General features: G+C 41.0%; 4 protein-coding genes across 4 annotated transcripts; 2 read left to right on the top strand and 2 right to left on the bottom strand.

Annotated features, from left to right (window-relative positions):
- Window positions 1-21,599: 21,599 nt before the first annotated feature.
- Window positions 21,600-26,594, top strand: LOC147849599 (uncharacterized). The gene is made up of 4 exons (XM_087337330.1): window positions 21,600-21,929; window positions 22,520-22,818; window positions 23,643-24,080; window positions 25,927-26,594. The coding sequence occupies exons 1-4, from the start codon at window positions 21,630-21,632 to the stop codon at window positions 26,411-26,413; spliced, it is 1,524 nt and encodes a 507-aa protein (XP_087193456.1). The 5' UTR covers window positions 21,600-21,629; the 3' UTR covers window positions 26,414-26,594.
- Window positions 26,595-39,615: 13,021 nt separating this feature from the next.
- LOC147849597 (sulfate transporter 1.1-like) lies at window positions 39,616-81,266 on the top strand. The gene is made up of 13 exons (XM_087337328.1): window positions 39,616-40,078; window positions 40,277-40,544; window positions 40,784-40,961; window positions 41,201-41,266; window positions 41,503-41,619; window positions 41,904-42,020; window positions 42,134-42,260; window positions 42,415-42,701; window positions 43,180-43,370; window positions 43,491-43,576; window positions 43,771-43,847; window positions 43,958-44,105; window positions 81,241-81,266. Exons 1-12 carry the CDS (start codon window positions 39,631-39,633, stop codon window positions 44,102-44,104), a joined length of 2,109 nt encoding a protein of 702 aa, XP_087193454.1. The 5' UTR covers window positions 39,616-39,630; the 3' UTR covers window position 44,105; window positions 81,241-81,266.
- On the bottom strand, window positions 66,902-70,882 carry LOC147849598 (sulfate transporter 1.1-like). The gene is made up of 12 exons (XM_087337332.1): window positions 70,363-70,882; window positions 70,016-70,283; window positions 69,704-69,881; window positions 69,509-69,574; window positions 69,311-69,424; window positions 69,054-69,170; window positions 68,811-68,937; window positions 68,397-68,683; window positions 68,123-68,313; window positions 67,581-67,666; window positions 67,300-67,376; window positions 66,902-67,073 (listed from the first exon to the last, which is right to left on the bottom strand). The coding sequence occupies exons 1-12, from the start codon at window positions 70,757-70,759 to the stop codon at window positions 66,918-66,920; spliced, it is 2,064 nt and encodes a 687-aa protein (XP_087193458.1). The 5' UTR covers window positions 70,760-70,882; the 3' UTR covers window positions 66,902-66,917.
- On the bottom strand, window positions 74,403-81,324 carry LOC147849596 (uncharacterized). The gene is made up of 8 exons (XM_087337331.1): window positions 79,630-81,324; window positions 79,274-79,500; window positions 78,851-79,183; window positions 78,158-78,404; window positions 75,576-75,704; window positions 75,274-75,489; window positions 75,019-75,145; window positions 74,403-74,898 (listed from the first exon to the last, which is right to left on the bottom strand). Exons 1-8 carry the CDS (start codon window positions 81,322-81,324, stop codon window positions 74,666-74,668), a joined length of 3,207 nt encoding a protein of 1,068 aa, XP_087193457.1. The 3' UTR covers window positions 74,403-74,665.
- Window positions 81,325-137,170: the final 55,846 nt, after the last annotated feature.

Raw genomic sequence — 137,170 nt, 5'->3', positions numbered from 1 at the left:
CATGGTGTTGGTGCCCACGTTCATCATTGCGAGCCCGTGTGCTCACCGTTCAAGTGGTTCTCAATTCATGATGTTGGTGCCTGTGTTCATTGTTGCGAGTCCGTGAGCTTGCCGTTCGCGTGGTTCGAGGTTCATGATGTTGGTGTGGTCGACTCTTGTGGTACATGGTTATCGGTTCGTGTGGTCTGCTTGTGCCGTTGTATTCGAAGTTAGGCTTGGTGTGCTTGTGCTTGGTGGTCATTGTCGTCACGAATTCCTATCTCCGTCCCTCTCTATTGTACCACTCTTGTTTGTTTGACATTGTCGACACCGGCCTAAGCGCCACTATTGTAAATCCATTGTGGCTTTGATCCTTGTATCAAGAAAATATTTTGGGGTGTATGTTGTGGTGTCTCTTCCCTTGTGTTTTCACATCCCCTTTTTGTTGTGCGTTCAGCCGTGTTGTGTCGATGAAGCATTTCGGGCGTGCACATGCACCTCTCCTCCTCATAAACGCGTACGGGCATTCCTGTTTGTGTTCCCGTCCCCTTCTTGTTGTGCATTCTGCCGCCTTGTGACGAGGGAGCGTTTAAGGCGTGCCCATCCACTTCTCCTCCTTCCTCATAAAGGCGTACGGGCATTCGTGTTTGTGTTCTAATCCCCCTTCTTGTTGTGTCCCCGACCATCTTGTGATGAGGGAGCATTTCAAGCTTGCCCATGCACCTCTCCTCTTCATAAAGACGTATAAATATTCGTGTTTGCGTTCTCGTCCCGTTCCTTATATGTTCGGCCAAATTCGGATGAGGGAGCGTTTCGGGTGTGCCCATGCATCTCTCCTCCTCATAAAGGCGTACGAGCAAGTCTTTGTTGTACGTTTGTGTAGAATATCTTTCTGTTCAAACAACGTCGCTTCGATGTCATTCATCGTTGATGGTGCTTGATCGTGTTTGGTTAGTTGGGAAATCCATAACTCTATTTCAATGCAAATGAGGCACCTCTCTCGCTATAAAAGGAAGGGGAGAAGGATCATTTTTTAAAGCTTGTGAAGAAACAAAAACAGGGTATCGAATTTGTGAAAGCTCAAGCGGAAGACATGCATGGACTTGACATAAACCAGACACATGCATACCTCAAATACAATGGTAGCAACCATATGGTAGTGATGGAAGGCCAAGTGAAAAACAATGGTGAAGGAGACAAAGATATAAGGTTCGATGAAAAGTTATTGATGTGGGAGAAGATTGGAAGGTTGGCACATCATTGTGTCCGTCAATGCTCAAAGATTCAAATCTCAAATTTGAGGTGCTCGTGAAGCCGAGGCTTGTTGGTCTGGTGTTGCTTCGCCCCCATTCGTCATTGCGAGCCCATGTGATCGTTGTTCGGGTGGTTCTTGGTTCATGGTGTTGGTGCCCACGTTCATCATTGTGAGCCCATTTGCTCACCGTTCAAGTCATTCTCAGTTCATGGTGTTGGTGCCTGTGTTCATTGTTGCGAGTCCGTGAGCTTGCCATTCGCGTGGTTCGAGGTTCATGATGTTGGTGTGGTCGACTCTTGTGGTACATGGTTATCAGTTCGTATGGTCTGCTTGTGCCGTTGTATTTGAAGTTAGGATTGGTGTGCTTGTGCTTGGTGGTCATTGTCGTCACGAATTCCCATCTTCGTCCCTCTCTATTGTACCACTCTTGTTTGTCTGACATTGTCGACACCGGCCTAAGCGCCACTATTGTAAATCCATTGTGGCTTTGAGCCTTGTATCAAGAAAATATTTTGGGGTGTATGTTGTGGTGTCTCTTCCCTTGTGTTTTCACTTCCCCTTTTTGTTGTGCATTCAGCCATGTTGTGTCGATGAAGCATTTCAGGCGTGCACATGCACCTCTCCTCTTCATAAACGCATACGGGCATTCGTGTTTGTGTTCTCGTCCCCTTCTTGTTGTGCATTCTGCCGCCTTGTGACGAGGGAGCATTTCAGGCGTGCCCATCCACTTCTCCTCCTTCCTCATAAAGGCGTACGGGCATTCGTGTTTGTGTTCTGATCCCCCTTCTTGTTGTGTCTCCGACCGTCTTGTGATGAGGGAGCATTTCAAGCTTGCCCATGCACCTCTCCTCTTCATAAAGACGTATAAATATTCGTGTTTGCATTCTCATCCCGTTACTTGTATGTTCGGCCGAATTCTGACGAGGGAGCGTTTCGGGTGTGCCCATGCACCTCTCCTCCTCATAAAGGCGTACGAGCATTCGTGAATGTGTGTTCTTCCTTTCCTTGTGCGTTCATCTTGTGTGCTCGTCTTTACTTGTGTACCCATACGTTCACTCGTGTGGTCAACTTGAAAGCTCGATGAGTCGTGGTCAACGAAAGCCACCGGATCTGCTCAAGAAGTACTCTTCGTCGACAAGCAAACCTCGGAACCCCCGTGGACCCCCAAGTAACACACATGCGCAAAACTTCACGACATCGGCTCTCAGCAGACGGCTCTTAACTGTCTGCGGGTTGTGGGCTCCACTTGAGTGGATAGACCCAACAATGACGTAATCAAAATCATTCCGGTGAAAAGGTCAGATCCATATGAATTCTTGATCGTTGATGTAAGCGTAAAGGCCGCTACTTTGGTGGCTTCAGTTATTGGCTCGTTTGGTTTACAAATTTGTGTAAATCTTTCAACGTGTTCATAAGCATGTGAGCATTCGAGGAAACGTGGGACCAACTTTAATATTACACCATACTTTCTACAATTATTCGTTGGGTGTCTTATGCCCATATTTGTTTGTCTATCCCTTCCCAACAATGAGACTAGAGTTTGAATAGTTCTACGACGATAACTAGCTCGAAGTTAGGAGGTGGGTTTGACCCTAGGTTTGGCGCTGGTTGATTGGGACGTACTTGTTGATCTAGTGGTTCCTGTGTTTGGCTACTATATGGACTATCCCTCATTGTGTTAGAGCGGGATGTGACTTTAACCTGTGGTGAGACAAGTGTTACACTTCGGTTTTGTGTAGTTGCTTCAAGGAGTGCAAGTCTTTGTTGTATGTTTGTGTAGAATATCTTTTTGTTCAGACAACGTCACTTCAATGTCATTCATCGTTGATGGTGTTTGACCGCATTCGGTTAGTTGGGAAATCCATAACTCTATTTCAATGCAAATGAGGCACCTCTCTCGCTATAAAAGGAACGAGAGAAGGATCAGTTTTTAAAGCATGTGAAGAAACAAAAACAGGGTATCGAATTTGTGAAAGCTCAAGAGGAAGACAAGCATGGACCTGACATAAACCTGACACATGCATACCTCAAATACGATGGTAGCAACCATATGGTAGTGATGGAAGGCCAAGTGAAAAAAAATGGTGAAGGAGACAAAGATATAAGGTTCGATGAAAAGTTATTGATGTGGGAGGAGATTGGAAGGTTGGCACATCATTGTGTGTGTCAATGCTCAAAGATTCAAATCTCAAATTTTTGTCAAGTGGAACAAGAGTGAATAGAATATGAAACCATGAAGTGGAAGAAGTCGAAGAAGGTCTTGATATCATAGTTACTAAATTCAAGTTAGCTGTTGTAAAGAATCGAGTGTGATTCTATGCAGCAGAAGAAGTGTGTGTGTGTGTGTGTGTGTGTGTGTGTGTGTGTATGAGAGAGAGAGAGAGAGAGAGAGAAAAAAAAACACAAGTATACAGAAAACTGTATATTAACAAGAATGACCAAAGGTTACAAAGACGAGAAGGAGCTTATGTAGTCACCTTTTGTCTATACTAACTTACTATAACTACCTCTTGGGAAAGAGGTGGAGACTTAACTCCCTACTACCTATGTGTCATAAGAGTTAAGTTCTATGACACATTAGTTATGATATAAAGTAGTGTGGTGTTCACACACTTGGATGCTCCTAAGGTGTGTTCCCACACTAGGGAAGTTGAGTTTGATTCTCAACACTCCCCTTCAAACACAACTTCCAATCACCAAATAGTTGGTTTGGCTCTTGATTGGTATCCGAGTCGGCTTTGGTTGTGGATGGCTGGCTCACTCCATTTTCTGTGTTCGTTCTGTACCGTTCGATTCCATGTCGGTTGACGGCTCCTCACTCCCCCTCAAGCTCAGTTGGTTGGCAGACGAGAGTCATAAGTTTGTCGTGAACTACCGCAGCTTGTTGGCTCCCAAGGCCTTCATGAAGATGTCAGCTATTTGCAGGTTCATGTTGATGTGTTGCAGGCCGACATCTCTAGTGTCATGCCTTTTCGGCGCTGGATCATGGCATGAGTAGAGTGGGAACTGTTGAGGTTTTGGACTAGGAGGAGGAGGAATTTGAGGCAAATCTAGTTATGAATAGATTGCAAGAAAGAGAGATAGGAAACTCGTGAATCCCACGAGTATATTGTATTAATCAATATTTAGATAAGAATATGAATAGATTGAAAGAGAGAGAGATAGAAAACTTGTGAATCCCACGAGTATAATGTATTTTATTAATCAATATTTAGATAAGAATATGAATAGATTGAAAGAGAAAGAGATAGAAAACTCCTGAATCCCACGAGTATAGTTTATTAGATTAATCCATATTTTAAACCCTAATAATTCCCCATAACTTTTACCCCAAAATTATATGAAGACGTGGCAAAGGTCAGAAATGGCAAAAAGATGCTTGACCTAGTCAATACAACTGTCTACTCTGTTCCTATTAGTAATGGGGAAGAGGGTGAAAGGTCCGAACAATGTGATGATACCAGGAATATTATAAATGTCAGGGGTCTAGGAAAGAATGGGAAGATCGTCCAGTTGAGATCAATAAATGAAAGTGCAAGTTGGTACCCGAGTAGAATTGTGGCACGAGACGGCAAGAAATGGAAGGTGAATCCACTAGTCGATGAGGTTGAGGAGGACTGGATCTTGTATGTGGTTGAAGGCAAGCCACTCGAGTGCTTAGAATGGGATCCTGCTGAATATAAGTGGAAGGCAGAACAAGATAAATCAATAGGTTTCATCGAATTCTCGACGCACTTGGGGAGAAAGTTATGTTGGCATCATGAGAAGTGTGCCAACAAATGGGCCCATGTAGCTGTCGATTCAATCTTCGTCGATAGAACCAGGAGCAAGATATGGAACTCATCCCTTCTCGAGCGGATCAAAGTGTTTTTTTGGTTAATCACCCATCGGGTTGTTCCAACGGGAGAGTGGCTTGGGAAAAGAGGTGGCATGAGTAGTTGCAAGGCCTACAGTGCGAGCTTGGAGGACATCGCACATTGTTTGTGGTGTTGCCCACGAGCCCAAGAAGTTTGGCTAAGGAGCTTAAGAATCTTGGCTCGATTCGGGGTTGAGGTTCATGTATCGAGCGCCGCAGTCACTTGGTTGGCCACTGAATTGGCTGCGTCGTTTCAAGGGTGGAATGGAAATAGTCCTTCTTTAAAGGTGATGTAAGGAACTGTACAACCAGCGCAAGGAGGTTCATTCTTCATGCAGGAACGCTATGTGGACATATGGTTATTAGTGGTCGGCCTTACGGTTTGGCAAGTGTGGGTATCTAGGTGCAAGGAGACTTTCTCAGGTAAGCGAACCCCACTGGCTAAGAGTTTAATGATGATTTGGTTTAATCTCATTTCTTCATTATGAGGAGAGTTTGAAAGTCTTCAAGGGCCTTCAGATGCAAGCAAAGAAGCTAGAGCTCGGTTCCTTCTACAATGGAGCAGCTTGTTGATGTTGCAGATGGTGGATGGCAAAGCGAAGTGGAATTATCAACCACGACGGTGGTTGTTCCCTCCGAGTGTACCTAACATATAGATGGGTGCTACCATGAGAAGAGAGTGGAGGATGCCTATGCTGAATTCGGGTTGTATGAGGCTCACATGGAGGGTATGCGTTCGGGTAATGTTATGCTCTTCGAATGATGTGGTGTTTTGGAGTTGTTTTTGTTGTTTCTTGTTGAGAATCAAGCTCAACATAGAGCAACGTGTGAACACACCTTTTGAGAATCTATGATTACTCAAAGGTCAAGAGTCAAATCACCACTCTCTACACATTAAACTATGTGTCATAGATTCATATTCTATGACACATAACTAATGGTTCCACATTCCCCATGACCGTAAGACTTCACATTCCTCAAGGCTCTAGTGAGAGAGTGAACGTTGTAGTGAGTAAATGAAAAGAGAGGGTGACTCTATATAAAGCACCCTCCTCCTACTCCATATTAAGTCGGTTGTGACTCCTTGTAACGTTATTTTGTATCTCATATTCTACTTGTTAATATACATCTCCTCCTTCTTCTTGAGTACTTCATATTGTCTCTTATCTATCTTGTGTTTCTCTCCTCTCCTCTCTTCTCTCACACATACACACATAACTCACATCTCTTCCGCTTCACAAGAATCATATCCGATTCTTTACATGGTATCAGAGCGATTTTGTAGCTCGATCTAGCCCATTCACCTCATCGTGATCGTGTGTTGTGCTCTACGCCGACATTCAAGAAGAACCGGCTCATCGCTATCGTAATGCGACTACGTAGCTCATGTTCAAGAGAGAAGGAAAAGAAAAGAAGGAAGAAATCAACATCGACAATGAATACTCAAATGGGGAGTGCTCTCCCTAGCGAGAAGTTGGATCGCAACAACTTTGCATCTTGGGAGTACAAGATGCACCAATAACTTGTCGGCCAAGGCTATTGGAGCTACATCAAAGGAGCACAAGAAAATCGCCCAACCCGGAAGACGCCGACTATGCAACATGGGAGCAAGCGGCAAGCCGAGTGATGTATTGCTTGGCGACATGTGTTCACGACCACATGCTCGGGTACATTCGAGAAGCCAAGACGCCGAAGGAAGCGTGGGAGAATCTACGAAAGATTTTCGCCACCAACACTACCGCGAGAAAGCTTCAACTCCGCCAAGAGTTGAATAATATCCAACAAAGGGATATGTCTGTCACGAGCTACACCTTGAAGATCAAGGAGCTTTGTGATTCGCTCGGTTCGATAAGCGCAAACTTGGAGGATGACGAGATGGTGCTCACCAACTACGCCATCAACTCCGACTATGACGATCACGGCGGAATGTTCATGATGAGACATAGAGCAAATTCTATGTTGGCCTCTACTTCTACTAATGCCTCCGGTCCGGAAGACGTATGGTTCATCGATTCCGGTGCCTCGAACCATATGACGTCGAATGAAGAATGGTTCCGAGAACATCGAGAGCCGGACTGACCCGGCTATGTCGAAACCGGAGACGATACTATGCACCCGATTTGGCACATCGGAAATGTTCCGTTCGGAGAAGAAGGTAAGAAAACTTATATTGAAAATTTCTTGCATGTACCAACTATCACGAAGAATTTAGTCTCCATCGGCCAAATTGTAGAGCAAGGAATGCAAGTATGATTTAATCAAGGCAGTTGCTTCATCGAAAAAGAGGGCTGACTCATCACATGTGGACGAAGAGAGGGCCGAATGTTCATTCTCGACTCACACGAGATGAAATCGGCCATGTTCGCAAAGGGCATGAAAGCCGATTCCGACATAGAGTTATGGCACAAGTGGATTGTCCATATCAACCTCCAAAAGCTCAAGGCAATGCAATCGAAAGGAGTCGTCATCGGGCTCCCGACATTCACGGAGAAAGATATTGAAGGTGTGTGTACCGCTTGCCAATTCAGTAAGCAACCTCGGCACCCATTCCCGAAGAAATGGAACGTGAGCAAAGGCTTACTTGACGTAATTCATTCCGATGTATGGGGTCTGGCTCAAATGGCGACATTTGGCGGATGCCGATACTACGTGACCTTCATCGACAACTTCTCTAGGCACACTTGGATCTACCCAATGTGACAAAAGAGCGAAGTGTTCGGAATCTTCCAAAAATTTAAGAATGAAGTCAAGAAAGCCACGGGCCGACATGTACGATGTCATCGGTCGGATAGAGGCAAGGAGTACTTCTCTGACGAATTTTTGGCGTTTCTATGAAAAGAAGGAATACGGCGAGAGTTTTCATGTCGACATACGCCACAACAAAATGGAGTGGCCGAATGCAAGAATCGGCACATCCTCAAAGTGGCATGGGCTATGCTTAACGAAAAGCACATGCCAAAATCGTATTGGATAGAAGCAGCTAACACGTCGTCTATCTCATGAATCGGTGTATGACATCGGGTGTGCACGAACTTACTCCGCATGAGAAGTTCTTCGGAAAGAAGCCAGACCTATCGCATGTTCGGATATTCGGCTCCATTGCGTACATTCACATCCCCGACGAGAAGCGTCAAAAGCTTGACCCGAAGTCAGAGAAATGTATCCTCGTAGGATACTCACTGGAGCAAAAGGAGAAATGTATCCGAACAAATGGAGTGAAGAAAGCCTTAGAATCCGCAAATGAGAAGCTACGCCTATCCACCCATGAAAAGAACCCCGTAAGCCGCTTTGGCTACGATGAGTATATGGCATACCATTACGCCTTTATGATGAAGGTCGCAACAATACGGGAGCCGGAAACCTTTTCCGAAGCAGCGAAGGACCCGCGATTGATCGAAGCAATGAACGAGGAGATGCGTGCACTACGCAAGAATGACACATGGGATATCCTTCCCCACTCACCGCACAAGAAGGCGATAGGCTGCAGATGGATCTACAAGGTGAAGTATAAAGCTGATGGCTCCGTCAATCGCTACAAAGCTCGACTCGTAGTGAAAGGATACGCGCAAACACATGGAGTCAACTATGAAGAGACCTTTGCCTCGATGGCAAAGATGATGACTATGCGGACCGTGATCGCACTTGCAGCGGCGAAAGGGTGGCACCTCCACCAAATGGACGTAAAGAACGCCTTTCTTCAAGGTGAATTGGAAGAGGAGGTGTACATGGTTCAACCACCTGGCTTCGAATCCAACATCCATCTGAAAGCTGTATGTTGACTCAAGAAGCCTCTCTACGGCCTCAAGCAAGCATCACGTGGTTGGCATTCGAAGATTACGCAATATCTTCATCAAATCGGCTTTCGAATGTCGAAATCCGACAACTCCCTCTATGTACGAAACGAGTCTAAAAGCCCAGTTGTCATCATTCTATACGTGGATGATCTCGTTATGTTGAGAACTCGACGTTCCTTATGTCCGACGCTCGGCCACAACCGAGATTCTTTTCATACACAGAAAAACAGGTAATGAAACGCGACACAAAAGGGGAGAAATGGTACACAGGAGGTTTACGTGGAAAACCCCAAATTAGGGGAAAAACCACGGCAGACCACAGGCTGCAAACTGTCACTCTGTAGGAATATACAACAGTGAGTTCACTGAGGCAACGACCTCGTGCTCTCAGGTCTTCGCCACAGGCGGCGGTTACAACAAAGGCAACGACCTCGTCTCTCTCTCTCTCTCTCTCTCTCTCTCTGTACAGTTACGCGCTCTCGCTTCTTCTTGCACCAACAAGGAAGAATAACAACAACAAAACCACACAAACTAAAAGTTTGCCCTAAGTCATATTTATACTAATATGACTTTTCGGCTATTTACAAATGTAGCCTCGATGGGCTCTCAGAAACATATTTACGAATATATCTCTTCCTCCGGTTCATACCGGGCCTGCACCATCCGGCTCTCCGCAGTCGGGTACTCCTCATCCGGTTCATACCGGGCCTACACCATCCAGCTCTCCGCAGTCGGGTACTCCTCATCCGGTTCATACCGGGCCTACACTATCCGGCTCTCCGCAGTCGGGTACTCCTCATCCGGTTCATACCGTTTCGGCCGAGGCCTGTCGGCCTCGGCCGAGTTTGTTCGTCGGCACTGTTCTTCTCCCTTTCCATCCGGAGGGACCTATCTCCCAACATGTTATTGGAGGTGAGCATTTACTCGACATCAACAAGGTGAAGTCCCTCCTCTCCAACAAATTCGAGATGACGGACATGAAGGAGCTACACTACTTCCTAGGCATCGAGGTGATTCGGAATCCGGACGGCATTATGATATCTCAACGCCACTACATTCTCAACTTGTTATACAAGTTCGGGATGACAGAGTGCAAATCGATCGCTATGCCTCTCGATAGAAACTTGAAACTAGATACCGACTCCGGCACGAACCAGTGCGATCCAACTCAATATCAACAACTGATCGGGAGTCTCATCTATCTCACGATCACACGACCTGACCTTAGCTATCCGGTCGGACTCCTTAATCAATTCATGCAAACTCCGCGAGATATCCATTTCGATTGCGCTAAGCGAGTATTACGATATGTGAGCGGAACAATGGATTACGGCATTCTCTACAAAACGGCCACACCAATACGACTCGAAGGATACACGAACGCGGATTGGGCTGGCTACAAAGCCGATCGACGATCAACCTCCAGATTCGTCTTCTCCCTCGGAAGCGGAGCGATTTCGTGGAGTAGCAAGAAGCAGCCTATTGTCGCTCTTTCGAGTACGGAGGCAAAATACAGGGGCGCAGCCGTAGCTGCATGTGAAGCCGTATGGCTTAAGAGGATTTTGAAGGATCTGGGCGTTCCCATCAAGGATCCACTCCCCTTTACTGCGACAACATGAGCAATATTTATTTGGCTCAGAACCTGGTGTTCCACACACGCACAAAGCATATAGAAGTGCACTATCACTTCATTCGAGAGCGTGTTCAGGCCGGAGATGTCGTCTTTCTACACATCAACACACATCTTCACGAAAGCCGTAGGAGCCAACAAGCTTCAACAATTCATGTCAGACCTTGGATTGATGATCCCTGACTTGCCAAGCTTGAGGGGGAGTACAAGCAAGAATCGGATACCGACCGAACCGAGTACGACCCGAAACGGACAATGGAGATCGTCTGAACCCCGAAAGGTGCCGACCTGAGTTGAGCTTGAGGGGGCGTGTTGAGAATCAAGCTCAACATAGAGCAACGTGTAAACACACCTTTTGAGAATCTATGATTACCCACTCTCTACACATTAAACTATGTGTCATAGATTCATATTCTATGATACATAACTAATGGTTCCACATTCCCCATGACCGTAAGACTTCACATTCCTCAAGGCTCTAATGAGAGAGTGAACGTTGTAGTGAGTAAATGAAGAGAGAGGGTGACTCTATATAAAGCACCCTCCTCCTACTCCATATTAAGTCGGTTGTGACTTCCTTGTAACGCTATTTTGTATCTCATATTCTACTTTTTAATATACATCTCCTCCTTCTTCTTGAGTACTTCATATTGTCTCTTATCTATCTTGTGTTTCTCTCCTCTCCTCTCTTCTCTCACACATACACACATAACTCACATCGCTTCCGCTTCACAAGAATCATATCCGATTCTTTACATTTCCTTTACACATATTGTTTTCCTTTTGACATGCAAGTTGGCCTGTAAGATATGAGTTGTATATTATCCTATGTACATTGCCTTGACTAATGGAAGTAGTTTTATTTTTTTGGGGAAAGAAAAAGTTTTACCACAAACTTTATCAATTCCCTAATTTTTCATACCCAATTACATTTTACTACCATCCTTATATAGTGATGGGAGAGGCTAAGTGTAACTTAGCACATAACAATCCATGCTTTTTTTTCTAAGTTCATGCTTTTTCTAACTATGGACTTCATGCTTTTTCTTCTAACTAAAGTGTTCATGCACACTAGATGTGCATGAGTAGCATTTTCTTTTAATCATGCCTTTTTTCTAACTATAGTGTTCATGCACGCTAGATGTGCATGAGTAGCTTTTTCCTAGAAAATATGTGTGAGAATAACGTTTTGTATATTAAAATCTAATTTTCTTACCACTCATAATATGTTAGTATAATGGTAAGGTTTAAAAGTGTTAACATGGAGGTACAAAGTTCAAATCTTGCCCTATAAATGTAATAAGATTTTAACATTTTTCTCTTTTTCTTCATACTTATTCAATCGAGTACTCCATACATTTTTCACGTAGTATACAAATTACACGATAACACCCATCATTACACGTTCTCGGATGAAATGGTAGTGCACCTCGATGTGCTTAGTTCGAGCGTGGAAAACTCGGTTGCAAGCCAAATTGATATAGTTGATGGTGTCGCAGTATAGGAGGTTTGGATCTTTGGTGGAGACATCCAGATCCTTGAGAATCCTCTTGAGCCATATGGCTTCACATGTGGCCACGACCGCGCACCTGTATTCAGCTTCTGTTCTCAATAGTGCGACTATCGGCTACTTCTTGCTGCTTCATGATATGGCTCCACTACCAAGGGAGAAGATGAATCTTGATGTTGATCATCTATCAACTTTGTAGTTGGCACAGTCGACATCGGTGTGGCTAATTTGTAAAGGATGCCATAGTCCATTGTCCCACTTACATACCTTAGCACTTGCTTAACACAATCCAGATGAATGGTGCAAGGTGTCTGCACAAACTGACTAAGGTGGCCAACTGGATAACTTAGGTCAGGTCAAGTGATAGTGAGATATATTAGGTTGCCAATCAACTTACGATAATGAGTCGGCTCACACTCTTTTGTGCTTGAGTAAACATCTAGCTTTAGGTTGCGATCGAGAGGGGTTCCCACAGATTTGCTTCTGTCGTCCCAAACTTGTATAATTAGTTGAGGATGTAGTGTTGTTGGGAGATCATAATCCCGAATGGGGTCCGAATTACTTCAATACCTAGAAAGTAATGGAGCTCCTTCATGTCCTTCATTTTGAATCGGCTGGAGAGAAGCTTCTTGATATTATTGATATCGACTATGTGCTCTCCTCCAATGACTAAGTCGTCGACGTATATTATGATGAATATTTTGTCCTCTGGATTAGCTCCAAAATCAACAAGGAATTGTCAGACTTGGACATTTTGAAGCTAATTTGGTGAAGATATTGGGTTATCTTCAAGTGTCATGCTCCAGGTGCTAGCTTGAAACCGTGGAGAGGCTTTTTGAGTCAATGTTACTATTAGAGATAAGTACTAATGTAAGCAAAGGATAAGGATAAACGATAGATCTAGATAGAGAGGAGAGAGAGAAAGAAGGGTGTTGATCCACCCGACCACCCCCGAGCGAAGGGATGCAGACAGACTCGAGCCTCAATCGGCGTCCCATACCACCGTCGTGGCATCGAGTCGTACCTAGTGCTGGTGCGCTCGCTACAAGAGTTGACCCACCACAAGAACAGAGTCTTGACGTAGTCAAAAGATGATGAAATGAGGGTAGCTAGGCCTCTTATTTATAGCGATACCCAAGGCCCCCAGGAAAGTTCACACTTGGCCTAATGGGTTGTCTCAATCCCGAGGATTAAAAGTAATCCTCCCCTTCTTTACACTCTCGTTTAACCCTCACACTTATCCACGTGTATAGAATACTACGTTAAATTCTCACCACGGGATATTATATGGTCATGCCCGTAACATACTCCCCCTCTTTAAAACATTGCACTCTTGCAATGGAAAGTTAGGGAAGTTAGTTTTGAGAGAATTTTCGCATTCCCATGTGGCATCTTTTATTGATTTATCCATCCATTTTATTTTAAATTCTCGGATTTCTTTAGTACGTAATTTTTTTGTTTTAACATCGAGAATTATTTCTGGTACATGTGGTTTAGAAGATAATTCTTCAGAAGTAACCAGAGTTTCAGTTGTAACTGTATTGGCGCCAGAACCTAGAAGTTCTTTTAGACGACTCACATGAAAAACTGGATGAATTTCAACACCATCGGGAAGAGCGAGACGATGGGCCAATGACCCAATGTGTTTGAGGACTATAAAAGGTCCACAAAACCATGGGGATAACTTAGCACAGTTACCCTTAGACAATGCCTTAGAATTGTGAGGTACACGTAAAAATACCTTCTATCCAAGGTTGAATACACGAGGTTGCCTATGATGATCGGCATAAAAACATGCTCTATCTTGAGCTGTTTTTATATTATCTCGTGCAATATGCAACATATCTTGCATATCCCAAAGAAAGTTTTGCGTAGTTCGCAAGTCATCATGATGTATATTAACATGAATCGGGGCTCGTGGCTGAAAACCATACATCAACATAAAAGGACTATATCCCGTCGACGTATGCTTGGAGCTATTATAAGCAAACTCCAAAATTGGGAGATAACGTTCCCATTTTGTTGGTTTTGCACCAACGTATGCTCGAAGCATGTCCTCAATAATTTGATTTACTCGTTCTATCTGTCCATCGGATTGAGGATGATCCGTGGAGCTTATGCTCAATGTAGTTTCTAACTTCTTGAAGACTTGCGTCCATAAGTCACTAGTATACTTTGGATCTCGATCACTCACAATATCCATCGGTAACCCATAAAAATGAAATAACTCGTCAACGAATTGGTAAGGCAATTTAGGAGCTATTACCGTGGTTTTAGTAGCAATAAATCTGGCCATTTTTGTTAATCTATCAGCCACAACCCAAATGGCATCATGGCCTTTTTGGGTGCGAGGAAGGCTAACAATAAAATCCATGGATATACTTTCCCACTTATTATTGGGAATGTCCAAGGGATGTAAAAATCCTGCGGCTTTAAGTCGCACAGCTTTGTTAACCTGACATTGGTGACATTTAGTCACATAGCTATGTATGTCAGGGCGCATCTTAGGCCAATAGAATTGAATGGAGATTAGAATGAGTGTACGATGTATTCTAGGGTGCCCTATTGAGGGTGCATCATGGCCTCAACAGGGCACCCTAGAATACATCGTACACTCAAAACATGGCACCATTATCTTTATGGAATTCTCTTTTTGACCTCATGCAAATCTAGAACACAAACCTTCCCATTACGGTAGAGCAGACCGTTAGCAATGTGGAAGTATTCCTTTGAGGATGTGGTGGTGTTTGTTCCAGAATCAACTCTTCCCTAGTATTTCGCAAAATAACTGTCATCAGGACACTTTCCTCGAAGGTGATCATAAAGATCTAATGTTATTTCAGTGAAGCTAAGCATGTTAACTTCACGGATGCGACTTAGTGCATCAGGACAGTGTTCATGGAACCTTTACGATATCGTATGGAAAAATCAAAGTCCTGGATGAGATCAACCCATCGTGCCTTACGACCTTTTAGGTCTTGTTGATCACAAAAATATTTCAAGGACCAAAAATATTTCAAGGACTCGTGGTCCGTAGTTACCACAAAGCGATTTCCATAAAGATAATGGCGCCATGTTTTGAGTGCATGTATAATTGCAAATAACTCCTTTTCTTGAATGGTATACTGACATTGAGCAGAATCAAGTTTCTTACTCTCGAATGCTATTGTTTTACAATCTTGATATAAGATAGCACCTATAGCATAATCGCTTGCATTGGTTTCAACCTCAAAATGTTTTGAAGGATCAGGTAAAAGACGTGAAGGAACCTTGCACACCAGGTCCTTGAGTTCCTTAAATGCGAGGTCTAGTGTAGCATTCTAGACAATAGGTTTTGTAAACTTACACGTTTGACCTTTTAGAAGATCAGTAAACGGTGTCATCAATTGGGAGTAATTACGAAGGGATTTTCGCAAAAACCCGACAAAACTAAGGAATGATCGAACTTCTCGAATATTCCGAAGAGTGGGCCAAAGCTTGATTTTCGCGATGCGAGAAGGATCAATTTCAACTCCTCCTTCGGTTATGAGATGTCCAAGATAAGTAATTGATTTCTTGAAGAACTCACATTTTGAAATCTTCGCATAAAAATGTTTGTCACGCAATGTTTGTAAAACAAAGCGGACATATTTAGCATGTTCTTGTAATGTACGACTATAAACTAAGATATCATCCAAGAAAATAACGACAAATTTTCCAAGTTGTTCTCGGAAAATGTCATTCATTTCTTGTTGAAATGTAGCCAGAGCATTGTTCAAACCAAAAGGCATAACCAAAAACTCATAATGGCCATAGCGCATACGAAATGTCGTTTTAGGAACATCGTCCTCACTTATAGGAATTTGATGGTAGCCAGTACGGAGATCAAGTTTCGTAAAATACCGAGCTCCTTGGAGACAATCAATTAGATCATCAGCCCAGGGCAATGGATACGAATTCTTGATCGTCACTTTATTCAAGTGTCGGTAATTAATACACATATGCCATGTGGCCTCTTTCTTTTTAACCAAGAGAACTGGTGCACCCCATGGAGATTTACTATAACATATATAATCCATTTGTAAATAGTCCTTGAGTTGCTTAGATACCTCATCCTGTTCGGATTGACTTAAACAATAAGGAGGTATACTTATTGGTGCAACGCTAGGTACAATATCTATACAATGGTCTTTATTATGTTTAGGAGGTAACCCATCTGGTAGTTCACTCGGAAAAACATCACGAAAATCATTTAAGATTTCATCAAGTTGTTGTTGTTCAAAATATGTTAATTGAACCGAGACATTATTGATATTGTAAACATGAATGTTCAGATCAAGTACACAATAAAATAGAGTAGAACAAGACAACTCGGATATTGATGGAGAGGAAACAATCGAGAGGGATTGTTTTTTTAACACATTGAATAAAATGAGTACAATCATTCAGTACAAATGTTATTGAATGATGAACCCAATCAATAGATAAAGAAGAGTTTTTATTATAGAACCAGGGATAACCCAGTATTACATCAGTGGTACAAAGATGTATTACATGGAAGTCTACTTCCTCTATATATAAGTATCAATAGAAATTCCTAATGAATGAATCGCCTCGTTGATGTATTGTACTCTTCCATCAGCCAAGTGCACCGTATAGGTGTGATCACTTACGGTGGGTTGGATTCCCCATATCTAAATCAAACGATCATTCACAAAGTTATGTGAGCTTCCCGAATCAAACAAAAATTGTACGGGAGATCCATTGATATACCCGTTTGCACGTAGTAAATCATTGGGACCCAATACATAGTGAGGGAAAGAACATTGACAATTACTTAAATGATGTGTATAGACCTGAAGGACTTTAGGAATTCGACCTTTATGGTCTGCAGCTTTAGCTTTGTTGTCGTGCTCTTTCCGTTGGAGCTTTCGACAGTGCTCTTTTGTATTACCCTTCTTTTTGCAGAATATGCAAAAAGGATGTTGTCGTTTACAATCGTGATCCATGAATTCGTTGGGTGTCTTGCATTTCCCAGCAAATTGCGACTGCTTAGTCCTAGGCGCTTCGTTGGGTTTGTTGTGGTCCTTCTTCGAAGTGCGTTGATAGTGAAGAACTATTTCAATGGCCTCTTCGAAGGATTTTAGATCCTTATCGTGCACTATCCAATGATAGTCTGAATTGGGGATGCCATTGACAAAACAAGCTATCAACCAATTGTCCCCTTCTACACCCGATTTTTGGATTTGGGTTCGAGCATGGTGGACATAGTCTTCTAGCGAAGAAAATTTCCTGCTAGAGAGGTTCATTAAAGCTTGAGCTACCTCAGTTCGAGAGGGAGGTTGTAGAAATTGGCCCTTAAAAACTGTGACAAAATTTGTCCTGGTATTGGGCAATTTCCCCAAAGTTCGAAGCCCATGCCACCAAGCGGCGGCCTTACCCCCTAGTTCTCGGCCGACATATGCAATCTTCATACTATCTGGCGTGGGATAGAGCTCAAAATGAGACTCCCATCGGCCCAGCCACGTGCAGATTGCTTCTTCATTTCTTTCCTTTTTCTCTCCCATAAATGGCTTAACGACAAACGATGGTTCACCCCGTCGCTCATCAGGTCTATTAGTCTCACGTTGTAAACTAATGACACGTGCCTCGAGAGAACTTTGAGATTGCTGAAGTTCGGTCATCTGTTGAGCGGTGAAACTAAGGTATTGGGTTATTTGTTAAAAATAAATGTCAATGGACATTTGTTTAGGAGGATTTCCTTGAGTTCTTTCCGCTTGAGCGAATGACATCGGGTCATTATTTTGAGCCATTGAATGATTATTTCTGGCAAAGAAATAGGATAAGGTCAGACAAATAGTCATAACATCATATCGTGATGTAAACATATCATGGGCAAGGACCCCCCGAAGTGTACTTAGACCTCAAGTCTAAACATGTGTTATAGTCATATGTATCAACAATGTTGTATGGTCTTAGTTATATTTGAACTGGAGACCTCGAGAATAAATGCATTAAACACTTGAGCTAACCAATTAGGTTGCTCTTTTTGAATGTTTAATGTTTCATGCATTATAAGAGATATGTGAGGCATTTGCCCATATATGTTTTTTTAAAAGAAACATATATGTCAAGAGTCCTTATTTCCCCCTCATTTACTACAAACTTTGTTGGTACGTTACCTAACCTCAAATCTCGTAATTATGATGGAATACGCCAAAGTGCAACCTAATGGTCAAGCCAAATGAGCCCTCTTTTCGTAGTAGGCCCACGTGGCCCATCACATGGTTACGTCATTACGAATGCCTCTCGTAAGAATGATCTCATGGTGGCATCGTATCCATGTAATGAGGGAGGGATGTTGGATATGTATGTCATAGGAGCGACCTCACATGAAGGAGGGTGCCGATCCACCCGACCGCCCCCAAGCGAAGGGATCCAAATGGACTCGAGCCTCGATCGGCGTCCCATACTACCATCGTGGCGTCGAGTCGTACCTGGTGCTGGCGCGCTCGCTACAAGAGTTGACCCATCACAAGAACAGAGTCTCGACGTAGTCAAAAGATGATGAAATGAGGGTAGTTAGGCCTCTTATTTATAATGATACCCAAGGCCCCCAGGCAAGTTCACCCTTGGCCTAATGGGTTGTCTCAATCCCGAGGATTAAAAGTAATCCTCCCCTTCTTTACACTCTCGTTTAACCCTCACACTTATCCACGTGTATAGAATACTACGGTAAATTCTCAACACAGGATATTATATGGCCATGCCCGTAACAGTTACCCATATGGGAGGGTTAAGGGTGAAAAAATATAATGTGGGTGTGTAAGGTGCAATGGGTAATGTGTGAGTGTGAGGATGTGTGTATGTACACATTCACATTTGTGTGCATGTGTACAAATATGTAACGATCATATTTCGTACTACATAAACCCCACCCATGGGGTGTGAAATAGAACAAGGATAGTAGAGAGTTACCCCTCATGTCTCATTTTTCCCTCTCATATTCTCTCTCCCTCTTTCTTGGCTCCACCCCCACCCAAACACATTCGGTAGACTGTTTGCGGGTGTGTGCTCGACCTCAAACCGCTTGACAAGTAGCACACCTAATATGCACTAACTTTGTGACAACGGTAATTGTAGCCTTAGGGGCTCAAAGAGATGAGTTCAGATGCTCGACTAATTATGCATGGTAAAAATTCGTAGTTGGGAACTTCCAACAACTGTCTTGTGATTAAGGATGAAGGCTTTCCACCAGTGAAAACATTGTGGTTTATGTTGGTTGTGGTGGGGATATTCCAATACATGTATGATAACCTTCACAGGTAAGGGAATGGAGTTTCCTTCTATAACATACCCCATTGAGAACTATATTTTTTGTGTTACTTTATTCATGAGTGAGTTTGTGGTAACAACCATCTTGGACTAGTGGTGTTCACAACTAGTATTTACAGACCTAGAATAGAATCTTCAATGGCCATCACTAAAGAACAAGCATCAAGGAAAGTTGTGTGATCACGACATTATGTGGGCTTTGGTTGTCTATCTTTGTGCTACGTTGGATTTCAAGATATATAGTTGGGATACTTAGAACGTTGAGACTATCAAACCACTAATTTGGAGAAGCCATACATATTTCTTACACAAACTATGTTCTATGAAAAAGTTATTTGTGTGGAAATTTCAACTAGGTAGTGGTAGTGTAATATGTTTTGTCTTGATGTAAAATAGATGTAGTATATTTGTGCCCTATTGTATCATTGGGTGACTAAATTGGAACCTCCTAGTTAATATGAATAATGGGCTCTCATCTAAGTGGATCATGATATGGCTAGATTGGGTCATTAATATAATAATTGGGATCGGATTTGATTGGGTCACTCTAACTCGATTGGGTCAAGCTTGGTCTTCAAACATAATTGGGTAATTCAACCTGATTGGGTCACTCTATCTCCACTTATTTACCTTGATCCACTATGATCACTCTAACCTAGTTGGGTCAACTTTATTTTTCTAACCAAGAATTTTTGGGAATTGCAAAAAATGTATTTGTGAAGGGGGTCATCTCCCTCTCTATTTTAATTGTGTGATAGAAAACAACTTGCCTCGATGTGCTCTACCATGATTTTCATTACCATAAAAAACCATAGGTAACATACCAAAACCACCTCCCTAGTACTTGATGATGATGAGAAGTACTTAGCTATGACATTGAACCTCTTAGTAAAACAGGTTTGATTTCTCAGAAGTAGTGTTTACTACGGTTGGTTAGGTGTGAATGTAGAAGAATAAGAATAAAATATATGACAAATTTTCTATAAACTTAGTGTGCTGAGTCCATTGAATTCAACAAATGTACAATGATGCAACGAGACTACTAGTAGTTGCCAGCTTTGTCTTTCCGATGAGACAGATCTCTTCAAGTGTCTTTGGCACCATATATTTTAATGTTAATAACTATTTGTTTATTTGTTTATTGTTTATTATCTATGTATTTCAATGCTCCACCCTAATGAAATAATCAAAACATCATGTACTTTTCTTCAATTTTCGAAGAATTTAGAAACTTTACCTTCTTGCAACATGAGATGTGCGTTTGACTTGTTATTGGATTTGTAAGAAAATCGGCCCATATCGATGCCGATGGCACGAACTTTAATTCTACCATTGTATCTTCAATTAAGCCTCGTAAAAAAAGATGCTTATAGGAGACATGTCGAATATTGTCGCTCATATTTGGATTTTGCGCTAGGTTTATACAAGATTGATTATTGCAATTTAACTCCAATATTAGCACTTCGAATATTTTTAATTCTTTGAGTATTGCTTTAATCCAAATTCCTCCTTTTGCGGCTAATGCAACTATGACATAGTCAGCTTCAACCAATAGCAATGCAATTGTTGTTTGTTTTCTTGGACCCCCAAGCAATTTCTCCACCCACTAGGGTATAAACATACCCACAACTAGTATATTGCAATTATTTATATCCCCCTTGATCGAAATCAGACGAACGCGTCAAATTAGATGAGGGATTCTCCGTCCACTTAAAGTGACTTGGGACGAGTCACTTTAACACGATTAAGGTTTCGAGTCACTTGGGATTAGTGAGTGTGTGTATAAATAAATAATCGCTAAACCTTTAGCACGAGTAAGGTTTGGGGGTATAGATTGAAGAGTTTGCTAGTGTTTTGCACCTGCATTGAGCGTGAAATGTGATAAATAAACTGGCACTAAAACATATATCTGGCCGCCTTATGTACATCCTATTAGTAGTAGTATGTAGTTGAAATGGTTTACTTTCCATGTCAAAAAACGACGAAATATGAGGAAGAACGACGTCAAAACTTACTTCTGTGGATTGTGCAGAGGATTATGCTCCTCTTCACACTCCACACCTCTCTCGGTCTCTGTCTCTGTCTCTGTCTCTGTCTCGTTTGACATATTCATTCATTGTCTGTGCTAACAATAGTAGCAGTAGCAGATGAGTTGTTGGATCTATATCCATCCATCCATCCATCCATCGACAGAGAGAAATACAAAGCCACCCCAATTGTCTCCTCACCACTGACTGATAATACTGTTTATTTCATGTAAATCATTTGTGAAGAGAACGCCTGGTGTGAGAATGGATCCACACAGGCGGGAGGTCGTGGTAACGTTGGTGTTGGTGAACCTTGCGGGTATCATGGAGAGGGCGGATGAGGCTCTGCTGCCTGCTTCTTACAGAGAGATCGGGTTGAGTCTTCATGTGTCACCCACACGCCTCGGAAGCCTTACTCTGCTTCGCTCCACTGTTCAGATGCTCTGTTTCCCATTGGCTGCATATATGTCTTCCCGCCACAACCGTGCCCACGTTATTGCCTTTGGTGCCCTCCTCTGGGCATCTGCAACCTTCTGTGTCGGTGCCTCCACCACTTTCCTAGAGGTAAACGCTTCTTCTCTCACCATTTATTTTTGTACTCAATTCTGTTTTCTTTCTCTTTTGGATCATCCACATTGATCCTCAACTGCTTTGGTTTTTTTTGTTAAACTTACTTATTTATATTTTGGGCACCTTAGGATCGTCTGTCTTTAAATATGTATGTTATCCGCTTTTTGGTTTTTTCTCTTCAAATCATCCACCTTGACCTTTAACGCTCAACCTGTTTTTCTTTCCTTCTTACATCAGAATCACCTTGTTACTTTGATGCTCTAACTCCGTGTGTTTTGTCTGTTACACATCAAGATCTTGTTTTTTTCAGTTTTCGTTTCCAGTTCCATTTCTTTCTTTGGATTCAGTTTGATGCTCAGGTGCTCATTTCGTTTTGCATAATACATTTTGAGCATTAGAGTCATCTTTTGATTTCATTCTTTAATTCGGGTTCTGTCTTTCGTCTGTTTTGATCCTCACACTGCTTAGCTTTTTACACATTAGACTCATCTTATATTAAATTTTTTTGGCTAATTATTTCCAAATCAACTTCTTTCGTTTGTCTTTGATTCTGAAGCTGTCTGTATTGTTTCTGGCACATGAAGGTAGCCATATCCCGGGCTCTCAATGGTATTGGCCTAGCCATGGTCATTCCTGCCATTCAATCCTTGGTTGCTGATGCCGCAGATCCTGAGAGACGTGGTGTTGCTTTTGGATGGCTCCAGTTCACAGCCAACATGGGAGGTGTCTTTGGAAATGTCTTCTCAGTTCTTTTGGCTGGAACCACTGTCCTCGGCTTGGCAGGGTGGCGTGCTGCTTTTCACATTATTGGCATCACGAGTGTTATAATAGCATTTCTAGTTGGTCGATTTGCAGTGGATCCTATATTCAAAGATGGTGCCAAGTATGTTCCGAAGCACACCCACCCACCCACACATACGCCCACATGTACCTATGCATGCCTACAAACCCCTGACTAAGGGAGGTTGTCCATGATTTTTGAGACATGGGTACCTAAAAACTTGCGTTGTCTGGCAGTGCATAAAATATGGCTTTCCTTTAGCATAGCTCAGGTGAAGGGAAGTCGACCATGGGTCTCCATATACTCACACAACTCTTTTAGATGTCATCTCTATCATGTACTCCCCAACCAAGGCCTAGAGTACATTACTTGGACCTCGATAGAAATCCCTAAATACGAATGTTGCTCACACCATGAGACTGACCCATAAGAAATACAAAAAAAGAAGATAGAAATGGACGCAATGGACTGGGAAAAACCCACCAGATACAGATAAAACTCATATGACCCTCTGAAAATATCTTTGATAGGTGAAGATGTTACAATCATGGAGGGTGGAGCCTTCTCTATTTCTTTGAGAGCTAGAAGGATCTAGGCATGGAAACCTGCAAGAACATCATCACAGGCTTGCTGGAACAGAATAGGTTGACCAAAGCCTAGTAGCCCTTCGAATGTTTGATGCCTACAAATGGGAAGTAATGCCGTATTTGTCAGGCCCTAGGCATTTTCACAACTTATTCAAAAGAAAAAACCTGTCATGCTGAAAGAGAAAACAGTCATAGCCAGGCTGTTAACAACTTGATGCATTTAAAATTGAACCCATATTGCACTAAATAACCAAGTTTCAGTTCTTGCTTCTCAGAAAATTGAATAAAAGGTAGATTAGGTTGTGTAAATTTTGATTCTTAAATCCTCTTCTACTGCAGATTGGCTGAAGGAAGACATACTTCTGCACTTCAGGAAACTTTTAATGATGCAAAATTCGTCATGAAAATACCAACGTTTTTAGCTATTGTTGCACAAGGCATTGCAGGAACCTTCCCGTGGGCAGCTTTATCATTTGCTCCTATGTGGCTTGAGTTAACTGGGTTCTCACACAACGTAACAGCTACAATTATAGGTTCTTTTATGGTCTCTGCTTCCTTGGGTGGATTATTTGGGGGCTGGTTAGGTGATATTTTTGCAAGGCATTTGCCAAATACCGGAAGAATAATTTTGGCACAGTTCAGCTCAGGCATCGGAGTTCCATTTGGGGCCATCACGTTACTGTTTTTACCGTATGATCCATCCACTGGTTTTATACACGGGACAGTCTTTTTTACCATGGGTTTTTTGATGTCATGGTGTGGAACTGCCACAAACAAGTAAGTTTTATTTATTTATTTCGTTACAATCTTATTCAAATCATGAATATAAATAGAAGCAATGGCAGCAGTCTTATGTTTTTGATGGAACTCTTTGGACGGACTTGTGAATGTTCTATTTCTATTCCATAAGGAAACATCTATTCCTCGATGTAGATGTAGTGTGCATGTGTACCCAAGTGCTTATTTAAGACATATATATCTGAATAAACTGAATAGTTGGAAACTCTTGAATAAAGTCACAAATAACAAGAAGAAAAAAGAAATACATCCTCATGTGGAGTATAAGATGCACATATAGTCCTTCCCTTGTGAATATGCAAGTTTAAAAGTTAAAGATCATCACCCTCATAAGCTATCACTCTCCATATACTCAATCAGTTTCAAAGATAGGCTGTGAAGAGACTTATTTTAGTGTCTACTATTCAAGTAGTTTTGTAGAGGTGATGGTTAGACTATACCAAGATAACGGATATGATTAAAGTTGACGTTGACAAAGAAAAATACCAAAACTGAAGAAATAGATGGACCAGGGAAATGTTTTGGGGGAAATATTTATTCCCTCAATTTCCCAATTGATCTTTGTATGAGAGTATTAGTATCTTATGGCGGATCTATTGTCTTGCATTTATGAGGATTACACAAGATTGTGGTCGTTCTAGGGGTTAAAATGTATTATCTACTTGATGTCTATACATATTCAAATATTCCGCTACTTAACACATGAATTATCCTCAATGACCTTTTATTCTATAGACATTCAAATATCCCTCTCTACTCAAAACATGAATTATCCTCGATGACCCTTTAGTCTTGTGCCAGTTATGATTATACCATGCCAATCTCGGGCTCTGTAATAAGTTTGAACATTCAATGCTTGGCATGGCAATATTTCTTGCATTTTATTGAGTTAGACACTATATGCATAATACATTCTACATGCTGTCCATCTCAATGTGTTGATGAGATCTTGTCTTCATGAGGAGTTTTAATATGGGGCTGTGGCTTTCACTAAACTTGATTTGTAGCATGAAATACCAATCACCAGTGATTAGATTTATATTTGGTCATTGGAACTCCCTCATAGGCTGCAGGAGGTATCTACCTGCTGTTGGGTGTAATAACATGGAAATGAACCTCTATTATAGGTTAGGACTAGAAATATTTATTCTGCATTTGTTTGTATAACTAACCAAGGTTAGGACTTAAACCAGGTTTAAACTGTACACAGTAACTAGAACTAACTTGAAAGTGATGATTAACTCTTAAATAGTACAACAAAAGCCTAAATAAAGGAACCCAAAAATCAGTATAGTCTCTGGAAATAACATTCCGAGAGGGCTAATGGACACATGCTGTGCAGAGTGATCAGGAGTAACAATTGGTGGAGTGATGCATTTGAGTCTTGATCTGTGATGGCCAATGAGTATGATATCCTGCTTTCTCCACGTGGCATAAATAGGAACTATTATCATCGCTCAAGCCTACCAGACACCTGAGATTAATGCATATACGTATGGTAACCCGAAGATCGTAATATGACAAGTTCAAAGGAGGCTCAGAATATGTATAGATAAGTAGCTCGGTAGTAAATGTATAGATAGATGCAGGGAATTACTAGATGTAAACAACCAAATTTTTTGCTGTGCAACGACTTATCAGATTGAACATACTAGGAAGGAATTATTTAGATAACATACTAATCTAGTATGTTCAATCCGATAAGGTAGTAATACTGCCTTATCGGATTGAACATCCTAACAACTGAATCATTCTACAGAGTGAACAACTGATCTGATTAACATACTAGAAAAGATTGGTCTGGTAACATGTGATGATTGTGCAGTCCTATATTTGCTGAAATTGTACCTGAGAGAATGCGAACAAGCATCTATGCCCTAGACCGATCATTGGAGTCAGTTCTGGCATCGTTTGCCCCTCCGCTTGTTGGTATTCTTGCTGAAAGGGTCTTTGGCTATGTTGTTGTATCATCTCATGGAGGTGATGCTGATATAATCGCAGATAAACATAATGCAACAGCCTTGGGCAAAGCTTTATATGTTGCATTTGGGATCCCCTTTGCCATCTGCAGTCTTTTGTATACCATCCTTTACTGGACTTATCCCAAAGACAGGGATAAAGCTCGAGTTCAAGAAGAAGAAATGGATGAAGCAATAATGATACCTGGAAAGATTGGATTCCTTGATGTGAATGGAGGATATATCAGCATCACTAAAGATGTGGAGCAACTTGAAGCCGAAGAAAGCAAAATGAATCATTATGAACCGAAGTATTTGGGAGAAAAACAATCCATGCTTTCGGATATTCACTAGCTTTTTATTGTAATGGATTTCATGATTGTACAAACATGAGTTGAAAGAAATGTAAAAACCTGGTGTACAAAGCCACTCCACAAGGTAACAGTGGATTCTGGTATTGTACGTAAATCCCATCGTGTAGGTGTGTATTTTCCACAAAGATTGATGCCAGTTGCAGTTAATATCTTTATAAATTAATGTGTATTTGAGTTCTAGGTATCGGTACCTGCAAATATGCAAATGTAGGTGACATCATCTGTGGTGAAAGAGGAAGTGCCCAATATGCCTCTGAAAAGGTTGGAAGTTGTTAAGAGCATCTTTGCAGATGGTTTAATTTGTATCTCTTCTAGACCTCTTTCACTTGCTTCTTTGTCCATAACCTTAACATTATAAATTCGAAAATTTGGCACATTCCTCCATTGCATACACCATTGTCGTGACATCTTGTGGATTTGAAACACCGATTCTCGGTTGGGTCTCTTATATGAATTGTTTAGAAATTTTATCTAGTCATCTTTTATAATTTTGTATGTGTCATAGTGTGGGTTCCTAATTCTGATAATCAAATAAATGTATGGCCAATGTTGAAACTATTTGGTCTTAGGTTAATCTTAATTCATTCAATTTTCCTAATTTGAGGTGTTGGATATGTCAAAGGAGACATGATGAATCGGAATTCCGTAAATCCCCAACGAAGAATTTGTTTCTTCACAAAGGCTCAATGTCAGAGAAAACCCCATGAAGGGTCTTCTCAAGAGAACAAGCCCATGCTTTCTTGGAACATTCAAACAAGTTCTATTGTAAAGGCATGGGTGAGTCACTCACTAACCCACCACTTGAGATCACTTCTTTGAAATTTGACGCAAAGGAGCCTATCTAAACCCTTGAAGCCCAAAAGGGAGTTTCTCTCACAAGGGATCTAGAAAATTGCAAATATTATGCAACTAAAATTGCTATGATAATCTAGTTTGCATGGAGTTTGATAATTTTATGTTCTTCCATAGCTACCACGACTTTCACCTTCTCTCTCTCTCTCTCTCTCTCTCTCTCTCTCGTTATCGTTATCTGCCATTCAAACTATTGCTTCCATGCGACTTAGCTCACATGCATTGCGATGTGAGACAGGGCATTGGGGCACAAGTGATGAGAGTGGTCAGCTATGCACACTTTGCCTTAAACAAGTTCGTGAGTTTGAGTATCACACTTTGATACAATGCTCTGCCTTTGATCATATTCGACCATGCTTTCCACATCTCTTCGACCGAGCCCAATCCTTGCATGAATTCCTCTCACAACCACAATGTGCACTCTGATTGCAACATTCATTGGTAAAGTTTTTGCACATCGAGAGTCACTACTCACTTTCACACGTATCTCGTGAAATGTAATATTTTTGGTCTCATTGGTCATATTTGACCTTCGAAGACGATAATATAATCTCTCTCTCTCTCCCTCTCTCTCCTTGTGTTGCCTTGAGGTTAGCTTCAAGTGTATTGCATCATGTACAAAGCAGCTAGGACTTCTTTGTGTTTAGCCTTTATCTTGAAGTTCTCGTGTTAGGGCCATATTCGTGTTGTTGAACTTAACAATCGAGGCCTTCAAGGGAAGTGCATTTGTTAAGTACATGTTGTACATATCATGAACCATGAAGACATTGGTATTGATACTAAAGACCATGTAGACCAAGAGAAAAAGGAACATCACAAAATAGTTGTTCTAGCGCCTAAAGGTAACCCCAATGATGTGAAAGGGGACAATTGTTTTGTGACTGAGCTATGAAAGTCACTTTTATGGATTTTTAGCTCTTCTTCTTAACTTCTTCTTATAATCGGATGATAGAGCTCTCTCTCTCTCTCTCTCTCTCTCTCTCACACACACACACACACACACACACAACCAACCAACCACAATGTGCATTCTTAATTGCAACATTCATTGGTAAAGTTCTTGAACACCAAGAGTCGTTAGAATTGATAGCGAGAGAAAGGGTGATGAATGAACGGATAAACAAGATAACAATGGAGAGAGAGAGAGAGAGAGAGAGAGAGAGAAGAAACTATGAAAGGAAATGAAGATAAAGAGATACAAGAGGGAGCTTACTTGGAGATCTCGAGACTATGTGGAATTACAAGGGATCTTGAAGGGGCTTCATTATGTAGTGAATCATGGAACATTCTAGGGTTTTCTATAATGATCCAGGAAGTTCTAGAGTGTTCTAGGGTTCAACTAATTATGATATTATGTTATAATATGTACATGAGATAGCCTAATGCTTAAGTCCTTGACGTAAGTACACAATAGGTTCAAGCATGGCCATCACATGGTTGCCATAACACTATCCCCCTCCTAAAAACATAAGGCATAGGTTCAAGCATGGCCATCACATTGTGGCCATAACACTTTCCACCGCCTAAAATGACGAGTTATTGGAGTCATGATGGATATAGCAAGACCATGTTTGTTAGGGTATTTGTTGAGAATCAAGCTCAACTTGGTCTAGTGTGTGAACTCACCTTAAGAGTGAAGAGACACTCCAACAGTCAAGAGTCACCATTATGTCACCACTTTGTATTCTAGCATTTAGTATTCGTCATAGAATCATATTCTATGACACATAAACTTATGAGTTTTCACATTCCCCACACTCCATGAGTCTTATAGTTAATGAAGAGAGAGGATGACTATATAAAGCACCCTCCTCCCACCTTGTACATTGTTGAGTCTTTCTCCTTTGTTAATATACTTTACCTTGCGTATTCTCTATGTCTTACTGCTTTACATGGTATCAGAGCGATTTGGTAGCTCGATCTAGCCCACTCACTCGCCTCATTGTGATCGTGTGCTGTGTCCTACGCCGACTACCAAGAACTGGCTCATCGCTATCGTAGCTTCGCTACATAGCTCACATTCGAAGAGAGAAGAAGAAGAAGAAGAAGAATCAACATAATGAATACTCAAATGGGGAGCACTCTCCCTACCGAGAAGTTGGATCGAAACAACTTCACATCTTGGGAGTACAAGATGCACCAATACCTTGTCGGACAAGGCTATTGGAGCTACATCAAAGGAGCACGCGAAGACCGACCCATCAAAACGGCTCCTAGATACGCGACATGGGATCAAGCCACAAGCCGCGTGATGTATTGCTTGGCGACATGTGTTCACGACCACATGCTCGGCTACATTCACGAAGCCAAGACGCCAAAGGAGGCATGGAAAAATCTACGAAAGATTTTTGCGGCGAACACAACCGCAAGAAGGCTTCAACTCTGCCAAGAGTTGAACAACATTCAACAAAGGGACATGTCCATCACGCCATACACCTTGAAGATCAAGGAGCTTTGCGACTTGCTCGGCTCGATAAGCGTAAATATCGATGATGATGAGATGGTGCAAATATGCCTCGGCGGCCTCGCACCACGGTTCAACGCAATGTGAACCGCCATTCTAGCACGGGAGAAATCTCCCTGCTTCTTCAAGCTCCAATCAATGCTATTGGTCGAAGAAAACCACGTGCGTACAAGGAGCAATGAGTCGGAAGGCCACATGCTCTACACGCATTCGAACGGAGGAAGAGGACGCGGACGAGCGAGAGGTCGATTCGGCCAAGGACAAGGCGGACGAGGTCCGACCTACGATAACAACTCCCAATTTTGGCCGCAAAACGGAAGCCAACGAGGAACCTTCACAAGAAGGGGGAGCTTCCACTCCGGCCCGAGCCGTTAAAACGCAACCGAATGCGGATATTGCGGAAAGCTCGGCCACCACAAAGAAGAGTGCCAACAGAAGATGCGTGAATCGGCTTCCACAAGTCGACAACTCACGAATTACGCGCACAATTCCAACTACGAAGAGTATAGTGGAATGTACAGGCACAACTCCGACTACAAAGATCGTGGAGAAATGTATGCACACAACTCCAACCATGGCGGAATGTTCATGATGAAACATAGAGCAAACTCTATGTCGGCCTCTACCTCAACTAGTGCCCTCAATCTGGAGGACGTATGGTTTGTTGACTCCGGAGCCTCAAACCATATGACATCTCATAAAGAATGGTTTCTCAAACTTCGAGAGCCAGAGCGACTCGGTTATGTCAAAACCGGAGATGACACTACGCACCCGATTCGGCACATCGGCAATGTTCCGTTCGGCGAAAGAGGTAAGCAAACATACATTAAAAATGTCTTGCATCTCGGTTGGCCAAATGGTTGAGCAAGGGACGCAAGTACGATTCGACCAAGAAGGGTGCTTCATCGAAAAAGAGGGCCAAATCATCGCACGCAGAAGAAGAGAGGGCTGGATGTTCATTCTCAATTCACACGAGATGAAATCCGCCATGTTCGCAAAAAGCACGAAAGCCGACTCCGACATAGAGCTATGGCACAAGCGAATCGGCCACATGAATCTCAACAAACTGAAAGCAATGAAATCGAAAGTAGTCATCATCGGACTCCTGACATTCAAAGAGAAGGAGATTGAAGGTGTATGCGAAGCGTGCCAATTCGGCAAGCAACACCGACACCCATTCCCGAAAGAGCGAAACGTGAGCAAAGGTCTACTCGACGTAGTCCATTCCGACGTATGGGGATTGGCGCAGACGGCTACATTCGGCGGATGCCGATATTATGTGCTCTTCATCGAGGACTTCTCCACTACTTCCTCGACGGATGCCGATATTATGTGCCCTCCTTTCTGACAAGTTCGAGATGACGGACATGAAGGAGCTCCACTACTTCCTCGGCATCGAGGTAATTCGGACTCCGGTCGGAATCATGATCTCTCAACGATACTACATCCTCAACTTGCTATACAAGTTTGGTATGGCTGAGTGCAAATCCGCGGCAACCCCGCTCGACCAAAGCGTGTGAGCCAACTCAGTATTGGCAATTCATCGGGAGACTCATCTACATCACGATCACTCGACCCGATCTCAGTTATCCGATCGGTCTCCTTAGTCAATTCATGCAAACACTGCGTGATACTCACTTGGATTGCGCTAAGCGAGTTCTACAATACGTGAGCGGCACAATGGATTGCGGCATCGTCTACAAGACCGTGCTGCCAATACGACTCGAGGGGTACACAGACGCCGATTGGGCCGGCTACAAAGCCGATAGAAGATCAACCTTCGTATTTGTTTTTTCCCTCGGTAACGGAGCAATATCCTGGAGTAGCAAAAAGCAATCAATCGTCGCCTTTTCGAGCTCAAAGGCGGAATACAGGGGCGTGGTAGTGGCCACTTGTGAGGCCGTATGGCTCAAAAGGATACTCAAGGATCTGGGCGTACCCATCAAGGATCCGACTTCCCTTTACTGCGACAACATGAGCAGTATCTATCTGGCTCGGAACCCGGTGTTCCACGCACGGACAAAGCACATTGAAGTGCACTATCACTTCATCCGAGAGCGCGTTCTAACTGGCTATGTCGACCTACAACACATTAGCACCAATCTTCAAACGACCGACATCTTCACTAAAGCCTTAGGAGCCGACAAGCTATGGCAATTCATGACCGATCTCGGATTGACGATCCCTGACCTGCCAAGCTTGAGGGGGAGTACTAAAGACACTACGCAATAACGCGTGGATTTCGCAACCGTGCAATGAAGCCGTGAAGAGCTGATTTACCGCACAAAGCCGCAAAGAAAGCCGCAAGCCAAAGCACAGACTTCGCAAGTATGCACAACGCAAGCTGGAGCACGGATTCCGCAACTCCGCATAAATGCGAGTCGACGCAAACTCCGGAACACGAGTCGAAGCGGATTTCGGATACCATCTGAAACTGACCCGACTTGAGCTTGAAGGGGCGTGTTGAGAATCAAGCTCAACTTGGTCTAGTGTGTGAACTCACCTTGAGAGTGAAGAGACACTCCAACGGTCAAGAGTCACCATTATGTCACCACTTTGTATTCTAGCATTTAGTATGAGTCATAGAATCATATTCTATGACACATAACTTATGAGCTTTCACATTCCCCATGCTCCATGAGTCTTGTAGTTAATGAAGAGAGAGGGTGACTATATAAAGCACCCTCCTCCCACCTTGTACGTTGTTGAGTCTTTCTCCTTTGTTAATATACTTTACCTTTCGTATTGTCTATGTCTTACTCCTTGTCTCTCTCTCTCTCTCTCTCTCATACACACACACAGTCCATATCTATTCCGCTGCACAGAATCCATCTCTTGATTCTTTACAGTATTGATGATGAAATTCTTTGACCAGATTTGGATAAATTCTCAGGCGGTTCCCACATTTGATAATTTGGATAATAACCCTACCAATCCACTAAATACTATATAATTTATTGCGTAGGATCTTGGAGTCAAGAACCACTACAACTTCATATTCAAGAACATTATCAAGTTGGACATCCGATGGCAGTGACGGTAGTATCACATGACGCAGAATAGTAGTTGTGGCACAAGGTTCAAGAAGTGAACAATGAAATAGTGAGTGAAGTCGCATGTGGGAAGGGAGATCAAGCTGGAAAGTCACCTCATTAATCTTTGATGAGATCGTAAATGGTCCCAATCACGGATAATAGAGTTTATCACAAGGTCGTGACGTTCTCATGTGTCGACGAAATAAGGATACATGATCACATATGTGAAACATCTGTTGAAGATGAAGATGATCTGCAATGCTTTATGGGATGCTACCGCTTGTTGTAAATGACTGTTAGAATTGAGACACGATAGCAGTAGAAAGAGCAAGAGAAAGAGTAATGGATGAATGGATAGATGAGATAGCAGTAGACAGAGTGAGCAAGAGAGGACGAGAGAGTAATTATGAAAGGAAATATGTATTACAATAAAGAGATATAAGAGAGAGCTTACTTAGAAGACCCAAGACTAGTGTTGAACCGGAATGGTTCGTTATATAGTGGGTCATGGAGCATTCTAGGGTTTTCTAGAATGTTCTAGGATTCTATCATATGGAATTACAATGTTAATAAATATGTTTATGAGATAGCTTAATGGTTAAGTACTTGACAAATGTACACATAGGTCACAAGTTTAAGCTTAGCTTTCACAATTGCTACTCACGTTTACATGCATTATGTGAAATGTAACATTTTTGTTCTCATAGGTCAAAGACAATAATAGAATCTATTTATCTATCTCACTTGTGAAGTGAGTGGTTAGTTTAAGTGCTACTTAGCTAAATCCTAATCACTCCTCTTTTTGTATGCATTGCAGTGACTTTTCTCTTTAATTGCAACATGGTTAGTCATATTGCTTGTGATCTATTGCATTTTATGTCTAATGTTAAAGCCTATATAATGCATTAGTGAGCTTCTTAAGGAGGTTAGTGCTTTCGAGAGAGGTTCAAAGAATTCGTAAGGTTAGGGTAACTGATGTTAGTGGCTTGAGAGTGATTGACAACCACTATTTCAAGACTCACCATCAATAGCCTACAATATTAGCGTGGAGGCATAACTACATTTTCCAACTCCATTGATATAGACAGGTGTGCTCGGTGAGTACACTTTGAGCTGACATAACACTATGTACTTCAAGCAAGTGATTTGTTTGTTTCTGAATATAATTTTTATCATTTTGTATAGCTCATGTTCGAGACCTTGGAGTTCATGTATGGAGTGTTTCATCTTGACTTCCAATTGAGGAGTCATTACCCACAATTCTTCCTTTGGCATTTGTTGAGCAGATAAGCTCAACCGGATCCGAATCGGTTGAATGTGAGGAAGACCGAAGAAAGAATGGACAAAGGGATGGCAAGCTCGCTTTTGACGGAGAAGCTCGACAGAGGCAATTATGCATCTTGGTCTTACAAGATGCACCAAGAACTACTCGAACACGGTGACTGGAGCTATGTCGACGGAGCAAATGAAGTGGCACCGGAGTCGGCACACAAGGACTTCCTGGCATGGGAGCAAGGAGCGAGCAGAGGGTTGTATTGCTTCGCGTCCTGTGTGCACGTCCAGATGCTCGACTACATCAGAGACGCAAAGTCGCCGAAGGAGGCTTGGGAAAATCTTCGGAAGATTTTCGCCGCAAGTACCACGGCTCGGAAGTTATAGCTCCGGCAAGAGCTCAATAGTATTTGGCAATGGGACATGACGGTTACCGACTACACCACCAAGATCAAGGAGATTTACGATGCGCTCGGGTCCATCAACGTGATGGTAAACCCTAAACCCTAAACCAACAAGGGAAGGCCGACACGGAATGATGATATTGTGGCAAGAAAGGCCACTGGGAGAGCGGGTGTGGGAAGAAGCACGCCGATTCGGATAAATCCGGATTTGGCAAGACCAGACAAGGGAACCAACAAAGCTTGCACTACGCTGAAGGATCGGAAGGATCCGACACCAGAAAGATCGGGAAAGGGCCAGCCTTTGTGATGAAACACAAGGCGAACTCGATGAAGAAGACCACTTCCGGATCGAAGGAAGTGTGGTACGTTCACTCCGGAGCGTCTAACCACATGACGAGCCACGAAGAGTGGTTCTCGTTTATGGAAAAGCTAGAGCAACCGAGAGTTGTTGAGATTGGAGATGACACTTCTCACCCGATAGTGCATGTCAGAGAAGTTCCCTTGAGTCATGTCGGACAAAAATGGAAGCTTATATAGTTTGTGGTCATGGTGGTTGGAGGTTTACCTTGCTATAAGATTCTCGCTATTGTTGGAGGGAAAACAAGGGATTAGGGTATACCATGTTATTTTAATGCATGTACTACTTTTCTTAAAAAGTACTATGTGAATTTCTAAATTAAGGAATAATTTGGGAATTTGATGTAAAAGGTGGCACATTTTGGTAAATTTCCATAGTTGCATAGAAAGGCACCAATGAAACTTCAATGAAGGCTCATATTTCACAAAGCCATAAGCTTGTTCACATGATTACTTTGCTAATAAAATTTGGCCTAGTATTTTCATAATATGGATATGGTATACACTTTCACAGAGAAAATTGAATATGCATAATTTTGTTTGTTTCTGGTAGTGCATGCACTTCTTTTAAATCAAGTTTTTGCAACCTTCTTGTTCAAGGTTTCACTTTAAAAGAGCTTTTTTGGGAATCGTGGTAGTTTATATTTCAAGTTTTCTTGTCTATATTCTTTATTTATCGCAAATGGTAGTTCAAACACATATAAATGGGGGGATGTATGATACAAAGACGAAAGAAGTACATTATCAAACATTTGCTACTTCACTTAGAGATGTGGATACATAGAGATGGGAGGGACTAGTAGTTGAGGGTGTGTCTAGGGGGGTTTGGATTAATAAAGTTGGGACATTATGATGTAGTAGTTTGGATTCCCTACAAAAGAATCATAAATTTATATATTCAATATTGTAACCTTCGCCATCTAGCCTTAATCAAATACCTACATCTTCCCACATCATAATATCATCATTACATAATTGACATTATTTTACACTTGCCAAAGTCACAAATGTATGGCTTTTGCTACTATGGTCTCAAATTATATACGAATTATGGATGTCAAAACAAAAATAGTATAACATATAAACCCTATTTGTATATATTTCTTCCATATGTATGTTGGACTTGCTACATTAACATACAAACAAACCATGATTTCAATGAATAGAGATTGGTTTGGTCCATGAGATTTTGATGAATAGAGATGGTAATGTTGCTAAGTTCAAATCAACCCAAATTAAAAATGAATATCTAGGAAAGTATCAAGATCTAAAACAGATATTAAAATGCGTAGCTTAGACTTGGTGAACATCATATCAAGGGAATCAAGGATTTCAATTTTATGGCAATGGGTTGGGGGTATCCTTGAGTTGAGCCATTAGGTGAATGGAAGATTCCACTATGGTTAGAGGATCCTTTATGTGAGGAGATCCCCTAATGCCCATTCGGGAAAAGGTCCCCTCGCATGTAGGAATCTTCCAATTATTTGCTAGCTTCACTCTCAAAACCTTGATGTATATCAAGAAAAATACTCAACAAGGTAGACCCCCCCCCAACTTTTGACTTGGATATAATGTGATTTTAGATACCTCCCCCCCTTTCCATTTATGGATTTATTTTCTTGACTTCACTTTCTTCTAGGGCCGATCTTTAGCCCTTAATACAAAGGAGGTATCAAATTTAAGACTCCTCCATTGGCATCTTAAATCTTTATTTCTTGGTAGTTTTCATATCTCAATATAAGGTGGGGATAATACATACTTGACTATCACTTAATGAAATGTAAAAAAAGAAACATGTGCATGAAAATTTGGTTGGATTAAACCTTCTTAGGTCATTGATGTTAAACCTTGTACAAATGATGATGACCAAGGACCAAGTTCATAGTGAGTTGTTTATGGAGATTAATGTAAGCTTTCCTATATGATGATGATCAAGGACCCTCAACTTCATAGGATGACATGATATCAAGTTCGAACATCAAAGTAAAATGCACCATTTGATCTCAATAGAGCCAAAATCACATTGAATATCAACAATTTGGCCAATTAATTTTTTTCTTGGTATATGTTATATGTAAAAAAAAATATCACAATGAAAGATGGAACAATGCTTGACTACCAATGAATGGAAATTTAAAGAAAATAAATTTAAATGAAAATATGGCAAGCTTAAACCTTATAAAGTCACTCGTGTTTTAAACCTTGCAAAGAGAATGATGACCAAGGACCATAAATTTCATAGTGACATTGTTTATAGCGATTAAGGCAAGCTTGCCTACAAGATTATGAATCAGGATGCTCAACTCCATGGTGAGTATAAAAGAAATTAGGATGACATGATGTCAAGTTGGAACATCAAAGTCATATCAATGCAACATTTGATCTCAATAGAGTCAAATTCACATGAGTATAAACATTTTGGGATGACATGATATCAAACCTAGAACATGAAAATCACATGCAACATTTGATCTCAATACCTCTTTTACCAAGTTCAATACCTTAATCATTCATTGGTAAAGGATGGAAGTTTTTAATGACCTCATTATATATTATGGTCATCAAATTTGGATTCTTTCGGCCCTTTTGAACCTATTATCTTGTTGCTTTTACCATTCTATCACTATTTTGGGGGGATTTAGACATCATAGATGACTTGTTGCTCCCTTTGTCTAACAACTACAATAAAGCAATCACTTGTATTAAATTTTGTTACCATTGTCCATGTCTAATGTTGGGAGGAGAGTACTTCTACCTCATATGAACATGGTCATTGTTGTTAATGCCACCAACTGTATCCTGACCGAACAAATCGTGATCAATTGATGTAGATAAATATTGTGAGTGTAGTTAAAAATAAATAAATGTGAGTACAAAGGATGTTACCCTAAAGTTATCACTTGGTGTCAAATCAAGTGGTGTGTGTGGTTGAAAATAAATAAGAATACATTATGTGTTTGAACAGAGAATTAGGATATAAAATGTATGTAAATTCAACATGCAACAAGGAGGGATAACCTACAAAGTAAAACCTTTGAGATGGTTTGTAAAAATGACAACCTCCATCACATAGATTCAAATGTTTGAGGTTTGTACATTTTACCATGCACATGCATTACATGGACAATAACTAAGTTTAAATCTTGAATACAACTTATGTATTGAGACTATTTAGTTCACAAATAAATTTGATTTAGTCCGAAACGTATTTAGAATAGTAAATTGTATTACTAGGTGGTGCTTCTACATCAACAATGAAGATTGTAGATTTCACATACGATTTTGATCGAGGAACATAACCTTCATCAAGCTTGACTTTCATGATGTAGGTTGTGTTGTCCTAATTCTTGATTGTTGATATCTCAAAGGTGTGGAGGCTTACCTAAACAATACGAGTATACTTTGAAATAGGAGAAATTTATCTCCCTAGCTGTGAGTGGTGTAAGTAATGAAGGATGTAAACAAATAAATTTATATTTTAAGGTTTGCTACATGGCTTCCCTTGCTATTTCTAGTATCTTGAAATATCATCAATGGAGGGTTACATAAATAAGAGATGTGCCACTTCATTAATGAATTATTGAGTGAGGAGTTGGGAACATGGTAATGTTTTGGACAAAAATTACAATACAGATATATTCAAGATGTGATCATTGTAATAAACACCCTAGATGCATTTAGGCCTTTCAGGTTACCAGTAAATATTGTAGCATCCATCATCCTCTTGTATCTTCGAATCATGGAGAGGTTGGGTGCAACATCCTCAATCAACATGTGGGAAGCCTTGGTTGGGCACATGAGATGATGATTGCAGAGTTGCAACCAACGAATTGAGACCTTTCCCTGTAGAACTCTGATTTCACGTGCATTTTGTATATACATAATAATATTCCATTGATGCAATACATCTCAACCTAGAATTTGTTTAGAGTCTCTTTCACCCATAGTGTACCAGATTCGTCTAGATGGGCAAACTGGAGAGATGCTTAATGCTCCAGAGTGAGAGCCCCTTGATGGTGAATGAAATACATAATGTCAATTAAGTCGGTGTGTGATGTAAGTAAGAAGATGATAATGGTGTGGGGGTCACCCACTAATGAGAAGGGAGATGAAGAGAGCAACTAATATGAAACCAAACATTAATGGTGGGTGCTCAGACAATAATAAATATCTACATGGCAATGTATGTATGTATCATGTATGTATCATGTATGTATCATGTATGTATGTATGTATGTAATAAGAGAGAGGCGGCAAAGGTTACCCCCTTTTTCAATTTCCTGCAACATTTGTCAAACCCACCCACTGCTAGCGTTTAACTACATACTACCTTCTGGCTACACATACACGCCCACCAGTATAGTAGTATGTATATATATATACACACACACATTTGCTTAGACTACGCCCACACACCCACGCACGACACATATACATATAGACATATGTATATGTGCGTGCGTGAGTGTGTGCAGATAGATAATTAGGCAGCCCGTCTCCAGCTAAATTCTAAGCAATCATCGGTGTATTATATCCACTTGTCTCTCTAAGTTAAGTTAAATTCTGTGATATCAGAATCCCACCATCGAAGCAGGCGAGCGTCCATGCATGCATATATATATATATATATGCACCTATACATTTAACAATACATGTAATATGTTGTTGTGATTGATTTAGGCAATCAGCAATCTGTCCGAATAATAACATCAGCTGCCAACGTTTGTTAATGCTGCCGGACGGGAGTAGATTGGGTTTTGTGGCATCCCAATATCATTTCTAGGAATAAAATTATATCATCATCATTAGCAGCATGTCGAAGGGGTTGGGGGAGTCAGCAGTTCCAGGTCCGGGGGGGAACTTCGTGAAAGAGGAGGCTAATAATAATAATAATAATAATAATAATACTCCCAATGCAGCATTTTGGGCAGCAGCTAGTAGTATGTATGGTCTGCAAGCTGCAGCTGGGAATGATGCGACGGTGACGACGACGAAAGGGAGGATGGCGGAGGGGATGAAGAGCATGTTCCGCGAGACGCTGTTCCCGGACAACCCCTTGCGGGGCTTCCGGAAGCAGACGCCCAAACATCGCGTCTACATGGCGCTGGCCTACGTCTTCCCGGTTCTCCATTGGGGCCGCACCTACAACCTCTTCACCTTCAAGGACGACCTTGTGGCCGGCCTCACCATCGGGAGCCTCAGCATCCCGCAGGGCATCGCCTATGCCAAGCTTGCTGGCTTGCCACCCATCTACGGCCTCTGTAAGTTCCATGTAACTTTTTTAAGAAAATCAACGAACAATACATAATTAATAGATAAGATTATAGATTGATAGCGAAGAAGAGCGTAGCGTAGCGTTTGTGTCTATTATCTATAATCTAACCCACAGCTTCTTCTGGCTCCACCTGTGTGTGTGTGTGTGTGTGTGTGTGTGTTGTGGATGATTCATCAAAATGCAGATAGCAGCTTTGTCCCACCGCTGTTGTATGCTGCCTTGGGGGTGTCCAGAGAGTCTGCCATTGGGCCGGTGGCGGTTGTGTCCATCCTGTTGGGCACCCTCGCCAGAAACGGCTTCCCCGTCCCAGCTCTGGCAACCGCTAGTTGTGACACTACCTCCACCAAGTTCATCAATGCTGACTGCGCCACCTACAGGGACGCCTACTTTGCCCTTATCTTCACTGCCACATTCTTCACTGGGATTTTCCAGGCTGCTCTTGGCCTCTCCAGGTCCAATCTTATTTCTTTCATACATATATAGCTAGCAAAATATGCGTGCGTTTCATCTAACTACCCACTAACACCATTACTTACTCTTATCTCTACATACGCATCCTTACTTCTCTTAGATCACTCACTATCTATATTTATATTTATATATATGTATGAAATCAATAACCACGTTGTGGCAGCTAATTAAAATATCCGCTAGTTATGACATGTTATATGACCATTGTTCATTTGCCCAGGCTTGGCTTTATCGTGGATTATCTCTCACACGCGGCAATCGTAGGGTTCATGGCAGGTGCTGCCATCACCATAGCTCTGCAACAGCTCAAAGGCCTCCTGGGAATATCTACCAGGTCCTTCACGAGGCATACAGATGCTGTCTCTGTCCTTCATTCCGTCTTTACTCATACTAATGAGGTATGTACCAAACAGAGCTCGGTAGCTGCTGTGCAGAAGGAACTTAATTAGTAGGCAGGCACGCTCATAACTGTAATCCTTATCATTACTAAAGTTATTCATGCACATCTTTATTCAATTCATGGATAATCTTGATGACTGATTCATCGTATTAAATTTTATGTCTGGCCTTTTATCTTAACATCACATTTGGTAACCCAACTTGGCAATAACATGCGTATACAATATGTTTTTAACAGTGGAACTGGCAGACGATCCTCATCGGTCTCTTCTTCCTGGGCTTCCTCTTATTGACCAAACATATAGTAAGTTAGAATTGATATATCTATGTATTTTCTTATAAGCAAGACTCAACACCCCGCCCAAAGTACTGAATCCTGATGCATGCACAATATCAAACAACGTTAAGAAGGCATTCAAATTTTAATCGGCAGAAGCTGCTGCTACTTTGGATAAGAATAATAATATGATGTACATTTATTTAAGACGCAATACTTAAAGATAGCTAACTAATGAAAATGTACTGAATGAATGGAATCAGGCTAAGAAGAGGCCACGGCTATTCTGGCTATCTGTCATCGCCCCCCTCACCTCCGTCATCCTCTCCACTGTCTTCGTCAAATTCACTGAAGCCAATAAATCAGCTGGGGTTGCGATTGTACGACACTTTTTATCATTGCTATACACATATACACATATGTTTCCACTCCGCCTCTTCTCTCATAATAATCTTAATAATTGTCTGCATTCGTTTTAGTTTTTTAGCATATAAAATGTTGGTATTTTAGCATTCAACGATCTAGCTGCTTGGGGTGGGTACTCACACATTGTGACGATTCAATTATTATTAAGTCATTACCGATAAATACCATAATTATTATCATCCTTCATTGTAGTAGAGCTATTTTTCCTACATCAACATATGTAATAATGTCTGTGCAGGTTGGAAAAATTAATGGGCATATAAATCCGTCATCGGTTGGACAATTTGTGTTCCACGGTGCCATCCTCAAGCAGGCACTTATTATTGCCATTCAGGCATCTCTTATTGCACTCACAGTAAGTAACGAAGAAAATTTGATGAACGAGACGGGGGTCGTTTTTTAAAATCTCCCAACTCCTCCTCCTTCCTATAATGATGTTATTTATACATACACACATACGTATTGCAGGAGGGAATCGCAATTGGAAGGACGTTTGCATCCATGAGAAATTACAATATCGATGGCAACAAAGAGATGATCGCTTTTGGAGCGATGAACATTGTTGGATCTTGTACTTCCTGCTATGTTGTTACAGGTACTCCTAGTAATTAATAGAGAGACCGACCAAGCATTCATTCATAAATGCTTAATTAAGCTGCTTTACTTAATAATAATTAACACAAGAAATAACTTCCAGTGTTATACGACCCTGATCAAGACTCTGAGCAAATGATGTTGTACATGTGCAGGTTCTTTCTCTCGATCGGCTGTGAATTATAGTGCGGGTGTGAAGACCCCCGTCTCCAATGTTGTGATGTCGATCATGGTGCTCATTGTGCTGGCTGTGGCAACGCCTCTGTTCCACTACACCCCTAACTGCATCCTGGCATCAATCATCATCAATGCTGTTCTGGGCCTGTTGGACTACGATGCCATGTATAAGATATGGAAGATTGACATGGGCGACTTCATAGCCATGGCGGGTGCCTTCCTTGGGGTTGTCTTCATTTCCGTGGAAATGGGCCTCCTCATTGCGGTACGCACTTCACAGACTGTGCTCTCTCTCTCTCTCTCTCTCTCTCTCTCTCTCTCTCTGTGTCTCCCTTTCGTGCGCACACACATCCAATTTGTTATCCCAAAGGCCTTCCAACGCATCGATTTTAACTACGACTTACATCTCTCTTTTTACCACTCCTTCTCGTGTCTGTCTTTAATAGCTAACCATCGTGTTGACATTTCCATGTTAATGTGAGGGAGTGGTTATGCAGCAGCATCAATTACTATTATTAAGCTATATACATTTAATGCCTTGTTTTAAGTAGTTACACACTCTAGTCTTTTCTTTTTTTATCGATAACATAAAGCCATCGTACCACCTAGAGGCTAGGACCAACCGTCAATAACACACACACACACACACTCTCTCTCTCTCTCTCTGCTTTGCCGTCGGTTAGGTTGTGTGCAGGCAGGCAGCATTATTAGCATTAGCATGATGGCTGGCTCTTTACAAACAGGTCCTCCTCTCTCTAGCCAAGATCTTGCTACAGGTCAGCAGGCCACACACGGCTGTGTTGGGGAACATTCCAGGAACTAGCCTTTACAGAAACGTGGAACAATATCCGCACTCCGTCAAGAAACCTGGAGTCTTGGTTATCCGAATTGACGCAGCCATTTATTTCTCCAATGCCAACTACCTTCGAGAAAGGTAGAATTCTCACTTAATAGTTATAACAAGCACGTTTCCCTTTGTTTCTTCATCTCTGACACATAGCGATCTAGTGACTTGAAATCCGGCTATGTTGAAAAATTCCATGTGTGTCATCAGGATATTACGATGGGTGGATGATGAGACAGAGACAATACTGGAGGAAAAGGGAGTTCCCATACAATTTCTCATCTTGGAGCTGTCTTGTAAGTGTCTTATTTCCTCTTTATGAAGTGATCAGTTCACATATCGATTATGCCGCAGACGATTAATTAATCACTGAGTCTTGATTAATACATGGAATCTAGGATGTACAAGAAATGTAGTATGTAGTTTGTAAGCATCTTCCTACAAGTGTTGGTCGTATAAATTGGAATATGGTTTGTAATTAAATGTGCAGCTGTGACAAACATTGACACAACTGGCATCCATTCCTTGGAAGATCTCCTCACCAATCTCAAGAACAAAAATATCCAGGTACACGCAGAGACAGATATATATAGACATACATAACATACATTTACGTGTGAGTGTGTGTGTGAGAGAGAGAGAGAGAAAGGCTTAAAACGACATGATTGATGTGGTAGCTTGCTATGGCGAATCCGGGGGCTGGAGTTGCACGAAAATTGGAGGAGGCGGGGTTGATGGAGAAGGTGGGGAGAGAGTGGTTCTTCTTTGCCACCGCAGAAGCTGTTCATGTCTGTTCCTCCCGCCTCCGTGTAAACACGCTGTAGCGACACCGCCAAACACCACCTAAATCTCAAAATTTTCTTTCGATAAATATAGTCATGAATTTCTAAAACCTGTGATTTTTCATTAGTTTGGAGGATGGGAAGAGACCCTGCTTGCCTCATTACAATTCCTTTCTTCTTTAGATGAAAACAATAGAAGAATATTGCATACACACACACACATACATACACAAATATTCCCAAGATCAGGTTGAGAATTTAACAACATTAATTATATATATATTACCTTTTCCAACGCTATATTCTTGAAAAAAGGGCTTAAGATGCAAATCGTTAGGTTAACTAATAAGTAGTGTCTGTGAACATTGAAATCAAAACTAATGAATGCACGAATGCTGCTCAGTGTTAGTATTGCTGCCCATTTCAACACTTCCGTTGGCTAAAATGTCAACTTACATTCAAGCCATTTCTTGCAAGGGAGAAGTGATGATGCTTCTGATCTCAATGTTTGAATATAACTATGGAGCATATAATATAACATCTCACACCCACCATTTCATTCATACCTACATTAATTTGTAATGGACTTGGGGAAGACAACAATTCTTTAACATTACGCTCCAACATGTATTGTTAATTCTCATGAAGAAGGAAGCCGCACAACACTTATACCAACAGATGATAATTGAGGATTACATTTGTGATGGTCATCAATCACACATGCCATTTGATCTGTTCTCAAGACCAATTATCGCACCATTTTGGAAAACCAGATTTTAAATTAATGATCTTCCAAATATTAATGGTGGCCTATATTTGTGGCGGGAATGTGATCTCCGAAACCGCAACTTTCCAACCACTATCCTTGGTACTGGCGAAAAGAAGCTACCCCATTATTTAGTTCATTTGTGCAATGACGTACCTAAGTTATGAGACTAATCAGTAGATAGATGTCAGAGAAACTTATAGGACAACGGCTTGTAAAGGACAAAGAGCCTAACTCTGGTGTTTGACATGAAATTTGGATACCAATCATGAACTCCAAGAAAACGGCTGTAAACATCATCAAAATAGACGTTACCGTACAAAAACAAATCATAAATGTTACCGATCAAAAAAACCTAGAAATTTACATGTTTCAAAGAAAACCAAACAGAAGTCGGTTTCCAAACTTTGGCTTTACCTTTCTATTAGGTACAAGAAGCTCTCACCAACTGACCTAAAATGATTGTTAATTTATTGAATTAGCCTTAGGCAAAAAGTCAATGTCTATCACTATGAGAGGGGGAGACCTTTACCCTAGTTGAGCTTATGAAGTTCCGCGCCACGCATTGAATGTAAGCATAACCTTTGTCATGAATCTTTCCTCTTGCCTTTTCACTCGAATCTTGCCTCTTGGCTCCAATCTTGCCTTGCTCTTGTTGTAACTACACAAGATCCAACACTATGCCCATGTTCACAATAATAAAGGCAAAGCTTGTTGGCAAGATGGTGTGGATGATGGGTTTACATTGGTTCATAGCAAGCTTTATTGTGTCATTAATATCAACAAAGCCAAAACTTGATGATGAGGAAAGGGGTATAGTAGAACAATCCTCTTGGGGGATTCAAAAAGCCAATTGTTGCACATCATGGATTGGGTAATTGCTTCGCTTAGGGTTACTATTTCAGTGAGGTTTTTAAGTACTAGATCTAGATTTAATGTCTCTTCAAAGCCCATTAAAATTTGGTCAACCATAGGAATTGGCAATGGTTCGGTTTAGGCTTAACCGGTTTGGCCTTACCCAAGCCAAACCAGTTAAGCCTAAACAATTTTGGGGTTCTCAAACTTACACTGAACCAAACCAAACCGTCCCTAAACCAGTTTAGGCTAAACCAGCTTGTGAACCTATTTGGGACAAAAAACCTTTAGAGGTGTGAAGAAACCCAAAAACCATCACTACCACTTCCTCCTACTCTTCTTCTCCTCCACATAACTCCCACCCCCCTCGGCCTTACCATCAATGAGTCTGAGTCCTACCTCCACAACGCCCTTTCTGTCGACTTCTACGATTGATCAGTCGATGTAATGTTATATGTACATAGAGACATGTACATAGTGTGAAAAGGTCAAAACGGCCTATGCTCTTGTTTTTATTTTTTACTTTATTTTCCCCTTTTCTAGCTATAGGGTGTGCAAAACCTCTTTGTTAAAAAGAGGCAAAAATATTGCAGCCATCGGTTTTTTCTGTTTTTACTATTTTGAACAAAGTTTTCTCCCTTGGAAGCATTGTGGCTCTCTACTCCACCGATTCACGACAATGGTATCAAAACAGGGTTGTGAGACCGCAATAGGTAGCCTGGGAGATTGCAGCAGCAAGTGGTCATTGGAGCCGCTTGGTTGAAGCATCGATTTGTTGTTGGGCACCTTCAATTTTTGGTTTTTCCCTCGATAGGAAGAAAATTGCTTGCTATCCACATGTATTCCTCTTATCTAAATTCTCGCACTTGTTTAACATAAGGGTGAAAGCATACGAGTGGAAACAATTAGCTATGTCCTTGACATAGCTAATTAGCTATGCAAAAAGCTACCATTGATAAATAGTCATTTTAGTAAAAAGCCATCATTAATAAATTAAGTATGCAAAAAACTACCATTGAAAATACTAGAGTGTTTTAATTACATATGTAAATGAGTGCCATAAATGTGCAACATAAATTGATGTGTGCACCATAAATGTGTACCATAAATTATATATCGAATTCCTAGGTCCATTATGCATGATCCTTTGCCACATCACGTAGGCCATCTCTAGTTGAGTACTGTGGGTTAGTTGCTACCACTGTTGCTAAACCCTATCGAGTCCACCTGCCGCCACTCTACACTGAGGGGCCGCTACTGTGCGTTCCAAGCATCATCAAAGAGCTGCTCAATCTGACGGGGTTCTCTTCTCTGTGACACTCTACACTCAGGGGCCACTATTGTGCATTCCAAGCATCATCAAAGAGCTGTTCAATCTGACGGGGTTCTCTTCTCTGTGCCACTCTACACTCAGGGGCCATTACTGTGCATTCCAAGCATCATCAAAGAGCTGTTCAATCTGACGGGGTTCTCTTCTTTGTGCCACTCTACACTCAGGGGCCGCTGCTGTGCGTTCCAAGCATCATCAAAGAGCTGTTCAATCTGACGGGGTTCTCTTCTCTTTGCCACTCTACACTCAGGGGTTGTTGCTGTGCGTTCCAAGCATAATCAAAGAGCTATTCAATCTGACGGGGTTCTCTTCTCTTTTCCACTCTCACTCAGGGGCCGCTACTGTGCGTTTCAAGCATCATTGGTAACTGTTCAATCTGACGGGGTTCTCTTCTCTGTGCCACTCTATTCTCAAGTGCCTTCTATGTGCGTTTCAAGCATCATCGGTAACTGTTCAATCTGACGGGGTTCTCTCCTCCATTGCCATCATTCTATACTCAGTTGCCACTACTGTCCAGTCCCTAATTGCTTCCACATTTCAATTTGACGGAGTTCACTCATCCAACGGCAACATTCTACACTCAGTTGTTGCCATTGGTCGGTCTTGGATCGCCTCCTCAACTGTTGGATCCAACGGAGTGAAATCCTCTACTGTTCGGTCTTGGATTGCAATAACTTTTCTGTCTATTGATTATCTTGTGTATTGTTGTGTCTAATCTTGTGTATTGTGTGGAATATTTTTGTGTATTGTTGTTGCCCATAGCCATCTTTAATACTTGTTTTTTTTTCTGGAAATCTAGGGTTTTAACATGTCCAGCCAAATGGAAGGGGAAGAAGAGTGTTTAGAATTACCCCTCAATGATCATAAGGATAGGGATGATGTTATCAGGACACAACAAGCCATACGAAACTATTGGGCAGAAAAAAAAAGGAAACATCGTCAATTGTTGAAGGATACGAAAGCCACACTCAGTAAAGGTAAGGATAGTTTAGCTGAGAATGTAAGTAATGCGACTACCATCATAGAGAGAAAGGTTGTAGACTATTTCAATGTTCAAACCAAGCACATCAGCAATGAAGAAAAGAAGGTAGTACTTTATGGAATATGTAATGATCCATCGATAAAGGACTTAGTTGATTGTGATGGTCTTAATGCAAACATATCATCTATTTTAGTAAATAATCTTCGTAATAGTTTCGTATCCATCAGCAGGTCAAAAGATGATCTTGTCTTAAAAAGGTCTAGTCTAATGATGTTACTTAATAGTGATGTTGACGATATAAACATCAGTGAACTATCTAAGGTAATTGGTGTTAGTAGAAAAACAGTGTACAATACAATGAACCGTATAATTTCCTCGGGTGAAGGAACTAGTCTACTAAAGCTAACTACAAGATGTAAGCCAATGACACCCATAACATTTGAAATCAAGGATGTAATCACAATGTTTTGGACTAATGAGAGTAGGGTTTCACCCAATAAAAAGGATTTATGCAGGAAACGTGTTGGAAGAAATCAATACGAGGAGCATCCCATTCATCTTCTTGATGTACCTCAGGTATTTACATTTATCTCAACATTTGTTTTGACTCTACACGGAAAGTTAAATAGCTGAGTTAGCAGAAAAGCTAATTAGCTTATCAGTTACATTTACCTCAGTTAGCTACTAGGATCGCTACTACATAGGTAACTAGCTACTCTCAATAGCTACTACCAGATAATTAGCTGTACTGCTAGCTAGTTAGCTATCATGGTAGCTAGTTAGCTATTTCATTATTACCAGCTAATTAGCTACTAGGAAAGCTAATTAGCTACCATGATAGCTAATTAGCTACTATGATAGCTACTACATAGGTAACTGGCTACTCTCAATAGCTACTACCATGATAGCTAATTAGCTATTCTCAATAGCTAATTTAGGTACTACCAGATAATTAGTTGTATTGGAAGCTAGTTAGCTATCATGGTAGCTAGTTTGTTATTTCGTTATTACCAGCTAATTAGCTACTAGGAAAGCTAATTAGCTACCATGATAGCTAATTAGCTTACTAGGATAACTAATTAGCCACCGTGATAACTAATTAGCTACTAGACCAACTAATTTGCTACCATGATAGCTAATTAGTTAGGATAGCTAATTAGCCACCATTATAGCTAATTAGCTACTAGACCAGCTAATTAGCTACCATGATAGCTAATTAGTTACTAGGACAGCTAATTAGCCACCATGATAGCTAATTAGCTACTAGACCCACTAATTAGCTACTAGACCAGCTAATTAGCTACCATGATAGCTAATTAGTTACTAGGAAAGCTAATTAGCCACCATTATAGCTAATTAGCTACTAGACCAGCTAATTAGCTACCATGATAGCTAATTAGCTACTAGACCAGCTAATTAGCTACCATGATAGCTAATTAGTTACTAGGAAAGCTAAATAGCCACCATGATAGCTAATTAGCTACTAGAGCAGCTAATTAGCTACCATGATAGCTAATTAGCTACTAGGACAACTAATTAGCTACTAGGACAGCTAATTAGCTACCATCATAGCTAATTAGCTACTACGACAGCTAATTAGCTACCATGATAGCTAATTAGCTACTAGAATAGCTAATTAGCTACCATGATAGCTAATTAGCTACCATGATAGCTAATTAGCTACCATGATAGCTAATTAGCTACTAGGACAACTAATTAGCTACTAGGACAGCTAATTAGCTACCATGATAGCTAATTAGCTACTAGAATAGCTAATTAGCTACTAGGATAGTTAGCTAGTTACGAGAATAACTAATTCCCCTTTATTATGCAGGTCGATTTATTTATTAGGTTCAAACGAATGCATCCAACTATCAAAGTTCAACTACGAACATTCGAGTCTCTTAAGCCACACTTTGTGAGACGCTTAAAGGATCGATACACATGTTGTTGCATTTACCATGTACATATGGGTTTTCTGAAGGACTCTGTTAATCTACTACGTCACCATAGCGCATCCCTAACTAATACAGTTTGCACATGTGGGTGCCCAATCTGTCGATCAAGCCCGCAAGAGGAGTGTAAATCATCTGAGCACGTTATCTCTTCCATGAGTTATTTATTAGATTCAATATTGTGTTCGAGAGAAACTGACGCTATCTTCCATATTCATAAATGTGTCATGGGTTTATGTCAAGATTGTGGCCCTACTAGATTTAGGTGGTGTCCAAATGAATTGAGTAGTGAAATATTGATCTCTGTGAAGTTATTTGAGTCAGTGAACACCAATTTCGAAGGAAAGGTGTGTAAAAGAAAGGATCTAGTTCGGAAGATGCTTAAACCAAGGGATTTGGTGTCTCTGTTTGTAGTATCTCTAGGAAAGTTCATTAAACACAACTTCATTTATTCATGGCAGGCCCATCAATTTAAGACTTGCATATCTGATTTCCCAAATGATGTAGTAGTCTCAGTAGTAGATTTCGCAGAGAATTATACTTTCAAGCAGCAGAATGAAATTCAATCTATGCATTGGTGTTCAGTTCAGGTAACCATTTTTGTGCACATAACATATTTTCGAGTTTCAGGTGATCTTAAAAAAGTAATTCATTTCTTTATTTCCGATGATAAGAAGCATGATACCTTGTTTGTCCAACACTGTTTTAAGTTACATTGGCAGTGGTTATTAGCTCAACGTTTGGAGCTTACTCAACATTGGGTCTGGTCTGACGGAGCTGCGTCACAATTCAAGGCTCGACGTCCATTTTATTTTGTGGGGAGGTATCCTGCTATAACAGGTTTGGAGATGAGATGGAATTTTTTTGGGTCTGGCCATGGTAAAGGTGAACATGATGGTGCAGGGGCTGTTATAAAGCGGGCACTTACCCATGAACAACTAAAGACAGATGGTGTGCACATGAATTGTGCATCACATGTAGTTGAATTTTTAAGAACAAATATGTCAACGAGTGCCACAGGTGTTTATTCCTCGCAAGTCCGAGATATCAAACGTGAATTTTGGGAAGTGAAGATAGATGAAGTAAATAGGGAGAAGACTTGGGAGTGCCAAGGAATTCCCGAATTGCGATCTCTGCATGCTGTTCGTGGTTATTCCAGGTTGGATGGTCATTGTATTGCGGTTAGAGAATTGACTTGTTTTTGCTTCCATTGTGTGTAGGGAAATTGGAGATATTGTCTAAACAAAGCATACATTCAGAATTGGGAGTATCACACTCTGAATGATAAGGAAGCAGTTGATGGAGAAACAGGGCAGAATGCTGACTTCACATATGAGGGACTTGGAGATACTTTGAGTGATGTCCTAAACGTTGGGGATAACTTCGTTGTAAATGCTGAAGAAGGCAATTCAGAGGGTGCTGATTTCTATATATTAAAGTGCACGGTTAGTAAACAGTGTGCAAGGCAGAATATTGTAGATGCATGGGGAAATTTTGTATGTGCCGGGACATTCTACATCGAAGGCATTTTTTATACAAAACTAGATGACTACGAATATGTGTACAGGCTGTTAGAAGACAAACCAGTGGCGTATATGTACTCTCATTTGGTCAGGTGCATCAACGTCCCAATGTCAGAATACAATAGCTGCTCCGGTTTATACACTGTTGGTGCTAATGTGTATGAATGTATTTACAATAGTATGCCATGGAATTTGTAGCTACAAGTAGCACTTACCATGTTCTCTTGTAAAACAAACATGTATTTCGCGAAAACAGTTAAATAAATTCGTTTGGGATCAATTTCTTGTATACAGTCTGCTTTCTGTGCTTCTTTCTCAATAAAATCATGTCTTTTTTGTTAAGTTTTAAGTTATAAGTTATAGCAAAATAGTCATCAGTAGCTAATTAGCTGTACAAATGCAGCTAATTAACTGTCAATAGCTAAATAGTCATCAATAGCATGAAATCAACAATCTGCAACATATTCCTCAAATTACACAGTAGATAAGTACATTGGGAACAAGTAATTAAATTCTTCATTGAATAATGCCATCTCTTTACATATTTATAAATTACCATTGGAAATGTCTACAAATCTCCTATAAACAGCTAAGCTCTTGCTAGTCAGTGGAACGAGTCTACATATATTATCCGCATATCGAGCTCGGTATGGAGTCCACAACCATGCACCTAGTTGGCAGCTCACTATTTGCACCAGGTACTGTTCAGGCATTTCCTCGAGTAGAATGAGACAGCATCTCCGAATATTGAAGTAGTGTCGGAAATGTTCTGTATCCAAAATCAATGTATTGTCGGCATTATATTCAGGCCAAGTAGCCCAAAAATCAGAAAGTCTCTTGAATCTTGCAGCTTCCATTTGCTCACAATTTTCTCGTGCCCATTGACCTTTAAAACGACTTCGCCATTTTGGGAAGAATCTTGCCAAACACTTCCACACATCTGATTTTGGTTTTTCACTCCAAATAAACAAATCAAAGTATTCCACAGCCCACTCTAGAAACTGATTTGCGTCCCTCCTTAGCTGCCTATATCTCACACTCATCAAGACTTTATCAAGCTCCAAGATCAAGGCTCTTCTTTCGACTTCTAGTGGTTTAGGTTTCCATTCCTGAAACTGAGCCGCTGTTACACCATTTTCTGGTAGGATACGATCAATCTCAATCAGCTCAGGTTCGGCTGACACAACTGGCGTCCTTTTCCTCTTTAAACCCCTAGTTGACTGTGTTGGGCCTAGCTTCACATTCTGGTGCTCTTGTTTTGTCGACTTAGTTATCAATCCTTGGATTACCTCAGTGCATGTAGCTACTGATCTGCTCGATATCAGTCCACTGGTATCACATGCTGCATCTTCCTGCAACACCAAGTCATCTGTGCTACATGCTTGATCAACTTGTGTGACCAGATCACTTGTGTCAGTTGCTACATCTACTTTCAAGATGGGGCCCTTTAAACATGCCGCAACATCAACAGTATCCACACTGCCATTGGCCTTACGAGCAATAGAATCAAACCCTTTAGACTCTGCAACATCAGAAAACACCAACATATTCACACTCACAAAGTAACTAATAGTCTCACAAAACAATATCCTGAACATCAAAGAGTTTCAGTCATAGAACAACACTCTTCAAATTATCTTGGAAAAACATCATAGAGTTCCATTACATAATGTGGATCAAGCAACAACCAATCTGAGGTTTTACTTGTCCAACAGGATAGTAAAACTTCATAAAACCCTAGCAAAATCCCTAAGCTAACAATCATATCCAACTAAACAGTATTTCGCTCCACTACGTCTGGGCCCCTTGACCGAGTAACTGGTCTTATTCCCGATCGTGGCCCCTTCTTCAGCCTTTTTCTGGTTGGTTCCCCATTTAGCCTTGCTTCTTTCACCCAATGCGCAAGTGTGTCCTCCTCCGACAACCTTCCCATCACCTCAGCAGCTAATTGCACATCAGTCGTTTCTTGAACTAGCTTTTCAAGTACAGAGGGATCTGTTTGGACATTTTCAGTAGTTGGGCTCGGTCGGGTGGAATCAAGGTCTTGAGACTCGAAGAAATGTTGCATCAAGTGTTCATAAGCACTGTTGTTGTGAACCTCAGTTTTACATGTTGTTTCCACTATTTCATGGCATTTCACATCGTTGCCTAATTCAGTACACTGTTCCAAAAGAATAGGGTGGAGCTGATCTGAAGGAGATGTGATAGCAAGACTCTTACTTTCAGCCACATTGGCAGTAGTATCCTCATCTGTTGCAGCATCATCAGCACCAGACACATCATGTGTCGTCCTTAATCCACAAGATTCTACAATAACATGACAGTTATTTAGGATAGCTAATTAGCTACTTTACTAAACTATGGTAGAAGCTAGGATAGCTAATTAGCTAGTACGATAGCTAATTAGCTAGTATGATAGCTAATTAGGTACTTTACTCAACTATGGTAGTAGCTAGGATAGCTAATTAGCTACTAGGACAGCTAATTAGCTGCCAGTAGCTAATTAGCTACTAGGATAGCTTATTAGCTACTTTACACAACTATGGCAGTAGCTAATTAGCTACTATGATAGCTAATTAGCTAGTAGGATAGCTAATTAGTTGCCAGTAGCTAATTAGCTACTAGGATAGCTAATTCGCTAGTAGGATAGCTAATTAGTTGCCAGTAGCTAATTAGCTAGTAGGATAGCTAATTAGCTGCTAGTAGCTAATTAGCTACTAGGATAGCTTATTAGCTACTTTACACAACTATGGCAGTAGTTAATTAGTTACGAGGATAGCTAATTAGTTGCCAGTGGCTAATTAGCTAGTAGGATAGCTATTTAGCTTCTTTACACAACTATGGTACTAGCTAATTAGCTAGTACCATAGCTAATTAGCTACTAGGATAGCTAATTAGCTAGTAGCTCATTAGCTACCAGTAGCTAATTAGCTAGTAGGATAGCTAATTAGAAAAGACTAAGCTTATTAGCTACAGTATGGTATACCTGTTAGTTTTCTCCACTCATTTGGTAGAGTTATACTGCAATCTCCCAAACAGAATGCAGCAATTCGACAGGCATGTTGAAAACAAAGCAGATGGTATGTGTGGTTGCATGGTTGTAGGTGAACCAACAAAGACGTAGTTTTGTCCTCCACACCTAACCCGCAAGCGATGCAACGTGCTTGAACTGTCAATAAATCATTTTCTGGTTCTACTTCATTTGGTAAGGGAGCAAGAATGTTCAGGTCCAAATCCTGTCTGGTCCTTACCATTCCCTCGACAAAATGTAGTTGCTTCTTAAGGCAGCTAACTACCTGTTCTTGATGAATGTATTGTTCCTTCAACGCAACAGAGAAATTTACCGATTAATTATTCTTGTTGTTGAAAGATACACCAACTTTGCTTAGGAATCGTTAACTTACTTGAAGCTTATCCAAATTGTAATCTGCAACAGTATTTACACCTAGAAGGTCCAGGTTCATTGAAAGAACCTGGATCTCTATTTGCAGTTCTATTTTACGCTGGGGATCCAGTGGCCCCTCTAATTCAAGCTCCTGTTGCGCAACCTATTCCAGATAATGCTTGATTAGCACATTTTACCCGTTATTTATAACACAATCACATACCAGCAAAACAATAGTTACCTGAATCTTATTTCTAATTGTTGTAACAGCGGAAGTAACTTTGCTCTCCATTGCAGAAGCCATTGTGGCTTTCTCTAAATCAGTCTTAAAAAATGCCAATGTCTCACAGGCTTCATGGACATTTTTTAGCATATAGCTAACCAATGTCTCACCTGTATCATCGACATTGGCTTTCCTTGGGTGTCAGTGTGGTGTATGCCCCCGGTCTTGCTGGGAGTCGGCAGTTGCATCAACAGCTGCCATGCTCCAAAATCTGTCTATTTTTTGTGCCAAGGTCCCCATCTTTCGGCATCTTTTTACCGATGCCTCACCATAGACTGCCCAAGCTACCCTATACATTTCAGGGTCTCTAGATTCCTTCGCTGTTTTGCAGTACTCATATGCAAATGCTCTAGCAAATGAAACTGACAACTCATTGTTGACTGGGATCTCTTGATGAACTTTCTGGTGCAGTCTCATGCAGTCATCGTACAAGTCGGCTCGTACATGCTTCAGCTTGACCTTGCCTTTGACTCTAGGCACTGTATATACTGTCATCCAGTCTATATCACTGATCAATTTATCACTTAGGACAGCAGGGTCAACACCCTCGAGTGACAGACCATAGGTGTTGTGCAAGTTCTCCTTTGTCTCGCAAAATTTTGCGAAGTTTAGCACTCTCGTATACGGAGGAACGAGCCATCTGAAATATCATTTCAGAAATCAGAAATAGTGCAAAATCAGAATATGTGAGAATCAGAAACCCCAATCAACAACAACAAAAATGGTGCAAAATCTTTAACTTAGCAAATCAGAAACCCTAATCATAATTTGTATTCAGAAATTTGAAATCAGAAACCCTAATCAAAATCTGTAATCAGAAGTTTGAAATCAGAAACCCTAATCAAAATCTGTAATCAGAAGTTTGTAACCAGAAACCTTATTCAGAAATTCTAATCAGAAATTTATAATCAAAAACCCTAATCAGAAATTTCAATCAGAAACCCTAATCAAAAATTTCAATCACAAACCCTAATCAGAAATCCTAAGCAGAAATTTATAAACAAAAACCCTATTCAGAAATTCTAATTTGTAATCAAAATTTGTAACCAGAAACCCTATTCAGAAATTCTAATCAGAAATTTATAATCAAAAACCCTAATTAGAAATTTCAATTAGAAACCCTAATCAGAAATTTCAATCACAAACCCTAATCAGAAATTCTAATCAGAAATTTATAAACAAAAACCCTAATCAGAAATTTCAATCAGAAACCCCAATCATCACTAAAGACAGGATTAAACGCAAAAAAAGTAATATAAACACACCTGTTGCTACTCCCCGATTTGCGAGACATCCTTGTATGGGACTCCAAGGACTTCGCCCTATTCGATTTTGGGGAAATATGAATCGGCACCAAAGTTCAGACAGTAGTCAAAAAGAAAAAACAAATGTTTGGGGTTTCTGTAACTGAAACATACCTGGACAATGATCGAGCGGGTTCTGTGTTGTAGCTCTCAATCTGCAATGTCGATTTTTTGCTGTTGCGGGAGCTACGTCTGCGTTCGTGCTCTGAGTACTCCATCTGCGTTCAAAATCAGACTTAGGCTAAACAGGAAATTGATGACATTGAAGTCGACCTTAGATGATGGTGATATTCCCCAAGTTCCACTATGTCTAAAACAGAAGTTCAAATATTTGAGTTTTTTCATAAATTAGTTTTTCAAATATTTGATTTTCCCACAAAAAAGACTAGATAAACAAATAGCTCATTAGCTATGGCCATTTTAGTAGCTAATTAGCTATAATAGTGTTTCCACTCGCATGCTTTTACCCATAAATGTTGTTGGATATAAGTTGTGGTGGGAGACCTCACTACATTCGGTAGAGAGTTGGAATCAATTTCGAAGCATATCAAATGCCTACAACTTGTGATTTTAGAAACATATGCCAGTTGTAGTTGATATTTGGAAGGTGCATGCATACTGGTGCTTGTTATACGCACTCATCAGTATCATTTTGAGATTTGTTGGGCAATAGGTTGGTTGCTTCTAGTATTTAGTTGAGAAGTTCTTGTGCTCACTTGTTTGATACTGTTGTTCACTCCCATGGAGTCCGAAACATGGGATGCATCTAGTAGCACTTCTATTGGTCGTAATAGTTCATGTAAGAATTATTTGTTTCTTGGAAAAGATCATATTGAGATCTGCTAATTTGATGGATCTAATTTTGCTTTGTGGAAGAATTAGATGCATGATGTATTGGTTCAAAGAAAGCAAACTGAAGTTAAAATCGTTGCCGGCCACAACCGGTTGTACGTGTGCGGAATAATAGTCAATCTAATGGAAAGGAAAAACAGAATACAGAAACTAAGAATGACACAGATTTTAACGTGGAAACTTGAATTGGGAAAAAACCACGTGGAGTCCACAAACTCCGAAACAGAACACTATGAGAGAAAGGAATACAATCAGAGATCTCAGAGGCAACAACCTCGAGATCCTGCTTCGCCAACAGGTAGCTATGGAGCTCAAACGCTTCCAATCACACTCATTCACTCTCACAATTTTCCAGAGGCAACAACCTCGTCAACAGTAACTTTTTCAATAATGCACTTATCTAACATGATTGCCCTAAGTACTAATGTAACCTTTTGACTATTTACAAACTTAGCCTTCCGTGTTGGCTATCTCCACGATTTCCGGTTTTGGCCTCGGTCGAGTTGCTCATCAACATGGTTCTTCTCACTTCCCATCCCGAGGGACCTGTTTCCTAACAAACTCCCCCTTCACTCCGGCATGGGATGTCTTACTAGTCTGATCCACTTCCGACATGCATCCAGCTTGTCGGGTATCAGTACTTTGGTCAGCATATCTGACCCGTTCTCGACCGTGTGGATCTTTGTCAGCGTGAACTCTCGATCTTCTACTCTCTCCCGGATCCAGTGATACCTACGCTGGATGTGCTTCGTCCTGGAATGGTACGCTGCGTTCTTAGCAAGGTGGATGGCACTTTGACTGTCGCAATAGAGCCGGTATTCATCTTGCCGGATACCGAGCTCTCCGATGAAGTCCTTCATCCATAATATTTCTTTGTCGGCTTCAACAACCGCCATGTACTCCGCCTCCGTTGTTGACAACGCAACCGTCTTCTGCAGCCTCGATTGCCACGAAACAGCTCCCCCTGCACATGTCATTACATACCCGGATGTAGACCGGCTAATATCCACATCAGCCGACATGTCCGAATCGGTAAAACTATCAAGTTGAGGTTTACCGGAGCCGAATTGGAGACACATATTCGAAGTGCCCTTCAAGTACCGGAGTATCCATTTGACCGCGTTCCAGTGCTCCTTGCCGGGATTGCTCATAAACCGGCTCACCACTCCGACTGCGTATCCAATATCCGGTCGAGTACACCCCATTGCGTACATTAAGCTCCTGACGGCAGAGGCATATGGAACCTTCTTCATATCCGCCTTCTCTGCTTTCGTCTTCGGGCTTTCCTTATCAGATAATCTGCAATTTGCCGGGAGTGTCGATCCGACCGGTTTCGCTTCTAACATGTTGAACCGCTGAAGCACCTTTGTCATGTATTTCTCCTGTGACAACCACAATTGCTTCTTTGACCGGTCACGGATGATGTGCATCCCCAGTATCTGTCTTGCCGGGCCCAAGTCTTTCATTGAGAAAGTTCGGTTGAGAGCCTTCTTCAGCATCCGTATTTTAACTTGGTCTCGTCCGACGATCAACATGTCGTCCACGTACAGAAGGAGTATCAGGAAGTCGCCTCCTTCGAACTTCTTCACAAACACGAAGTGATCGGTTTGCGTTTTGTGATACCCTTGGTCGGTCATGAAGGAGTCGAACTTCCGGTACCATTGTCGGGGAGCCTGCTTCAGTCCGTACAAGCTCTTCTTCAACCGGCAAACCAGGTGCTCCTCCCCTTTCTCCACGAATCTTTCCGGTTGCTGCATGTAGATCTCCTCTTCGAGGTCACCGTGAAGGAATGTCGTCTTCACGTCCAGCTACTCTACCTCGAGGTCCATGCTTGCCACTATACTCAGCACCGTCCAGACAGAAGTCATCTTTACTACCGGGGCAAATATCTCATCGAAGTCCACGCCCTTCTTCTGCTGGAACCCCTTCACCACGATCCTGGCTTTGTATCTCGGGGGGTTGCCGACATCTCCCGGTTTCAACTTGTACACCCACTTGTTTCGGAGTGCCCGCTTTCCTTTCGGCAACTCCACCAATTCGTATGTATGGTTCTCATGCAGGGAATCCATCTCATCCTGCATGGCACTTAACCATTTGCGGCTATGGGCGTCACTTTTAGCTTCCTCGAAGCTTTCTGGCTCCCCCTCATCGGTTAGCAACACGTGCTCTGGATCCGGAAATCTCCGCGGGGGCCTTCTCTCTCTAAGAGGATATCTGCGTCCTTGGGCTTCGGTAACCGACTCCTCCATTTGCTCTTCATCCGAATCCGATTCGGGGTCTTGTCCGGTTTCGGTTTCACCTATTCCTTCTTCTTCGGCCGGTTTTGTCACCTCACCGTCACCGGCCAGTTCATCGATTGCTAACCGGCTTCTTGTCGGTTGGAACTGCATTTCATCAAATCGAAATTTTTCCTTAACGGTTGACTCGGAGTTCATTATCTTCTTCTCCGACTCCCAATCGGCGAGCGTCTTGTCCTCCATAAAGATAATATCTCGACTCCGGAATACTTTCTGGTCGACCGGGTCCCACACTCGGTAGCCGAACTCATCGTCGCCATAACTGAGGAATATGCATGGCCGGGTCTTCGGATCTAACTTTCCTCTCCGGTGGCCTCGATCGGAAGGAGGTTCGGTTTTGTTTACCGGCCAGACAATCAATGCACTTCTCCAAGTGCACGTTCTTCACTGGAATGAGGTTGTCGTGTGCAAGCCTCTTCATCCCCTTCTCGCTCATGTGACACAGCCTCTTGTGCCACAGCTCACCGGCAATGTCGGATGCCACATTCACTTCCTCCGGACATAACCGGGCATTCACCAGGTACAGAGTGTTAACTTTCTGGGCCCGAGCCACAATTAGGCTCCCTTTGCTGAACTTCATAACACTGTTCCGGATGCTACCTGTGTAGCCTTCATCATCTAGCCGAATATTAGGTTCAATCGAACCTCCAGAACATGTCGAACATCCTTCAGCAGCATCTTGCATCCGGTTGATGTCGTCAACCACACATCTCCTATGCCGACAGTTCGGCATGTACCTTCATTCCCCATCCAAACATGGCCTTGGTCACCGGCAAGTAGGATGAGAAGCATTTTCTATCCAGGGTTAGGTGGAACGACGCTTTGGAATCGACCACCCAGGTCATCTCGTCGCCGGCAAGGTTTAGCTCACTCTCCTCAGTGATAAGCATTAGCTCCTCTTCGTTTGCCGCGATTGCCGTCTTTCCTTTCCGGTCCTGCCCTCGCCGATCCGAACCGTTTCGGTCTGATGACTTCTTCGAATTGGTACTGTCGATTTCCTTGTCTTTCCGGAAATGCCGATAGTTCTTCTGGAAGTGCCCGGGCTTCCCACAGTAGAAGCAAGTAGGCCTCCCTCTTGACTTTGACCGTGTCCCCGATTTTTACCGGTTCTGGGGACTCCGGTTCCTTTGTCTTCCACGTTTCGATTCGGAAAGGAGCGCTTTTGAGTCGGGGATCGATTCCTTGTCCTTCCGACACGTGCCACCTCGTTCAGGATTCTTGTCTTCACCGTCTGCAAAGACAAGTTCTCTTCTTGGCAGGAGGTGCTGAGAGTAACCACCAAGTTCTCCCATCTTTCCGGCAACGTACACATCAGCATGATTGCCTGCATTGCATCATCCAAGGGGCACTTGATCCCTGCAAGTTGATTTACATACCCCATGAATGTGCTTACGTGTTCAACCATGCTAGACTCGCCGTCTTTGTATTTCAGGTTTACTATTTTCCTCATCAATGAGGTTCTGTTGAGCGCATTCTTCCTCTCATAAAGACTCGACAGCTTCTGCCACATCTCGTGGGCATTCGTGTCGTTCGCCACGTGCTGAAGGACACTTACGTCGACACACTGTCGGATAGTGGCCACGACTTTCCTATTCAGAAGCTTCCAATCCGACTCCAATACCCCCTTTGGTATTTCCAATCTGTCGATTGGCTCGTACAGGTCTTTTACAATGAGAAGTTCTTCCATCTTAATCTTCCACTCTGCATAGTTCTGTGAATTTAGAACCATCATACCTGGGAAGCCGCTCCCGCCTCCTTCCATTTTCTGTGTTGCTCGCTCTGATACCATATTGAAGTTAAAATCGTTGCCGGCCACAACCGGTTGTACGTGTGCAGAATAATAGTCAATCTAATGGAAAGGAAAAACAGAATACAGAAATTGAGAATGACACAGATTTTAACGTGGAAACTCGAACTGGGAAAAAACCACGTGGAGTCCACAAACTCCGAAACAGAACACTATGAGAGAAAGGAATACAATCAGAGATCTCAGAGGCAACGACCTCGAGATCCTGCTTCGCCAACAGGCGGCTATGGAGCTCACACGCTTCCACTCACACTCATTCACTCTCACAGTTTTCCAGAGGCAACAACCTCGTCAACAGTAACTTTTTCAATAATGCACTTATCTAAGATGATTGCCCTAAGTACTAATGTAACCTTTCGACTATTTACAAACTTAGCCTTCCGTGTTGGCTATCTCCACGATTTCCAGTTTCGGCCTCGGTCGAGTTGCTCATCAACATGGTTCTTCTCACTTCCCATCCCGAGGGACCTGTTTCCTAACACAAACGAGACCTCTAGGCGGCAAAGCAAAGAAGCTGGATAACATGGATGATGATGATTGGGAAGAACTTGATGCTTTGACCATGTTTACGATAAGACTGCACTTGGCAGATAGTGTCTATTTCACTGTTTTAGACAGTAAAAATTCCAAAGAACTTTGGAAAAAGTTATGCAGTACATATGAGAAGGAAACCACAACAAACAAAGTGTTTTTTATGAGAAAGCTCTATGACGTTCGCATGAAGTACAAAGCCCACTTGGTAGCAAAAGGTTTCAAGCAAGAACAAGGAGTTGACTTTGACAAAATTTTCTCTCCTATAGTTAAGATGACTACATTGCGTATGTTGCTTGCATTGGTTGCGAATCAAGACTTAGAATTAGTCCAAATGGATGTAAAGACTGCTTTCTTGCAGGGGGATCTTGATGAGGAGATCTATATGGAACAACTTGAATGTTCTGAAGTCTCAGGCAAAGAAGACTTGGTATGTAAACTCAAGAAGAGCTTAAGCAGTCCCCAAGCTTGTGGTACCAAAAGTTTGATACTTTTATGAAGACTCTGGGGTGCATTAGAAGCAATGAGGATCCTTGTCTTTATACGAAAAAATGTTCAGATGAGAGTTCTATTATGTTGATCATCTCTCTCTCGTACATTACTTTCAATTTTTATTCTTGTTATCCTTAATCTTTGTGGTAAAATCTTACATTCTTAATATAACTCATGTTCATATCATATACTCTTGCTTCTTAAGTCATATATTGTCTCTGTCTCTTATCTACGCTTCTCTCTTTGTCACACAATACTTTTAACTCTTCTTCTTCCTAACATCAATGCACAAAGCCTTATAAAATATATAGCCGACTCCCTTTAACCTTAGTCCCTGCGACTTCGCCGCATGAATCACAACCACCCCGACACATACAAAAGGATCACACATACAAAAGGATTATAAAGTTTGGCTTCAAATGTGTGTTTAACATTGTTATCTCAAGTAGAGTGAGAAATGGAGAGATCGATAGATTCTATTATCGTCTTTGGAGGTCAACTATGACCTATGAGACCAAAAACATTACATTTCACATAATACATGTGAAAGTGAGTATCAACTCTAGATGTTCAAGAACTTTACCAATGAATGTTGCAGTCGAGAGTGCACGTTGTGTTGTGAGAGAAATTTGTGCAAGAATTGGGCTTGATTGAAGATTTGTGGAAAGCATGGTCAAATATGATCAAAGACAGAAAGAAAGATATATTAATGTCTTCTTAACGCCAAAATTGCCCTTTGAGACAGTTGATTTACAACAAAATGGGTATTTATCCAATCATCAAAACTAAAATAAAATAAAGTAAAAAGAGAACTTAAACTAAAGAGTTCTAGTGGTGTACAAAACGTGGTATACTCGATCAAAGGAAGTGACCTTGCACTAAGCCTAATTTCATTTCCACCCAAGCCTCTCGAAAAGAAGTGGGAGGTCAAAGGGTTTTGGTGTGGGTGTGACCCATGGTCTCAGAGTATAGAGTGCCCCAGGCATGACTTCTAGGCGGTGTAACTCACGTTCCCTTATTTTCTTTATTGCTTCTACACCACGTCGAGTTGCTTTAAAACCCAACATCTGAGGGCGTTTGGTTCTTCTTTGATTTTATGCTTCATCAAGGAAAAGGTCGAGTGATGCAGGTGTGATGACATTCGTTGTCTCCCCATGTTCCTGAAAAACTTCATTTCTTACATGTTGGTGAACATTAGCAACATTATTATCGCATTTTGTAACTTATTCTCTTTGTGTTGTTTTAGGTCTAGGATGTAGATTTTGCCTAATTTCTTTATATCTAGAGTATCTAATAGTTTGGGGAGGGTAGGAGAGGAACCAAGTATGTCTTGGTATTTTGCTCTTATCTCGGCGTAGGTGGGACACTTGCATGTAAAGTGGTACCCATCCTCTATCTCTATGTGGCATAACCTACATATCCTTTCCTTCCTAGGGACTCCATTAGTACGCCCATTCTAAATCTCAAGTTGGTGAGATGATATTCTAAGTTGTCCAATGGCAACCCTTAGTGCATGTGGTAAGAATACATCTAGATATTTTGGCCACGTAATAAAACCTAACTTAGAGAAGTGCACGAAGTGTTCCTTATAGTACAACATTTTAGATGGGAGTGGCTCTAGTGGGGTGATCCATTTATACCGAGTGTAAATTTGCCATATTTCTTGGCGTATTACTTTATTGCGGTCCTCATGAGAGATTAAAGTGTTACCAATTGCGTCGTTGTACCTAAGGGGAGGGAGGTTATTAATGTCTAGACTGTTCGCAAGAAGCCAAATCACCATCATGCCATACCATGAGCTAGTATAGCCGGACTCATACAGAGTATTGTACCATGTGATACTCAGACTCTCAAACTTGTTTATGGAAAAGTGCTCATACTCGACCACTCTCGTCACTTGGGTTCAACCCCCACTTTCCACATTGGCATATAGATTCTAGGTTTATGACATTAAACTCCCCCTACAGTGGCCTCCTAAGACCAATGGCTGGCTTATGTGGGTACTGTTGATGAAAAGCTCGAATGGCCTCTAAAGCATTTTGCAAATGTTATAAAAAGCTCGAATGGACGTTGGGCTTTCTGACCCAGAATTTAAGGCTCTCTGAACATATCTTGATGAAAACCTCGCGAAGGGCTTCATTCAACCCTCTAAATCACCAGCGGGGGCCCCAATCTTATTTGTCAAGAAGAAGGACGACTCATTACGACTATGTGTGGATTATCGAGGTCTCAACAAAGTTACTGTGCGTAATCATTATCCCTTACCCTTAATTCCAGTGCTCCTCGATCGACTCTAAACCAGACATATCTTCTCCAAAATCGACCTTCGGGGGTCCTACAATCTGGTGCGCATCAAGCTTGGCGATGAGTGGAAAACGGCTTTTGGGACACGCTATGAGCATTTTGAGTACAAGGTGATGCCATTCAGTCTCACCAACACCCTAACAGTGTTCCAGCACATGATGAACAATATATCTCACGAGTATCTCAATCACTTCGTGGTAATCTACCTTGATGACATCCTAGTTTTTTCTTCCAACTTAGAGGAGCACACACAACACGTCTAGCTGGTTCTAACCAAACTTCGGGAACATGAACTTTATGCCGAAATTGAGAAATGTGAATTCGATCGAACCTCTATAGAATTCCTGGGTTATGTGATCTCACCCTTTGGTATCACAATGGATGCACGAAAGGTAGCGGTGATCCCAACTTTGTTGAAAGAGGTACAATCATTTCTTGGTTTCGAAAATTTCAAAATATTGTTTAGTAATTTTAGGGTACAAGTAGTTTGCTTTATGTTCCTTGTACTGTAACACTCCATAGTTCTGTTTGTCAAAATAAGGTAGGGTTTAGGGTTTAGGGACGAGGTTTGCAGCCACTCCAATGACGTGGTCACTAACCATTTGCACTTCTAGCAAAAATGGCAGAACATGCCGATGATGACGCAATGAGGAAACAACCCGAGGTGGAATTACCAGCCCCAATGCTGGTTGTTACCTACTTACTTCCCACCCTCCCTTCGTTGTAGGCCATAGTAGTCAATTTGAAAGGATATGTATGTAGTCTCATATTCTTGAACTCAATCGGAGAGTGATGAATCCTTAATTTATGTATAAACCACCTTGTATAGTCTTTTTGTAATAATCTCTCCTAACTAATGGGAAAGTAGCTCCTTTTTGGGAAAAAAAGATTATCCTTTTTATTCTCACTATGCAATAGTTTGTGTTAGAAAGTTTGTTGATGTTTGTTTTTTTATCAGTTTCTAAAATTTAGGGTTGCAAGGATATTGAGGATGATGTTTTGGCCATGGTTGTGAATGCCTATCAAGATGAATGCTAGACAAGTATGGTGCAAGGCTTTTAGTGGTTAACATTAATCATGTAGGAGTATAGGAATAGAATAATGACAAATTTTGTATAAACTTAGTGTTTGATTCCATTCAATTAAACAAGTGTACAATGATGCAACATGTAATTGTCAAGTGGTGTCTTTCCAATGAGACACAATGACTCTTAAATGAGGCATCATATCTTCTAATATTTATAAATATTTATTTGTTTGTCATTTTCTTATTTATTATTGTTTATTTCAATAGTTAATGTGTTAGGCGAGGACATGACCTGCCAACATGCATAATTGGGCTCAACTATGTGGACAACCTACCCAATTGCCACTGAAATATGGCAGATGGATGCTAGGTACAATCACTCAATGTCCTGATCTAAAAGGACATATTTGTCATCCGTGCATGTAAGGCATCAGGATATTTACCCCTTACAAAATTTGGTGTTGGTTCATTGCCTCACTTGACATCAATGTTAATTGGGTCGAAATGTTGTCATCTTATGCATCTCATGAGGCTTTTATTAAACAAATTGCGAAACTATTCTCGTCTTACGTGAAAGCCTTGGTGCAACTACTATGACTCGACACTACTCTACTCTATAGAGATGATGAGCCCGAATTTCCCACCAGTGTGTGTTCGATACATATGCTCCCTTGTGGCGATGCTTGTTCGCACGCGATCGAGTGTCCATTAAACGTTTTGGAAACGGTGTGCATTGTTTGGTGTGATGTACTACAAGAAATAGTGTCTTATTATTCGAAGAAAAGCACAAAGAAACTTTCAACGAGAAGGTGAGGTGTCGCTCATTGTTAAGATACGAATGTTTTGTCAATTTGTTTATCAGCATCTCTTGAAGATGTGGGTGCGGGGAACCACACGGTCAAAATATATATATGTACATACTATTGGGTGTACTCTTGGGTGTGTGTGTGTGTGTGTGTGAGAGAGAGAGAGAGAGAGAGAGAGAGAGAGAGAAAATGAAGCGAGGTGAGAGACGTTTTCTGCAAACTTAGCTTCGGATGGGATGGGATGGGATGGGATGATGGGAAGGAATATGAATGGTGTATGTATGTATGTATGTAGTTCCAATTTGGGTGTGATCATCAATGAAATCAGAGACAGTGAGAGAGATGGGGCGGGCGCTCTAGAGGAGGAGGTGGGCGCCCACGCTGAGGCGGGAGGAGCAGATCTTGACCGCCTCTCCCGCCGTCAGGAAGAACCACTCCCTCCCCAGCCTATCCATGAGCCCTGCATACTCCAGCTTCTGCACCAGCCGTGCCCCCGGGTTCGCCATCGCCAGCTGCACCACCCAATCACACACACACACACATACATATACCAGATATCCATTCAACTCAAACTCAAACTCAATACCATACTTGCCTAGTAAGTCTCTCCTTCTCTCTCGTGCGTGTAACGTGCTGATGTGTATTGCCAAAAATCCTTTTCATTCACATGCATGATTATATGATGCCCAAATATTTCATTCCTTCATTCATATGAGAGTAGTAGTAGTAGTACCATACCTGGATCTTCCTGTTGTTGAGATTGGTGAGGAGGTCTTCCAACGAGTGAATGCCTGTTGTGTCGATGTTTGTCACGGCTGCCATTTCAATCATTTTGTTTCGTCAAGCCAAGCCAAGCCAAGCCAAGCGGGTACACACAGTATTACATTATGTTCATCAAAACGTGCTGACTGATCATCGTACGTATTTTATTACAACCACTAAGATGTTTTTTAGTTTTTATGATGCCATGCCCACATTGACAAACTCAAAGAAATTGGCAGTAGTGTGTGTGTACTCACGGGACAGCTCCAAGATGACAAACTGAATCGGAACTCCATTTTCCTCCTTTGCCATCTCTATTTCATCATCCACCCATCTCAGTATCCTGATCATCATAGAGGCCCTTCATTATTAATGTTCCCGTATTGTATACTTACTATATGTGGTTCCCCTTAAATACTCATTAGAAGAAACAAAATGTAGTGCTATTTGGTGTAATGAGATTGTCAAGAGTATTCAAACAAGCAAAAAGCAGGGGACCTTAAAAATACAGCGGGCAAATGAAATGAGATGATGCAATGGGATTGCTCTGGAGTGACCTGAAGAAGCCAAGGTTAGGTTAGGAGACGCCTAAGGCCACCCACCTGGTTGGAGAATGGGATACCGACCCCGAAAACATATGAGAACCTCATCACTGTGAAGAATTGATCGATATGAGGTGTCTCATGGGGTTTTCAGAGGGCTCACATAAAGTATTCTTTTTTTTTTGAAGTATTCTTACCAGGCCCAAGCTGAATTAGTCGTGAAATCATCAATCTTTCAGTTTAGATGGAAACTATACCTTTCTCTCAGATAATTGGAATTGGAGAAGTAAATGGCAGCATCGATTCGGATAACCAAGATACCCGGCTGTTTGATGGAATCTGGATATTGCTCCACATTCCTGTAAATACTTGTCCCTGGAATTTTTCCCAACACAGCTGTGTGGGGCCTGGTCACTTGTAACAAGATTCTGGCTACTGAGAGGACAACCTACATTAACAAGTTGGATACAGACATTTGAAAATAACAAATCAGAGTCATAATTTGTAATGGCTGGAATCTGTGCAATATACCGCAATGAGGAGGCCCATTTCCACTGAGATGAAGATGACGCCAAAGAAGGCCCCGACCATAGCCACGAAGTCTCCAAAATCAATCTTCCATATCTTGTACATTGCACTATAGTCTAATAGGCCCAGGACGGCATTGATGATGATTGATGCAAGGATGCAGTTTGGGGTGTCGTGGAAGAGAGGCGTTGCCACAGCCAGGACAACAAGGACCATCATTGACATCACTACATTCGCCATAGGTGTCTTCACACCAGCATTGTAGTTCACTGCAGATCGAGAGAAGGATCCTGCTCAATATATGTCATCATCATTCGTATTTTAGTACCATTATTGGAAATGCTTTGGGACATCTTATAGATCAATCCAATACCAAAACTAATTATGTTTTATGGTTAACTGCTTTTATCTGTTTACCAGTAGCAACATAGCAGGAAGTACAAGAGCCAACAATATTCATTGCTCCAAAAGCTATCATCTCTTTGTTGCCATCGATGTGATAGTCTCGTATAGCTGCAAATGTCCTGCCGATTGCAACCCCCTCCTGCATATTTACAATATCATGACACAAAGATTGATAAATGTGTATGGATTCTGAATAATTTTTTCAATATAGCATACCATTGATAAACAAAACTTGAACAGAGTTGATGTACTTACTGTGAGTGCAATGAGAGATGACTGAACAGCAATAATAAGTGCATGCTGGAGAACGGCGCCATGGAAAACAAATTGTCCAACAGATGATGGATTTATGTGAGCAGTGAATTTCCCAACCTGAAATAGTGTATGATTACCAACCGGCTATCAAGATATGGATTTGATTTCGCTGTTTAATTTCACTATTGCATACGTAGGATCAATGGCAATTGATCTGAGGTAGTAGTAGGATGAATATCTAATATTTTTATACTTACAATCGCAACCCCAGACTCGTCAACTTTAGTGAATTTGACAAACAGAGTTGAAAGGATGACAGAGGTGAGAGGGGCAATGGCTGATACCCAGAAGAACTTAGGCCTCTTCTTTGCCTGCAGATTGAACCATAAAAACAATAAAAAACCAGATATTCAGAAGGACTGAACTAGCAACTCTGTTTTTCTCATATAACTTACAATATATTTGGTTAATAAAAGGAAGGCCAAGAAGAACAGGCCGATTAGGATGGTCTGCCAGCTCCACTACATAAATAGTTCACAATACAAACATTAAACAATGAGGAGTCTTGGTCGTGTTAAGGCTAAATTATGGAAATTTTATGTTAAGAAAGAATTTTCCAGCTCTCTGCAGGGTTGCATTCAAGGTAATACCTCATTTGTATGTGTGAATACAGAACGAAGGACTGACACAATGTCTGTTTTCTTGGTAAAGGATCCTGTGGATATTCCGAGAAGCCCCTTGAGCTGTTGGAGCGAAATGGTAATGGCTGCACCCGCCATAAACCCTATGATTGCGGCGTGTGAAAGATAATCAATGATGAATCCAAGCCTGTGTCAGCCACTTATCTTGGATCAGTGAAAATCAGGAGATTTATCAAATAGTAAAAATTGCACACTTTTGATCCTGATGTTGATAGTACGTTATAAAGTTATAAACAGAGAATAATAATGAACTATATTGACCTGGTGAGGCCAAGAGCAGCCTGGAAAATCCCAGTGAAGAGTGTGGCAGTGAAGATGAGGGCAAGGTAGGCCTCCCTGTAGTTGCTACAATCAGCATTAATGAACTTAGTGGAAGTAGTTTCACAATTGGCAGTGGCAGCAGCAGGAACAGGGAACTCTTCTTTGGCCAAGGTACCCAAGAGTATGGACACGACTGCAACGGGTCCAATGGCAATTTCTCTGGAAACTCCAAGGGCCGCATACAAGAGCGGGGGAACAAAGCTTGTATCTGCATTCATTTAATGTGAGATCAATGAGAAAGAGGAATATAATGTGGAAGCCCATGTGCATAGAGAGGTAGCACTTACAGAGGCCATAGATGGGGGGTAAGCCAGCAAGCTTGGCGTAACCGATATCCTGGGGGATGCAGAGGCTGCCGATGGTGAGGCCGGCTATAAGGTCGTCCTTGAAGGTGAGGAGGTTGTAGCCACGGCCCCATTGGAGGACTGGGAAGAGGTATGTGAGGGCCATGTAGAGTCGTCTTTTCGGTGTCTCCTTGTTGAAACCACGAAGGGGGTTGTCCGGGAAGAATGTCTCGCGAACAGTGGTCTTTATCTCCATTGCTAATGTACCCTTCTTAGGTACAATCACCTTCTGGTGATCCAGGTAATCGATGCTCTCGGGTCGCGTGGTAGCCACCGCCCCATAATCACCCTCTGGCTCCACCCTTCCAGAACCTGAATCTGTGCTGTGCCTCTTCGACATATTGATATAAGTTATCTGAGTCAACACCACCTGAGTAATAGATTTGAATCAGTTCTTTATTTATGTCTTAATACTAATTATCTGGAAGGATGATTAGTCAAATGAATTCTCGAGTAATTAGCATGAACTTAATCAGAAACTGAATTTTTTGATGCAGAATGTCGTGAAGTTACTAACCTCTGTGTACGTTATGTGCAGGAGGACATCTAACCATCAATTGTCCAAGAAATGAGAGTAGAAGAGCTGCTGCTATAGAAGATCAATTGGTTGGGATATTAAATAATATGATTACTGAATCTCATCATCTGAAAGGATGAAATCAAGGCCAGGGCTAAGTAAAATATATACTTAGGAATCTCCTTCAATAGAGATAAGATGCATTGAATATATATACACTACTTGGTGGGGTTTGACATTGTAATCATCCTGACACAAGTCCTTTCACGATTCAAAAGTCAAACCGTTTCTGTTATAGATATACGTTCCTCGCTGAACCTATAAAAAAATTTGAAGATACCAGCGTAAATATATTTAATTAGAAGCTGGATCGAAAAGGTCGAGTATTAAAAAAAGTGGTAGGGCACTAATTGACTTTGTAAGCGCGAAATCAGAATCACTAATTGTACTGGGTAGATTCTAGATGCCAATTAGTTAAGGTATTATATTAGTCGTCCTTTTTCCCCTTTTGAGTGCCATCGAAATGACATTCAAACTCAAAAAACAAATACTGTCATGCTCCTACAGGCACTAATTTTTTGTCCTGTGCAAATGTTGTCATGCTTTCATTCAACTCTAAAACAAGTGGGACACAAATGAAAGGAAATAGAGAAATTCCTTGAGATAAACCCAATTATGGTATGATATTTCAAGTGGCTATGCATGTGTAGTTTGTCGGGAATTCCTCCTTTCTTTTCTTGTTGGATCCTAAAACTCAGCTTGCTACTTTGCATTTTTGGTGTCAACCTCTAAGCTCTAAGCTGATATTCCTATGATGTCTTAAAACTCACCTCAGCACACTATCATCAAACCATGGCAAGTCATGTCAATTGTTGAGGATATGTCTATGTACCTATCATCTCCATAAGTTGTGCCCACAAGACCTTGTGTGCAAAATCCATCATTAGATTGGTAGCCAATACTTTGCTTATACAAATAAGGGCCCAATATTATTCTTGCAATAATGTCTTTGACAAACTTGTATTAAAGTGAGATGGATGCTTACATTGTCGATTTTTATTAGATGTTATTACGCCTGGCCATCAGCGTCATGTTCCCTAGAGTCACCCCAAGCTTAACTTGAAGAGGATCCCGCCTAATGATGTGGCCACATGATCCTCTCTCAAAATGTACGCATATATTCGACAAAAGATTCTGTGGTCGAATGTTTTTGAAAAGAAACTTGAAATTGTCTCTATATTGTATTATGGTTAACTAAATATCTTACATTGGATTTTCGCAAACACTTCAAACCCCAAATATTACAGTAATATAGATCAAGCATGCATACATTGACATAGATATCAAAGTCAAAGAGTTGAGGCTCTTAGGATGCTTCATAGAACCATGGGCATGAGTGCAATGCATGCTCATATCTTTTACGAAAGGAACATGGGACTATACAATAAGACAAGAGACAAAAGGTCACAAATAAATGATAAACATAATATAAGTCATGCCATGTCTTGTACAAGATGAACGTGGAGCTATACATACAACAAGAAAACCACAACCATGCTCAACTATGTACTAGAGACAAAAGAGTGAAAACTCAATAAAACAAAGTATAAGTCAAACGTGGACTATTATACTATAGTTAAGGTGCAGGCCATGTTTGTGCGTGTGTGCTAGATCCTAATATTAGATTTTATGTTTTCATGATTCCATCAATTATTCTTTATATAATATTCTCATTGTTAATCTCCTCAGGATGTTTAGTTTTGTTTCTTACAAAAAATTTCCCTCTATCCTCGTCAATTGTGATGCTTATGCATAAAGTTGATACTACATGTGGTGCCTAAGACAAGCTTTTTGTGAACCAATCAATTTAATAACCCTCAAAATTGTGATTTCTATGTTACTTTGCCAATGAGCATTTGTGGGGAATGAGCCATGTATCTCATTACCAAAATATGCTTACAGTTATGAAAAGCATGTTTTGCCTATTTTATTAGATTTGCATGTATTTGCTTGGATGTTATTATGCAAATTCACTTAGCACATAATCAAGCTTCTAATTAAAGAGAATTTTACCATGTGCTTAATCTTAGGTTTCGAGGATAGCCCATCATGCCAAAAACATCAGTGTGTCGCACATCTTTTTCCTATTCTAATTTAGTATCATATCCAATCATATCACGATTGCCATGAATCTTTAGCACAGTCCATTAAAGAATTGCATGTTGTTCAAACCTTCTATAAGGTACAAAGGAGATGAATATCCCGACCATTAAAGAATTGCATGTTGTTCAAACCTTCTATAAGATACAAAGGAGATGAATATCCCGACCATGCTTGTATCTATTAAACAAGCATATGCTCTTTCCTAAAAATATCACATAATGTATGTACAAGATTTTGAATGTGTGAATGGCACGTTCCAAGCCAATACTTCTATAAATATATGTATATTGAATCCATTATTAACTCCTATCGATATGGCTGTTATTATATGTATATACAAGTCATTCCCATTATTCATAGCTCATGTTTGACTTTTATGTTGCCACCACCCATCTATATGTTTATTTAGTTTAAAAATAGATCATTGTGACTACCATGACTCAATTATATATAATAGAGTTAATCCAAAGATTTCCAATTTCTAAAATACGGCAACACTTTTGCTGTTTATATAAGAATTAATTCTTCACAAATCTGTGTTGATGCATTTTAGGGACAAGGATTACCATTGAAAAAAGCATGTTGCCCTCAGTACGAGTGCTTTCAAAAAAGCCATACCTCACACATTTTCATAAATTTGATATTTTGTGGTGTTCTGAGACAAATGTTGTCCTTTTTCTTTTTTCTGCCTATTAAACTCAGAAATACATTTTCTTTGACCATACACAATTGAAGTTTCTTCATTATTAGTCTATCAGTGTATGTTAATCACGTGGTGTGCACAGCCAACAATCATCCACTTGCATGGTCTTTAACATTCTCTCTACACGGGACAATGATCTGTCAATGCAGTTGTGAAATGTAAGTTGTAACAAAGCAATCTTATGTAATATGCATTGAACACCCAAAAAGCCCACGAAGAGGGATAGACATCTTTACTGTCAACAAAGAGTGAATTACATAATTACATTGTATTTTTTTATTTCGAACTGCCTATACAGCTTATTATAATCGGTGATCCAGTTGAATGCCAATTCACATACTGGCTAAAATCATAAGGTTTTCAGTTAATGATGAAGCATTCTTGTTCTACATTCGTTATCAGTTATCTTAACAAACATAACCACATCCAAAAACATTTTGTCATGATCTAGAAAAGTACTACCATTCTTTAAGAAGCAAAAAAGACCTGCAAGACTCATCAACATACTATTACACAAAAAAAACTAAACCTCTACTCAACCATAGATGAGCAGGATTTGCAAGATAGAAGGAAATGGCAATACGTGAAAATCCACTAAAATATTTTCTACAAAATTTGAATGTTGGCTTTATATTTCCATCTATGCCTCTCATATTTGCTTTTGAATGCATCTCTCATAGGATATGATAAGGATCCCTGTAAATGTTTATACATGAATACATCTTCACAAAATATATGATGGTAGCTCCTACAAGATAAAAAATCGTTCTAGACACAATTGTAGACCGAATTCCTAAAAGCTCAAAGAATAGGCGTACAGGCAAAATTGTGGATGAAACAAAATCAGCTAGCAAAATTGTGCTCTACAAGTGAATTTCAGCTGACTGCAAAGCTTTGTGGACCAGTTCTTTTTGCTCCTGAAAGTGGACTGTAGAAAACCCAGTTGCAGTAGCAGCAGATGGTGCCCTCCCAACATATTTGATGTCTTCATATTTGCCTCGATTCAAAGCCTGCATAGCAGAGGAGAGTCGTGGTGCAATGTAGGAATAGCCACCCATGTTCATCGGTTCTTCTTGACACCAAACTACCTCAGCATCTGACATAATGTTGATACAAGCACAACACATTCAGAATAATGACTGGAACATACCATCAAGTAGAGAGAAGGTTGGGTAAGGGATATTTTTAGTGTTATTAAGGGAGAGCATAATTTTACTTGGGTAGCGCTTCAACTCCTTTTGTACAAGGTCATAAGGGAAAGGGCATAATTGTTCTATACGGCATATAGCAATGTCCTTCCCTTCAGCCAAGTTGCTTTTTTCCTCCTCCAGTTCATAATACACCTGTGGCGTCAAGAGGGTGAATTAGGACTCTAAATAAGCTTATGGATCAGATAACAACCATAGTAAAGCTTTAGAGCTACTGACATACAAATAGAAACATCAGGGTACAGACACTAAACAGCCCACACCTTTCCAGAGCAGAGGACTAGCCTCCGAACTCCATCCTCTGTATCAGAAAGAAAGTTTTGATCCTTAATCAGGCATTGGAAACGTGTTCCTTGTTTGTCAAACCCAGGATGCCCTTGTACATCATCAAATTCTGTAAGGTTGGACTTGCAAGAGGGATGGCGAAGGAGATTCTTTGGTGCCATAACAATCAAAGGCTTACGAAATTCTCTGTGAATCTTTTGAAAGAAAAAAAAAAAGGCATCAGCAGAGTATCCTACTTAGCTTATTTTAAATTATGGATGGTAAAGCTTTTTCAACCAACCTGTCTGCGAAGCACATGAAAATAATTAGCTGGAGTAGTTACATTCACAACTTGCCAATTGCACTCCTGAACCTGTGTTCGCAAATATGGATCCATCTCTGGAATCACGAAGGGGTTATCATTACTCATCTGCAAAGTTATGAAAAGAAGATAACAACCATTAGGAATTAACTTTCTTTCACTTCTTTCATGTGTACACAAAAAATAACTGCATCAGTTTTAGTTAATAAAAAGAAGTCAAAGCTTAGTTTGGATTGCATAGAAAATGCACAAAACCAATAAAGCATTGCATATTGCAGATATAAATAAATCTGAATAAAATGCTTAAAAATGGTATAAAAACCAAGAGGACAAATACAAATCCAGATTTTCTGTTTGGCCTAATTCTGAGGAATTACAAAAACAATAGCCCACAACGATTTAGACTCTGCATAAGAAAACAATTTGTGGGGGTGTGCAATTCTAAACAATTACACCAAAAGTGATGTCAAGGAACAGGTGAAAACTCCGTCACGCTTAGGAAATCATGATATCTTTGTTCTTCAGCCCTGGAAGACCATGCATCTAACTGAATCTGCACATTTTGAATTGATTCACACCAAACTATGGCCAAAGTATCAATAGTGGATGGACCTGTACCCGTATTCGTAGCAGCAGACTGGAGGCAAGCCAAACTGCACGAGCATTGGGCAACTGACCACAGGTGGCAGCATCCAATATACTATTGAATAAGAGAATTTTGACAACTTGTGTTGGAAGAGGCAACTACTAGACTGCCACACATGGTGGAATTCGAAATTCCAGATGAACTACCCACCTTGCAATATGCCACTGCTGACAGCAGCAGCAATTAGGACATCCCGCGACGAGAAAGTGGGGTTAGGCAGAACTGTTGCCCAATGGGTATCTAAACCATGGCCGCATCATCCGAGTTCTAGAAAAAAATGTAAGCAGAGCTTTCATCCCATACTACATGCCAGAACCAGGACTGTCTCATGAAAACAAACCAATCTGAACTTGCCGAACTAATGCCACCAGAACTCATATGAAAGGAAAGCATTCTGCTTAACCACTAACCATGCATCAAGTATCGCACCAGAAATTTCTGGTAACTGAGCGAAATGTCTCCTAGCCATAACACAGTGCTCCCTAATGAAATATGCCACTAAACGTCCATTGCAATAAAGGGGATGCAGGCCCTACTTCCAACTTTCTCAATAACTTCATGAGACCTATCAAATTTACCAACTTCCATTCAAGAATAGGGGTGATCTGACTGTGTTACAAGTTACAACACCACAGAGTGAAACCAATGTCCAAAGTATGTGAGCCTTAGGTTTTTACTAGGGAGTTGGTGCTGCCAAAGAGTGGAACCTGAGGTAGGACCGCAGACAGAAGGTTGCTAGGCACAATGTGTTTACCATTATCCTCCTTCCCATGAACCAGGTGTAGGCATGCACGCATGTCAAAGTTTGTAAATGCAATCCAAAAGCAACATTGTAGGTTATGAACCATCGCTGATGGCTTGCTTTCTCCAAGCACAGAATGGGATGAAGTCCGAACCTTCCCAATGAGTTTAACAAATCTGCTACAAGATTTCAGAGGTATGCTGCAAATGATGGGGTCAACCGCAGTAAGAAGATTAATGAGTTTTTTCACATTACTGAACAGTTAATGCCCGAGCAGATGAATCATGGTGGAGGATCACATCACAGGTTGGTTTTCTTTAAATGAGTTTGGTGTGCTTCATGAAGTGATGTGGGACTTCTTAAACCAAAAAGGACGGCCTCCAGCACAAGGAGGGTTGAATTCTGTAACCTTACGGGCATTATGATTTCAAATAAGTCGTCCAAGGAATCCAAAAAGCTTCAACGAACAAAAATAGTAGAATAGAGGAGGTAAGCCATCTTATGATTTGAATGGTTGGATTTGTTCAGAATAGATATTTTTAGCGTCCAGTGTAGCAGAAGTGCAAGACCTATTTGTTCTTGGAGGAGTGAACCAAAGGGGGGGATGACTAAGTAGTGAAACTCTCCGTAGAGAGATAGATGCCTAAATTTTGAAGCTACCGCAGAAAAGCCAAACATCTAAGGCTAAGAAGACTACAGGAATAGAAAATAGTTCATCCAACCAACCAAGAGGCAAGAGAAGTTACGATCCAGAAGTTTCTCTTGGAATGAAGAGCAACAAATCAGCAGCAACTGAAACGACTGAGAAAGTTGGAAAATCACAAATCACTTGGAGGCCATAAAAAGCAGAAAGTTTTTCTTGAGGGTCAACAATAAGAAGCTTTTCAACAATGTAGTGTGCAGCTGGATTGGCTGAAAGTTCAGCATTGGGAATAACTGCATCAGGCCAATGGAAACCTGAGACTCTTACCAGCAACAAAACTCCATGGTTGAGCTGCGTCCACATTGATAGCCACCCAAGCTACTATATCATGTGAATAACAAAACACATGCTACAAAATATCCTCCGGCAATATTCTTGAACCACATTTGAATATAATCAATTGCAAATGGAATCCATAATATTTAGGTGATATATATTTGTATAATATATAGATGTGTGAAATGAGTTACCTGCAAAAATCTCTCTAGACGACCACTGGAATGCTCTGGTCCTTGTCCATCATAACCATGAGGAAGCAAAACTACTAAACCAGCTTGACGAAGCCACTTCGCTTCCCCACCACTTAAAAACTGATCAAAGATTACTTGTGCACCATTTGCAAAGTCCCCAAACTGGGCTTCCCATAAAACCAAGGAGTTTGGATTTTCCATTGAATACCCCAGCTCAAACCCAAGCACTCCGAACTCAGAAAGCGAACTGGGCCAATCAAACGAATAATTTTGTTTCAACCATGATAAGACTTAAAACTGTTGCATCGATGTTAAAAAGAGCATCCACTCGTTAAGGCTTCAATTGCAAACAGCTAATTCTTATGAAATTTTATTGCAGATCAAATGGTTGTTTCTTTTCAATACAGTAGCTTCTTACATATTGATTCGAGATTTTGATCACTTATATTGCTGAAGACTATTGACATGGTTGCAATAAAAACTCTCTGTTTCCTACCTAGAAAATAGAACATGGAATTTGGCAACCCATTTTCCGTATCATTATTTTGGACATTAGGTTCAGGAGAACTACTCTTGACTGACTTTATGATACTCAAATTGACGTTAGCTTGTCATGCTATCCACCCACCTCTTGAAATAGCATCATGCACATTATTAAGATGTAATGCCTGCAAACAGAGTAAGTTTTCATACCTGTTGCTGACTGTGAACATCTCTTCTTCCTGATTCATGATCACGTGATCAAGTGGACAATATTTGTCACCTGTTAATTGATCATGCAGCACAGAATGTCTGTGGCTGAATGTACCCCTTTCAACATCCTGACCACTCAATCGTACATGATTGCCCTCCACAATAAGCGTACCAAAAGCGAGAGCCTCTGCTGTGGCCCAATCCACGCCTTGTTCTGTTTCTATCATTTGCGCCCTTTGATCGTACGTTCTTTTGATAGTTCTATGTGGATGGAAATCAGATGGTAGAGTTGTGATGGACTTGCCTACATGCTTTAGAATCTCTGGCTTACAGCTATGAAAATAAATAATTGAATTAGGATTATTTTTAGTTTTTTTTTTTATCTATTTGAAAGTGATATATAACAGAGTTTCGGAATTATACCCTGTGTTCCTGATTCGGGAGAGTTGTTCCGGACCTTTGAACCCAGCCCAAAACGCAGATAGCCAGTCTCGAGTTTTTGGCACATAATCTTTGCAATTATTAAACTCCTCGTTTAAGATAGACATAACCTTATTATGCAGTTTGTCAACTTCCTCTTTTGTCATTGTTCCCAAATCTTTCAATCTGTTCTCATATAGATGTACGGCCGGTGGGTGGTTCCTTATGACCTGTATGTAAGAAAAGATAATTTTACAACTTTTGAGAACCTATTTTCTACGAAATCTGTACTTCTACAAAAATGAGAGGAATGAAGGCACAAATCTGTCCATCTACAAGGTAATTGTTGAGATTTCTACCTGATACATCTTCGGCTGCGTGAAAGAGGGTTCGTCAATCTCATTATGACCAAATCTTCTATAGCAAACTATATCCACCACAACATCTGAATGAAACTTATTCCTCCAGTTGGCTGCTAGCTCACAAACATGCACAACAGCTTCCACATCATCACCATTCACATGGAAGATAGGTGCATTTAAGGCTTTAGCGACATCGGTACAGTAAGGTGATGATCGGCATGCCTTCGGATCCGTCGTGAAAGCAACCTGATTGTTCACGACAATGTGGATGGTGCCCCCTGTGCTGTAATTTGGCAAGTCACTTAGATGCAATGTCTCATATACAACGCCTTGCCCAGAGAAGCTACCATCTCCATGCAGCAGCACGCTCATACATTTCACCCTTTCCTTATCTTTTGTGTAATATTGCTTTGCCCGTGTTTTTCCAGCCACAATAGGATTCACAGCCTCAAGATGGCTGGGATTTGCAACAAGAGACAAATGGAGTCTCTTCCCTCCACGGGTAGGCCTATCATAGGAAGTTCCTAGATGGTATTTCACATCCCCACTCCCTACATAAGTTCCACTTTCCCCATCAGGCTTTATTCCACTACTGAATTCGCTGAAGATGTGTCGTAATGGTTTCCTTACCACATTGGCAAGGACATTTAATCTACCCCTGTGGGGCATACCAATCACAATGTTTTCTACTCCAAGTTCTGCAGCCCTATCAATGAGCTCCTTCATTCCAGGGATCAGAGTTTCACATCCTTCCAAACCAAAACGCTTAGCTGCGGTCCATCGTTGTGCGAGAAAATTTTCGAATGTACTGCTCCAAATTAGCCGATCGAGAATCACAGCCTGTCTCTGAGGGCTGTAATTACGTGGAGCTTGTGTTTCTATTCTTTCCCGAAGCCAATTGCACTTCTCCCGGTCCGGAATGTGCATGTATTCATAGCCAACAGTGCCACAATAGGCTTGCTCCAGTCGGGTTAGAATGGCTCTGAGAGTCTGCACTGGGCGATTCTCTGACAAGAATCCAGACATCCGCCACACTCCTAAGAAGAACTCTCTATCCAAGTCGGCTTCAGTAAAGCCATAGAGAGCCGGGTCCAAGTCTACAGGCACGGACCGTTTGTCCATATCCAGAGGATCCAGCTTCGCTTTCATATGGCCGTTCACTTGGTAAGCCCTAACCAGAAGCAACAAGCGCATACTTTCCTGGATCGTTTGCCCTGAGACACCGGGCAGCGTGGAAGCAGCTTGGCCAGTGAAATTGAGGAAGAAGCTGTTCCAAGATTCATCCACACTGTGAGGGTCAGTTTCCCAAGCTCTCTGCAGCTCCTCAAGGTAGACACTGCTTGTGCCATCCAGGAAGTTATCGGTGAGGCGGGATAGAGGCACCCCTCTGGGGATAGGGGCCGCCGCTGCCTGTAGCTTAGACGTGCAGAGAGGTGGAGCCCCGTGTATGGACCTGGATAATACAGAAGAAGATATGGTATAGATAGGACAGGCCCTGCTACATTCTCTGATGAAGGCAGATGAATGAGCCGCTGCCCCTGAGACTGTGATGAAACATGATGATGGCTTCTTCTTCACAGCAGCAGCTGCTGTAGCTGTAGCTGTAGCTGTAGCTGTAGCTGTAGCAGCAGCACAATGGCGAAGGAACCTGAACCTGCCACTACTACAATGTGATTTCTTCATCATCAGCATGTCCGCCTGTCTGCTTCAGAGCAGCAGCAGAGGCAGCAGAGGCAGAGGCAGAGGCAGAGGCAGGCTACAGTAAACCAACCCGCAGCAAAATACACAAAATACTGTATCATATGTATGCATGTATGTATATTAATATATATGTCTGTACATATATATATGAGAGAAAATTGTATGTATGTAATGTTATGTAATGTAAACCCAGAGGAGAGGAGAGGAGAGGAGAGGAGGGAGGGGGGAGGGGAGGCCTGGACATGGTTTTGAATATTTGAACCACTCCAAGCTTCCTTGACACCCCAAGCATGTCACATACATACATATGTACATACTTCCTTCCTTCCATACATAACGTGTGAACTCTCTCTCTCTCTCTCTCTCTCTCTCTCTCTCTCTTGATGTTGTGAAATTGACGAGTTCGTGGGTGGGTTCTTTTGGTGTGCTCGTCGCGTGCTACAAAATGCCGATGTGATTGCGACATACACACAAACTCGGCTAAGTCTCGAACCCATTTATTTTACCTTTTTTTCCTATTGACACCACAATGACGTCTAGACGGACTAAGGAACATAAGGATATACAAGACGAGGCTATAAGTAAGGAGGACTTTTTAGATATGTTTAATCGTTTAACAAAAATAGAGATGGATATGAAAAAATGGGTGAAAGACACCGAAACCCACAAGAAAAAAGATAGAGAGGAAAAAGATGCCCTCAAGGCCGAAATAGAACAACTTAAAGTAGAAAACATCGACCTTAAAAAACAACTTAAGGACATCAAGGTATCTCGAGAAGACGGTGAAATATCCTCTATAGAGGATATAAAGGACGAAATTAAAAAAGTTAAAGAGGAAGTTAATAATAACATAGAGTTAGCTAAAACGGGTTGGGTAGATGTGGTTAAAAGAAACATTAAAAAAGAAATAAAAGATGAAAATATTGTTAATACCACCCTTGAAGAAGAGAAAATGCGTCAGGCCCGACGCTTAAATGTACGTGTCACTGGGCTCAAGGTGCATCCCCAAATGAGGACGCACAAACACTTGGGAAAATGTTAGGGTACACAGAGGCCCTACCTATCACCAAAGCATGGAGGGTCGGGCGTGACACAACTAGGAAGAGAGCCTTAGTCCTTCAATTTAAAGACTTAGACTCTAGAATCACTTTCTTTAAGAAGAGACCAATCCTTCGAGGAATGGATGGGGACCCCATCTATCTCGATGAAGACCTCACTAAGATGCAAATTGAGCATCGCAAGAGTTGTATGCCACGAGTTATGCAAGCTCGTAAAGAAGGCCATCGCGCCTTTTACCGAGACAGGCGAGTGATCATAAATGATCGCACTACTAATTGACGGCGTGTGGCCCATGTGACAGAAAATGCACTTAGGATGACCCTATGGAATTGTAATGGCGCACCTTGGGCACACCCCGGCCGCCTAGAGGAGATACTAAAGGTATCTGATATACTTTTCTTGGTAGAAACACATCAGAGCCCAAATAGAGGACTCCCACGGGTCGAAGGATTCCGTTGGGAGTCCGCTTTTACACAAACCTCACGTCGACACACTATTAGGGGATCTGGAGGTGTCGCGATACTATTTCGTAGAGAGCTACATAATAGGATAGAAATAATGAAGATAGACCCAGAAGCTCGTTTTATGTGGGTGAAAGTCTCCACAAGCAAAGACCATGCAGTATTTTTCGCCATTTGTTACTTTCCCCCAAAAGGATCCTGTTATAATATTGGTGGCTTGACGAGATTAGTCGATGAAGGAATGCCACATGGGCCTTCTCCATACGAACCCCTATCGGATGACATAATCCGATATTCTTCCCAAGGAGAAGTATTTCTTGTAGGAGACTTCAATGCGAGAACCCAATCCCGACAATGCACAGTATTTCAGATGAATAGAAACCTAGAAATGGTAAATGTTGATCCTTTAGACATAGGCACCACACGTAGATCAAAGGATCAAGGTGCGGACGCCACGAGCTTTGGCCATCATCTGCTCGAACTTGGCAGTCGGCACCGGATGGTCATATATAATGGTTTAGCTAAGTGGCCGGGCTCGGAAGAGCTCACATGTTTCCCACATGGAGGAGGGGAAAACACAGTTGACTATCTAATAGGGCACCCTAAAGCTACCCACATGATTAACTCCTTCCGAGTGGCCCCATGCCCTATTGGCGCAGACCATAGTTTCTTATACTTCGAGCTAAAATGTGATATCTCTAAGGTCACCAAGTCTAGTCAACCATGCCATCACACCACAATACATTTCACACATGAGCTCTCTGACATATACTCTCAACATGTTCAAGCCCATCTCCCCTCCCTTGATCCCTCCCTACTGTTAGAAAGCCTTAGTACAAAACTCACACACATCCTTCACTCCGCAACAGCTAGCAGTTTCCCATATACAAAACACTCAAATCAAGGTAGATCAGGATCAATGCCACAAAATAAATGGTATGACGAGGATTGTAGGGACTTACATAGACAACTTACAGTATCGCAACTCAATGGTAGTATTACCTCCATACAAGCTCGCAAAGAAATGCGTAAGATGACACGTCGTAAGAGACGAGCGTGGGAGGCATCCCAATACTGGGAACTCTACCATATGCTCATGAGTAGCGATTGCGCCACGGCATGGAAGAGACTACGGGAGCCAAGACCACAAACACCCATCGAAGATCCCGAAACTTGGCACACATATACAGAGAGACTTTACCAAATCCCAAACCAACCACCCATTCCAATGCCTTCCACACCCCGGCCTACCACGGGGACACTTTTCACGACCTCTAGGGTCATGAAGGTCATAAAGAAATTACAACATAGGAAGTCCATGGACCACACAGGATTGCGAGTAGAACACATTATATATGCGAGAGAGTGCCTAGCTCCCTTGCTAACTCTAATCTTCAATCGTGCCCTTGCGGAGGTTTTTCCACCACAGTGGACTATGAATACAGTGGCCCCCATACATAAAGGGGGGGACCCCATGGACCCAAATACATATAGGACCATTATGATAGGCCATACCCTTGCTAAGTTATATGGTGCAATAATGGAAGCAGAGCTTAGCGACTATATGGAGACCCTAAACCTTCGTGCACCTGAACAAGCTGGCTTTAGACGAGCCTTCTCCACTATTGATCATATCTTCACACTTAGATGCCTAATTGACCAAACTAAGGCTCGCAAGAAGAAATTATATTGTTGTTTTGTGGACTTCCGCAAAGCCTTTGACACAGTCCCTAGAGAGCGGTTGTTTGATAGACTTAAAAGCTTGAGGATACCAAATGATATGGTATGGGCCATCTACGCACTATATGAACAAGTGTCCGGGTGTGTCCGATGCCCAGGTGGCCTATCTAATCGTTTCACTAGCACTATTGGTGTAAAACAAGGTTGCTCCCTATCACCGACGCTTTTTGGGATCTACATTGATGAGATCACAGATTTTATTGCTCGTGAGGGAGGCACCGGAGTGGTCCTTGGGGATACGCAGGTTCGTATCTTGCTCTATGCGGATGACATAGTTTTGCTCTCTGAATCCGAACACGACCTACAGAGGCACCTTAATGCCTTAGATGACTTTTGTGTACAACGAGGATTGGTAGTGAATCTAGGGAAAACGAAAGTCCTTATCTTCCACACATCGGCCCAAGTTAGAGCTAAGTGTCACTTAACTATCTCCCATAGCCCAATCGAGGTGGTTGGATCATACGTCTATCTCGGAGTCACTTTTAGTGCCCGCTCAGGTAAATTTTCGATGACACAGGCAGCGAAGGATAGACTCACGAGAGGACATGCATCCCTCTCACTCCTAGAGAGACAATGCCACCAAGCACACTTTCAAGAGCCACAGACTAAAAGGTGGCTCTTTGACTCATTAGTGACCCCCTTCCTCATGTATGCATCAACGGTTTGGGCTCCAGGATTACCATCTTTCATGTGGACGCAATTAGAGAGACCATTGGTGATGATACTATCACGCCAACTCCGAAGCAAATCGACTGTACCACATGACATTATTAGGGCCGAGTTCACGTTACCCCCAGTGTTAGTAGAGGCACTTTTTCAACTTGTAGTCTTCATTGATAGGATACATAGCCAACCACATGATAGAATATCTCATCAAGCCTTTAAGGCCTCTCGATCATGGTATGGCATGATGGTGAGTTGGCTTCTTGCGAATGGTCTAGACATTAATAACCTACCTCCCCTTAGGTACAACCACACGAGTGATAACACCTTAATCTCTCATGAGGACCGCAATAAAGTAATATGCCAAGAAATATGGCAAATTTACACTCGGTGTAAATGGATCACCCCACGAGAGCCACTCCCATCTAAAATGTTGTACTATAAGAAACACTTCATGCACTTCTCTGAGTTAGGTTTTATCACGTGACCAAAATATCTAGATGTATTCTTACCACATGCACTAAGGGTTGCCATTGGACAACTTAGAATATCATCTCACCAACTTGAGATTGAGAATAGCCGTACTAGTGGAGTCCCTAGGGAGGAAAGGATATGTAGGTTATGTCACATAGAGATAGAGGATGAGTACCACTTTACATGCAAGTGTCCAACCTATGCCGAGATAAGGGTTAAATACCAAGAAATACTTGGTCCGTCTCCCACCCTCCCCAAACTATTAGATACTCTAGATATTAAGAAATTAGGTAAATACATTCTAGAGCTAAAACAACACAAAGAGAATAAGTTACAAAATGTTGACAATAATGTTGCTAATGATCACGAAGTAAATTAAAATGTTCATACCTCGCTCGTGTGATATCAGATTTTTGTGTTCAAACATGCGAATCGGAGCTAACAACGCTAGCTATGATATGGAATTAAAAAATCAAGATTTTGAAACTCAGGTCGAGAGACATGACGAAATTACCAAATTTGAGGAGGGAGTTGAGTAGGGCGAATGAGTAGATTAAATTCTTCATACCTCGCTCGTGTGATATCGGATTTCTCTGTTCAAACATGCAAATCGAAGCTAACAACGCTAGCTATGATATGGAATTAAAAAATCAAGATCTGGAAACTCAGGTCGAGAGACATGAAGAAATTACCAAATTTGAGGAGGGAGTTGAGTAGAGCCCTTGAGCAAATTAAAATGTTCATACCTCGCTCGTGTAATATCGGATTTCTCTATTCAAACATGGGAATCGGAGCTAACAACGCTAGCTATGATATGGAATTAAAAAATCAAGATCTAGAAACTCAGGTCGAGAGACATGAAGAAATTAGCAAATTTGAGGAGGGAGTTGAGTAGAGCCCTTGAGTAAATTAAAATGTTCATACCTCGCTCGTGTAATATCGGATTTCTCTATTCAAACATCGGAATCGGAGCTAACAACGCTAGCTATGATATGGAATTAAAAAATCAAGATCTGGAAACTCAGGTCGAGAGACATGAAGAAATTAGCAAATTTGAGGAGGGAGTTGAGTAGAGCCCTTGAGTAAATTAAAATGTTAATACCTCGCTTGTGTGATATCGGATTTCTCTGTTCAAACATGCGAATCGGAGCTAACAACGCTAGCTATGATATGGAATTAAAAAATCAAGATTTTGAAACTCAGGTCGAGAGACATAAAGAAATTAGCAAATTTGAATAGGGAGTTGAGTAGGGTGAATGAGTAAATTAAAATGTTCATACCTCGCTTGTGTGATATCGGATTTCTCTGTTCAAACATGCGAATCGAAGCTAACAACGCTAGCTATGATATGGAATTAAAAAATCTAAATTGTGAAATTCATGTCGAGAGACATGAAGAAATTACCAAATTTGAGGAGGGAGTTGAGTAGAGCCCTTGAGCAAATTAAATTGTTCATACCTCGCTCGTGTGATATCGGATTTCTCTGTGTTCAAACATGCAAATCGAAGCTAACAACGCTAGCTATGATATGGAATTAAAAAATCAAGATCTGGAAACTCAGGTCGAGAGACATGAAGAAATTAGCAAATTTGAGGAGAGAGTTGAGTAGGGCGAATGAGTAAATTAAATTGTTCATACCTCGCTCGTGTGATATCGGATTCCTGTGTTCAAACATGCGAATCGAAGCTAACAATGCTAGCTATAATATTGAATTTAAAAATCTCGATTGTGAAACTCAGGTCGAGAGACATGAAGAAATTACCAAATTTGAGGAGGGAGTTGAATAGAGCCCTTGAGCAAATTAAAATGTTTATACCTCGCTCGTGTAATATCGGATTTCTCTATTCAAACCTGGGAATCGGAGCTAACAACGCTAGCTATGATATGGAATTAAAAAATCAAGATCTGGAAACTCAGATCGAGAGACATGAAGAAATTAGCAAATTTGAGGAGGGAGTTGAGTAGAGCCCTTGAGTAAATTAAAATGTTAATACCTCGCTTGTGTGATATCGGATTTCTCTGTTCAAACATGCGAATCGTAGCTAAAAACGCTAGCTATGATATGGAATTAAAAAATCTAAAATTTGAAATTCAGGTCGTGAGACATGAAGAAATTACCAAATTTGAGGAGGGAGTTGAGTAGGGCGAATGAGTAAATTAAATTGTTCATACCTCGCTCGTGTGATATCGGATTTCTCTGTTCAAACATGCAAATCGAAGCTAACAACGCTAGCTATGATATGGAGTTAAAAAATCAAGATCTGGAAACTCAGGTCAAGAGACATGAAGAAATTACCAAATTTGAGGAGGGAGTTGAGTAGAGCCCTTGAGCAAATTAAAATGTTCATACCTGGCTCGTGTGATATCGGATTTCTGTGTTTAAACATGGGAATCGGAACTAGCAACGCTAGCTATGATATGGAATTAAAAAATCAAGATTTTGAAACTCAGGTCGAGAGACATGAAGAAATTACCTAATTTTAGGAGAGAGTTGAGTAGAGCCCTTGAGCAAATTAAAATGTTTATACCTGGCTCGTGTGATATCGGCTTTCTGTGTTCAAACATGGGATTCGGAACTAACAACGCTAGCTATGATATGGAATTAAAAAATCAAGATTTTGAAACTCAGGTCGAGAGACATGAAGAAATTACCTAATTTTAGGAGGGAGTTGAGTAGTTTCCTTGAGCAAATTAAAATGTTTATACCTGGCTCGTGTGATATCGGCTTTCTGTGTTCAAACATGGGAATCGGAACTAACAACGCTAGCTATGATATGGAATTAAAAAATCAAGATTTTGAAACTCAGGTTGAGGGACATGACGAAATTACCAAATTTGAGGAGGAAGTTGAGTAGAGTCCTTGAGCAAATTAAAATATTTATACTTGGCTCGTGTGATATCGGATTTCTGTGTTCAAACATGGGAATCGGAGCTAACAATGCTAGCGATGATATGGAATTAAAAAATCCAGATCTCGAAACTCAGGTCGAGAGACATGAAGAAATTAGCAAATTTGAGGAGGGAGTTGAGTAGAGTCCTTGAGCAAATTAAAATGTTCATACCTCGCTCGTGTGATATCGGATTTCTGTGTTCAAACATGGGAATCGGAGCTAACAATGCTAGCGATGATATGGAATTAAAAAATCCAGATCTCGAAACTGAGGTCGAGAGACATGAAGAAATTAGCAAATTTGAGGAGGGAGTTGAGTAGAGTCCTTGAGCAAATTAAAATGTTCATACCTCGCTCGTGTGATATCGGATTCCTGTGTTCAAACATGCAAATCGAAGCTAACAAGGCTAGCTATGATATGATATTAAAAAATCAAGATTTTGAAACTCAGGTCGAGAGACATGAAGAAATTACCAAATTTTAGGAGGGAGTTGAGTAGAGCCCTTGAGCAAATTAAAATGTTTATACGTGGCTCGTGTGATATCGGATTTCTGTGTTCAAACATGGGAATCGAAACTAACAACGCTAGCTATGATATGGAATTAAAAAATCAAGATTTTGAAACTCAGGTCGAGGGACATGACGAAATTACCAAATTTGAGGAGGAAGTTGAGTAGAGTCCTTGAGCAAATTAAAATATTCATACTTGGCTCGTGTGATATCGGATTTCTGTGTTCAAAGATGGGAATCGGTGCTAACAATGCTAGCGATGATATGGAATTAAAAAATCCAGATCTCGAAACTCAGGTCGAGAGACATGAAGAAATTAGCAAATTTGAGGAGGGAGTTGAGTAGAGTCCTTGAGTAAATTAAAATGTTCATACCTCGCTCGTGTGATATCGGATTCCTGTGTTCAAACATGCAAATCGAAGCTAACAACACTAGCTAGGATATGGAATTAAAAAATCAAGATTTTGAAACTCAGGTCGAGAGACATGAAGAAATTACCAAATTTGAGGAGGGAGTTGAGTAGAGCCCTTGAGCGAATTAAAATGTTTATACGTGGCTCGTGTAATATCGGATTTTTGTGTTCAAACATGCCATTCGAAGCTAACAACACTAGCTATGATATGGAATTACAAAATCAAGATTTTGAAACTCAGGTCGAGAGGCATGAAGAAATTACCAAATTTGAGGAGGGAGTTGAGTAGAGCCCTTAAGCAAATTAAAATGTTAATACCTCGCTTGTGTGATATCGGATTTCTCTGTTCAAACATGCGAATCGAAGCTAACAACGCTAGCTATGATATGGAATTAAAAAATCTAAATTTTGAAATTCAGGTCGAGAGACATGAAGAAATTCCCAAATTTGAGGAGGGAGTTGAGTAGGGCGAATGAGTAAATTAAATTGTTCATACTGTTGCGAATCAACGCTCCGATTCGCCTTCACCGTTCCGGCCACAACCAATTAATCGCGAATCAATACAGCAGAAAATAGGAAATACAGAGAAAGACGCGATACACAGGGATTAACGTGGAAAACCCTAAATGGGAAAAACCACGGGAGTCCTCAAACTCCAACTATCACTATGAACAGAGATGTACAATGGTGAAGCTTCAAGGCAAGAACCTTAAGCTCACTATCTTCGCCACAGGCGGCGGTAATACACAGAGGCAACGACCTCCTCGTCTCTCTCTCTCTCTCTCTCTCTCTCTCGGCTGCTCTCTTCACTCTCTCTAAGTGAAAACAGAAAAATAAGCAGCAGCACTAAACTGTTTGCCCTAAGTCATATTTATACACATATGACTTTCGGGCTATTTACAAATATAGCCTCAAGGGCTCTTGGCAAACATATTTATAAATATGTCCCCGCATCCGGATCTCTCTCCGGGTACATTCATCATCCGGCTCCGTAGCCGGGTCTTCGTCATCCGGCTCCGTAGCCGGGGTCTTCATCATCCGGATCCGTATCCGGGTACTTCATCATCCGGATCCGTATCCGGGTACTCTTCATCCGGCTTCATACCGGGTATTCTTCATCATCCGGAGAGTGCGCTCACCGGACCTGTATCTTCATCCGGTTCCGTAACCGTAACCGGGCTTGCCGTCATTCATCTCCGGACATCCCATCCGGAGGGACCGTAAATCCCAACAAACTCCCCCTTCACTTCGGCATGGGATGTCTCTCCAATCCGATCCTCTTTCGGCATGCTTCCAGCTTGTCGGGTGTAAGTACCTTGGTCAGCATATCCGACCCGTTCTCGTCCGTGTGGATCTTCGTCAGCACGAACTCCTGATCTTCTATCCTTTCCCGGATCCAGTGATATCTTCGCTGGATGTGCTTCGTCCGGGAGTGATAGGCCGCATTCTTCGCAAGGTGGATGGCACTCTGACTGTCGCAGTAGAGTCGATACTCCTCCTGCCGGATACCAAGCTCTCTAATGAAGTCCTTCATCCATATTATTTCCTTGCCGGCTTCAACAGCCGCCATGTACTCCGCCTCCGTGGTTGACAACGCAACCGTCTTCTGCAGCCTCGACTGCCACGAAACAGCTCCCCCTGCATACGTCATCACATACCCTGATGTGGACCGGCTGATATCTGCATCAGCCGACATATCCGAATCGGTGAAGCCGTCGAGTTCGGGCTTACCGGAGCCGAATCGGAGGCACACGTTTGCCGTGCCCTTTAGGTATCGGAGTATCCACTTGGCCGCGTTCCAATGCTCTTTGCCGGGATTGCTCATGTACCGGCTCACCACTCCGACTGCATATCCTATGTCCGGTCGGGTACACACCATCGCGTACATCAAGCTCCCGACGGCAGAGGCATATGGTACTTTCATCATGTCCTCCTTCTCAGCCTTTGTCTTGGGACTTTGCTTGCTGGACAGCTTGCAGTTTGCCGGGAGAGTCGACCCGACTGGTCTTGCTTCCGACATGTTGAACCGGTGAAGCACCTTTGTCACGTACTTCTCCTGTGACAGCCACAACTGCTTCTTCTTCCGGTCCCGGATGATATGCATCCCCAGTATTTGCCTCGCCGGACCCAGGTCCTTCATTGAGAAGGTTCGGTGAAGAGCCTTCTTCAGCATCCGTATCTTGACCTGGTCCCGTCCGACGATCAACATGTCGTCCACGTACAGGAGGAGTATTAGAGAGTCTCCTCCTTCGAACTTCTTCACAAACACGCAGTGATCGGACTGCGTCTTGTGGTACCCTTCGTCGGTCATGAAGGAGTCGAACTTCCGGTACCACTGCCGGGGAGCCTGCTTCAGTCCGTAAAGGCTTTTCTTCAACCGGCATACCAGGTGCTCCTTCCCTTTCTTCTCGAATCCTTCTGGTTGCTGCATGTAGATCTCTTCTTCGAGGTCACCGTGAAGGAATGCCGTCTTCACGTCCATCTGTTCTACCTCGAGGTCCATGCTTGCCGCTATGCTCAGCACCGTCCGGATGGAGGTCATCTTCACTACCGGGGCAAATATCTCGTCGAAGTCGACGCCCTTCTTCTGCTGGAACCCCTTCACCACGATCCTGGCTTTGTATCTCGGGGGGTTTCCGGTATCTCCCGGTTTCAGCTTGAACACCCACTTGTTACGGAGTGCCCGTTTTCCTTTCGGCAACTCCACAAGTTCATATGTGTGGTTCTCATGCAGGGAATCCATCTCCTCCTGCATGGCACTTAACCACCTGCGGCTATGGGTGTCATGCTTTGCTTCTTCAAAGCTCTCTGGCTCCCCCTCGTCGGTTAGCAGCACGTGCTCTGGTTCCGGAAATCTCCGGGGGGCCCTTCTCTCTCTTAGAGGATATCTCCGTTCCGGAGCTTCGGTAACCGGTTCTTCCGATTCTTCTTCATCCGAATCCATTTCGGGATCGGGGCCGGTTCCGGTATCATTTTCATCTTCTTCGGCCGGTTCTATTTCTTCACCGTCTTCGGCCGGATCCTCGAGTGCTAACCGGTCCCTTGCCGGTCGGGACTGCTCCTCGTAGAGTTGATCCTCACCGGTCGACTTGGAGCTCTTCATCTTCTTCTCCGACTCCCAGTCGGCGAGTGTCTTGTCCTCCATGAAGATGATATCTCTACTCCTGAATATCTTCTTGTCGACCGGGTCCCATACTCGGTAGCCGAACTCATCGTCGCCGTAACCGAGGAATATGCATGGCCGGGTCTTTGGATCTAGCTTTCCTCTCCGGTCCTTTGCCACATGCACGTATGCGAGACACCCGAACACCTTCAGATGCCGGTAGGACACTTCCTTACCGGTCCACACTTTCTGCAGCGTGTCTCCGTCCAAAGGTACTGAGGGTGATCTGTTTATCACGTATGTCGCCGTCGACATTGCCTCAGCCCAAAACCCCTTGGGTAATTTTGCATGCGCCAGCATACTCCGGACCCTCTCCATTATGGTCCGGTTCATCCTCTCGGCCAGCCCGTTTAGTTCCGGCGTCTTCGGCACAGTAAACTCGAGCCGGATTCCCTTCGAGCGACAGTACTCCTGGAACTGCCCCCGGTATTCCCCTCCGTTATCCGCTCGTATCGCTTTCAGCTTCTTGCCGGATTCTCTTTCCACTCTCGCGTGGAGTTCTTTGAAGACGGACAATACTTGGTCCTTTGTCTTCAACGGTGCTGTCCACAGCTTCCGGCTGTGATCATCTATGAATGTTACGAAGTACTGGGCTCCGCCATGTGACTTCGTTTCTACTTGACACACGTCAGTGTGCACCAGCTCCAATGGTGCGCTACGTCTCGTCGGTGGCCTTGAGTGGAAGGAGGTTCGGTTCTGCTTACCGGCCAGGCAATCGGTGCACTTCTCCAGGTGCACATGCTTCACTGGGATGAGGTTGTCTTCTGCAAGCCTCTTCATCCCCTTCTCGCTCATGTGGCACAGTCTCTTGTGCCATAGCTCACCGGCAGTGTCGGCTGCCACATTCAGCTCTTCCGGACATAGCCGGGAATTCATCAGGTACAGCGTGTTGATCTTCCGGGCCCGAGCCACTATCAGGCTTCCTTTGCTGAACTTCATGACACCGTTCCGGATGCTACCCGTGTAGCCTTCATCGTCTAGCCTCTCGGCCGAAATCAGGTTCAATCGAACCTCCGGAACGTGTCGAACATCCTTCAGCAGCATTTTGCATCCGGTCGAGGTTGTTAACCACACGTCTCCTATGCCGGCAATCCGGCATGTACCTTCATTTCCCATCCGGACACAGCCGTGCTCACCGGCTGTGTAGGATGAGAAGTATTTCTTCTCCGGGGTCAGGTGGAACGACGCTCCGGAATCGACCACCCAGGTCATCTCTTCTCCGGCAAGGTTCAGCTCCCACTCTTCGGTAATGAGCATGATCTCCTCTTCACTTGCCGCGAGTGCCGTCGTTCCTTTCCGGTCCTGCCCTCGCCGATCCGGACCTCTCCGGTCCGTGGCTCCCCGGTATGCACCGTTTCTCTCCGGTGACTTCTTCGAATCGGTGTCGTCGGCTCCGTTGTCCTTTCGGTAATGCCGACAATTCTTCCGGAAGTGCCCCGGCTTCCCACAGTGGAAGCATGTGGGCCTTCCTCTTGACTGCGACCGGGTCCCCGACTTCTCCCGTCTTTGCGGACTCCGGTTCCATTGTCTTCCCCGATCCGATTCGGTAAGCAGCGCCTTCGGGTCGGAGGCCAGTTCTTTATCCCTCCGACGCGCTTCTTCATTCAAAATACTCGTCTTTACCGTTTGCAAGGACAAGTTATCTTCGGTGCAGGAGGTGCTGAGAGTCACCACCAAGTTCTCCCAGCTTTCCGGCAATGTACACATCAGAATGATGGCTTGCATTGCATCCTCCAGCGGGAACTTGATTGCCGCAAGCTGGTTCACGAATCCCATGAACGTGCTTACGTGTTCCACCATGCTCTCGCCGTCCCGGTACTTGAGGTTCACTATCTTCCTCATCAGGGAGGTCCGGTTCAACGCATTCTTCCTCTCGTAGAGGCCCGACAGCTTCCGCCACATCTCGTATGCGTTGGTGTCGTTCGCCACATGTTGTAGAACGCTCACGTCGACGTATTGCCGGATGGTTGCAACGGCTTTCCGGTTCAGAAGCCTCCATTCCGTCTCAAGTACCCCTTTCGGTATTTCCGACCTGTCAATCGGTTCGTACAGGTCCCGAACAATCAGAAGATCCTCCATCTTGATCTTCCAGTCGGCGTAGTTCTGCGCATTCAGCACCATCATCCCCGGCTGCCCGCTGCTGCCGCCTTCCATTTTCTGCACTGCCGTCGCTCTGATACCACTTTGTTGCGAATCAACGCTCCGATTCGCCTTCACCGTTCCGGCCACAACCAATTAATCGCGGATCAATACAGCAGAAAATAGGAAATACAGAGAAAGACGCGATACACAGGGATTAACGTGGAAAACCCTAAATGGGAAAAACCACGGGAGTCCTCAAACTCCAACTATCACTATGAACAGAGATGTACAATGGTGAAGCTTCAAGGCAACAACCTTAAGCTCACTATCTTCGCCACAGGCGGCGGTAATACACAGAGGCAACGACCTCCTCGTCTCTCTCTCTCTCTCTCTCTCTCTCGGCTGCTCTCTTCACTCTCTCTAAGTGAAAACAGAAAAATAAGCAGCAGCACTAAACTGTTTGCCCTAAGTCATATTTATACACATATGACTTTCGGGCTATTTACAAATATAGCCTCAAGGGCTCTTGGCAAACATATTTATAAATATGTCCCCGCATCCGGATCTCTCTCCGGGTACATTCATCATCCGGCTCCGTAGCCGGGTCTTCGTCATCCGGCTCCGTAGCCGGGGTCTTCATCATCCGGATCCGTATCCGGGTACTTCATCATCCGGATCCGTATCCGGGTACTCTTCATCCGGCTTCATACCGGGTATTCTTCATCATCCGGAGAGTGCGCTCACCGGACCTGTATCTTCATCCGGTTCCGTAACCGTAACCGGGCTTGCCGTCATTCATCTCCGGACATCCCATCCGGAGGGACCGTAAATCCCAACACATACCTCGCTCGTGTGATATCGGATTCCTGTGTTCAAACATGCAAATCGAAGCTAACAACTCTAGCTAGGATATGGAATTAAAAAATCAAGATTTTGAAACTCAGGTCGAGAGACATGAAGAAATTACCAAATTTGAGGAGGGAGTTGAGTAGAGCCCTTGAGCAAATTAAAATGTTCATACCTGGCTCGTGTAATATCGGATTTTTGAGTTCAAACATGCCATTCGAAGCTAACAACGTTAGCTATGATATGGAATTAAAAAATCAAAATTTTGAAACTCAGGTCGAGAGACATGAAGAAATTACAAAATTTGAGGAGGGAGTTGAGTAGAGCCCTTGAGCAAATTAAAATGTTAATACCTCGCTTGTGTGATATCGGATTTCTGTGTTCAAACATGGGAATCGGAACTAACAACGCTAGCTATGATATGGAATTAAAAAATCAAGATTTTGAAACTCAGTTCGAGGGACATGACGAAATTACCAAATTTGAGGAGGAAGTTGAGTAGAGTCCTTGAGCAATTTAAAATATTCATACTTGGCTCGTGTGATATCGGATTTCTGTGTTCAAACATGGGAATCGGAGCTAACAATGCTAGCGATGATATGGAATTAAAAAATCCAGATCTCAAAACTCAGGTCGAGAGACATGAAGAAATTAGCAAATTTGAGGAGGGAGTTGAGTAGAGTCCTTGAGCAAATTAAAATGTTCATACCTCGCTCGTGTGATATCGGATTCCTGTGTTCAAACATGCAAATCGAAACTAACAACTCTAGCTATGATATGGAATTAAAAAATCCAGATCTCGAAACTAAGGTCGAGAGACATGAAGAAATTACCAAATTTTAGGAGGGAGTTGAGTAGGGCAAATGAGTAAATTAAATTGTTCATACCTCGCTCGTCTGATATCGGATTTTTGTGTTCAAACATGGGAATCGGAACTAACAACGCTAGCTATGATATGGAATAAAAAAATCAAGATTTTGAAACTCAGGTCGAGAGACATGAAGAAATTACCAAATTTGAGGAGGGAGTTGAGTAGGGGAATGAGTAGATTAAATTGTTCAGACCTCGCTCGTGTGATATCGGATTTCTCTGTTCAAACATGCAAATCGAAGCTAACAACTCTAGCTATGATATGGAATTAAAAAATCCAGATCTCGAAACTAAGGTCGAGAGTCCTTGAGCAAATTAAAATGTTCATACCTCGCTCGTGTGATATCGGATTCCTGTGTTCAAACATGGGAATCGGAGCTAACAATGCTAGCGATGATATGGAATTAAAAAATCTCGATTGTGAAACTCAGGTCGAGAGACATGAAGAAATTAGCAAATTTGAGGAGGGAGTTGAGTAGAGCCCTTGAGCAAATTAAAATGTTAATACCTCGCTTGTGTGATATCGGATTTCTTTGTTCAAACATGGGAATAGGAACTAACAACGCTAGCTATGATATGGAATTAAAAAATCCAGATCTCGAAACTCAGGTCGCGAGACATGAAGAAATTAGCAAATTTGAGGAGGGAGTTGAGTAGAGTTCATGAGCAAATTAAAATGTTCATACCTCGCTCGTGTGATATCGGATTCCTGTGTTCAAACATGCAAATCGAAGCTAACAACGCTAGCTATGATATGGAATTAAAAAATCAAGATTTTGAAACTCAGGTCGAGAGACATGAAGAAATTAGCAAATTTGAGGAGGGAGTTGAGTAGAGTCCTTGAGCAAATTAAAATATTCATACCTCGGTCGTGTGATATCGGATTTCTCTGTTCAAACATGCGAATCGAAGCTAACAACGCTAGCTATGATATGGAATTAAAAAATCTAAATTTTGAAATTCAGGTCGAGAGACATGTAGAAATTACCAAATTTGAGGAGGGAGTTGAGTAGGGCGAATGAGTAAATTAAAATGTTTATACCTGGCTCGTGTGATATCGGATTTCTGTGTTCAAACATGGGAATCGGAGCTAACAATGCTAGCGATGATATGGAATTAAAAAATACAGATCTTGAAACTCAGGTCGAGAGACATGAAGAAACTAGCAAATTTGAGGAGGGAGTTGAGTAGAGTCCTTGAGCAAATTAAAATGTTCATACCTCGCTCGTGTGATATCGGATTTCTTTGTTCAAACATGGGAATCGGAGCTAACAACTCTAGCTATGATATGGAATTAAAAAATCAAGATCTAGAAACTCAGGTCGAGAGACATGACGAAATTACCAAATTTGAGGAGGGAGTTGAGTAGGGCGAATGAGTAGATTAAATTCTTCATACCGCGCTCGTGTGATATCAGATTTCTCTGTTCAAACATGCAAATCGAAGCTAACAACTCTAGCTATGATATGGAATTAAAAAATCCAGATCTCGAAACTCAGGTCGAGAGACATGACGAAATTACCAAATTTGAGGAGGAAGTTGAGTAGAGTCCTTGAGCAATTTAAAATATTCATACTTGGCTCGTGTGATATCGGATTTCTGTGTTCAAACATGGGAATCGGAGCTAACAATGCTAGCGATGATATGGAATTAAAAAATCCAGATCTCAAAACTCGGGTCAAGAGACATGAAGAAATTAGCAAATTTGAGGAGGGAGTTGAGTAGAGTCCTTGAGCAAATTAAAATGTTCATACCTCGCTCGTGTGATATCGGATTCCTGTGTTCAAACATGCAAATCGAAACTAACAACTCTAGCTATGATATGGAATTAAAAAATCCAGATCTCGAAACTAAGGTCGAGAGACATGAAGAAATTACCAAATTTTAGGAGGGAGTTGAGTAGGGCAAATGAGTAAATTAAATTGTTCATACCTCGCTCGTGTGATATCGGATTTTTGTGTTCAAACATGGGAATCGGAACTAACAACGCTAGCTATGATATGGAATAAAAAAATCAAGATTTTGAAACTAAGGTCGAGAGACATGAAGAAATTACCAAATTTGAGGAGGGAGTTGAGTAGGGGAATGAGTAGATTAAATTGTTTAGACCTCGCTCGTGTGATATCGGATTTCTCTGTTCAAACATGCAAATCGAAGCTAACAACTCTAGCTATGATATGGAATTAAAAAATCCAGATCTCGAAACTAAGGTCGAGAGTTCTTGAGCAAATTAAAATGTTCATACCTCGCTCGTGTGATATCGGATTCCTGTGTTCAAACATGGGAATCGGAGCTAACAATGCTAGCGATGATATGGAATTAAAAAATCCAGATCTCGAAACTCAGGTCGAGAGACATGAAGAAATTAGCAAATTTGAGGAGGGAGTTGAGGAGAGTCCTTGAGCAAATTAAAATGTTCATACCTCGCTCGTGTGATATCGGATTCCTGTGTTCAAACATGCAAATCGAAGCTAACAACGCTAGCTAGGATATGGAATTAAAAAATCAAGATTTTGAAACTCAGGTCGAGAGACATGAAGAAATTACCAAATTTGAGGAGGGAGTTGAGTAGAGCCCTTGAGCAAATTAAAATGTTCATACCTGGCTCGTGTAATATCGGATTTTTGTGTTCAAACATGCAAATCGAAGTTAACAACGCTAGCTATGATATAGAATTAAAAAATCAAGATCTGGAAACTCAGGTCGAGAGACATGAAGAAATTACCAAATTTGAGGAGGGAGTTGAGTAGAGTCCTTGAGCAAATTAAAATGTTCATACCTCGCTCGTGTGATATCGGATTCCTGTGTTCAAACCTGCGAATCGAATTTAACAACGCTAGCTATGATATGGAATTAAAAAATCAAGATTTTGAAACACAGGTCGAGAGACAGGAAAAAATTAGCAAATTTGAGGAGGGAGGTTACTAGAGCCCTTGAGCAAATTAAAATGTTCATACCTGGTTCGTGTGATATCAGATTTCTGTGTTCAAACATGAGAATCAGAGCTAACAACGCTAGCTATGATATGGAATTAAAAAATCAAGAGTCCTTGAGTAGAGTCCTTGAGCAAATTAAAGCGTTCATACCTCGCTCGTGTGATATCGGATTTTTGTGTTCAAACATGCAAATCGAAGCTAACAACGCTAGCTATGATATGGAATTAAAAAATCAACATTTTGAAACTCAGGTCGAGAGACATGAAGAAATTACCAAATTTTAGGAGGGAGTTGAGTAGAGCCCTTCAGCAAATTAAAATGTTTATACGTGGCTCGTGTGATATCGGATTTTTGTGTTCAAACATGGGAATCGGAACTAACAACGCTAGCTATGATATGGAATTAAAAAATCAAGATTTTGAAACTCAGGTCGAGAGACATGAAGAAATTACCAAATTTTAGGAGGGAGTTGAGTACAGCCCTTGAGCAAATTAAAATGTTTATACGTGGCTCGTGTGATATCGGATTTCTGTGTTCAAACATGGGAATCAGAACTAACAACGCTAGCTATGATATGGGATTAAAAAATCAAGAGTCCTTGAGTAGAGCTCTTGAGCAAATTAAAGTGTTCATACCTCGCTCGTGTGATATCGGATTCCTGTGTTCAAACATGCAAATCGAAGCTAACAACGCTAGCTATGATATGGAATTAAAAAATCAAGATTTTGAAACTCAGGTCGAGAGACATGAAGAAATTACCAAATTTTGGGAGGGAGTTGAGTAGAGCCCTTGAGGAAATTAAATTGTTCATACCTCGCTCGTGTGATATTGGATTTCTGTGTTCAAACATGGGAATCGGAGCTAACAACGCTAGCTATGATATGGAATTAAAAAATCAAGATTTTGAAACTCAGTTCGAGAGACATGAAGAAATTACCAAATTTTGGGAGGGAGTTGAGTAGAGCCCTTGAGCAAGTTAAATTGTTCACACCTCGCTCGTGTGATATTGGATTTCTGTGTTCAAACATGGGAATCGGAGCTAACAACGCTAGCTATGATATGGAATTAAAAAATCAAGATTTTGAAACTCAGGTCGAGAGACATGAAGAAATTACCAAATTTGAGGAGAGAGTTGAGTAGGGCGAATGAGTAAATTAAATTGTTCATACCTCGCTCGTGTGATATCGGATTTTTGTTTTCAAACATGCGAATTGAAGATAACAACGCTAGCTATGATATGGAATTGAAAAATCAAGGTTTTGAATCTCAGGTCGAGAGACATGAAGAAATTAGCAAATTTGAGGAGGGAGTGTAGTAGAGTCCTTGAGCAAATTAAAATATTCATACTTGGCTCGTGTGATATCGGATTTCTGTGTTCAAACATGGGAATCGGAGCTAACAATTGTAGCGATGATATGGAATTAAAAAATCCAGATCTCGAAACTCAGGTCGAGAGACATGAAGAAATTAGCAAATTTGAGGAGGGAGTTGAGTAGAGTCCTTGAGCAAATTAAAATGTTCATACTTCGCTCGTGTGATATCGGATTCCTGTGTTCAAACATGCAAATCGAAGCTAACAACGCTAGCTAGGATATGGAATTAAAAAATCAAGATTTTGAAACTCAGGTCGAGAGACATGAAGAAATTACCAAATTTTAGGAGGGAGTTGAGTAGAGCTCTTGAGCAAATTAAAATGTTCATACCTGGCTCGTGTAATATCGGATTTTTGTGTTCAAACATGGGAATCGGAGCTAACAACGCTAGCTATGATATGGAATTAAAAAATCAAGATTTTGAAACTCAGGTCGAGAGACATGAAGAAATTACCAAATTTGAGGAGGGAGTTGAGTAGAGCCCTTGAGCAAATTAAAATGTTCATACCTAGCTCGTGTAATATCGGATTTCTGTGTTCAAACATGCAAATCGGAGCTAACAACGCTAGCTATGATATGGAATGAAAAAATCCAGATCTGGAAACTCAGGTCGAGAGACATGAAGAAATTAGCAAATTTGAGGAGGGAGTTGAGTAGAGCCCTTGAGCAAATTAAAATGTTCATACCTGGCTCGAGTAATATCGGATTTTTGTGTTCAAACATGCCATTCGAAGCTAACAACGCTAGCTAGGATATGGAATTAAAAAATCAAGATTGTGAAACTCAGGTGGAGAGACATGACGAAATTAGCAAATTTGAGGAGGGAGTTGAGTAGGGCGAATGAGTAAATTAAATTGTTTATAGCTCGCTCGTGTGATATCGGATTCCTGTGTTCAAACATGCGAATCGAAGCTAACAACGCTAGATATGAAATGGAATTAAAAAATCGAGATCTCGAAACTAAGGTCGAGAGACATGAAGAAATTACCAAATTTTAGGAGGGAGTTGAGGAGGGCGAATGAGTAAATTAAATTGTTCATACCTCGCTCGTGTGATATCGGATTTTTCTGTTCAAACATGGGAATCGGAACTAACAACGCTAGGTATGATATGGAATAAAAAAATCAAGATTTTGAAACTCAGGTCGAGAGACATGAAGAAATTACCAAATTTGAGGAGGGAGTTGAGTAGGGCGAATGAGTAGATTAAATTGTTCATACCTCGCTCGTGTGATATCGGATTCCTGTGTTCAAACTTGCGAATCGAAGCTAACACCGCTAGCTATAATATGGAACTAAAAAATCAAGATTGTGAAACTCAGGTCGAGAGACATGACGAAATTAGCAAATTTGAGGAGGGAGTTGAGTAGGGCGAATGAGTAAATTAAATTGTTCATAGCTCGCTCGTGTGATATCGGATTCTTGTGTTCAAACATGCGAATCGAAGCTAAAAATGCTAGCTATGATATGGAATTAAAAAATCAAGATTTTGAAACTCAGGTCGAGAGACATGAAGAAATTAGCAAATTTGAGGAGGGAGTTGAGTAGAGCCCTTGAGCAAATTAAAATGTTTATACCTCGCTCGTGTAATATCGAATTTCTGTGTTCAAACATGGGAATCGGAGCAAACAACGCTAGCTATGATATGGAATGAAATAATCCATATCTGGAAATTCAGGTCGAGAGACATGAAGAAATTAGCAAATTTGAGGAGGGAGTTGAGTAGAGCCCTTGAGCAAATTAAAATGTTCATACCTGGCTCGTGTAATATCGGATTTTTGTGTTCAAACATGCAAATCGAAGCTAACAACGCTAGCTATGATATGGAATTAAAAAATCAGGATTTTGAAACTCAGGTCGAGAGACATGAAGAAATTACCAAATTTGAGGAGGGAGTTGAGTAGAGCCCTTGAGCAAATTAAAATGTTCACACCTAGCTCGTGTGATATCGGATTTCTGTGTTCAAACATGGGAATCGGAATTAACAAGACTAGCTATGATATGGAATTAAAAAATCAAGATTTTGAAACTCAGGTCGAGGGACATGACGAAATTACCAAATTTGAGGAGGAAGTTGAGTAGAGTCCTTGAGCAAATTAAAATATTCATACTTGGCTCGTGCGATATCGGATTTCTGTGTTCAAACATGGGAATCGGAGCTAACAATGCTAGCGATGATATGGAATTAAAAAATCCAGATCTCGAAACTCAGGTCGAGAGACATGAAGAAATTAGCAAATTTGAGGAGGGAGTTGAGTAGAGTCCTTGAGCAAATTAAAATGTTCATACTTCGCTCGTGTGATATCGGATTCCTGTGTTCAAACATGCAAATCGAAGCTAACAACGCTAGCTAGGATATGGATTTAAAAAAGCAAGATTTTGAAACTCAGGTCGAGAGACATGAGGAAATTACCAAATTTTAGGAGGGAGTTGAGTAGAGCTCTTGAGCAAATTAAAATGTTCATACCTGGCTCGTGTAATATCGGTTTTTTTTGTTCAAACATGGGAATCGGAGCTAACAACGCTAGCTATGATATGGAATAAAAAAATCAAGATTTTGAAACTCAGGTCGAGAGACATGAAGAAATTACCAAATTTGAGGAGGGAGTTGAGTAGAGCCCTTGAGCAAATTAAAATGTTCATACCTAGCTCGTGTAATATCGGATTTCTGTGTTCAAACATGCAAATCGGAGCTAACAACGCTAGCTATGATATGGAATGAAAAAATCCAGATCTGGAAACTCAGGTCGAGAGACATGAAGAAATTAGCAAATTTGAGGAGGGAGTTGAGTAGAGCCCTTCAGCAAATTAAAATGTTCATACCTGGCTCGAGTAATATCGGATTTTTGTGTTCAAACATGCCATTCGAAGCTAACAACGCTAGCTAGGATATGGAATTAAAAAATCAAGATTGTGAAACTCAGGTGGAGAGACATGACGAAATTAGCAAATTTGAGGAGGGAGTTGAGTAGGGCGAATGAGTAAATTAAATTGTTTATAGCTCGCTCGTGTGATATCGGATTCCTGTGTTCAAACATGCGAATCGAAGCTAACAACGCTAGCTATGATATGGAATTAAAAAATCGAGATCTCGAAACTAAGGTCGAGAGACATGAAGAAATTACCAAATTTTAGGAGGGAGTTGAGGAGGGCGAATGAGTAAATTAAATTGTTCATACCTCGCTCGTGTGATATCGGATTTTTCTGTTCAAACATGGGAATCGGAACTAACAACGCTAGGTATGATATGGAATAAAAAAATCAAGATTTTGAAACTCAGGTCGAGAGACATGAAGAAATTACCAAATTTGAGGAGGGAGTTGAGTAGGGCGAATGACTAGATTAAATTGTTCATACCTCGCTCGTGTGATATCGGATTCCTGTGTTCAAAATTGCGAATCGAAGCTAACACCGCTAGCTATAATATGGAACTAAAAAATCAAGATTGTGAAACTCAGGTCGAGAGACATGACGAAATTAGCAAATTTGAGGACGGAGTTGAGTAGGGCGAATGAGTAAATTAAATTGTTCATAGCTCGCTCGTGTGATATCGGATTCTTGTGTTCAAACATGCGAATCGAAACTAAAAATGCTAGCTATGAAATGGAATTAAAAAATCAAGATTTTGAAACTCAGGTCGAGAGACATGAAGAAATTAGCAAATTTGAGGAGGGAGTTGAGTAGAGCCCTTGAGCAAATTAAAATGTTCATACCTCGCTCGTGTAATATCGGATTTCTGTGTTCAAACATGGGAATCGGAGCAAACAACGCTAGCTATGATATGGAATGAAAAAATCAAGATTTTGAAACTCAGGTCGAGAGACATGAAGAAATTACCAAATTTGAGGAGGGAGTTGAGTAGGGCGAATGAGTAGATTAAATTGTTCATACCTCGCTCGTGTGATATCGGATTCCTGTGTTCAAACTTGCGAATCGAAGCTAACAACGCTAGCTATAATATGGAACTAAAAAATCAAGATTGTGAAACCCAGGTCGAGAGACATGACGAAATTAGCAAATTTGAGGAGGGAGTTGAGTAGGGCGAATGAGTAAATTAAATTGTTCATAGCTCGCTCGTGTGATATCGGATTCTTGTGTTCAAACATGCGAATCGAAGCTAAAAATGCTAGCTATGATATGGAATTAAAAAATCAAGATTTTGAAACTCAGGTCGAGAGACATGAAGAAATTAGCAAATTTGAGGAGGGAGTTGAGTAGAGCCCTTGAGCAAATTAAAATGTTCATACCTCGCTCGTGTAATATCGGATTTCTGTGTTCAAACATGGGAATCGGAGCAAACAACGCTAGCTATGATATGGAATGAAATAATCCATATCTGGAAATTCAGGTCGAGAGACATGAAGAAATTAGCAAATTTGAGGAGGGAGTTGAGTAGAGCCCTTGAGCAAATTAAATTGTTCACATCTCGCTCGTGTGATATTGGATTTTTATGTTCAAACATGGGAATCGGAGCTAACAACGCTAGCTATGATATGGAATTAAAAAATCAAGATTTTGAAACTCAGGTCGAGAGACATGAAGAAATTACCAAATTTGAGGAGAGAGTTGAGTAGGGCGAATGAGTAAATTAAATTGTTCATACCTCGCTCGTGTGATATCGGATTTTTGTTTTCAAACATGCGAATTGAAGATAACAACGCTAGCTATGATATGGAATTGAAAAATCAAGGTTTTGAATCTCAGGTCGAGAGACATGAAGAAATTAGCAAATTTGAGGAGGGAGTGTAGTAGAGTCCTTGAGCAAATTAAAATATTCATACTTGGCTCGTGTGATATCGGATTTCTGTGTTCAAACATGGGAATCGGAGCTAACAATTGTAGCGATGATATGGAATTAAAAAATCCAGATCTCGAAACTCAGGTCGAGAGACATGAAGAAATTAGCAAATTTGAGGAGGGAGTTGAGTAGAGTCCTTGAGCAAATTAAAATGTTCATACTTCGCTCGTGTGATATCGGATTCCTGTGTTCAAACATGCAAATCGAAGCTAACAACGCTAGCTAGGATATGGAATTAAAAAATCAAGATTTTGAAACTCAGGTCGAGAGACATGAAGAAATTACCAAATTTTAGGAGGGAGTTGAGTAGAGCTCTTGAGCAAATTAAAATGTTCATACCTGGCTCGTGTAATATCGGATTTTTGTGTTCAAACATGGGAATCGGAGCTAACAACGCTAGCTATGATATGGAATTAAAAAATCAAGAATTTGAAACTCAGGTCGAGAGACATGAAGAAATTACCAAATTTGAGGAGGGAGTTGAGTAGAGCCCTTGAGCAAATTAAAATGTTCATACCTAGCTCGTGTAATATCGGATTTCTGTGTTCAAACATGCAAATCGAAGCTAACAACGCTAGCTATGATATGGAATGAAAAAATCCAGATCTGGAAACTCAGGTCGAGAGACATGAAGAAATTAGCAAATTTGAGGAGGGAGTTGAGTCGAGCCCTTCAGCAAATTAAAATGTTCATACCTGGCTCGAGTAATATCGGATTTTTGTGTTCAAACATGCCATTCGAAGCTAACAACGCTAGCTAGGATATGGAATTAAAAAATCAAGATTGTGAAACTCAGGTGGAGAGACATGACGAAATTACCAAATTTTAGGAGGGAGTTGAGTAGAGCTCTTGAGCAAATTAAAATGTTCATACCTGGCTCGTGTAATATCGGATTTTTGTGTTCAAACATGGGAATCGGAGCTAACAACGCTAGCTATGATATGGAATTAAAAAATCAAGATTTTGAAACTCAGGTCGAGAGACATGAAGAAATTACCAAATTTGAGGAGGGAGTTGAGTAGAGCCCTTGAGCAAATTAAAATGTTCATACCTAGCTCGTGTAATATCGGATTTCTGTGTTCAAACATGCAAATCGGAGCTAACAACGCTAGCTATGATATGGAATGAAAAAATCCAGATCTGGAAACTCAGGTCGAGAGACATGAAGAAATTAGCAAATTTGAGGAGGGAGTTGAGTAGAGCCCTTGAGCAAATTAAAATGTTCATACCTGGCTCGAGTAATATCGGATTTTTGTGTTCAAACATGCCATTCGAAGCTAACAACGCTAGCTAGGATATGGAATTAAAAAATCAAGATTGTGAAACTCAGGTGGAGAGACATGACGAAATTAGCAAATTTGAGGAGGGAGTTGAGTAGGGCGAATGAGTAAATTAAATTGTTTATAGCTCGCTCGTGTGATATCGGATTCCTGTGTTCAAACATGCGAATCGAAGCTAACAACGCTAGATATGAAATGGAATTAAAAAATCGAGATCTCGAAACTAAGGTCGAGAGACATGAAGAAATTACCAAATTTTAGGAGGGAGTTGAGGAGGGCGAATGAGTAAATTAAATTGTTCATACCTCGCTCGTGTGATATCGGATTTTTCTGTTCAAACATGGGAATCGGAACTAACAACGCTAGGTATGATATGGAATAAAAAAATCAAGATTTTGAAACTCAGGTCGAGAGACATGAAGAAATTACCAAATTTGAGGAGGGAGTTGAGTAGGGCGAATGAGTAGATTAAATTGTTCATACCTCGCTCGTGTGATATCGGATTCCTGTGTTCAAACTTGCGAATCGAAGCTAACAACGCTAGCTATAATATGGAACTAAAAAATCAAGATTGTGAAACTCAGGTCGAGAGACATGACGAAATTAGCAAATTTGAGGAGGGAGTTGAGTAGGGCGAATGAGTAAATTAAATTGTTCATAGCTCGCTCGTGTGATATCGGATTCTTGTGTTCAAACATGCGAATCGAAGCTAAAAATGCTAGCTATGATATGGAATTAAAAAATCAAGATTTTGAAACTCAGGTCGAGAGACATGAAGAAATTAGCAAATTTGAGGAGGGAGTTGAGTAGAGCCCTTGAGCAAATTAAAATGTTCATACCTCGCTCGTGTAATATCGGATTTCTGTGTTCAAACATGGGAATCGGAGCAAACAACGCTAGCTATGATATGGAATGAAATAATCCATATCTGGAAATTCAGGTCGAGAGACATGAAGAAATTAGCAAATTTGAGGAGGGAGTTGAGTAGAGCCTTTGAGCAAATTAAAATGTTCATACCTGGCTCGTGTAATATCGGATTTTTGTGTTCAAACATGCAAATCGAAGCTAACAACGCTAGCTATGATATGGAATTAAAAAATCAGGATTTTGAAACTCAGGTCGAGAGACATGAAGAAATTACCAAATTTGAGGAGGGAGTTGAGTAGAGCCCTTGAGCAAATTAAAATGTTCACACCTAGCTCGTGTGATATCGGATTTCTGTGTTCAAACATGGGAATCGGAATTAACAAGACTAGCTATGATATGGAATTAAAAAATCAAGATTTTGAAACTCAGGTCGAGGGACATGACGAAATTACCAAATTTGAGGAGGAAGTTGAGTAGAGTCCTTGAGCAAATTAAAATATTCATACTTGGCTCGTGCGATATCGGATTTCTGTGTTCAAACATGGGAATCGGAGCTAACAATGCTAGCGATGATATGGAATTAAAAAATCCAGATCTCGAAACTCAGGTCGAGAGACATGAAGAAATTACCAAATTTGAGGAGGGAGTTGAGTAGAGTCCTTGAGCAAATTAAAATGTTCATACTTCGCTCGTGTGATATCGGATTCCTGTGTTCAAACATGCAAATCGAAGCTAACAACGCTAGCTAGGATATGGATTTAAAAAATCAAGATTTTGAAACTCAGGTCGAGAGACATGAGGAAATTACCAAATTTTAGGAGGGAGTTGAGTAGAGCTCTTGAGCAAATTAAAATGTTCATACCTGGCTCGTGTAATATCGGTTTTTTTTGTTCAAACATGGGAATCGGAGCTAACAACGCTAGCTATGATATGGAATAAAAAAATCAAGATTTTGAAACTCAGGTCGAGAGACATGAAGAAATTACCAAATTTGAGGAGGGAGTTGAGTAGAGCCCTTGAGCAAATTAAAATGTTCATACCTAGCTCGTGTAATATCGGATTTCTGTGTTCAAACATGCAAATCGGAGCTAACAACGCTAGCTATGATATGGAATGAAAAAATCCAGATCTGGAAACTCAGGTCGAGAGACATGAAGAAATTAGCAAATTTGAGGAGGGAGTTGAGTAGAGCCCTTGAGCAAATTAAAATGTTCATACCTGGCTCGAGTAATATCGGATTTTTGTGTTCAAACATGCCATTCGAAGCTAACAACGCTAGCTAGGATATGGAATTAAAAAATCAAGATTGTGAAACTCAGGTGGAGAGACATGACGAAATTAGCAAATTTGAGGAGGGAGTTGAGTAGGGCGAATGAGTAAATTAAATTGTTTATAGCTCGCTCGTGTGATATCGGATTCCTGTGTTCAAACATGCGAATCGAAGCTAACAACGCTAGCTATGATATGGAATTACAAAATCTAAATCTCGAAACTAAGGTCGAGAGACATGAAGAAATTACCAAATTTTAGGAGGGAGTTGAGGAGGGCGAATGAGTAAATTAAATTGTTCATACCTCGCTCGTGTGATATCGGATTTTTCTGTTCAAACATGGGAATCAGAACTAACAACGCTAGCTATGATATGGAATAAAAAAATCAAGATTTTGAAACTCAGGTCGAGAGACATGAAGAAATTACCAAATTTGAGGAGGGAGTTGATTAGGGCGAATGAGTAGATTAAATTGTTCATACCTCGCTCGTGTGATATCGGATTCCTGTGTTCAAACTTGCAAATCGAAGCTAACAACGCTAGCTATAATATGGAATTAAAAAATCAAGAATTTGAAACTCAGGTCGAGAGACATGAAGAAATTACCAAATTTGAGGAGGGAGTTGAGTAGAGCCCTTGAGCAAATTAAAATGTTCATACCTAGCTCGTGTAATATCGGATTTCTGTGTTCAAACATGCAAATCGAAGCTAACAACGCTAGCTATGATATGGAATGAAAAAATCCAGATCTGGAAACTCAGGTCGAGAGACATGAAGAAATTAGCAAATTTGAGGAGGGAGTTGAGTCGAGCCCTTCAGCAAATTAAAATGTTCATACCTGGCTCGAGTAATATCGGATTTTTGTGTTCAAACATGCCATTCGAAGCTAACAACGCTAGCTAGGATATGGAATTAAAAAATCAAGATTGTGAAACTCAGGTGGAGAGACATGACGAAATTAGCAAATTTGAGGAGGGAGTTGAGTAAGGCGAATGAGTAAATTAAATTGTTTATAGCTCGCTCGTGTGATATCGGATTCCTGTGTTCAAACATGCGAATCGAAGCTAACAACGCTAGCTATGATATGGAATTAAAAAATCGAGATCTCGAAACTAAGGTCGAGAGACATGAATAAATTACCAAATTTTAGGAGGGAGTTGAGGAGGGCGAATGAGTAAATTAAATTGTTCATACCTCGCTCGTGTGATATCGGATTTTTCTGTTCAAACATGGGAATCGGAACTAACAACGCTAGGTATGATATGGAATAAAAAAATCAAGATTTTGAAACTCAGGTCGAGAGACATGAAGAAATTACCAAATTTGAGGAGGGAGTTGAGTAGGGCGAATGAGTAGATTAAATTGTTCATACCTCGCTCGTGTGATATCGGATTCCTGTGTTCAAACTTGCGAATCGAAGCTAACAACGCTAGCTATAATATGGAACTAAAAAATCAAGATTGTGAAACTCAGGTCGAGAGACATGACGAAATTAGCAAATTTGAGGAGGGAGTTGAGTAGGGCGAATGAGTAAATTAAATTGTTCATAGCTCGCTCGTGTGATATCGGATTCTTGTGTTCAAACATGCGAATCGAAGCTAAAAATGCTAGCTATGATATGGAATTAAAAAATCAAGATTTTGAAACTCAGGTCGAGAGACATGAAGAAATTAGCAAATTTGAGGAGGGAGTTGAGTAGAGCCCTTGAGCAAATTAAAATGTTCATACCTCGCTCGTGTAATATCGGATTTCTGTGTTCAAACATGGGAATCGGAGCAAACAACGCTAGCTATGATATGGAATGAAATAATCCATATCTGGAAATTCAGGTCGAGAGACATGAAGAAATTAGCAAATTTGAGGAGGGAGTTGAGTAGAGCCCTTGAGCAAATTAAAATGTTCATACCTGGCTCGTGTATTATCGGATTTTTGTGTTCAAACATGCAAATCGAAGCTAACAACGCTAGCTATGATATGGAATTAAAAAATCAGGATTTTGAAACTCAGGTCGAGAGACATGAAGAAATTACCAAATTTGAGGAGGGAGTTGAGTAGAGCCCTTGAGCAAATTAAAATGTTCACACCTAGCTCGTGTGATATCGGATTTCTGTGTTCAAACATGGGAATCGGAATTAACAAGACTAGCTATGATATGGAATTAAAAAATCAAGATTTTGAAACTCAGGTCGAGGGACATGACGAAATTACCAAATTTGAGGAGGAAGTTGAGTAGAGTCCTTGAGCAAATTAAAATATTCATACTTGGCTCGTGCGATATCGGATTTCTGTGTTCAAACATGGGAATCGGAGCTAACAATGCTAGCGATGATATGGAATTAAAAAATCCAGATCTCGAAACTCAGGTCGAGAGACATGAAGAAATTACCAAATTTGAGGAGGGAGTTGAGTAGGGCGAATGAGTAGATTAAATTGTTCATACCTCGCTCGTGTGATATCGGATTCCTGTGTTCAAACTTGCAAATCGAAGCTAACAACGCTAGCTATAATATGGAACTAAAAAATCAAGATTGTGAAACTCAGGTCGAGAGACATGACGAAATTAGCAAATTTGAGGAGGGAGTTGAGTACGGCGAATGAGTAAATTAAATTGTTCATAGCTCGCTCGTGTGATATCGGATTCTTGTGTTCAAACATGCGAATCGAAGCTAAAAACGCTAGCTATGATATGGAATTAAAAAATCAAGATTTTGAAACTAAGGTCGAGAGACATGAAGAAATTAGGAAATTTGAGGAGGGAGTTGAATAGAGCCCTTGAGCAAATTAAAATGTTCATACCTCGCTCGTGTAATATCGGATTTCTGTGTTCAAACATGGGAATCGGAGCAAACAACGCTAGCTATGATATGGAATGAAATAATCCATATCTGGAAATTCAGGTCGAGAGACATGAAGAAATTAGCAAATTTGAGGAGGGAGTTGAGTAGAGCCCTTGAGCAAATTAAAATGTTCATACCTGGCTCGTGTAATATCGGATTTTTGTGTTCAAACATGCAAATCGAAGCTAACAACGCTAGCTATGATATGGAATTAAAAAATCAGGATTTTGAAACTCAGGTCGAGAGACATGAAGAAATTACCAAATTTGAGGAGGGAGTTGAGTAGAGCCCTTGAGCAAATTAAAATGTTCACACCTAGCTCGTGTGATATCGGATTTCTATGTTCAAACATGGGAATCGGAACTAACAACACTAGCTCTGATATGGAATTAAAAAATCAAGATTTTGAAACTCAGGTCGAGGGACATGACGAAATTACCAAATTTGAGGAGGAAGTTGAGTAGAGTCCTTGAGCAAATTAAAATATTCATACTTGGCTCGTGTGATATCGGATTTCTGTGTTCAAACATGGGAATCGGAGCTAACAATGCTAGCGATGATATGGAATTAAAAAATCCAGATCTCGAAACTCAGGTCGAGAGACATGAAGAAATTACCAAATTTGAGGAGGGAGTTGAGTAGGGCGAATGAGTAGATTAAATTGTTCATACCTCGCTCGTGTGATATCGGATTCCTGTGTTCAAACATGCAAATCGAAACTAACAACGCTACCTATGATATGGAATTAAAAAATCAAGATTTTGAAACTCAGGTCGAGAGACATGAAGAAATTAGCAAATTTGAGGAGGGAGTTGAGTAGAGTCCTTGAGCAAATTAAAATATTCATACCTCGGTCGTGTGATATCGGATTTCTCTGTTCAAACATGCGAATCGAAGCTAATAATGCTAGCTATGATATGGAATTAAAAAATCTAAATTTTGAAATTCAGGTCGAGAGACATGTAGAAATTACCAAATTTGAGGAGGCAGTTGAGTAGGGCGAATGAGTAAATTAAAATGTTTATACCTGGCTCGTGTGATATCGGATTTCTGTGTTCAAACATGGGAATCGGAGCTAACAATGCTAGCGATGATATGGAATTAAAAAATCCAGATCTCGAAACTCAGGTCGAGAGACATGAAGAAACTAGCAAATTTGAGGAGGGAGTTGAGTAGAGTCCTTGAGCAAATTAAAATGTACATACCTCGCTCGTGTGATATCGGATTTCTTTGTTCAAACATGGGAATCGGAGCTAACAACTCTAGCTATGATATGGAATTAAAAAATCAAGATCTAGAAACTCAGGTCGAGAGACATGACGAAATTACCAAATTTGAGGAGGGAGTTGAGTAGGGCGAATGAGTAGATTAAATTCTTCATACCGCGCTCGTGTGATATCAGATTTCTCTGTTCAAACATGCAAATCGAAGCTAACAACTCTAGCTATGATATGGAATTAAAAAATCCAGATCTCGAAACTCAGGTCGAGAGACATGACGAAATTACTAAATTTGAGGAGGAAGTTGAGTAGAGTCCTTGAGCAATTTAAAATATTCATACTTGGCTCGTGTGATATCGGATTTCTGTGTTCAAACATGGGAATCGGAGCTAACAATGCTAGCGATGATATGGAATTAAAAAATCCAGATCTCAAAACTCAGGTCAAGAGACATGAAGAAATTAGCAAATTTGAGGAGGGAGTTGAGTAGAGTCCTTGAGCAAATTAAAATGTTCATACCTCGCTCGTGTGATATCGGATTCCTGTGTTCAAACATGCAAATCGAAACTAACAACACTAGCTATGATATGGAATTATAAAATCCAGATCTCGAAACTAAGGTCGAGAGACATGAAGAAATTACCAAATTTTAGGAGGGAGTTGAGTAGGGCAAATGAGTAAATTAAATTGTTCATACCTCGCTCGTGTGATATCGGATTTTTGTGTTCAAACATGGGAATCGGAACTAACAACGCTAGCTATGATATGGAATAAAAAAATCAAGATTTTGAAACTAAGGTCGAGAGACATGAAGAAATTACCAAATTTGAGGAGGGAGTTGAGTAGGGGAATGAGTAGATTAAATTGTTTAGACCTCGCTCGTGTGATATCGGATTTCTCTGTTCAAAGATGCAAATCGAAGCTAACAACTCTAGCTATGATATGGAATTAAAAAATCCAGATCTCGAAACTAAGGTCGAGAGTCCTTGAGCAAATTAAAATGTTCATACCTCGCTCGTGTGATATCGGATTCCTGTGTTCAAACATGGGAATCGGAGCTAACAATGCTAGCGATGATATGGAATTAAAAAATCCAGATCTCGAAACTCAGGTCGAGAGACATGAAGAAATTAGCAAATTTGAGGAGGGAGTTGAGTAGAGTCCTTGGGCAAATTAAAATGTTCATACCTCGCTCGTGTGATATCGGAGTCCTGTGTTCAAACATGCAAATCGAAGCTAACAACGCTAGCTAGGATATGGAATTAAAAAATCAAGATTTTGAAACTCAGGTCGAGAGACATGAAGAAATTACCAAATTTGAGGAGGGAGTTGAGTAGAGTCCTTGAGCAAATTAAAATGTTCATACTTCGCTCGTGTGATATCGGATTCCTGTGTTCAAACATGCAAATCGAAGCTAACAACGCTAGCTAGGATATGGAATTAAAAAATCAAGATTTTGAAACTCAGGTCGAGAGACATGAAGAAATTACCAAATTTTAGGAGGGAGTTGAGTAGAGCTCTTGAGCAAATTAAAATGTTCATACCTGGCTCGTGTAATATCGGTTTTTTTTGTTCAAACATGGGAATCGGAGCTAACAACGCTAGCTATGATATGGAATTAAAAAATCAAGATTTTGAAACTCAGGTCGAGAGACATGAAGAAATTACCAAATTTGAGGAGGGAGTTGAGTAGAGCCCTTGAGCAAATTAAAATGTTCATACCTAGCTCGTGTAATATCGGATTTCTGTGTTCAAACATGCAAATCGGAGCTAACAACGCTAGCTATGATATGGAATGAAAAAATCCAGATCTGGAAACTCAGGTCGAGAGACATGAAGAAATTAGCAAATTTGAGGAGGGAGTTGAGTAGAGCCCTTGAGCAAATTAAAATGTTCATACCTGGCTCCAGTAATATCGGATTTTTGTGTTCAAACATGCCATTCGAAGCTAACAACGCTAGCTAGGATATGGAATTAAAAAATCAAGATTTTGAAACTCAGGGCGAGAGACATGAAGAAATTACCAAATTTGAGGAGGGAGTTGAGTAGAGCCCTTGAGCAAATTAAAATGGTTATACGTGGCTCGTCTAATATCGGATTTTTGTGTTCAAACATGCCATTCGAAGCTAACAACACTAGGTATGATATGGAATTAAAAAATCAAGATTTTGAAACTCAGGTCGAGAGACATGAAGAAATTACCAAATTTGAGGAGGGAGTTGAGTAGAGCCCTTAAGCAAATTAAAATGTTAATACCTCGCTTGTGTGATATCGGATTTCTGTGTTCAAACATGCGAATCGAAGCTAACAACGCTAGCTATGATATGGAATTAAAAAATCTAAATTTTGAAATTCAGGTCGAGGGACATGACGAAATTACCAAATTTGAGGAGGAAGTTGAGTAGAGTCCTTGAGCAAATTAAAATATTCATACTTGGCTCGTGTGATATCGGATTTCTGTGTTCAAACATGGGAATCGAAGCTAACAACGCTAGCTATGATATGGAATTAAGAAATCAAGATTGTGAAACTCAGGTGGAGAGACATGACGAAATTAGCAAATTTGAGGAGGGAGTTGAGTAGGGCGAATGAGTAAATTAAATTGTTCATAGCTCGCTCGTGTGATATCGGATTCCTGTGTTCAAACATGCGAATCGAAGCTAACAACGCTAGCTATGATATGGAATTAAAAAATCTAAATTTTGAAATTCAGGTCGAGAGACATGAAGAAATTACCAAATTTGAGGAGGGAGTTGAGTAGGGCGAATGAGTAAATTAAATTGTTCATACCTCGCTCGTGTGATATCGGATTTCTCTGTTCAAACATGCAAATCGAAGCTAACAACTCTAGCTATGATATGGAATTAAAAAATCCAGATCTCGAAACTCAGGTCGAGAGACATGAAGAAATTACCAAATTTGAGGAGGGAGTTGAGTAGGGCGAATGAGTAAATTAAATTGTTCATACCTCGCTCGTATGATATCGGATTTTTGTGTTCAAACATGCCATTCGAAGCTAACAACGCTAGCTATGATATGGAATTAAAAAATCAAGATTTTGAAACTCAGGTCGAGAGACATGAAGAAATTACCAAATTTGAGGAGGGAGTTGAGTAGAGCCCTTGAGCAAATTAAAATGTTCATACCTGGCTCGTGTAATATCGGATTTCTGTGTTCAAACATGGGAATCAGAGCTAACAACGCTAGCTATGATATGGAATGAAAAAATCCAGATCTGGAAACTCAGGTCGACAGACATGAAGAAATTACCAAATTTGAGGAGGGAGTTGAGTAGAGCCCTTGAGTAAATTAAAATGTTAATACCTCGCTTGTGTGATATCGGATTCCTGTGTTCAAACATGCAAATCGAAGCCAACAACTCTAGCTATGATATGGAATTAAAAAATCCAGATCTCGAAACTCAGGTCGAGAGACATGACGAAATTAGCAAATTTGAGGAGGGCGTTGAGTAGGGCGAATGAGTAGATTAAATTCTTCATACCTCGCTCGTGTGATATCGGATTCCTGTGTTCAAACATGCGAATCGAAGCTAACAATGCTAGCGATGATATGGAATTAAAAAATCCAGATCTCGAAACTCAGGTCGCGAGACATGAAGAAATTAGCAAATTTGAGGAGTGAGTTGAGTAGAGTTCATGAGCAAATTAAAATGTTCATACCTCGCTCGTGTGATATCGGATTCCTGTGTTCAAACATGCAAATCGAAGCTAACAACGCTAGCTATGATATGGAATTAAAAAATCAAGATTTTGAAACTCAGGTCGAGAGACATGAAGAAATTAGCAAATTTGAGGAGGGAGTTGAGTAGAGTTCTTGAGCAAATTAAAATATTCATACCTCGGTCGTGTGATATCGGATTTCTCTGTTCAAACATGCGAATCGAAGCTAACAACGCTAGCTATGATATGGAATTAAAAAATCTAAATTTTTAAATTCAGGTCGAGAGACATGTAGAAATTACCAAATTTGAGGAGGGAGTTGAGTAGGGCGAATGAGTAAATTAAAATGTTTATACCTGGCTCGTGTGATATCGGATTTCTGTGTTCAAACATGGGAATCGGAGCTAACAATGCTAGCGATGATATGGAATTAAAAAATCCAGATCTCGAAACTCAGGTCGAGAGACATGAAGAAACTAGCAAATTTGAGGAGGGAGTTGAGTAGAGTCCTTGAGCAAATTAAAATGTTCATACCTCGCTCGTGTGATATCGGATTTCTCTGTTCAAACATGGGAATCGGAGCTAACAACTCTAGCTATGATATGGAATTAAAAAATCAAGATCTAGAAACTCAGGTCGAGAGACATGACGAAATTACCAAATTTGAGGAGGGAGTTGAGTAGGGCGAATGAGTAGATTAAATTCTTCATACCGCGCTCGTGTGATATCAGATTTCTCTGTTCAAACATGCAAATCGAAGCTAACAACTCTAGCTATGATATGGAATTAAAAAATCCAGATCTCGAAACTCAGGTCGAGAGACATGAAGAAATTACCAAATTTGAGGAGGGAGTTGAGTAGGGCGAATGAGTAGATTAAATTCTTCATACCGCGCTCGTGTGATATCGGATTTCTCTGTTCAAACATGCAAATCGAAGCTAACAACTCTAGCTATGATATGGAATTAAAAAATCCAGATCTCGAAACTCAGGTCGAGAGACATGAAGAAATTACCAAACTTGAGGAGGGAGTTGAGTAGGGCGAATGAGTAAATTAAAATATTCATACCTCGGTCGTGTGATATCGGATTTCTCTGTTCAAACATGCGAATCGAAGCTAACAACGCTAGCTATGATATGGAATTAAAAAATCTAAATTTTGAAATTCAAGTCGAGAGACATGTAGAAATTACCAAATTTGAGGAGGGAGTTGAGTAGGGCGAATGAGTAAATTAAAATGTTTATACCTGGCTCGTGTGATATCGGATTTCTGTGTTCAAACATGGGAATCGGAGCTAACAATGCTAGTGATGATATGGAATTAAAAAATCCAGATCTCGAAACTCAGGTCGAGAGACATGAAGAAACTAGCAAATTTGAGGAGGGAGTTGAGTAGAGTCCTTGAGCAAATTAAAATGTTCATACCTCGCTCGTGTGATATCGGATTTCTTTGTTCAAACATGGGAATCGGAGCTAACAACTCTAGCTATGATATGGAATTAAAAAATCAAGATCTAGAAACTCAGGTCGAGAGACATGAAGAAATTAGCAAATTTGAGGAGGGAGTTGAGTAGAGTCCTTGAGCAAATTAAATTGTTCATACCTGGCTCGTGTGATATCGGATTTCTGTGTATAAACATGGGAATCGGAACTAACAACGCTAGCTATGATATGGAATTAAAAAATTAAGATTTTGAAACTCAGGTCGAGAGTCATGACGAAATTACCAAATTTGAGGAGGGAGTTGAGTAGGGCGAATGAGTAGATTAAATTCTTCATACCGCGCTCGTGTGATATCAGATTTCTCTGTTCAAACATGCAAATCGAAGCTAACAACTCTAGCTATGATATGGAATTAAAAAATCCAGATCTCGAAACTCAGGTCGAGAGACATGAAGAAATTACCAAATTTTAGGAGGGAGTTGAGTAGGGCGAATGAGTAGATTAAATTCTTCATACCGCGCTCGTGTGATATCGGATTTCTCTGTTCAAACATGCAAATCGAAGCTAACAACTCTAGCTATGATATGGAATTAAAAAATCCAGATCTCGAAACTCAGGTCGAGAGACATGAAGAAATTACCAAATTTTAGGAGGGAGTTGAGTAGGGCGAATGAGTAAATTAAATTGTTCATACCTCGCTCGTGTGATATCGGATTTTTGTGTTCAAACATGGGAATCAGAGCTAACAACGCTAGCTATGATATGGAATGAAAAAATCCAGATCTGGAAACTCAGGTCGAGAGACATGTGTTGCGAATCAACGCTCCGATTCGCCTTCACCGTTCCGGCCACAACCAATTAATCGCGGATCAATACAGCAGAAAATAGGAAATACAGAGAAAGACGCGATACACAGGGATTAACGTGGAAAACCCTAAATGGGAAAAACCACGGGAGTCCTCAAACTCCAACTATCACTATGAACAGAGATGTACAATGGTGAAGCTTCAAGGCAACAACCTTAAGCTCACTATCTTCGCCACAGGCGGCGGTAATACACAGAGGCAACGACCTCCTCGTCTCTCTCTCTCTCTCTCTCTCTCTCTCGGCTGCTCTCTTCACTCTCTCTAAGTGAAAACAGAAAAATAAGCAGCAACTCTAAACTGTTTGCCCTAAGTCATATTTATACACATATGACTTTCGGACTATTTACACATATAGCCTCAAGGGCTCTTGGCAAACATATTTATAAATATGTCCCCGCATCCGGATCTCTCTCCGGGTACATTCATCATCCGGCTCCGTAGCCGGGTCTTCGTCATCCGGCTCCGTAGCCGGGGTCTTCATCATCCGAATCCGTATCCGGGTACTCTTCATCCGGCTTCATACCGGGTATTCTTCATCATCCGGAGAGTGCGCTCACCGGACCTGTATCTTCATCCGGTTCCGTAACCGTAACCGGGCTTGCCGTCATTCATCTCCGGACATCCCATCCGGAGGGACCGAAAATCCCAACAACATGAAGAAATTAGCATATTTGAGAAGGGAGTTGACTAGAGCCCTTGAGCAAATTAAAATGTTAATACCTCGCTTGTGTGATATCGGATTTCTCTGTTCAAACATGCGAATCGAAGCTAACAACGCTAGCTATGATATGGAATTAAGAAATCAAGATTGTGAAACTCAGGTGGAGAGACATGACGAAATTAGCAAATTTGAGGAGGGAGTTGAGTAGGGCGAATGAGTAAATTAAATTGTTCATAGCTCGCTCGTGTGATATCGGATGTTTCTGTTCAAACTTGCGAATCGAAGCTAACAACGCTAGCTATGATATGGAATTAAAAAATCTAAATTTTGAAATTCAGGTCGAGAGACATGAAGAAATAACCAAATTTGAGGAGGGAGTTGAGTAGGGCGAATGAGTAAATTAAATTGTTCATACCTTGCTCGTGTGATATCGGATTTCTCTGTTCAAACATGCAAATCGAAGCTAACAACGCTAGCTATGATATGGAATTAAAAATCTCAGATTTTAAAACTCAGGTCGAGAGACATGACGAAATTACCAAATTTGAGGAGGGAGTTGAGTAAGGAGAATGAGTAAATTAAATTGTTCATACCTCGCTCGTGTGATATCGGATTTTTGTGTTCAAACATGCCATTCGAAGCTAACAACGCTAGCTAGGATATGGAATTAAAAAATCCAGATCTCGAAACTCAGGTCGCGAGACATGAAGAAATTAGCAAATTTGAGGAGGGAGTTGAGTAGAGTCCTTGAGCAAATTAAAATGTTCATACCTCGCTCGTGTGATATCGGATTCCTGTGTTCAAACATGCAAATCGAAGCTAACAACGCTAGCTATGATATGGAATGAAAAAATCTAGATCTGGAAACTCAGGTCGAGAGACATGAAGAAATTAGCAAATTTGAGGAGGGAGTTGAGTAGAGCCCTTGAGTAAATTAAAATGTTAATACCTCGCTTGTGTGATATCGGATTTCTCTGTTCAAACATGCGAATCGAAGCTAACAACGCTAGCTATGATATGGAATTACAAAATCTAAATTTTGCAATTCAGGTCGAGAGACATGAAGAAATTACCAAATTTGAGGAGGGAGTTGAGTAGGGCGAATGAGTAAATTAAATTGTTCATACCTCGCTCGTGTGATATCGGATTTCTCTGTTCAAACATGCAAATCGAAGCTAACAACGCTAGCTATGATATGGAATTAAAAATCTCAGCTCGAGAGACATGACGAAATTACCAAATTTGAGGAGGGAGTTGAGTAGGGCGAATGAGTAAATTAAATTGTTCATACCTCGCTCGTGTGATATCGGATTTTTGTGTTCAAACATGCCATTCGAAGCTAACAACGCTAGCTAGGATATGGAATTAAAAAATCAAGATTTTGAAACTCACGTCGAAAGACATGAAGATATTACCAAATTTGAGTAGGGAGTTGAGTAGAGCGCTTGAGCAAATTAAAATGTTTATACGTGGCTCGTGTGATATCGGATTTCTGTGTTCAAACATGGGAATCGGAGCTAACAACGCTAGCTATGATATGGAATGAAAAAATCTAGATCTGGAAACTCAGGTCGAGAGACATGAAGAAATTAGCAAATTTGAGGAGGGAGTTGAGTAGAGCCCTTGAGTAAATTAAAATGTTAATACCTCGCTTGTGTGATATCGGATTTCTCTGTTCAAACATGCGAATCGAAGCTAACAACGCTAGCTATGATATGGAATTACAAAATCTAAATTTTGAAATTCAGGTCAAGAGACATGTAGAAATTACCAAATTTGAGGAGGGAGTTGAGTAGGGCGAATGAGTAAATTAAATTGTTCATACCTCGCTCGTGTGATATCGGATTTCTCTGTTCAAACGTGCAAATCGAAGCTAACAACTCTAGCTATGATATGGAATTAAAAAATCCAGATCTCGAAACTCAGGTCGAGCGACATGACGAAATTACCAAATTTTAGGAGGGAGTTGAGTAGGGCGAATGAGTAAATTAAATTGTTCATACCTCGCTCGTGTGATATCGGATTTTTGTGTTCAAACATGCCATTCAAAGCTAACAACGCTAGCTATGATATGGAATTAAAAAATCAAGATTTTGAAACTCAGGTCGACAGACATGAAGAAATTACCAAATTTGAGGAGGGAGTTGAGTAGAGCCCTTGAGCAAATTAAAATGTTCATACCTAGCTCGTGTAATATCGGATTTCTGTGTTCAAACATGCAAATCGGAGCTAACAACGCTAGCTATGATATGGAATGACAAAATCCAGATCTGGAAACTCAGGTCGAGAGACATGAAGAAATTAGCAAATTTGAGGAGGGGGTTGAGTAGGGTGAATGAGTAGATTAAATTCTTCATACCGCACTCGTGTGATATCGGATTTCTCTGTTCAAACATGCAAATCGAAGCTAACAACTCTAGCTATGATATGGAATTAAAAAATCTAGATCTCGAAACTCAGGTCGAGAGACATGAAGAAATTACCAAATTTTAGGAGGGAGTTGAGTAGGGCGAATGAGTAAATTAAATTGTTCATACCTCGCTCGTGTGATATCGGATTTTTGTGTTCAAACATGCCATTTGAAGCTAACAACGCTAGCTATGATATGGAAGTAAAAAATCAAGATTTTGAAACTCAGGTCGAGAGACATGAAGAAATTACCAAATTTTAGGAGGGAGTTGAGTAGAGCCCTTGAGCAAATTAAAATGTTCATACCTGGCTCGTGTGATATCGGATTTCTGTGTTCAAACATGCGAATCGAAGCTAACAACGCTAGCTATGATATGGAATTAAGAAATCAAGATTGTGAAACTCAGGTGGAGAGACATGACGAAATTAGCAACTTTGAGGAGGGAGTTGAGTAGGGCGAATGAGTAAATTAAATTGTTCATAGCTCGCTCGTGTGATATCGGATTTCTCTGTTCAAACATGCGAATCGAAGCTAACAACGCTAGCTATGATATGGAATTAAAAAATCTAAATTTTGAAATTCAGGTCGAGAGACATGAAGAAATAACCAAATTTGAGGAGGGAGTTGAGTAGGGCGAATGAGTAAATTAAATTGTTCATACCTTGCTCGTGTGATATCGAATTTCTCTGTTCAAACATGCAAATCGAAGCTAACAACGCTAGCTATGATATGGAATTAAAAAACTCAGATTTTAAAACTCAGGTCGGGAGACATGACGAAATTACCAAATTTGAGGATGGAGTTGAGTATGGCGAATGAGTAAATTAAATTGTTCATACCTCGCTCGTGTGATATCGGATTTTTGTGGTCAAGCATGCCATTCGAAGCTAACAACGCTAGCTAGGATATGGAATTAAAAAATCAAGATTTTGAAACTCCCGTCGAAAGACATGAAGATATTACCAAATTTGAGTAGGGAGTTGAGTAGAGCGCTTGAGCAAATTAAAATGTTTATACGTGGCTCGTGTGATATCGGATTTCTGTGTTCAAACATGGGAATCGGAGCTAACAACGCTAGCTATGATATGGAATGAAAAAATCTAGATCTGGAAACTCAGGTCGAGAGACATGAAGAAATTAGCAAATTTGAGGAGGGAGTTGAGTAGAGCCCTTGAGTAAATTAAAATGTTAATACCTCGCTTGTGTGATATCGGATTTCTCTGTTCAAACATGCGAATCGAAGCTAACAACGCTAGCTATGATATGGAATTACAAAATCTAAATTTTGAAATTCAGGTCAAGAGACATGTAGAAATTACCAAATTTGAGGAGGGAGTTGAGTAGGGCGAATGAGTAAATTAAATTGTTCATACCTCGCTCGTGTGATATCGGATTTCTCTGTTCAAACATGCAAATCGAAGCTAACAACTCTAGCTATGATATGGAATTAAAAAATCCAGATCTCGAAACTCAGGTCGAGCGACATGACGAAATTACCAAATTTTAGGAGGGAGTTGAGTAGGGCGAATGAGTAAATTAAATTGTTCATACCTCGCTCGTGTGATATCGGATTTTTGTGTTCAAACATGCCATTCAAAGCTAACAACGCTAGCTATGATATGGAATTAAAAAATCAAGATTTTGAAACTCAGGTCGACAGACATGAAGAAATTACCAAATTTGAGGAGGGAGTTGAGTAGAGCCCTTGAGCAAATTAAAATGTTCATACCTAGCTCGTGTAATATCGGATTTCTGTGTTCAAACATGCAAATCGGAGCTAACAACGCTAGCTATGATATGGAATGACAAAATCCAGATCTGGAAACTCAGGTCGAGAGACATGAAGAAATTAGCAAATTTGAGGAGGGGGTTGAGTAGGGTGAATGAGTAGATTAAATTCTTCATACCGCACTCGTGTGATATCGGATTTCTCTGTTCAAACATGCAAATCGAAGCTAACAACTCTAGCTATGATATGGAATTAAAAAATCTAGATCTCGAAACTCAGGTCGAGAGACATGAAGAAATTACCAAATTTTAGGAGGGAGTTGAGTAGGGCGAATGAGTAAATTAAATTGTTCATACCTCGCTCGTGTGATATCGGATTTTTGTGTTCAAACATGCCATTTGAAGCTAACAACGCTAGCTATGATATGGAAGTAAAAAATCAAGATTTTGAAACTCAGGTCGAGAGACATGAAGAAATTACCAAATTTTAGGAGGGAGTTGAGTAGAGCCCTTGAGCAAATTAAAATGTTCATACCTGGCTCGTGTGATATCGGATTTCTGTGTTCAAACATGCGAATCGAAGCTAACAACGCTAGCTATGATATGGAATTAAGAAATCAAGATTGTGAAACTCAGGTGGAGAGACATGACGAAATTAGCAACTTTGAGGAGGGAGTTGAGTAGGGCGAATGAGTAAATTAAATTGTTCATAGCTCGCTCGTGTGATATCGGACTTCTCTGTTCAAACATGCGAATCGAAGCTAACAACGCTAGCTATGATATGGAATTAAAAAATCTAAATTTTGAAATTCAGGTCGAGAGACATGAAGAAATAACCAAATTTGAGGAGGGAGTTGAGTAGGGCGAATGAGTAAATTAAATTGTTCATACCTTGCTCGTGTGATATCGAATTTCTCTGTTCAAACATGCAAATCGAAGCTAACAACGCTAGCTATGATATGGAATTAAAAAACTCAGATTTTAAAACTCAGGTCGGGAGACATGACGAAATTACCAAATTTGAGGATGGAGTTGAGTATGGCGAATGAGTAAATTAAATTGTTCATACCTCGCTCGTGTGATATCGGATTTTTGTGGTCAAGCATGCCATTCGAAGCTAACAACGCTACCTAGGATATGGAATTAAAAAATCAAGATTTTGAAACTCCCGTCGAAAGACATGAAGATATTACCAAATTTGAGTAGGGAGTTGAGTAGAGCGCTTGAGCAAATTAAAATGTTTATACGTGGCTCGTGTGATATCGGATTTCTGTGTTCAAACATGGGAATCGGAGCTAACAACGCTAGCTATGATATGGAATGAAAAAATCTAGATCTGGAAACTCAGGTCGAGAGACATGAAGAAATTAGCAAATTTGAGGAGGGAGTTGAGTAGAGCCCTTGAGTAAATTAAAATGTTAATACCTCGCTTGTGTGATATCGGATTTCTCTGTTCAAACATGCGAATCGAAGCTAACAACGCTAGCTATGATATGGAATTACAAAATCTAAATTTTGAAATTCAGGTCAAGAGACATGTAGAAATTACCAAATTTGAGGAGGGAGTTGAGTAGGGCGAATGAGTAAATTAAATTGTTCATACCTCGCTCGTGTGATATCGGATTTCTCTGTTCAAACATGCAAATCGAAGCTAACAACTCTAGCTATGATATGGAATTAAAAAATCCAGATCTCGAAACTCAGGTCGAGCGACATGACGAAATTACCAAATTTTAGGAGGGAGTTGAGTAGGGCGAATGAGTAAATTAAATTGTTCATACCTCGCTCGTGTGATATCGGATTTTTGTGTTCAAACATGCCATTCAAAGCTAACAACGCTAGCTATGATATGGAATTAAAAAATCAAGATTTTGAAACTCAGGTCGACAGACATGAAGAAATTACCAAATTTGAGGAGGGAGTTGAGTAGAGCCCTTGAGCAAATTAAAATGTTCATACCTAGCTCGTGTAATATCGGATTTCTGTGTTCAAACATGCAAATCGGAGCTAACAACGCTAGCTATGATATGGAATGACAAAATCCAGATCTGGAAACTCAGGTCGAGAGACATGAAGAAATTAGCAAATTTGAGGAGGGGGTTGAGTAGGGTGAATGAGTAGATTAAATTCTTCATACCGCACTCGTGTGATATCGGATTTCTCTGTTCAAACATGCAAATCGAAGCTAACAACTCTAGCTATGATATGGAATTAAAAAATCTAGATCTCGAAACTCAGGTCGAGAGACATGAAGAAATTACCAAATTTTAGGAGGGAGTTGAGTAGGGCGAATGAGTAAATTAAATTGTTCATACCTCGCTCGTGTGATATCGGATTTTTGTGTTCAAACATGCCATTTGAAGCTAACAACGCTAGCTATGATATGGAAGTAAAAAATCAAGATTTTGAAACTCAGGTCGAGAGACATGAAGAAATTACCAAATTTTAGGAGGGAGTTGAGTAGAGCCCTTGAGCAAATTAAAATGTTCATACCTGGCTCGTGTGATATCGGATTTCTGTGTTCAAACATGCGAATCGAAGCTAACAACGCTAGCTATGATATGGAATTAAGAAATCAAGATTGTGAAACTCAGGTGGAGAGACATGACGAAATTAGCAACTTTGAGGAGGGAGTTGAGTAGGGCGAATGAGTAAATTAAATTGTTCATAGCTCGCTCGTGTGATATCGGATTTCTCTGTTCAAACATGCGAATCGAAGCTAACAACGCTAGCTATGATATGGAATTAAAAAATCTAAATTTTGAAATTCAGGTCGAGAGACATGAAGAAATAACCAAATTTGAGGAGGGAGTTGAGTAGGGCGAATGAGTAAATTAAATTGTTCATACCTTGCTCGTGTGATATCGAATTTCTCTGTTCAAACATGCAAATCGAAGCTAACAACGCTAGCTATGATATGGAATTAAAAAACTCAGATTTTAAAACTCAGGTCGGGAGACATGACGAAATTACCAAATTTGAGGATGGAGTTGAGTATGGCGAATGAGTAAATTAAATTGTTCATACCTCGCTCGTGTGATATCGGATTTTTGTGGTCAAGCATGCCATTCGAAGCTAACAACGCTAGCTAGGATATGGAATTAAAAAATCAAGATTTTGAAACTCAGGTCGAAAGACATGAAGATATTACCAAATTTGAGGAGGGAGTTGAGTAGAGCGCTTGAGCAAATTAAAATGTTTATACGTGGCTCGTGTGATATCGGATTTCTGTGTTCAAACATGGGAATCGGAGCTAACAACGCTAGCTATGATATGGAATGAAAAAATCTAGATCTGGAAACTCAGGTCGAGAGACATGAAGAAATTAGCAAATTTGAGGAGGGAGTTGAGTAGAGCCCTTGAGTAAATTAAAATGTTAATACCTCGCCTGTGTGATATCGGATTTCTCTGTTCAAACATGCGAATCGAAGCTAACAACGCTAGCTATGATATGGATTTAAAAAATCTAAATTTTGAAATTCAGGTCGAGAGACATGAAGAAATTACCAAATTTGAGGAGGGAGTTGAGTAGAGCCCTTGAGCAAATTAAAATGTTTAGACCTAGCTCGTGTAATATCGGATTTTTGTGTTCAAACATGCCATTCGAAGCTAACAACGCTAGCTGGGATATGGAATTAAAAAATCAAGATTGTGAAATTCAGGTGGAGAGACATGAAGAAATTACCAAATTTGAGGAGGGAGTTGAGTAGGGCGAATGAGTAAATTAAATTGTTCATACCTCGCTCGTGTGATATCGGATTTCTCTGTTCAAACATGCAAATCGAAGCTAACAACTCTAGCTATGATATGGAATTAAAAAATCCAGATCTCGAAACTCAGGTCGAGAGACATGAAGACATTAGCAAATTTGAGGAGGGAGTTGAGTAGAGTCCTTGAGCAAATTAAAATGTTCATACTTCGCTCGTGTGATATCGGATTCCTGTGTTCAAACATGCAAATCGAAGCTAACAACGCTAGCTAGGATATGGAATTAAAAAATCAAGATTTTGAAACTCAGGTCGAGAGACATGAAGAAATTACCAAATTTTAGGAGGGAGTTGAGTAGAGCTCTTGAGCAAATTAAAATGTTCATACCTGGCTCGTGTAATATCGGATTTTTGTGTTCAAACATGGGAATCGGAGCTAACAACGCTAGCTATGATATGGAATTAAAAAATCAAGATTTTGAAACTCAGGTCGAGAGACATGAAGAAATTACCAAATTTGAGGAGGGAGTTGAGTAGAGCCCTTGAGCAAATTAAAATGTTTAGACCTAGCTCGTGTAATATCGGATTTTTGTGTTCAAACATGCCATTCGAAGCTAACAATGCTAGCTGGGATATGGAATTAAAAAATCAAGATTGTGAAATTCAGGTGGAGAGACATGAAGAAATTACCAAATTTGAGGAGGGAGTTGAGTAGGGCGAATGAGTAAATTAAATTGTTTATAGCTCGCTCGTGTGATATCGGATTCCTGTGTTCAAACATGCGAATCGAAGCTAACAACGCTAGCTATGATATAGAATTAAAAAATCGAGATCTCGAAACTAAGGTCGAGAGACATGAAGAAATTACCAAATTTTAGGAGGGAGTTGAGTAGGGCGAATGAGTAAATTAAATTGTTGATACCTCGCTCGTGTGATATCGGATTTTTCTGTTCAAACATGGGAATCGGAACTAACAACGCTAGCTATGATATGGAATAAAAAAATCAAGATTTTAAAACTCAGGTCGAGAGACATGAAGAAATTACCAAATTTGAGGAGGGAGTTGAGTAGGGCGAATGAGTAGATTAAATTGTTCATACCTCGCTCGTGTGATATCGGATTTCTCTGTTCAAACATGCAAATCGAAGCAAACAACTCTAGCTATGATATGGAATTAAAAAATCCAGATCTCGAAACTCAGGTCGAGAGACATGAAGAAATTACCAAATTTTAGGAGGGAGTTGAGTAGGGCGAATGAGTAAATTAAATTGTTCATACCTCGCTCGTGTGATATCGGATTTTTGTGTTGAAACATGCCATTCGAAGCTAACAACGCTAGCTATGATATGGAATTAAAAAATCAAGATTTTGAAACTCACGTCGAGAGACATGAAGAAATTACCAAATTTGAGGAGGGAGTTGAGTAGAGCCCTTGAGCAAATTAAAATGTTCATACCTGGCTCGTGTAATATCGGATTTCTGTGTTCAAACATGGGAATCAGAGCTAACAACGCTAGCTATGATATGGAATGAAAAAATCCAGATCTGGAAACTCAGGTCGAGAGACATGAAGAAATTAGCAAATTTGAGGAGGGAGTTGAGTAGAGCCCTTGAGTAAATTAAAATGTTAATACCTCGCTTGTGTGATATCGGATTTCTCTGTTCAAACATGCGAATCGAAGCTAACAACGCTAGCTATGATATGGAATTACAAAATCTAAATTTTGCAATTCAGGTCGAGAGACATGAAGAAATTACCAAATTTGAGGAGGGAGTTGAGTAGGGCGAATGAGTAAATTAAATTGTTCATACCTCGCTCGTGTGATATCGGATTTCTCTGTTCAAACATGCAAATCGAAGCTAACAACGCTAGCTATGATATCGAATTAAAAATCTCAGATTTTAAAACTCAGGTCGAGAGACATGACGAAATTACCAAATTTGAGGAGGGAGTTGAGTAGGGCGAATGAGTAAATTAAATTGTTCATACCTCGCTCGTGTGATATCGGATTTTTGTGTTCAAACATGCGAATCCAAGCTAACAACGCTAGCTATGATCTGGAATTAAAAAATCTAAATTTTGAAATTCAGTTCGAGAGACATGAAGAAATTACCAAATTTCAGAAGGGAGTTGAGTGTCAGGAACTCTATTAAGGCAGAGAAGGAATTAGTACTAAAAGAAGGATTAGTACTATTGTTGGGGAATAGTACTAAGACAGAGAAGGATTAGTACTATGAGAGGTGTCGAACTTTGAGAGAAGCAATGAGTGAGTGAGAGAGAGAGAGAGAGAGAGAGAGAGAGAGAGAGAGAGAGAGAGAATGATGATGCGAATGATATATGTATTATATGAAGGAAGATATACAACAGTAGTTAGAAGGCTTAAGACTGGCGTTGAACCGATTTGGTTCGAACTAATGCCTTGCGCCTCCTTTTATAGTGTCTTCAGGAATACTCCTGAAGTTTCTAGCATGTTCCAGAGAAATCTGGAATATACATCAATTCCCCAATAAAACCTAAATGAAAATAATATCCTTCAAATTACAATTCATAACCTAATGGTAAAGTCTCGACCCGTGTAACAAAAGGTTATGGGTTCGAGTCTAGTTATGACACTATCCCCCCTTTAAAACGACGAGTTCCACGAGTCGTTTTGGATTGAGGACCCGGTTTCTCGGGATATCGTCGATGGAAGTCTTCTAGAAGAGCACGAGCATTGGTCACATTCTCGATCGGTTCCCAAGTACGCTCGCTGGGACTATATCCTAGCCAATCGACTAGATAGTAGAGCTTGTTGCGAACAATCTTGGAATCGAGGATGGCAGCGACCTCATACTCAGGTCCATCTTCGAGCTCGATAGGAGGTGGTGGTTGTATAGTACGTCCTGGGATAGTGCTCTCGTGATAGGGTTCGAGGAGAGAACTATGAAACACCGGATGTATCCGAAGTTGCGGAGGTAGCTCGAGACGAAAAGCGACATCATTAATCTTCCCGATAATACGGAAAGGACCTAATCGCCGATAATCCAACTTCTCACATGGGCGAGTAGTCTTGATGTGTCGTCGTAGCAGCCACACCCGATCTCCAATGTTAAAACTGGATGGAAGTCGATGACGATCTGCGTAGTCCTTGTGTGATTGTTGAGCTTGCTGGAGTTGAGTAGATAAATCCGCTTGTATCTTGCGTAATCGCTCCAAACGATCCTCCGCGCAAGGATTTGTGGACACTTCTGGGGTTTCAAGGACACACCACCGGGGATGATATCCCGTATAAGCGTAGAATGGCGTGACTTTAGTCGATGCGTGGATAGCGTTATTATAGGCAAATTCGGCAAACTGAAGAATATCTGCCCAGTCATTCTGATGATAGTTGAGAAAGCACCGCAGATACTGCTCCAGTGTTTGATTTGTTCGTTCGGCTTGACCGTCGGTTTGTGGGTGGTAGCCGGAGGAGAGGTTACAAGTGACCTTCAGCATTTTAAAAAGGTGCTTCCAGAATTTTGACACAAACTGGGGTCCACGATCGCTGATGATATTATCAGGGAGTCCATGATGCCGACATACTTCCCGCATGACAATTTCGGCGGTGTCTTCACTAGATATTTCTTTAGTACATGGTAAGAAATGAGCCATCTTCGTATATCGATCCACCACTGTGAGAATCGCACTGAATCCCTTAGAGACTGGAAGATCTGTAATGAAGTCAAGAGCAATGGATTGCCATGGCTTGCTTGGAATTGGTAATGGTTCTAATAAACCATATGGATGATGTCTTGGCATTTTCGCTCTGCAGCATGTATCGCAAGTCCGAACAAAATCTTCGATAAATTGTCGCATATGGGGCCACCAGAATGATCGTTGTACTAAATCTAATGTTTTAGTACTACCAAAATGTCCTGCTGTATATGTGTCATGGCAGTTTTGTACTACTCGAAGGCGGCAAGAACCATTAGGAACATACAAAAGTTCTTTAAAGAAGAGTAATCCATCACAGTATTTGAATTGCCGATAATCCGTACCTGGTGATTGTGATTGTGAACATGATGCTCGAGAGGGGTCAATTTGTGCTAGTATAGCTTGGGCGAAAGCGTCAGTCTTCAAGTCCTCACGTATAGTATTGGTAATGTCGGAATCCACGGGCATGTCAAAGACCTGTGCTGCTTGCAGTCGTGCTGGACCCAAGATTACTTGCTTCTGGTTATCGAAAGCTGGCTCACCGGGACGTGGTGTTAGATACGAACGCCGTGATAATGCATCTGCCTTCCCTTGGTGCTTCCCCGGACGATATGTAATTTTGAAGTCGAAGCGTGTGAGGAAGTGGGCCCACCGAGCTTGACGTCGATTCAGTACACGAGCATCTTGAAAGTAGGCAAGGTTCTTGTGGTCACTGAATACAGTGACCTGATGAGGAGATCCCTCCAGGAAATGCCTCCATTGCATAAAAGAATCAACTATTGCTAATAGCTCTTTATCATGAATTTCGTAGTTGATTTCGGCGGCGTCAAACTTACGGGAGTGGAAAGCCACAGGATGTAGCTTCTCGTCGTTACCCTGTTGTGACAGAATGCTCCCCAATGCGAAATCCGATGCGTCAGCTTCGATAATGAATGGTTTTTCCGGATCCACATGACCTAAAATTGGAGCTGATGTAAACGCCTTCTTAAGACTCTCGAAAGCCATGTCCGTCTCTTTAGACCAATGAATGATTGTCCCTTCCTCGTGAGCTGTGTGAGAGGCAGCACAATTTTTGAGTAATTTTGTATGAACTTCCGGTAAAAATTTGCAAAGCCTAGGAAGCATTGCACATCCCGCACCGAACGCGGAGTGTGCCATTCTATCACCGTTTTGACCTTGGCTGGGTCCATAGATATGCCTTCTGAGGAGATGACATAGCCGAGAAATTCCACTTGGTTGCACCCGAAACTACATTTCTCTAACTTTGCATACAGACCATGTTCTCGAAGTCGTTTTAGTACTAATAGTACATGAGAATCATGTTCTTCTTGGGTCTTTGAATAAACCAGTAGATCATCCAAATAGATGATCAAAAAATCATCCAAGAGATCTCGAAATATATCATTCGCCATGTGCTGGAAGACTGCCGGCGCATTAGTGAGTCCGAACGGCATGACCGTATACTCGAAGTGCCCATATCTGGTGCGAAACGCGGTCTTCCATTCATCTCCTGGTCGGATCCGTACGAGGTTATAGGCTCCTCGTAAGTCGATCTTCGTGAAGAACCTGGCACCGTTGATCCGTTCTAAAAGACTTGAGATAAGGGGAAGAGCATACCTATTTCTTACTGTGACCTTATTCAAGCCACGGTAATCTACAACGAGTCGAAGCGAGCCATCTTTTTTCTTGACGAAGAAAATGGGTGCGCCGGCTGGAGATTTCGAATGCCGAATGAAACCGTTCTCCAAATTCTCCTCTATATAGGCTCGAAGGACTTCTAGCTCGGTTGGTGACAAATTGTAGATCGGCCCCCATGGCGGCTCTTTTCCCGGTTGTAAGTCGATGGCGCAATCGTACGGCCGATGATGAGGAAGTGTGTTGGCTTGTACTTTATCGAACACATCAGCATACTGACGATACTTCTCGGGAAGTTGAACGGTGGACTCCTCTTTGGTGGTGCTGGAGGGTTGTACTGATATTGCGAAGAGAAACATTTCCTCCTTGCGCCCTTCCTCACGCAACTGACGTAGCGAAATGGTTGCAACCTTCTGGGTAGATCCTTGGGTTTGTCGCAACCGGATTTCCCTTGTCCTCCAATCTATGTCTGGGTTATGTAACTCGAACCATGGTAATCCTAAAACTATGGGATGTTCTGGAATACTAATAATATTAAATGATACTACACATGTTAAGTTATCTAGGACAATATTAACGGGTTCCGACTCTTCTATGATATTACCAGAAGCAATGGGACGACCATCAATGACTACTACTGAGGCTGGACATGGGAGCTTTCTGAGAGATATCTGATGAGCTCGGGCAAAATTCCTATCCATGAAGCAAGAATTAGCTCCGGAATCTAGAAGGGCTAAGGTATGTACTGGAGGGGTACTTTTAGTAATAACTGCTACTTGGGCTACGAACACATCACTAACTTGCTTAGAGGGAATGGAACCACTAATGGGCTGCACAGATCTAGGGCTGTCCAACCAAACGGCTCCTATTTTGGCTGGACTTAGTCGTTTAACTCTTCTTCTAATTGGCTAAGGACATCAAATTTGTTTGCGAGATTCGGACTATTAGTACTATTAGGACTATTATGACTATTAGTACTATTAGGACTATTTCAGAGATTTCTACTGAAATAGACTCGGGTTTAGTATAGTCAGAACTAACAACGACTTGGTTTACCTGCCTTCTTGGTCTATGGGGACAGTTTATCGCGATATGCCCTGGTCCACCGCAATAAAGGCATAATCGGATTTTTGTGTTCAAACATGCCATTCGAAGCTAACAACGCTAGCTAGGATATGGAATTAAAAAATCCAGATCTCGAAACTCAGGTCGCGAGACATGAAGAAATTAGCAAATTTGAGGAGGGAGTTGAGTAGAGTCCTTGAGCAAATTAAAATGTTCATACCTCGCTCATGTGATATCGGATTCCTGTGTTCAAACATGCAAATCGAAGCTAACAACGCTAGCTATGATATGGAATGAAAAAATCTAGATCTGGAAACTCAGGTCGAGAGACATGAAGAAATTAGCAAATTTGAGGAGGGAGTTGAGTAGAGCCCTTGAGTAAATTAAAATGTTAATACCTCCCTTGTGTGATATCGGATTTCTCTGTTCAAACATGCGAATCGAAGCTAACAACGCTAGCTATGATATGGAATTACAAAATCTAAATTTTGCAATTCAGGTCGAGAGACATGAAGAAATTACCAAATTTGAGGAGGGAGTTGAGTAGGGCGAATGAGTAAATTAAATTGTTCATACCTCGCTCGTGTGATATCGGATTTCTCTGTTCAAACATGCAAATCGAAGCTAACAACGCTACCTATGATATGGAATTAAAAATCTCAGATTTTAAAACTCAGGTTGAGAGACATGACGAAATTACCAAATTTGAGGAGGGAGTTGAGTAGGGCGAATGAGTAAATTAAATTGTTCATACCTCGCTCGTGTGATATCGGATTTTTGTGTTCAAACATGCCATTCGAAGCTAACAACGCTAGCTAGGATATGGAATTAAAAAATCAAGATTTTGAAACTCACGTCGAAAGACATGAAGATATTACCAAATTTGAGTAGGGAGTTGAGTAGAGCGCTTGAGCAAATTAAAATGTTTATACGTGGCTCGTGTGATATCGGATTTCTGTGTTCAAACATGGGAATCGGAGCTAACAACGCTAGCTATGATATGGAATGAAAAAATCTAGATCTAGAAACTCAGGTCGAGAGACATGAAGAAATTAGCAAATTTGAGGAGGGAGTTGAGTAGAGCCCTTGAGTAAATTAAAATGTTAATACCTCGCTTGTGTGATATCGGATTTCTCTGTTCAAACATGCGAATCGAAGCTAACAACGCTAGCTATGATATGGAATTACAAAATCTAAATTTTGAAATTCAGGTCGAGAGACATGAAGAAATAACCAAATTTGAGGAGGGAGTTGAGTAGGGCGAATGAGTAAATTAAATTGTTCATACCTTGCTCGTGTGATATCTGATTTCTCTGTTCAAACATGCAAATCGAAGCTAACAACGCTAGCTATGATATGGAATTAAAAAACTCAGATTTTAAAACTCAGGTCGAGAGACATGACGAAATTACCAAATTTGAGGATGGAGTTGAGTATGGCGAATGAGTAAATTAAATTGTTCATACCTCGCTCGTGTGATATCGGATTTTTGTGGTCAAACATGCCATTCGAAGCTAACAACGCTAGCTAGGATATGGAATTAAAAAATCAAGATTTCGAAACTCAGGTCGAGAGACATGAAGAAATTACCAAATTTGAGGAGGGAGTTGAGTAGAGCCCTTGAGCAAATTAAAATGTTCAGACCTAGCTCGTGTAATATCGGATTTTTGTGTTCAAACATGCCATTCGAAGCTAACAACGCTAGCTGGGATATGGAATTAAAAAATCAAGATTGTGAAACTCAGGTGGAGAGACATGAAGAAATTACCAAATTTGAGGAGGGAGTTGAGTAGGGCGAATGAGTAAATTAAATTGTTTATAGCTCGCTCGTGTGATATCGGATTCCTGTGTTCAAACATGCGAATCGAAGCTAACAACGCTAGCTATGATATGGAATTAAAAAATCGAGATCTCGAAACTAAGGTCGAGAGACATGAAGAAATTACCAAATTTTAGGAGGGAGTTGAGTAGGGCGAATGAGTAAATTAAATTGTTCATACCTCGCTCGTGTGATATCGGATTTTTCTGTTCAAACATGGGAATCGGAACTAACAACGCTAGCTATGATATGGAATAAAAAAATCAAGATTTTAAAACTCAGGTCGAGAGACATGAAGAAATTACCAAATTTGAGGAGGGAGTTGAGTAGGGCGAATGAGTAAATTAAATTGTTCATACCTCGCTCGTGTGATATCGGATTCTTGTGTTCAAACTTGCGAATCGAAGCTAACAACGCTAGCTATAATATGGAACTAAAAAATCAAGATTGTGAAACTCAGGTCGAGAGACATGACGAAATTAGCAAATTTGAGGAGGGAGTTGAGTAGGGCGAATGAGTAAATTAAATTGTTCATAGCTCGCTCGTGTGATATCGGATTCTTGTGTTCAAACATGCGAATCGAAGCTAAAAACGCTAGCTATGATATTGAATTAAGAAATCAAGATTTTGAAACTCAGGTCGAGAGACATGAAGAAATTAGCAAATTTGAGGAGGGAGTTGAGTAGAGCCCTTGAGCAAATTAAAATGTTCATACCTCGCTCGTGTAATATCGGATTTCTGTGTTCAAACATGGGAATCGGAGCAAACAACGCTAGCTATGATATGGAATGAAATAATCCATATCTGGAAATTCAGGTCGAGAGACATGAAGAAATTAGCAAATTTGAGGAGGGAGTTGAGTAGAGCCCTTGAGTAAATTAAACTGTTAATACCTCGCTCGTGTGATATCGGATTTCTCTATTCAAACATGCAAATCGAAGCTAACAATGTTAGCTATGATATGGAATTAAAAAATCTAAATTTTGAAATTCAGGTCGAGAGACATGAAGAAATTACCAAATTTGAGGAGGGAGTTGAGTAGGGCGAATGAGTAAATTAAATTGTTCATACCTCGCTCGTGTGATATCGGATTTCTCTGTTCAAACAAGCAAATCGAAGCTAACAACTCTAGCTATGATATGGAATTAAAAAATCCAGATCTCGAAACTCAGGTCGAGAGACATGAAGAAATTAGCAAATTTGAGGAGGGAGTTGAGTAGAGCCCTTGAGTAAATTAAAATGTTAATACCTCGCTTGTGTGATATCGGATTTCTCTGTTCAAACATGCGAATCGAAGCTAACAACGCTAGCTATGATATGGAATTACAAAATCTAAATTTTGAAATTCAGGTCGAGAGACATGAAGAAATAACCAAATTTGAGGAGGGAGTTGAGTAGGGC

This window comes from Azolla caroliniana, unplaced genomic scaffold, assembly GCF_043228905.1.
Source record: "Azolla caroliniana isolate FFs.n. ecotype wild unplaced genomic scaffold, voAzoCaro1.0.p SCAF_29, whole genome shotgun sequence".
NCBI classification, from domain to species: Eukaryota; Viridiplantae; Streptophyta; class Polypodiopsida; order Salviniales; family Salviniaceae; genus Azolla; species Azolla caroliniana.
The sequence above is the reverse complement of the archived record's forward strand: the minus strand, read 5'-3'. Positions and strand labels throughout refer to the sequence as shown.

Bases quoted from the DNA above. Each gene is read 5' to 3' on its own strand.
- LOC147849597 (XM_087337328.1), top strand. From the start codon at position 39,631: ATGTCGAAGGGGTTGGGGGAGTCAGCAGTTCCAGGTCCGGGGGGGAAC. The intron at 40,962-41,200 runs GTATGTACCAAA...TGTTTTTAACAG, and splicing joins TCTTTACTCATACTAATGAG to TGGAACTGGCAGACGATCCT. The intron at 43,577-43,770 runs GTAAGTGTCTTA...TTAAATGTGCAG, and splicing joins TCTCATCTTGGAGCTGTCTT to CTGTGACAAACATTGACACA.
- LOC147849598 (XM_087337332.1), bottom strand. From the start codon at position 70,759: ATGTCGAAGAGGCACAGCACAGATTCAGGTTCTGGAAGGGTGGAGCCA. The intron at 68,314-68,396 runs GTATATTGCACA...TTGTTAATGTAG, and splicing joins AAATGGGCCTCCTCATTGCG to GTTGTCCTCTCAGTAGCCAG. The intron at 67,667-68,122 runs GTATAGTTTCCA...TATGATGATCAG, and splicing joins TCCAATTATCTGAGAGAAAG to GATACTGAGATGGGTGGATG.
- LOC147849599 (XM_087337330.1), top strand. From the start codon at position 21,630: ATGGATCCACACAGGCGGGAGGTCGTGGTAACGTTGGTGTTGGTGAAC. The intron at 22,819-23,642 runs GTATGTTCCGAA...CTTCTACTGCAG, and splicing joins ATATTCAAAGATGGTGCCAA to ATTGGCTGAAGGAAGACATA. The intron at 24,081-25,926 runs GTAAGTTTTATT...ATGATTGTGCAG, and splicing joins TGTGGAACTGCCACAAACAA to TCCTATATTTGCTGAAATTG.
- LOC147849596 (XM_087337331.1), bottom strand. From the start codon at position 81,324: ATGCTGATGATGAAGAAATCACATTGTAGTAGTGGCAGGTTCAGGTTC. The intron at 75,705-78,157 runs GTAACTCATTTC...ATAACTTTGCAG, and splicing joins GTCTAGAGAGATTTTTGCAG to ATGAGTAATGATAACCCCTT. The intron at 75,490-75,575 runs GTTGGTTGAAAA...TTCTTTCAAAAG, and splicing joins TTCATGTGCTTCGCAGACAG to ATTCACAGAGAATTTCGTAA.